The following is a 140,571-nucleotide window of genomic DNA, read 5'->3' as shown; positions in this document are numbered from 1 at the left end:
TCCTGAGCCAGACATGATGTCCTTGAATTTAGTAGTTCTCAATAGACCTTTCTTCCCTGAATGCATCCTGCTGCTTTTTGAACCCGCAGAAGCGTTTGGCACCCGCCCCAGCATCCTGTGGCAGTGAGTTTCACAGCTTTTGGAGGTGTGAAGAACTAGTTCCTTGTGTTTTAAAGCTGCCTCCCGATAATTTCATGCCATCCAGCTGTATGGTGGGAACCTCTGACAGTCTTTCCCTACCCACCTTCTCCAGGGTGTTCATGGTTTCACAGACAGTGTGCCTCTCCTCAGCTGTCCCTTTTTCAGCTTGAGTAGTCCCAGCCTAGCCAGTTGCTGCCTAGGTGAAAACTGCTCCACAGCTTTGACCGTTAGTTCTTTTGTGAAAATGGGGACTAGAACTGCTTATAGTATTCAAAATGAGAGCAAAGCAGGAATTTCTACAGCGGTGTTTTCTCTTTTCTCATTATCTCCTACTCATCTATTAGCTTTCCTGACTGCTGCTGAGCAATGAGTAAATGCTTTGATCAAATTTCCTGTTATAACCCCAGGATCTTATTCCTGAGCGGAGTGCAGGGCCATCACTGTGTGCGTGAAGTTAAGATTGTTTCCTCTGATGCTCATCACTTAGATTTCTCTCTAGAGCATTTCATCTGTCATTTTATCACTGGGTTTCCTGAGGTCCTTCTGCGGTTTGCTGCTGTTGGCCTTTCTGCTCCTCTGAGCAGCTCGGTGTTGCTAGCAAATGTCACCACCTCACTATCCTTCCCCACTTCCAGATCATCATGAAGACACTGAACAGCGCAGGCCTCTGCACAGATCTCCACAAAATGCCTCTGGGGACCTCTCTCTGTTGTGGAGACTGACCATCAATATCTGTCCACTGTGTTTTCTGTCTTTAAACCACTTCTTTTTTCATGGCTGCTTACTCTCCTCAACAGACTCTGATGAAGGATTTTGTCAGAGCCTTTTGGAAAGCCATATATATTATATCCATTAGATCTCCATCGTCTACCAGCTTGTTGGCTCCTTCAGAGGACTGTAATAGATTTTGTGAGTCGTTACTTTTCTCTGTAAAAGCTCTGCTGGCTCTTCCCCAATACGCATGGAGATATTCTTATCTATACGTCCCACCAAGTTTCACAGTAGAGCCATCAGGCTTATTGGTCTGCAGTCCCAGTGACCTGCCCTTGAGACCTTTCCCCAAAAAAGCCTCCATAATTGCCACCTCCCGTTGCTCCAACAGCAAGGTACAATGAGTACGTTGCTGTTTGCACCTTGGGTTCCTGAAGTACTCCTCTCCGAACTCCAGCTGGTTGTGGCAATTTGTTATCATTCCTTTTGTCAGTATGTTCTGTGAGCCCTTCCGATGCTTCAGATGCTTCAGCCTGAGATGCAGCCGCTGACGTCTCCCTCTGCAAAGAAGGCTTCCGGTGTTGGAAGCCTCTCAAATTCCACTGTGATCCATTTGGGACAACTAATGCTTGAGGTTCCTTTGCTGTGGCCTGAGAAAGGCACAGAGACAGGTTCTAGGGTGCCTCAAGCAGTCTGCATATTCCCATGCTTCTGGCGAATGGTATGTCTTTGGGAAGACAAGAATAATTATAGAAAGGCTGTTGATGGTTTCGGAAGGGATTATTTCAGATTATGGAGTTCCACTAATCATAGTTTCCAGGAAGGTGCTGGATGGATTCCCTGTTGAAAGATTCGCTGTTGCTCTCAGGGATGGCAGCTCGTGGACTGGTCCTTGTTTGCCAAAGGCTTGGCTGTGAAGGATGATTTTAAAGAGCTTAGAGGTGAAGCCAGCCCAGTAACAGTGACAGGGAACTGGGTTGATTTGAAATTCAGAACTGATAAAGTAAAACAGTTTTCTTGCTGGCAACTCAAGCTTACCCTTTGGAGCTCATTGTTACAAGAGACCAGAAGAGGGAAGAAAAAGGACTGGGCATGGTGAGAAGAATGAGAAAATCCACATTTATGGAGGTGTGGATTTTTTGAGAGAAATAAATCTTCCTGCTTTAAGACAAAATAGTTCAGCCAATATCTTAACGAATTTGCCTAGTGGGTATACAGTTCCCGAGACTCTCCTGAATTTCCTTCCACGGAGGGTATAGAGCACTTGTTTGGAAGCAGGAATCTGGGATTAAGGGATCACAAACCCTGTGGGGTTTGGTACTTAAACCACATTGGATTGCTAGATGCAGCGGATGGGTTGAAACTCTGACCATGGTTTTATTTTGCAGATAGTGTACCGTGATGCAACTTAGATGGACACAGAAAGCCAGTGTCAGGCCATATGGGTGGTTAATCTGTGCAGCACTTGTATGAACTCTGTACATATATTTATTTTGTATCTCTCTCTTGTACAGAAAGCCACACAGAAATCCAAATAGAAAGTACAGAACCTATTTCAGACAGTCATTCTCATATTACATTTTGTTTTGTGCTTTGGTATCAACTCCCCTAAGGATGCTCTAGCTTTACTTTCCCATCATTGGCCCTTCCTTGCATCTCTGTATCTATTTGTGCTGTGTGCATATGTAAAACAATCACTGTAAACCTCTTGCCTTGCAGACCTTCCCATACTGTTGCTGCTGAGAAAAAATTCATACAAGATATAAATAGCTTGACCTCTAATCCAGAAAAGAATGTTTACTTAGGCCAAAATGTTACACGCTATTAATTTGATCTTGAGTTTTGATTTGCACCAAAAGGAATAACTAGTCCTTCTGCATGAACTGAGTGAAAGTCCATAGCCTTCGCTTATGCAGAGAGGTTATTTCAGTGCATGTGGAATTCCAGTCATATATCAGCAGTTCAGATCGCTACGCTGATTTACGTGAAATGGGAACCCCTGAAAAAGTGATTTATTAAATCCAAGATGACAAGAAGAGAATGGTGTAGCTTGGGAGAACTTTGCCAGGCATTTTAAAAGCAGCTGGGACACTGATCTTGCTTGTCCATGGTCACCCATGTCACCAATCTGATGAAACTTTACCTTCATCGATCATCCAGTGGTGCTCTTTGGAAGGGAATATCACTCTCTGGTTCTCAGGTTAACTTTATCTAGATGGCTGAAGGTTGCCCTCTTCGTGTCTGGTGTCCCATATTAAAAACCAAACAAACAGAAAACTCTGTGGGAAGGCTTACAAAGCCACTGCAGGGTCTTCAGGATGGTCTGTGGGTTCCCTGGGCTGCTGAAGTGTTTGGAGCAGAGATTTTTACTCATTCTTCCTTCCCTTCCCATCTTACTCCCATCCTAACTTCAGCAGGTGGTGTGGGGTCCCCTGGCAGCACAGACAACAGCGCAGGAGATCGACACTGTTGCTTGTGCTATCATCAAAACTGTTGCCTGATTTTGTACTGTTTGACATTACTGCATTGTCCATGTTTAAACACATGTGACGTCTCTCCAGAGGCAGGCACATTTTTTTCCCGAGGTGCATGGTTCTCCCAAATTCTGATCTTTCAGTTATTTTTAAGAGGGTCCTGATACGTATTCGCTGGGAAGGAGAAGGGTGGAGGAAATAGGGCCTTTCTTGCCTCCTGTGCTGTAGCAGCCAGGAGGCAGGCTGCTTGCTGTCTTGGGGCTGCATGTGATGAGGGCAGAAAGGGCTCTAAGAACCCAAACAAAACATTGCTGCTGAGGCTTGGGGGCAGTGGGTGCTGCAGCACGGAGCTCCACTCCCCGTGCATGGGATTGCGCTCCCGGTGCATGGGGCACTGCTCCCCGTGCATGGGACTGTGCTCCCCTGCATGGGGCTCTGCTTGCCGTGCATGGAGCACTGCTCCTGCTGCGCGGGATTGTGCTCCCCGTGCACGGGGCTCTGCTCCCGCCGCGCAGGGAATTGCTCCCGCTGCGTAGGGCTCTGCTCCCCGTGCACGGAATTGCTCCCGTTGCATAGGGCTCTGCTCTCGCTGCGTAGGGCTCTGCTCCCCGTGCACGGAATTGCTCCCGTTGCATAGGGCTCTGCTCTCGCTGCGTAGGGCTCTGCTCCCCGTGCACGGGATTGCTCCCGTTGCATAGGGCTCTGCTCCCGTTGCATAGGGCTCTGCTCCCCGTGCACGGGATTGCTCCCGTTGCATAGGGCTCTGCTCCCCGTGCACGGGATTGCTCCCGTTGCATAAGGCTCTGCTCCCGTTGCATAGGGCTCTGCTCTCGCTGCACAGGGCTCTGCTCCCCGTGCACGGAATTGCTCCCGTTGCATAGGGCTCTGCTCTCGCTGCGTAGGGCTCTGCTCCCCGTGCACGGGATTGCTCCCGTTGCATAGGGCTCTGCTCCCCGTGCACGGGATTGCTCCCGCTGCATAGGGCTCTGCTCCCGCCGCGCGGGACGGGCTGCGGCGCGCGCGGAGGCGGCGGGCGGCGCGGGGCGGCCCCGCACTACAAGTCCCGGCGCCGCGGCAGCGGGGCGGGGCGGGGCGGGCCGTGCTCGCCGCCCGCCCTATCAGGGCGGCGGGGGATGATGTCAGCGCGCGGGGCCGAACCGGGCCGGGCCGGGCAGCGCGCGGCGGGCGGGGCGGGGGGGGCGGAGCGCGGCGGCCGCGGCCCATTGTGGGCAGGGGCCGGGCGGGCTCCGCGCCGCGCAGCGCAGCGCAGCGCCGGCAGGTACGGCGGCTCCGCGCCCCGCACGGTGAGTGGCAGCGCGGCGAGTGGCTCCTCCGCGAGGCTTATTTTATTTTTTATTTTTTAATATATATATATATTTATTTTGGAAGGGGGCGGGGGGGTGGGGGGAGGTGGCCGTTTCCCCACGCGCGCGGTGCGGCGGGGCAGCGCCGGGGGCCGGTGCGCGGCCGCGGAGGATGCTGCGCCCGCCGCGCTCGCCATGGCAACGCCCCGCCGCGCCCCCCCCCCCGCCCCGGCGGCGCCCGGTGCCCGCGGCAGGTTCCCTGCGGGGGCGGCGCCGCCCTGCCCTGCGCTGCGCTGCGCTGCGCTGCCGCGGCTCCGCCGCCCGCGGCCGGGAAGCACCTTGCCGAGGGGGCTCGTGGCCTCCGAGAGCGGCAGCGCTCGAGGTCGAGGCAGGACGAGCGACGGTTGTGCGGCCGCCCGAGGCAGAGCGGGTCGGCGGCGCGGTGAGTCGCCCGCCCCGGCGGGAGGGGCGCGCGGTGGCGGAGCGGGGGGCGAGGAGGGACCCCGGGGCTGGGCGGGCGGCTCTGCGGCCCCGCCCGCCTCCCGCTGCCTCCCCTCGGCCGGGGCGGGGGGAGATCGGGGCCGGGGCGGCCCGGTGCCTGCGGCCGGGCGCGGCGGCTTCGGGCGTGCGGGGCTGTGCTGTTAGCTGGCTGCTCCGGAGGGCTTTGGGAAGGAAGGCAAAGCAGCCGAGGCTTCCCAGCGGGTCTTCTTCTTTTTCTCTAGAGGCTGACTTTGATACTGCATACAAAATCGCGTGGTGCTGTCTCTTAGAGCCGTCCTGGTGCACCGCGATGCAACCTCGTTTTCCTCTCTTCATCGTAGCAATAGGTTTCAAAGAGATCGGCGCGCTCCCTTCCCCGAATTCAGTCCCACGAGGATTAAATCGGTCCCATAGCGCAGGAATCTCTTTTCTGCGCGAGATCAGGTTTATTCCTCCGGCCAACAGTCTGCACTGCCTCTGGAGCCCTGCGCATCAAACACCCACCTGGGTGTTTCTTGACTAATGAATTGCTTGTGCTGCGCTCTCGTTTGGCTGTCGGCGAGTGTCTGCCTCTGCTGCACGCGCGCTGGCTGCAGCCGCCTGCCTCGTTCACGATCAGGAAGCAAAAGGCAAAGTCCAAGACCTCTGATCTCCCCAAGTGTTGCACAGTGACAGCAGGAAGCGTTGACACTTCCCGGCTCTGGCTAGCGCTTGCCGTCCACCGCGCGTGCGGCTGGGGCGTCCCTGCTTCTCCGACGTTACCGCCCTGGGTTTTTTTGGGGTTTCGCCGGTGAGCGAGACGTGCATGCGGCTCCGCATCCCGGCCTCCCGCCGCGCGCGGGGAGGCAAACAGGATGGGCGAGGTGTAAAATCGGTGCCGAATCCGCTCCCCTGGGCTTGAAGCGGAGTCAAACCGCTCCTGACCCCAGCTGGCTCCTTATCTGACCCTTTGTTTTCAGCAGTAACACGGGAGGGAGCAGGAAAGGGTTCGCCGTGGCGGGCCGGCTCCCCCGGCCCCAGACGGTCCCTCCCGCCGAGGATGGGAAGGAGCTGGGGACAGCCAGTCTAACTGGGTCACGTTTATCTCTTTTTGCTTCTGTTCTTTGTTTTCGTTTCTTCCCCCTCTTCTCCTGAGCTGTCATTGTTACTATTTGCTTCGCAGCTGAGTAATTCCTCCTTCGGAAAAATGCAGGGGAGGTACTGCGCTTTTCAGAAGCTGAGCGCCTTGCAAATATTGTTTACCTGCCAGGCAGGAGCGTAGCTCCTCTGGGCCAGGCTTCTCCCGCTCCCTTGACTTGCTTCGCAGTTGCATGCTCTGTCTGTCAGCCCCGGATTGCTCCCTGGTTCGAAGCTGTTGAAAACCAGCACGAGGGAAAGCAATCGCGTGTTGGAGCTAATGCTGGTTTTTGCAGGGGTGAAAAGGCTTTTTACTAACCAAATGTAATCGGCGACCACCAAATTTCCCCTCAACACCTGGGATTTAAGGCTTGAAAGGGCAGTTTGGAGGGATCCCGCTTAAACTAAGATAATAAGTTCTGTTAATTAATCTGCTGATTGCACTTGCTGAAGTCAGTGGTCCGTTGGTCCTTGTTTGTAGCGACCAGAAGGCCTTTGGCTGATGTGCATATGGTGACCCAGCACGTGCACGTGCACAGATGACACGCATATCTGCTGCATTTATAGCCTTAACGTAGCTGGCTAATGACACTGATAGATGTGCCGTGCAGGACGGGTGGTGGAGCTCCTAGTACAAGGGCACTTTTATTTCTGAAGTATTAATAAATGAAGCTTGCCTATTTATATGAGTCTTTTTAAGAGGCCTGCGGAGCTGACTCGAAGGCTTGCTAGGCACTGCAAGCATTCAGGGCTTTTTTGTGCGAGCTCTAGCAGTAGATAAGCAAGGGCATCCAGCTGTCATCTTCGGAGATTGCCAAAGCCTGCTCAACAAGATTTCTGCACGCTTCTCTCGCAGATGCGGATTCTGTCGGATGCTTTAGTTTCTGTCTTGATGCTGGCAATTAAATATTTTAGCTTGTCTTCGAAAAGCTGCCGCTGCCGTGGATTGGCTGTTGAGGCCATGTAAAGCAGAATGTGCTCGTTCTGCTGCAATTGCATGTGACTTAACCAGAGTTCTTAAGCCTTCAATTATTTTAAAAAGTGCACTTTATGTAAGTAAAACTCTTTCAAGAGGGGGGAAAAAAAGCTTGCATTTTATTGCTGTGCTATAAAGCTTGCATGGACCTGCTTGGACAGCTGTTTATTTGCAAGTCGTGGTAGTCTAATGCTGTAAAATTCAAATCATGTCCATATTGATTTTTTTTTCTTTTAAAATAATCATATATGTGCTTTTCACTTCTGCACTGTTAAAAATGTCAGTGCTATGCTGAAGAAAGAGATGATCTGAACAAAGCGTTGAAGGTCAAGGAAGAAATACCTAAATGTTGAAGTCTGATCCTGATTTCTCCTATGTATGGCTTAGTATTTGCTTACTGTGCTACAGCATGTGAGCAACAACTAGCAAACATTTAGAAAGGAGTTAAGCATGCAAATGGTAGCTCTTCTGCATATTGCCTTAGTTCCTTTCCTTTCTACACAGCCCCAAGTGCCATATATCCCACTCCCCATTTAATGCAAAAAATAGAGCGTCCTTAGCCCCTTTGGAAATACTGGGTGTGATTTGCTGGTTGTCTTTGATGCTTCCTTCCCTCCATGTTTTTCTTAATCTCAGACAGGTAGCAAAGAAAGTCGCACCAGTGCTGTCTCCCTTCTTACCCACCTGCCCTCTCAGGAGGAATTTTGCACTTGGTATTTCTGGTTCTTTTGGAGCGTCATAACACTTTGAAATATGTTAAAGCACCAGGTCCTGGAGTTCTGGGATATCATAGAAAATCTCCACTCAATGAGCCATGAAACTTCCTACTTTTTGTGGCTACTGAGAAAGAACGAAGGAGGCAGAGATGAGAGAAGTGGCCTGGCACACCATAAAAACGTGGTTAGTTAACTGAAGAGTTTCATGATTTGATCTGGCAGTGCTTTGCTTCGTGATTGGTGTGGCCTGAACACCGGCCACCTGAGTTATAGCAAACCAGATTATGGGTGAAATTGTCTGAACATCTGGCCACATTTTCTTTATAGTGAAGTTAGGTGGGATCATTCTGAGAAACATCCCGCTCTGCGCTGGGATCTGGAGCCGTGGGAGCTCTGTTGCCCTCCGTGTGAATCACCACTCATCGTATTTTGTTAATACTTCATCCTGCTTTCGGTTTCCAGCCCTCTGGCTCTTGTTACGAATTTGCTAAATAAGGGAGCTTCCTACTGTTAGGAGTATTCCTACATCTAGACTAAAAAAGCCACTCCTGGGCTATTCCAAATGGATGGATTGGCCCAAGCTAGTGACAGTCATTCATGAGTCATCATTATTGTGACTCAATAAATTACTCAATAAATTACTAGTCGTTGACTGAGTTGCCTTAGCAATCTGTGTACACAAAATATTACCTTAAATGACTGGAGGAGCAGTTGTAGTGGACTAACGTGTTTCCTCCCACAATGGCACGTGCAAGTCGGTTATTGCAGCACAGCAGACTGCTGGTAGCTTGTTAAACCATGGGAGCTCAGTTACTGGCGCTCGTCTGTTCATACCTCAGATCTTCCTGCAAGACAAGTTGGTAGGATTGTTGCTTGGCTTTTCTTCAAGCCATTTTGCAGCTGTTTTTCTGATGTCTTCCAGACTTGGCACTGAGGAAATACGCCAGTGAATCTATAAAATGCTTAGTAAGAGGTGATCCCTTGTTGTTTGGAGGCATCCTTGTCTTGTTGAAGTTGCTCACTTCCAAAGCGTCCCCTTGGGAACGGGGTGCTTCTGTCCTTGGGCCGGCTGGGAACTATTTCCTTGTGTAGGGAGGGCCTGAGCAGAGTGGCTTCCTGCAGAAAAAGTTGGGCTCCACTGCGCGTGCAGGGCCTTACAGATTATTTAAGGGTTATTCGCCTTGCCAGGCAAGTGGCTTCATGTTTTGTCTTCTGCATTCCTTTGGATAAGCATTACTTAGCTATGCACTTTTAGCTACGTGTTGCTTACCTGAATCATGTCTTCCATGTGTGCATAGCTTAACTGCCTTAAAGTCAGGGCTGTCCCTGTCTGGGCTGCTCAGTCAAAGTGCAAGTATTTCTGCAAGAAGACAAATGAAATAATGTGCAAAGGGCGTAGTGGAAGAGTAGCTGAAGTGTCTGGCTCTGGATTCAGTGGCTCTTCTTCAGTCATCCCTGTTTTGTGTGGAGAGTGGAGGGGATGGATATGTATCCAAGGAATGCCGTCACTTCGTTGTGTGCTGTCTGCGAGGGCATCTGGTCCCATAACCATACGTGCCTGTGGGGTCTCTGATTGATGTCTCACCTTCAAACCCAGCTGGAGTAAATAGCCAGATGTTGCACACGGAAAGATACTGACCCCATCGCTTCTTGCTGATCTGGCACTCTTCAGCATCTGCGCCCCTTGCAGTATTTCTGGCAAAGCAAGGTCTGTGTGGCTGTACTCAGACTGCCACGGTGGGAGAGTTGTCGGGGGGACCACAAGGTGGAGGTGACAAATTGGAACTTGTCCTGGAAATGGGAAGCTTTCTACGGGACTGGAAAGGTGTTTACACTGTGACTGCAGCGTGCTTTTGGAAATCCGGCTGGTGTCGCGGGCGAGCGAGCAGCAGGGTGCCCCCCGCTGCAGGGTCTTTCTGGCACCTGAACTAGCACTTCTCTGCTGTGCCTGGGAGCAGGGTGCACCTGACGTCTCCAGAGCCGGACACCCTGGCTTTTCTCTTGGGTTTTGCCACAGCAGCCTGGCAGATAGGACGGAAGACTCCATCTCCTGCTGCAGAGGCAAAATGGAGAGGTCTGCAGTCTGTGCGAGGGTGATGCCCTGTTGCCCCTGTTAATAACTGACTTTGCCTCTGATGAGTGATGCTCAGAAGCTCAACCAAGGGGCCCAGTTCCTGTCATCTGGATTTGGGCTGTCACCGCTGGTTTGTCACGAAGACTCCTCATCCCTTCTTCCATGAGAGCTCCCCAGCTGGAAAGCAGTTATGCGAACCTCAAAACAACCCACTGACAGCAGATCACCACTGAGATAAAGGGAGGAGAAAGACTCAGTGAATTCATCTGACCTGTCCCCATCCTCAGGAGAGCAGAGTTAAACACAAGGCACAGTGGGATCTCCAGGTGCTGGTTGCTCCCTGCTGCCTGTCTTTCACCTGCAGCCTTCATCCCAAGGGGCTGATGCACTCATCTCCATAGCAATGAGTTGGGCTGCCGGCAGGTCGTGCCCTGGGGCACTATGGCAGGAGAAAGGCAATTGAAAATAGTGTCATTCAGAGGCTGACTTCTGGGGGTTTTGCATCAAACCTCAGCAGCTGGGCTTTGTACCAATATGCAAAACTTTGTTACAGAGTTTGGTTGTTTCAGGAACTCTCTGTGGGGTGCTGGTTCCTTCAGCACTTCACGAGAGTGTCTGTCAGCTTGCCTTGCCAGGGGAGATGCTGCTGGCAAGTGGGACATCCTCAGAAGTTTGAGCTTTTGAGTGCAGGATGTCAACAAGCAGGAAGGTGCACGCACCCTTTCAGAACAGGAACAAAATTGCAAACCTGGAGAGACTGCAAACTGCAGGGCTGCAAACTGCAAAGAGCTCAGCTCAAGCTGTTCGGTACCTGGGAACCCGCGGTGTGCCTTTGCACCGCTTGGGCTGGGAAGACAGGATCGTACTTGTCCTAAAAATCACAGCAATCTGTGAGGTGTGAGAATGGGGGATGCGGGGAGACACAGTTGTGGGGTTGGACCAGCAGTTGCTCAGGTCTGTGGTGCAAGAGGGAGAATGTAGCAGGTCAGCATGGAGGAAAGACCCGAGGCACTTCATACTGTTCTTGTGGTGTCCTAGTATCTCAGTGTCTGTTATGAGCAACCTCTGCTAGTAACAGATCTTGCTCCCAGCCCGGCTCCTGCAAGGAGGAGAAGGATGGAAGAACAGTTTGTAGTCCATTTTCCCCCCACACAAGCAAGGTGAATTAGGCTTTTGCTGTGGCACAGCCACGGAGGCGGTATAGCCTGGATGTTTTCTGGCTCAGATGTATTGCATGACATTTAGTTTAGGCTGTGGTGGGTCTGCCCTGCTGCTGCTCTTGACCGTTTCCTTCCTGTAGAACTTTCTGAGAAGGTGGGCGGTAGGTCCCTGGAGTTGCATGTCCACCTGACTTTCACCTAATCATGAGATTTTTGTAGATGCATGTTCCTTGCTGGGCCTCAGCATCTTTTACTGACTGAATGTTACTTAGAGGAGCTACGAACTCTTGCGTGCTATCCTGGAGAGTCTCTGCTGTAGCTGAAGTCCGGTGCAGCTGTTTCCTTCAAGGATGCTTGCGTAGATGTAAGTGCCTGTAAGTCTGTTTGTTTAAAGCTTTCTCTCCCATGACTGCCAGGGACCTTCGTGCTCACATTCCTTCACGTTGCAGCTCCTGGAATTCGCAGCACCTTCTTGTCTGAGCCAGGCTGAGCGTAGGGCTGTGGAAGGGGAGATGCGCCAGGGAAGACGGGTGCCCTTGCTATGCCTGGCTTTCACAGAAATCACACGCAAAGGCAGCATTTCATAGGACACTCCATTTGTTGAGGCTGTCTTCCCTCTGCACTAGGAGTGTCTTGGCACAGTTGTTACCCAATGCAGTGTACAGGCAAGAGGAGGATGCTTTCTTCTTTAATGTCAGGTTAAGCCTTTTGGATGCATGGTGATTTCAGCCGCCTGTTTTGCTTGGCGTCGTGCTGCTAGCATATTGCATACATGATACTCAGCTGCTGTGTCTCAGGCGAGGGATGGTAACCCAGCTTGCTTGCAGGCACCCTGACATTTGAGCCCTTATACTTTAAAGGGAATAGAGCAACCTCGCTGAGATGCCTGCATGGATTTTCTTGTGGAATTACGATCTGCAAGTCTGCAATCAGATGCATGTTTTCTCCCCACCACTATCCCTATTTCGTAGCCCTCTGCTTAGCGTGTCTTGGGAATCGGTAGGGTTAAAGCTCTGGGGATCCCAGTTTTTGCTCAGTGGTGCCAAGTGAGAGTTCAGCAGCAGAAATGCTGATCTTGCAAATCCGTTCCTGGGCGCTCTGGTAAATCACGCTAAGAACTGTTTGAACTGTTCTAATCCCTTGTGCCTCCAGAACAACCTTGTTTACAAGAGGCGGTATTTCAAACGCGTATCCTGTCAGATACTTTACGTAAGTAATTTGCTTACTGAAACTCGCTGGATGCAAGAGTTTGTTTTTAAGACCTGACACAGCGCTCTCTTTTTAATCTATCCCTCAGTCCACATGCCTCTTCCTCATCCTGACATTAAGGAGGCATTCTGCAAAGAGATTGAAGACTCTTTGGGGACAACTTACTTCCATTTTTAAGCTTCAACTACTTTTATCTTCTGTGGAAACTGTTGTCTGGCAAATTGCATATGAAAAACCTGGTGGCTCTGGAGCCACCAGAGAACTACCGATTACACAGAACAAAAGGATGGCAAGAAAAGTTTTTGGAGCATGCTAAATATTGTAATCCCTACAGTCAGTTTACTTTTGGATCTACAGTTGGGAATGAGTCTTTTTATGTTCATAGTTTTCTCAAATTTACTTTTGTATTAAAAGCTGCTCTTCCATTTACCAAGTTGAAGAAATTTGCCATTCCTTAATCGTGCGGGATTCAGCAGGGATCACAGCTGCATTTAAACTGTAATGGCACGTAATGGACTGTGATTCAGATTATGTTGTCATAAAATTGTGTGGTTTTGTCAGTCAGCACGCTCGGACTTTCTTACAAGGGTCCGCAGAACACAGCATCTCTGGTTTTTCAAGCCATCCTATAGCTTGACAGGTTTCAATATGGTAAATGAGAAAAGGAGAATAAAAAGGGACTTAGGCTCAAAGTACTCGCTGGGTTGATTTGCAAAGACTCCCTAGTAATTGCATCATATGAAACTCTGTTTGGCTTTTGCATTTGGGATGAGGCTGAAGTAAGTTATAGACGACGCATGAAGGAATGGTGTGTTATCATACCGTACTAACAGGGAGCCAGTGTATTTCCCCAGCAAAGTGATGTGCCAAGGTTGGTATGTATTTACCACACTGTTGGTTGGAAAATTATACACACATGCACACACACATTTGACTCTTCAATGAAAACCTAAAATATTTTGACCTAAAGCCAAAGCAGTTTGAATGAGAAGTGGTGCTGTTTTGTCCTACAGTGTCTCACAAGCGGCCTCACCTCCCCTTTTTTCTTCTCCTCACACTTGTGTTTGGGACTGCACCTTTCATCTCAGAGGGACCCAGATGGCCAAGGTCTGGTTCCTGCAATGGGCTGCCATGGCACATCTGACAATATTCTTGTTCTGGAAACTTGTTTCTTCAGGCAACGAAGAGAAGAATCCATGAAAAATGGGTGCTCGTTTTTCCAGGAAGAGAAAACCCCAAACGAAATGTGTTCAGCAGTCTTCATGTCACATAATTTCAAGGGGATGTTTGTGCCCAGGCTCTGGGCTGTACTTAGTGCTGGTAATTATGAGTTTTCTCGCTGCTGGAAGTGAAAGTTTGAATTTGTTCATGCCGGCGCTCCCACGGCCAGCTCTTCCTCGCGTAGCCGCCGTTGGCAGCGGGAGGAGGGGGCTGGTCCTTCCCCAACAGCTCTCCAGGTTGGCACCAACCCAGTATCTCCCAGTCTGGCAGCCCTTGTCCCACATCCCTGCATTACGTGGGCCACACTTCCCATCACTCCTGTGCTTGCGTAGCACACCAGGCCTTGGGTTTGTGAGTGCTCATCATGGTTGGAGAAGGCCTCGAAGGGTCCTTGGAAAATACCTGCCTCGTTCTCTGCCCCATAGTGAATCCAACCATTTGGGGCTGCTGGACTCTGCTAAACAGGGCCAGGATTGCTGTTTGTGCTCATGGGCAGGGTGAGGGCATGGGGACCCTCAGGTGGGTCTCTTCCCTTCCAGAAAGCTCTTGCAAGTGTCCTCCAGAGATCTGGGAGACGCTGCCGTGAAGGTCCCTGCTCAGCAGTGGTGGCTCGGGATGTTAGCTGAGCTGGCAATGCCCATTAAAGCACAAGGCCACCTTCCTTTCCGGTGCTCGCGCTGTGTTCGGCTCGAACCCGTCGGAGGATTTGAACCGCCACTCTCCCTTGGGTGCAACTCTTCTAGTCGAGTGAAATTGCCTCAGATTTGGAAAAACTAAACAGGCCTCCAGCGCCGCCTACCCTGGAGCAGGGAGTCTCAGGCTGTTTCACAAGGGGAGAGGGTTGTAACCGAACAGCTCTTTCATCACTTCCCTACCTGTGTTGCTGCTGCAGCTGGCTCTACAGCATTGTAATTAGTCTGCTGTATAATTCATAATAAGCCGTGTTTGGAGAACAGCTTTATTTTCTTGTTTTTCGATTCTTGCATAACGCTTAGAGGGAAACTATCACTAACCTTTCCATTTTGCACATGGTTTTCTTTTTATGTGGAGTTCCATATTATTAAAACTTGCATAAAGCTGCTGTTGGGCAAATGCCGTTAAGCGAGCCGGCGCTGCGCATCTGGAGCCCTTCACTCGCAGGGCGATGGAGCAGAAAAGCAGGGTGCCCTTTTAGCTCTGCTCATCGGTTGCTCTCCCCTCTCCCAACACCATCACTTGTGTCCACACCTTGCAGTGCAGAACAGGCTCAAGAGCAAGTGGATGAAGTCCCCCTGCACCCTGTCATGGGCATTTGTGCCCAAGCTGCACTTAAGAAGAGCCACGTCTGAGTATTTGCCAGCAGCCCAAGTAAAGCAGCTGAGTACTGGCCTGTCCCGAATGCTGGGCAAGGGCTGGGGCTGGCAGCACCCAGCAAAGAGCCCCACGGTGACGGGCAGGAGCGGGATCCCTCGCCTGCCCAGCCGGGCGCGGGAGAGCTGCGGTACGGCCACTTCCCGGCTGCCTTGCACCGTGCCAGGTCTTCCCCTCCAGTGCTGAAGTCCGGAGATGCCGGCAGCTCCCTGCTCCTTGGGAGCAGGCTCCGAACTGCACAGTGCCAAACTTGGCTGTTAACTGCTTGCCAGTGCTGATCTAACCCAAAGCCTATTAAAAGCCTACAGGATTGTGTCTTCCCCTTCCTCCTTCTGCTTCCTCCTTCCCTCCCCTTAGTTTTCAACACCAGATTTTTGAATAAATCATGTAGGATGTGATCACACAGGAAACTTGCTTTTCTTTTGCAGCCAAGTTAGGAAGTGAATTCAGATCTCTGGGGTTTCAGGTCTGTGCCTTTTAATCACAAGATTCTCCATCCTTTCCACTCCATCACTTGTGAAATGATGTTTCCTCAGCCAGATAAGCTTTTCCCCTGCTACTACTGACTCGCAGAAACAGTGACTGCTGGAAAAGCTCTCCAAGAAACCAAAATGGAAGGTGATTGTCTGTAGAGCAAGAAGAAAAATGTAGATTTGATCTATGTTAGTTCTTTTTTTGTTCTGTTTACTACTCGATGAATCTTTTTCTTCAAAGAAAATCAAACTTGTTGTTCTTGCAGAATTCCTAGCATCTAATTTGTTGCTTGTTTTAAGTCATGTTCTCAAAATACTGCATTCCTTTGTGCATCTTTTATTTTTTTCTCCCTTTGTCAGTAGGAGCTTATAGAGTATAATGGGCAGATTAGCAACTGTATTTGTGGAATAACCCATCTTTGTGCAGGTCTGGCTAGAAACCAATTAAGCTTGTCTTGATCTCTAAATGAGATTTTTGTTGAATGTCTTACCCAACTGCCATTTACATCCATTAATAGTGAGTGGGATTAAAATAGCTGAATGTGTAAAGATCGTGTGTTGGGTAAATATAGAAGCGTTGGTCGGAGGGAGGTTCCTGGAGATGTGTGTAAACTGGTGTCTCTTTGTTCAGTTGTTTTGTAGCTCCCTTTCTTGAAACCTGGGATTAAATATCTTTGGCTACTAATGTGCCAACCCTAATGATGGTGCAAACAGCTTAAAGTCAGATGCAAAGCCTGTTGAATAAACAGGAAACTTGCAGTGGACTTCATTAGTGTGCCAGTCCAAAACTCCTTGAAATGTCATCCCACAGCAGCAAGGTCCTTTCAGGAGCTCCTGGTGGCTTTGAACTGGGAGGAGGGGGTGGCTACCTGGGGTTGATGGCTGGCTTTGACTCCCTGAAGGTGTCTCAGACTGAACATATATATTCCCCTGATTCCCCGGCTGCTTTTCCCACTGGGAAGTTCCTGCAGCTTTCCAGGCAGTCTGCACTGGGGTGCCCTTTGGTGCCCGTGACACCAAATGTTGTGTGTAACAGCAGCTGGGAGCAGAGACCTGTCCCAACTGCGCCGGCACCGAGATGGTGTTTGCTAAAGCTGCCGGATTGCTCTGCTGCTCCAGTGTAAACCAGTCCAGGAACTGCACTTAAGTACAATGTTTTTGAAGAAAACCAGCTCAATAAAGATGCCTTTAATAAACTGTGCCTTCAGGGAACCTTTATATCTCATCCCAGAATGCTTCTGCATCAAGATAAGATTGCCGAGCAGCTGGATTTGTGCTCTCACCGTTTTGGAAGACAGAGATGGGGGAAGGGCTGTGGGTTTTTAAGGATGCAAGCATTTGTTATATTCACCTATATTTGTAAACTAACTACGTAGAAACAGTACAGAACCTAACGTCTTCTTTTGTGAGTGCCTGGTGCCTCTTGCGTACCCAAGTGCCAGGGAGAATGATCAAAAAGGAAGGAGAGGAAGAAAACAAAGCAAAGTGTGCTCCCTTTGTTTAAAAGGGCCCAGTTTTCCCCAACGCAGCCCTCCCGACCGCTGCTGCATCACCCATATCACGCCAAGGGGTTGCATTGCTGCATCAGCCAGTGTGTTCCTGGGTGACACTGGCGGGATGGTGGTGTCTCATTAGTGGAAGGGCGTGGTTTGTGTTGGAGATACCACTTAATTAGGTGGATCCTGGGCAAGACAGTGGCACGTGCTTGCTACAGGTACCTCCTTAGCACAGAGGAGGAGACCATGCTCATGCTTTGCTCAAATCCTTTCTCCTAGATTTATGAACCAGTCTCTCACTGCCCTGTGTTCCCCATGATTCACTCTCCATCACTCCCTTCTTTGAAGTCTGAAAGCTCTTCAATTACTTGTGGAAGTGCTGGGATTTTCCTCCGGGTATAAAAGTGCCAGATAAGAGCCCTGGAGATAAGGCTTTAAAGAACCTCCAGCTGAGCAGGGCTGCAGCAGACTCTGCTCCCCAGCGTGCTGAAGCCTGCCCGTCGTCTCTGAGAGTGCCATCGTCCCACTGACCTCAGGGTCTGCCTCATCTGTGCAACAAAACCGAGTTGCTCCCCTGAGGGGAAAATTTAGGTCAGCTCAGAAGTCCGACAGACCTAGATCCAGGCTGAGGCTGAGACTCCGGTGCTATAAATGTCTTGCTGGATGCAATAGTGAATGCATTGTTGTTGAAAAATTCACACTGCTCAGACTAGACTGTAAGATGGTTTTAGTGCTTGGGTGGGGGGTTATGGAGATGATGGGACCACGCTGTACTACCTTTGGCTCTATTACTGTTTTATTTTTTGTAATGTTCTTGACTGGAAAGCTAGGTAATTCAATGCTGGTGAGACAGAAAAATACCTATAGCTGGCCATGGCTGCGCCTGTATTTAGCCGACACACATCTCTCTCGGGCTCCATCCTGCTCTCATGGGTCTGAGCTAGAGCTGTGCGGTGATTTGATGTGACTTGGTGGTTGTGCCCAGTGGAGATACTGTTTCCAGGGAAAAATGCAAAAATAACCATGCCTTTGGCCGTGTTTTTGAGTTGCCTGAGACCAAAGCGAAGGAGTTGGGATGTGAAATGTTATCGATGGAAATTAGGCAGGAAAAACAAACATTTCCCTGGAGGCAATTCCGAAGCAAAGGTCTTCAAGACGACGAGGGAAACGTCCTAACCTTGCTGCCGTCTCTACAGCGGAGCATGTGCAGCCTGGGAACGGTGGTCCTGCCACAGCGTGGGACAAGCCTGGGAGCGTGGTAGCCACGAGGGGCATGTTGGAGCTCGGCGCCGGGGCAGCGTTGCAGCCCACGGTGGTCCCCAGCTGCCTTGGTTCCTCCTCTTCCTCCTTTCGGCTGGAGGAGGTGTGGCTCCCACGGAGGTTGCTGCAACTCCTCTCCGGGATCCTGCGCCCTGGCTCCCTGGGGTGTGTGAGGTCTGGACGGGTGATACAAACCCTTGCGAGACTTTGCCCTGCCCAAGGCTTTAAGAACGTGTTGGACCTACTCAGCTGCCTCTTTGTTTTGTATTTTCCCTTTTAAAGCTTTGCAGGAGCAGATCTGTTCTTCTCCGCGGGCCGCTAAATAGAGGAGATACAAGGAATAAACTTGCGTGAGGCCCGGTCAATGGTAGACATGAATTCCTGACGTAAACAGGCTGAGCGCTAAGCTAATTTAGTCTGCGGTGGACGCAAACTCCTTTGTCTTCTGTTTGAGTTAAATATGCCCTTTAAACTGTGGTTACTGAGGCCAACTCCAGTTCTGATTATGCAAAACGGGCTAACGCAAAACAGTTGGCTGGCTCCATACGGACCCAGAAGGAGTGACTCCCACGCCAGGGCGGATGGAAGACAGGGCATCTCAAGGCTGAGACCGGTGTTTCTCTCTCCTGCTAAACTATGTTTAGCGTGTTTGTGTGGTCCAAATATGCTAAACCATGTTTGCACCACACATGGCAGCCGAGATGCCGGATGCTTGGTCTGTAACTGCTTGGAGGTCTCTAGCTCTGGGATTTTGGGGAAGCAGATTTTAGAAGCAGTAGGACTTCAGTGTAACCATAAGCCTTTGATTATCCTGCACGTTTTAAAGTTTGGTGGCCATGCTGCAGTGACCTAGGCATAGCTGGAGACTTCAAGACAGAAAAAAGGGCCCCCTCCACCTTTGCAGATATCCTAGAAGTAGCAATATATTATTTTGGGAGGCAAAAAAAAAGCTGTTGGTCTACTTTACAGAATCACAGAATGGCTGAGGTTGGAAGGGACCTCTGGAGATCATCTAGTCCAACCCCCCTGCTCAAGCAGTGACTAGAAGAAGTTTCAGTCTTTAAAGGTAAAAGGGAAATTAAATGTTAGTGAGGGCATTTAATGTATTAGGCCAACAGTGCTACCTGCGAATTTGTGAGTCTCTGATGAAGTTCAGCAGCAGTGAGCAGAGGCTGTGGCCCTGCTGGTGCTCCCGTCTGTCTTTGCTGATGCACTCCGGTAGCTGGTGGGGTGGGTCTCTGGTTGCTTTATCTCTCGAGGTTTGTCTTGTGCAATAGCAGCTGAGATTCTTCTTCTGGGTTTGCCACTGCGAGAATCCTAGAAAGACCAGAAAGTTATGACAACAGGTCAAAAATGTTGCTGCATTTTCTCCTCGATGCACGGGTGCCAGCTTCAAACCGGAGAGTTGCTCTTTCTTTTCGGCTTTCTTTATTGCAGGCTTCAAAATAGCCAAGAATGCAGTTCGTCAGAGGACTGCTTTAAAGAAACGCTGCTTAAGGGTCTCTGATGTAAGCAACTTCTGAGTTAAGTAGTCAGTGATAGTATTTTAAGTGATTTGCAACAGTATTCGCTGTATGCAAGTGCTGAGCTTCGTAATTGCTCTTCACTGTTTGCTTATCTGTAATATATGACCACACTTATCCTTGAGCAACTGGAACTAAATCCCTTATCTGCGGGTGTGTGTTTTCCGTGCCATGTGGTGTGCTGGCTCCCTGGCCAAGCCTTGCTCTTCCCTCTCTTCCGGTCTGAACCCTGCCGGGAGGAGCCCTGATAGCTGCAGTGACAGCTGGAAGTGGGAGCTTCCAGGGGAAGGGGGTGTTTGCCCTCTGGGGCATGATCGATTGGTTTTGAGAGACGTATTGGAGGGGAAGAGTTGGGCTGATTGAACTGTTTAAGTGAAGGAGTTTCCCTTTTCTTAAAAAAAAAAAAAAATCCAATAACCTGAGTGGATGGTATGGTGTTAAATTTGATTTGGCTTACGTATTGGGGGAGGAGGCAATTTTCTAGATTAAAGTTGGCGGTCTTTACCCTTGAAAGATCAACTCACTGGCTTCTTTTGTTACTGAGTTTGTTAGTTAAGGAGACTGCTTTCCAAGAGCACCATGGTTTGTGCTTTACATGTGTCTCAGAGCAGCACCTGATGGTGACACCTAACTTCAGCCCTGAAGGGTGCTGTGAGATCTCATCTCCTTGCCCGTTCATTGGGCTGCTCTGAAAGCTGTGATATTTAAACAAGTACAGTCAGAAAAATATCCCCTTGAGAGGGTTAAAACCACACAGAGGAGTGTCCTGTGCCCCTTCATCCTTGCTTAAGAGCAGTGTTTGCCGGGGCTGGCTCTAGCCCTTCTCTCTGCCTCTCCTCTTTGGCACGTTAGATGCTTTCCAGGGTGTGAAGAAGTCCATATTTGCTGATTGCATCTTCCTAAATGACACCTTTGTGGTTCGATCTTCATGTGACTTCAGATTTAAAGCTATATTTGAGGCTGTTCTGTATTGCTTTGGGTGTGCACGAGTAGCAGCTAAAGTGAAATGCATGGTGCTTAGAAACGAATATAGGCTTCTGTGCCTCCTCTGGGTACCTGCCCAGAAATGTCAGGAGCACAGAGCTATTTTTAGAAATGCAACAGAGAGTGATTGTCCCTTGTAGCTCATGGAGGGCCCTCTCCTAGCAAGCCAGGAATTCAACGTTTATCTCCCTTGACGTCTGCTTTTCTCTCAGTCTTTAATTCATTTCACTGCTTTTTTTCAGCCTTGTCTTCCCATCATGTGAATGCACTGCTGTCAGCGTCAGGCGTGGCGCCATAAGCTCTTGTCCCTTGTCTCAGGAATATTTATGACTGGAGTGATTTCTGAGACAGCACAATTATAAAGCGCTTGGACCAGACAGTCAAGAATATAAGAATCTGCATAAAACACACATGAGTTCTCTCTTCCTGTTGCATAAGCTGATAAAGAGTTTATTGCACTTGCATCCTTTCCAGCTCTGAGCTGTGGACTCTGCAGTGTTATTTATTGTGCCCTCAAAAGGTATGAGCTGTGACCAGAGTCCTCTATTTAAATCAGACGCGCTAGGATCTTTGTGAGACTAGATTCGTTTCAGATGCTCCCCTGTGCTGTGTGCAGCCTATGTTCTGCGGGTCCGCGTTTCAAACATCCTGGGCTGCTGTGGTGATATAAATCAATTTACTTTTTAATTCTCTCCTTTTAAAGGAGCCATCTTCTCCCCACCACCCCCAAATAGCATGGTGACAGAAGGTGATGTGTCCAGGGCAACAGTTTCTAGCCCAGGAGGCATAAGGGACCTCCAGAGTCCTGGTTCTGGGTGGGGACAGCCTGGTGTCTGTGCCCTACCCTGGGAGACAGGAAGGGGACAACATCGCGGCTGCTGCCCTGCGCTCCACTTGGTTGATCCTCCTTGTGGTTCTAATAGGGCTCATTTGCCTCTGAAAGGATGGGTTGTTTAGATATTGAGCATCTCAATTTGAAAATTGAGCTGTCTGGCACATTGTTAGGTGCTGCGTAGCAATCGGTGTCTTTGCCTTCATCCCAGGCTTTTAAAGGAGGACTCAGGAGCCCAATTCTAAGCATCCTGATTTGAACAAAAATAAAAATACATCCATCCTGTCTTGCAGTCCCCAGGTACATCTTCCACCTGAGCTGTCTGTGTTGCTTCTGAGTTTGGGTCTAAGCTAAATTTCCCAAAATTTCCTGGGATGGCTTCTTCCTAGCCTGGTCCCTATGGCCATGATCACCAGTACAGACCAGCCTGCGGGGCTCTAACCACAGAAACGTGCCCATCCGGGGCAGGGTTACACCATGACTGTTGCTGGTGAGCTCCATAGCAGGGAGTGGGGTGATGGCAGGAGCAGAGAAGGTGAAGGAGGCACGTATGATACCTCCATAGGAGGCCACGGTCTGTTGGATCACGTGCATTTCTCACTTGTGTCGTTGGTCGCCCTGCTCGCGGTGACCCGTCTCGCTGTGGCTGTGCTGAGTTAGCAATGCTGAGGGTGGTTTGGCATGTCTGCGCTGCCGCGGCGCAGTGCAGACATCCCGGGACTGGTCCAGGTGGTTTAGTCCCCAGGAAGGAAATGCTGGATCCTCTTACCAATGACTTGAAATTCATTAACATTTTCTTCTGTGAAGTGAATGCATGTGGGAATAGCAACCCCTTGATCGTGAGTTAAGTGAGTAGATATGACAAGACATGTTTGTTTATCAAAATACTAATCCGTGCCAGGGGGATTGGGTGTGTTCCGGGGAACAGGCAAGACAAAATAGCGTGGCTTCAATAACCGAGAGCAATGGTGGCTGCAAGCACAGCTGTGTGTGCATGTGTGCCCTGTTAATTTGAACTAATCGCTTCTGGGAGTCCCTGCTTCAGATTGCTTCCAGAGATTCAGTACCCTTTGTTAATCTACATTGATAATTGTAGTTTTATTATTACCAACTGGGGAATTCTTATGGAGCAGAGGCATTCCTCAAAGACCTCTGCAGGTATGATCCCGCAGGATGAGATCCAAAGTTATCCAGTGTCTTGACTGATCATTTTAAAAGTAGATTTCTAATTGATGCTGATTTAAAAACTAGCAGATGATCTGAAAATTGGGGGGATTGGTAAATGATTCCAGAAGGTGATTTGGATCTGCAGAAAGCAGCTGCAGAAAGCGATTTGAGTCTGGATAAGCTGGACTCGTTCCTACAAAAGGCACTTTAACGTGGCCATATCTACAGGAAAGGAGACCCTATCCTGGGAAGCAGCAGCTCGGGACGTGCACAGTGTGACCAGGCCTGTACAATGCAGCACTGCCGCGACTATCGCAGAACAGGGCCCGGGCTCATCCCAAGATTAAAAGACAGTATATACTCGTGGTGTCTGCATTTTAAAGGACTCATTCAGCTTATGAGAGAGAGTGGAGAAAAATGCTACAAAAAGACAAAAGGTGGGGGAAATGCTTCTTGCTTAGGGAATAGGAGTGCTCATCTTGCCTTTTCATCAAAAGCCAAAAAATTTAAGTGTATATCTCTTTGTCAGGGAGGAAATGGTGGGTGTCCAACACCTCCTCAGTCTAGCAAGCAACCCAAGTCTGGAAGCTGAAGCCAGATGAGTTCATTCTAGAACAAGGCGTGAATATATGTATATATTTATTTTATGAGCTGCATTTAATCACTAGAACAAACACTCGAAGAAAACAGCCTCGTCCTTGTCTCGACATCCTGGGTCGAGACTGCTGGCTGCCCTGGAAGGAAGCTTGAGCTTGACAAAAGCGCATTAAGCTCAGTACTGAGAGAAGTGGATAAGATTAATGGGCTGTGACACCCAGGAGGTCAGTGGAGATGGTCTTGTGGCCTCTTGTGGCCTTTAGCATCATGAGGACGTGGTGTGTGGCAGAGGCAGGGGCAAAGTGAGACCTATGGGGCAGGCTGCTGCTGGTCTTCACCTAAGTGCCCTGTGAGCTTGATCTGCTTCAAAATAGGAGGCAAGGAGATGTGCAAAGGCAGCCGCTGCTGCTGAGATGTCACCACATACCACTTCTGACTGCATTGCATGCTCGAAATTTAGAGAGAGGCTGTACATTTGGACCAAGATCTGCAGTCTCAGAGCTGTGGTATCATCTAGATATCCTAGCTGTCAAGTGGGACCCTGTTGTGGTAAGGACTTCTCTCTTCCCATCTGTGAGAAAACACTGGGAACAGGTGGCTTTCAGCACTTAACACACATGCTAGGCTTCAAAGACTTTTTAGGGAGCTCAGCCTGTACTGACTGGAAATTGCAAGGTGCTTAGCAACATGTGGTGTAGTGGGATGGGCTCTTAGTTTCCAGATGTCTTGTTCTGTGCCTGGCTCCTCGTCCACCCTCTCTTCTCCCTGCGTTTGATGCTCACGGCTGGGCACAGCGCTGGGCATGGTGCCCCGCTCGGCCATCCGGCTCCTGGTTGCCGTGCATCTGTGCTGGCTTCGTGCCACCAAAATAAGTAACTGGGGAGTGGGACTGGTGGCAGAAGGCGTAAGGTGAGAGCGGGTGCAGCTGGAAAAGGGCGGTGAATGCTGTAGTCCTAACTTGCAGTGGTGGATAAAAATATAACCTCTAGCAAGCTTTAAAAGGTGGTGCTGGCTGCTGTCCAGAAACGATCCCACTTACGGGTCTGGGGGGCCGAGAGCAGCCCAGGTGGATTAGTTTGCTTTAGCATCTCGCAGGGAGGCTGCTCGTGTTTGGGCACCTGCAGCTCCCACCCCGTCGCCCTCCAAGCGCCTCCCACGTGGGAAGGCAGCGACCTGCTCTCGTTCGGCAGCGATAAGGAAACACCTGAACCGGCTCCCAGCCTGCTCCCGGCTCATTGTTTTCCCCACGGTGGCACCACAGCTTGCTGGCAGAGTTTCTCCCACCCACGGTGGTCTCAGTAGAACGGGGGGCGTTCAAGCTGGGGCATCCTTGTTGGGGTTGCGTTAGGTGACTTAGCAGGTGACGGCATCTCGTCTCCCAGCCTCGACACTGGCCTGCAATGATTATTGCCTTTCGTCTGCACCCCGAAACTGAGCCCGCAGGGTGGAGGCGGTGAGCTCTCATTTACCTCTCGCTTTGCTTGGGGGCAGTGGAGATGAGGCCGTGGGCTGCAATCGGGTGGAGCAGCTTTATGCTGCCGTAACAAGGAGACAGCATGTGACGGCATTAACTGGGCTTCCAGTAAAAGTTGGGTCTGCTCGCCGGAGCCACAGCCAGGACAGATCTCCAGTGTGAGCATCACCTGGCCTGTGCAGCCGTCTCCTTGTTGCCTGGGGTAGGACTGGGCTGTTTTCATTCTCCACCTTCCCTGCGAGGTATTTGAGAGGCAAATGCAGCTAAGGCAGGGCCTGCACTGGCTTTTTATCTAACGCTGGTGTTGCTGGTTCATTTGTCTTTGGAGGAGTCAGGACGTCTGGGGGTACGTGGCAAACCGCCTGGGCGCTATTATCTCTCTTCACACCTTTGTTGGAAAGGTTGAACCTGGCAGCTGTGCTGGATCCCATCGTGGGGAGGCGGCAGCTGCGAGCTCCAGCATTTCGGCAGCCGTGGGTCATGTTCCCTGGCTGTTGCTGCAGGGGTTGATGCTGTCTTTGAAGTTCCCTTTTCCTGGGCTGGCAGAGGGGTAATTGGACCAGTTTTTCATCTGGTTTCTGCAGCTGAGTGGGCAGCTTGTTTGGAGAGCATCGTGTTGGTGGAGATGTAGGCACTCGCACGTGGCCATCCTGCTCTGTCTCTCTTGTCCTGAGATAGGAGCTCTCCTGCGATTATGAACCTGGTTGTTGCAGAAGACCATGGGGCTTCTTGCACTCAGTGCACTCAGATATGACGCAGCTGGATGGGCTCTGCCAGCGTTCATTCCCACCCTGCCGTCGCTACCTTCCCAGGGACTGATAGCCCCAGCAGCTGCTCAGGGTTGTGAATGAGAAGCTAAGGGCTTCTGACCGAAGACCATTCCTCCTCCAAGTTGAAATGTTCTCCCTTTCCATGGTCCGGTGCAAGCTCCACATACAGACCCCGCATCTCACCCATCCAGGTAACAGCAGTCCTACGTAAGCCAGAAAATAGGTCTGCGAAGAGTCCGTGCAGATGTTAAGCTTGTTAGTGCCATTCCTGGTGCCTGCAAAGACATCCATTGGGTCTGCCAAATATGGGGCATGGAGGTTTAAAGGAGGTGGTCTCCTCTGCATCATCTTCTCTCAATTCTGTGGAGTCCCATTCAAAATGTCTGCTGGGAAAGAATAATTTCTCCTGGAGTATGGGACTGAAATCTAGACTGAAACTCCCATGGCTCTGTAGCCACTTACTGCTGGGTCAACAGGATAGCCCTCATTTTGTCTTATCCTGTTTATCTGAATGAAGTAATTTATAAGGACGTTTTCCATGAATCAGTAAATCTGTCCTTGTATCGTGCCTCGGAGGTTTAATTTGCTCTAGATACTGCACCGAATATTTCTTTGTCCTGGATTGCTCTGCGGAGTCCTGCTTTGCAGAGGGAGGAGGGAGAAATGGCTGGAGTTTCTGAGAACATGCTGTGGAGATCTGATATTTCTCAGCCCTCTTAAATTTGCATCTCCCAACATGGGCTAAAGAGATTAGGGAGGGTGTAAGTGAAATAGTTTCTCTAGGTATGTGTGTGGAGCTTGAGGAATTTGTACATGTGCCAAGCAATTCCTGATGTTACAAGTCTTGAGGAAACCGAAGCCAAAAATAAAGGGGGGGGGAGGGAAAGTTTGCCTTTTGAAGGATACCACTGCTAGGAAATCTCAGTTACAGGTAAATTTCCCTTTCATATTTCAGTGTGGCATTTCCTGTCAAGAGGAATTGAAAAATTCCTGTTGCACTGCACCACATCCTCTTCCGAAAACTGCTTTTGCAAGCCAAAGAGTATGCATCTTTTGAAAGTGATATATGCATGTTTATTTAAGAAGCCTACCACAGGATCTGCCTGAAAAAAGAGGGTTCAAAAACACAGCTCTGCTACACATAAAGAAGTCAAAGATACCACTAAGATCCCCAGTCCTGAACTTGTTCCCATTGCTTTGTCCGTTGAAGCACCCTAGAGGTGATCTAGCAGGGCTGGAGCAGCGGTCATGGATGGGATCCCTGCAGAGACCTAGGATGTCCTGGGGACTTCTGAATGGATCTAATGTGGGCTGGATTCAGGGATCCCTGAGGGCATGTCTAGCCTCACTTTCCATCTTGCTGTGCCTGCCCAGCCTGTGCGCCAAGGGAACCCTCTGCTTCTCATTTAGAGTGGCTTCAAGATCATTTCGCAGCTCTTCGAGATCAGAGCTTGCGCTAGGGAATCCAGAAATGTTCCCAGTGCCAAATACGCCATGAAGAGTGTGTGCACACGTGGTCTCTGTTTCTGATTTCCTTTGTCACTGCAGAGAACCGTCGAGTTGCACATGATGTTTCAGCATGATGTCCTTTCTTTTGTTCCTGTATATTGGAAAAATCTGTGTGTGTATATAAAAAACCACATATGTATATTTTTAACATAGCTATTTGTGAGCTATTGCATTTGGAGCACGGGGCAGCTTGGCAGAGGAGGGACGCTGCTGGCAGTCACCTGCCTGTTGGACTGGCAGCCCCATGGTGGTTCTGTTGGTCCAGCTCTGCTTGGACCAAGTCAAAAGAAAAGGATTGTTAGGGAGTGACCCAAAACCTGTTGAGACCTATTTAGAAAGGCTCCCTCTGATGCGAAGAGGCTTCAGAATAAGTCTCTTGGCGCTAGTCGAGGGACCTGGTTGCTATTATTTGGATCAAAGCCTGGCCCAAGGCTTTTAATGTGCGTGTCCACCTCGTGTTCTCTGTCCCCGTTTCCCTGCGTGCGTGTTGACATGTAGTAATAAAAAAGATGCAGCTTCTGGCTGTCTGGCTGGGTGTAGGGTTGCTGCTCACCACACTGCTGCCCATCGTCTGGGTCGGCACGGTAGAACTGAAGGCAAGGTCAAAGCATCATCGTGCCAAAAAGAAGTGGGAGCAGCCATATAAAGTGGTCATTTTAAATAATCGCCCCAATGATTTCTCCTCCCTTTCCTCCCCCCGTCCCCATGTTCTTCCTCTGGCACCATGTCCTTCTCCACCCACCACCCAGGGGCTGGCTGGATCTGTTCAGGATTTATGTTAAAAGGGAAATTTTATGTATGTAATTAAAACGTGGTATTGCTGGGTAGAAATGGGATTTGATGCTTATTGCTGTGACTCTTTCTCATGCGCGAGGTTGAACTGATTGATTACTGAGGTTTGAGATTAAATATTCCCTTGAGCTCTGCTGGTATTTAATGGGGTGGGGGGAGGGCGGAGAAAAAGAGAGAAGGAAAACGATGATTTTCCTCCGAGGCAAGGAGAGCAGGGTAACATTGACCGAGCGCATCCCCGCGTTTTATTCCGCGTGCGGTCTGGTGTAGCGGAGGCTCCGGGCGCTGCAGCAATAGACCCCAATAAATCAGACGCTTTACGCTGTGCCCGTGATGGCGGGTGTGCTGCGGGTGGGCTTCTCTGCTCCGAGCTGGTCCCCGCTCGGGTACTGCCGAGCCCGGCTGTGGGAGTCGAGCCGCCGTCCCCTCCCTTGCCCACGGGAGCTCGCCTTATTTACTTATTTTTCTTAATTTCTTCCAATCCCCAAATCCGTTCTTAGCTGGCCCTTTGCAGGTGGGAGGAAGACGCCAGCGCGCCGCTCCCCGGGCGAGTTTGGGGAGTCTCGCCGTGGGCGCGCGCATTGGAGAAACCCGCGTTTACCCGCTCCTAGAGTACTTCCATTGAAGTCTAATTTTAGCTAATGGGGATGGGATCCCTCGAGGGTACAGCGGAGGTTTCCTATCGGCGCAGACCTTAAGAAACCCGCATGCAAACAAAAGCAACGCAGAAGCGCTTAGGTTTATTTCTGTGAATTCTTTTGGAAAGGGTGTGACTTATTTTGTGAGCAGTGCAGGCACACACCGGCTTTGTTCTCCTGCAGTCTGGCCTGGTCGGGTATTTCAGGTCTTCCAAGGTTTAATCAGAATAATTAGTTACTGTCTGTTTATACCTTCTGTTTTTGTTGCAGAGTTTCCAAAGGGCGTATTTATCTTTGAGAGTGCTGCCTAAGTGTCGCTTAATCATTAAGCATCTGATTTCCTCGGAGTTATCTGTCATGCTGCTTATGTAAGTACAAAAAAAAAAAACAAAAAAAAACCCCAGCGGTGGGGGGTGGATTCTGCTTGAGGGGTTTTGGAAAGATTATTCCCGATTGCCACTGGTTTAAATGAGAGCCGTGTTTGGTTTCCAGCCCGTCATGGGATGATCAGAGGACTATATGTTTTGATTGGCGCTTAATGACCCAGCCGGTATAATGAGGTTGCTTTCAGCCAAGCCTTCGTGTATACCCCAGTAAACTGGCCAGATCTGTGTTACTCAGTGGCGTTTCAGGAAAAATTGCCTTTATGCAGAAACAAAGAGCTTTTGCTTGAGCTTGTGCAGTTTTGTCTTTTGACCCCCTAGCTCTGTGGGATCCCTTTCCTCCTAACAAAAATCACACCTCTGCCTGGAAAGACGTTACCATAGGTTTGCCAGGATTGGGGATCAGGTTGTTTTTCAGCTTTTATTTGCACGCTTGGCTCTGGAAGGGGGGATGGTGGTGTATAAGCTTCCCCTCTGTGTGAATCCCTGACACGGGGACGAGAAAGACAGAAAAACAGCACTGCAAAACAGGAGGAAGATGACTGGAAAAGCTTGCCATGAGACAGGTGCGGTGCTGAACCCACCCTTGATCCATGCGCGGTGTCTAAACGAGCAGATAACGCGACATTTTTCCTCTAGCAGTTATTCCCGTGCTCCGGAGCGCGGCTGGGCGCTGGCTGCCGTGCCACCCCGCGCGGGGCCGGCTGACTTGCTTTCGGGTGCCTTGCTGAGCCGGATAGGTGCTGCTGAGCTGCCCTCGCTGGCTCTGATTTATAGGGTCAGATACCCTGTGTGTAAACCTGGGGGCCGCGAGTTCAAAGTGCACGCCGTTGCGGATGATGGATGTGGATCTGCCGGCTCGCGCATCCCAGAGAAGCCGTTATGACCGCCCGCGTCACGCGCGCCGTAAATTTTCTCTCCCGTGCTTCTGTCTTGGGGTCAGTAACTGCGTGTTTTGATTAGCTCTCGTCAGGGGTTACGGACGCGTAGTCGCTCTCGGCCTTCCCGGGGCGAAGCTCGTTAGGGGGAAGGGGCCAGCGCGAGGGTGAGGTGGGATGGCGGCGGCTTCGTCGCGGCAGGCCGCGGAGCAGAGCTTGCTCGTGCGGGGGCCGAGACCAAAGGCGGGGGCTGCCTCCCCGCCGCGTTGACTGGGCAAGGCGAAGCGGAGCCCCGGCGTCGGGGCAGGCGTCGCATGTCGGCGCTGTCGCGGGGCTGGAGCCGGCGCGGTGGGAAGCCTTTTTCGGGTTTCCCCGCGCGGCGCGCTCGCCCGGAGGAGGCGTCCCCGCCAAGGCGCCTCGCTCGTTGTTCTTTGTGCGGCGCGAAGGCGGCCGCGGCCTCGCTCGGCGCCGTTTCCCAGGCGCTGCCGCAACGCCCGAGGATTTTCTGCTCTCCTGATATCCAACCCGGGAGTCTCTCGCAGCAATGTAGCGTTTCGCTTAGATTGTGTTTCCTCCCGCCTGCCTCCCTCCCCTGCGAGGAGATAGGCTCGCATTTTAAGCGTTTTTGCTGCGATAACAGCTGCCGGCGTGGAGCTGCAGGCTCACGCGTGCTGCCCGAGCTCGCCGCCGGGCCGGCACCGGCACCGCCGCCGCGGGAAGCTGCAGCCGAGCGCAGGTATGGCTCCTCGCGCCGAGGGCCCCGGGAGCGGGCGGGTTGCTCCACCCGACGGAGCCGAGCAGACCACCGAGATTTGGGGGGTGGCAGGTCTCCCGGCCCGCGTTGAGCTGCTGGTTACCCGCGTCCTTTAGGCTCAGGTGTTGCGTGAGGCTGTGGTGGGAAAGGCCCGATCTGATGGGAATTATTCTTAAGGAAGGCTGTCGACTTGAATTTTTCCGTGACATTTACCGAGCTTGAAAGCCGGGGACTTTTGTGGAGAGCACCTCTTTCAGATAACGTCTCCCGAAGCGCTTCGCATGCGAAACGCGTGAGGCTCTCGCTGCTCCGACGTTCCGCAAAGCCTCCGTAGCCCGACGGGGAGCAACAGCCAAGGGAGCCGGCGGGGGCTGCGCGTCTCTAATCCCCTGCCTCTCGGCACGTGCTGCCGCCTCTGCAAGGCTTCTGCGGATCTGCTGCTATCGCTGATTAAATTTGGGAGGAGGTCGGGCTAAGGGAAGGGGGGGAGGAGGAGCAGTTGCTGCTGGCAACTGTGAAAGGGTAAAAATACGGAAGCTTGAGACAGGGATGGAGGTGACCAGAGCTTAGAGGAGGGTGCTGTGACCAAAAGGAGACAACGTGGCTTTTTTGCACACTGTCACCACTTTAACATCGCTTTTGGACTGGCCTTCTAGAGGCATTCAGTAAGGAGTTAATTTTGGCTTTTTAAATAACAGGAGTGTGCGAATGGGTTGCAATGCTCTGCGTCGCTCTGCTGTCCTCTTCCGGGCTGGGATCGCCTCTTGTCCCCTTGGCACCTCTGCTTTAAGACACGTCTCCCTGTCGGAAGTCCGCCTCGGGGTGCAGGGGATGCAGCTCGGCTCCGGCGTGCTGTCATACCTCCCTCCCGGGGGTCCACCAGCTCCTTGTCGCTCCAGACCTGTCTCGCCTTGACTTTGTCCTTGGCTCGCTGCAAAGCTCGCCCATCGGGCCTGGCCCCAGGTCCCTTCGCCAGTGGTGTCCGCTACCCGCCAGGAGGTTTGGTGCCCGCCTGGGCTGGCGTGGTTTGCTCGGCTTTGCAGCAGCCCGGCTGTGCCGCAGCCCAGTGGTCCCGGCGCGCGGCCCTGGGGAGACCAAATCCCCCGCAGCTGCTCAGTGCAGAGTCCCAGCCGGGCATCTGGGCTCGGATGAGCTGCTTGGGCTTTTGTTGCCTCTCTTTGAGTGGCCTCACTGGGGACCAGTGATGCTCCTTTGGCAGGAGCCGTGCCGGGGAGCGCCCGCCCGGGCCACGCGGGTCTTCCTCCGCCTCGGTGGCTCGTAACCCTGCGCAGGGGCTACAGGAGGCAGGTGCTTCGTCAGGGGTAGGCAAGGGTAGGGGGCCATCAAGACGTGGATGCTTTGCCATGAAGTCTAAAGCAAAGAAAACCTCGCTCCTTGCATTCTCGTAGCCTCCAGGGCCGTGCATTTTCTCTTTGCTTTCAGTTATCTGAAATGCTCCTTCAAGAAACTGGAAGATATTTTTTTCCAGGAATGTCTTATTTCCTCAGCTGTCCCTTAGTGTATAAATGAATATTCCTTCTGCACTTGTGCTTCCTGCTACCTGATAAAGGAAGCTCATAACACTTGGCTTTATTTAATTCAGGTAGAAAATGAAGGTATTTCAGACTGTTTCCTCTCCTTTGGCACCAGAATAATGCACCTCTGTGACAGAGGACACCAAAGACAGACACAGATGCATAGGCCTAGTGCTGTTAATTTTTGTCTGCTACTTTATAATTCATGTAAGGGAGGTAAGCCTGAAAAATTCAGCCTGAAAAAATACAGCTGAGGAGCTGAAATGGTTGAGAAGCCAAGGGGGCGGGTTCTTTTCCCCCAGTGAAATGAAGCAAAAGGACGCTTGCTCTCCAAAAACCTTCGTATGGAGATTCAAAACTGAGGTTGGGGAATATCCCGCCGCGCAGCCTCTCGTGCGCGCGGGCCGGCAGCTCAAGCCAAGGTGCGAGGCCGGGGCCGCCTTCCCCGCTCGCGCCCTCCAACCCCTCGGCTGGCCGGTTCCAGATGCGGAGGGGAGGTTTGGGAGCACACCCAGTTTCCTCATAAAACTCCAAAGAACAAGAGGCTTGGCCTGGTTTCGATTTTAAAAATAACTTGCACATTTGGAAGCTAAAGTTTCAGAAGGGCTCCGAATGGGATAATGGCTTTGATCATGGCAGTTAGAGATCAAGGGAGGACTTTTTAGGTTTTGCTACATCAGATGGAAAATATATTGTAGCGTCTAGACTTTATCATCCTTGAGCAAGGTTTTTTTCTCTTCTACAAAAGGTCTAATCCAAAGCCCGCGTAAAGTTGATAGAAAGGCTCCTTCGGAAAGGAGCCTGGCTTTGGTTTTGATTGTGTCCAGAAGGAAGTTGAAAGAGGTGGAAATCAACTTTGGACTTTGAAGGACTTCTGAGCCTCTGGTTTATGGACCTGCCGTTTCTGATTAGGCTGTTGGCATGAGTGGAAGTTTTAGTGTCAGCGGCAGGGAGTCTGGAGGCAGGGACCGGCCTCGTGACAGCCACGTGGTCCCCAAACACTCGCATCTTGCAGCTCTGCAGCACGTGGGAGCACTGGTTATCCGTGCGAAGCTGCCCGCTGTGCAGCGAGCTGTGCTGGGCAGCTACGGAGTGAGGTGGCTCAGGGCCCTTTGAAAAACTCGCCACTCACGTCACTCGTTCAGCTGCGGCAATCAGGAGCAGCTCTGCCCATAGCCACCGGATACCATCAAGGCTGCTCCCAGTCAGCATCTCCCTCAATCTCTCTTAACCTGTGGTTGTTTGCAGAGTTTTGGCTGTGTAATAACTGTAGATGTCCATGTCCACTGATGTTCAGAAACAACTTCAGCTTCTCTGGCTGAAATGTAGAAATTGTATGTTTTTTTCTGTATTTTTTGTAAGCATACTGAACGAGATCAGACATGGAGGTGTAATTTCTTAAGGTGCTTTGAATAACCTCGAAAGCCTGCCCTAAAGATGAGGAGATGCTGGCCATGTGGATTTGTTGGTTCTCTCTTCCTGAGTGTCTGTGTGGCAATCAAACTCTGTCATGTTTGGAGATACCCTGCTGAGAAGGCAGAGGCGCTTCCTCTTTGCGCCCCACTTGTGCTCTGCTGCCTTTCCTGCAAAAAGCCTTCTTTCTGTGCGGCTCTCGGAGAGCAAATGGAAAACCTGGGAAACGAACATGTTTGGAAAACATTTGAGTTGAGGGTATTGTAATTCTGCCTCTGGTCATTTTTGTATGCTTTTTGTTTGAGAGAGGGGAAAAACTGCTATTGCCTTTCTGTTTTCTCTACCTGTCAAGTACTCTTTTAGATGCATTTATTTCCAAGTATGAATCCATGCAAATGCTAGCCCATAAACGGTTTCCAGTGTAAAAATCATATTAAAATAGGGCTGGAAGGGATCTTGAGAGGTCACCCTGTCCCCAAGGCAGGATCAGTTAAATCCACTCATCGAGCTGGAATGCGATCATGTTTGTTGGGAGCTGTTTTCTCGTAAATTATGCATGAAGTGGAGGCAAAAACCTATCGAATAATGCTGCCAATATGGTGTGCAAACCTCCCTCTGAATAGGTTTATGAAATTCAAATTATTTGCTGCCTAGGTGTTGAAAATTAATGCTGGATTTGCTCCAGAGCAATTCAAAGTAATACTCCAGAGTAGCCTTCTCTCTTCCGCCTGGGTCTTTCCCAAAATGCTGTGGTTTTCATGACTAAGATGCATTTACCCGTAGTCTTTATCTGATGTGGAGCGATCCCTGTTCTGCCTGATTTCTGAAATGGCCAGACCCCAGAAGCTCCACTGAGATAAAAAGAAGTCTCCAGTGTTCATTGCTTCTTGTGAAGTAGATGTGAATTTTCAGAGTGAAAACAGTTCTCCAGATGGCCCCATCTTGAGTTGGAGGCACCCCCCCAAATAAAGCCCCCAACAACCCATCTCCCGGCACTGGGGCTGTTTGTGATGTGCTTCCCCAGATGGCAGCAACACCAAAGCTGCTGAAATCAATGGCAGTCTTTCTCCTTGACATCTGCAGGCTTTAGATAAAGCTGTGGGATCCTGGGCAGGAGCAGAAGAGGATCAGTAGCACTAGAAATCCCTGTCTGCTCTGAGACTGAAAGCCAAGTGATGACTTTGAATTAATTTCCTTCACATGTTCCTCTGTCCTAGCTTTGTGTCTTGAGTGGTGGATCGAAAAAAACATACACAAGAGCCCTAGCTTAATCCCATCGCCTCTCAAAGGTACTGCAGAGCTGTGATGGGTCTTTTTTCCCTGCTTTTAGCTCCCTATTTCAGTGATGAGGGGATTTGAAGGAAGTTCGCCTGTAGTCAGCTGGATGCTGGCTTGCTCTCTAGCCAGCATTGCATTGGTATTAGCATTCGCACAGACCAGATGGTGACTGGTTTTCTTTTGTCTGGTATTTTGCCAACCAGCTTATAGTAGGTAATATCAAAATTCATCGATCTTTGACCGTGTGGCTGGCTTGGAGAACTCCACTGGCCCATCTGTACGTTGAAAGTCAAGATGGCTGGCAGCAGTATTCTTCGGCCAAATGTATGCATAGAGATCGTGGCTTAGATTTGTTACAGATGGATTTCTAGCTATAGTCTAAGGTATTTTGCCAGCCAGTTTTATATCTGTGTTAGAGTGATTGACATCCCTATCAATAAAGCTGCTGTGGAATTATAACTCTAAATATGTGTATTCATTAAGTTATTTTTATATCTCAAGTGGCTTGCCATCCTGGCTTATCATGAGTAAACCATGCTCTTCACATGCCTGTTATCCACAGCCCCAAAATAAACTATCAAAAACACAGCTTTTGAGGCTTTGAAAGACTTTTTCCCTTGGAAATAGAGGTGTGTAAGCTGTCCATGGGTCCCCACCTGCTCCAGTGGGACAAAGGACCCCACTTTTAGACAGTCATCCACTGGGAATGAACCTGTTCCAAACATCGCTGTAGAGAGAGGTCCAGAAATGGTAGCACCTCCAAACATGGGAAAATGAACTCTTGGGGTTTTTTTTGGTGTGTGCCTACACTGGTAACACAAATCCTGTTAATTAATCAGTCTTGCTCTGCAGTGAGACCCACTGTAGTACTGGCCACACAAATGAATATGACTTTGTTGGGGCATTTAGCCCTATGGGCAGATAAATACCATTTGTGTGGTTCTTTTGGTGTTGGAGAAGGATTCCTTCATCCATGTCCTTGGGTGACAAGTCTTGCAAAGGCTTCCTTCCCTCTGTGGCATGGGCTGGGCTGCGCGGGGAAAGAGTCTCTTGACCTCGTTTGCCCTTCCCTGCTGTGCCTTCGACTGTAGGAGTGTGGAAGAAAGACCCCAGGCCCTGCCATGAGCTGGAGAGGGTGGGGATGTGCAGAGCTGGAGGGAGAGCCTGGCCACCTGCACTGCCGGGGAATTAAATGGGAGCTGGTAAATTTAGCCCAGTCTCTGAATAGGCTTATGAAAATGCTGCAAGCTGCAACCTCTGTTTTTTGGGGGTTTTGTTTTTCTTCTCCTTTTAAAGCATTTGAATATTCATTCAGTAGATTATGAAGCATAGAGCACATGTGCCTGAGAGGCAGAATATCAGCTGCTTCACATTCCTCAGTAATAAAGTGCATTGTTCAAAGTTAATCTACTTTTTTTTTAGTTTAGTTCCCTACTGAAAGAAGGCTTATAAAGTTGGTCTGTCCATCTGTTCCTCCTTCCCCATCACCAGCAATTCATTGAGTCCCTTGGCAGATTTTGTCCTCTCTTCCAAATTCTTTCGTTTCAAATATGTTGAACTGCTACAGGTTTTGTGAAAACAGGCATCAGGATAGAAGGGTGTTATGGAGGTTTTTTATTGAAACAAAAGATACAATGAAAACTCTGTCTGTACTAGACATCAGGGAATACACATAAATGTTATGATATCCAAGCCATGGAAAGTACTTCAGTTGGATTTACCATGTTATGAGACACCAGAGAGCCCGCACTGCAGGAGTTTGCACATACATGTGTGTGTTGGGGTGGAAGTGTTCGCCTATGTGGATTCTCTGATGTCTAATAAATGTAAGTTCGTCCTTCAGCTTTAATATAAATTTCATTTATATTGCTTAGGTTCACAGGTACAAATCTGGAAAGTTCCTTTCATTAGTTTTGGTGTTCATAGTGCTGCTTCCCCCCGCCCCCATTTTTTTTCCCCAAGTGCAGTTTCTTTAGTATAGCAGGGTGGACCCAATACTCCAGTGACTCTAGAAGCTGATAACAACATTTACATTTCTTGGTGCTTTGCTGGAGCTGGTTGCGAGCCTCCGTTCTGTTCTTCATCAGCAGGCTGAGCAGCTGCTGGTGGGAGAGCATCCTGATATGAGCTGTGTTGGGCAAATGCATGAAGGGTGCTGTGGCTCCTTCACTCCAGTTTTCTGTGATATTGTGGAGGCTGGGGAGGAAAAGCTACTGGTAATTGCGAGTACTTAAGGGGGAAGTTGTACAGCAGCACTGAAAACCTCATCATCTTCCATCACTGGAAAGCTTAGCGAATGAGCAGCAGATGGAGAGGAAGACCTATCAAGTCTGAGTGATGTCCCCTGCCCCAGATCTCTCTGATATGTAACATCAGAGTTGTGGCCATGTGGTGGAGGTGAGAGATTGGTGTTCAGCCAACAATTGGCATTCATCCAACAACCAATTCTGCCACCAGTGTGGCCCAAAGCGGCGGGTCTCTGTCCGGCCTGGTGTTTGGTGGTGGCCTTGGCAGGCTGTCTGCCCCGCCATGCGTCACCCAGAGTTACGGAGCGAACATCCAGTGCTTTGCATCCATGTGGTACTTTGGTATCATGGAAGTTATGGTGTCTCCAGCTGTGCTAACTGCTGCTGGGAGCTATCTGCTGGTAGATGGGTCCTACCAGAGAGGGGTGAGATCTGTGCATCACTTACATCTCGAGGGGGAAGGGAAGGGACCCATAAAGATCAGCAGCCTCCTCCTCCCTGTGGACATAAGATGGATTGTGAGGTAGGAATCATTTTTCACTGTGTCCCTGGTGAGCCACCAAATTTTTCCATATCTATTTTTTCAGTGATAGGTATCAGTACATTTTTCCATGCCTGGATTTTCTTCTCTGCTTTCTGCCAGAGCTTGAATACTTTTGAGCGTTGTATTTTTTGGCTTTTTTTCTTTTTCTCATTTGATGCCATATTTTCCTTAATAAGAACACACCGAAGGACTAGGAGCCCAAAATAAAACTGTCTATTACGCATTACCTGATTAGACGCCATGGTAATAAGCGTCTGAATCTAAACCTGGATTAGCCAGGAAGCAGTCTTGGGGTGGATTTGCATAGCTTACATTCCATTTCCTTCTGATGTGTTGGTGAAACTACTGAAATCTAATATATAAAGCATTCATGTGCTTCACGTACTCCTGTTGATGTATGGGTTACTCCCCCTGCAAGGCACTCAGCTGTGCAAAAATTGCCTGTGATTTTCAGGAAGATGCTTTTTCTCCCCTCCTCCTGCTCTTAGAGCTCAGGTTCAAATTGATGGGGACAGGTAGCTCTGGCCAGCTCTAAAAATTGGTGATAAAGGAGTTCTGAAGTTTTTGTCTTATGTGTCTCTCTAGAGGCATTTATTTGAGGGAGTTTTGTCTTCCTGTGGCAGTCTCTGTCTGTAGTGGAGTGAATCTGGAGTTTTCAGGTGCCTGCATCCAGTGCGCAGCTTCTTCAAGCTTTTGTTGCAGTGTTACAAGTCTTGTGCTGGAAGGTGTTGTGAAGACTTGGAGTCCAAAAAAATTTAATTTCCTTCTCCTGTAGACAGTATTGAGATCTTGGATGATGTCAGGATAGCTCACTCTTGGATGTATTTCGTTAGCTTGTGTTTAGGGCATCCAAACCGTGGTGTTAATTTGGAGCACGGGGATACCCAGGTTAGATATTGAGGAAGATGTTTTTCAAGGTGAGGATTGTGGTTAGGCAGCACGACCGCAGGCTCTCCATTGTAAGGAAGATGAAGATAAACCAAGGTCTATTTTGTGGCAGAGGGATGGACTTAGAGGGTCCCTCCAGGTCTTCCTTGGGTCCCAGCTCTCAACCTCAAGCAGTGCCTTGAGAAAGGCAGTATTTGTGCTTGTGCTGAGTACCACACGGGAAACGGTTCTCTTTGGCTGCCAAGACACTGGTTAACTGTGCCGTGAATTTCTTTCCAGCCCTTCGCAGCCCTCTTCCTCAGACGAGGCAATCCAGCGTTATAGATAGCGTTGCTGGTAGAAGGCAGATCCAGGACCATGGTGGCAGGGGGACAGGAGAGCGCCTGGGTGTTACACAGCAGCAGGACTGCTGCTTCCCAAGGTGCAGGCGCTGGTGTTTTCAGCTGGAAAAGCCTGGGTTACTGCGGAGCTGAAAGTAAACATTTGCTGTGGTTGTTATCGGCAATTCAGTTTGAGACAGACATAATTAGCCTTATCCAGCCGTTTCCTGCTTTCTTGTGGCAACATCCATGTCGTGTCTATGCTTACGAAAACATTACCTTTGGGTATTTTGAGCAGAGATGCTCTGACTTTGTTGCAGCCCCTTAGCCAGAATGCACTGTTTCTGCTTGTGTGGGTTGTTTTGGGTTTTTTTTTATGGCCATGCTTAACCGCTTGTGAACAAATAAATGCAGCCCTCTCCACTTGAAGTATTTGCTTGGCCTACTTCTGACCCTCATAGCATGGCATGATAGAGGACAAAGTGAGGAATAAGGCTCAGTTCACTGGGTTTCAAGCTCGGTTAGACCTGCTGGGCCCTGCTTGATTATTAACTGTGTTGTCTTGGCTGTATTGAAAGATCTGGTGAGCCGGTTAATGGAAAGGCTGCAGCCTTGAATAGCTCCTATGAGCAAGAAACTCAGTCATGACCTTCACCAGCTAGGGCTGCTTTGGTTTCAAAAGCCTTTGAAGAAATCTGAGGGTGTTTTGGTATGTGTGAGGAATTTTTCCATTGGAGAGCTGGGCTGACCTGATGTCAGTCAAATAAATCCCCTTGAAGCTGAGAAAGGAGGTGAGGTTTGAGGGAACGTCATGGAGCTGCTGATCACCAGGGGTGCCTAGAAGTCTTACCCAGGTGACAGATGTGAAGACCTCTGCAAGGCTCATCCACCACCAGGACCTGAAAACCCTCAAAGAGACAGTGTTCTCGATTGCTGCAGTTCATGTGTGAACTGGACAGGGTTCAACAACGACGCGCAGGGAGAAGTGCTTTTGCCTGGCCAGCGAGTGGTAGTCTCCAACCCTGAGCAAGAAGTCATCTGCAAGGAGGTATGAGCTTGCAAAGGGCCAGAAGCACGCAGGGTTTCCCCAGTGGTTTTTGGCACATGGCAAGGGAAGGCCCAATGGCAGGCCAGAGCTGATGGTGCTGCAGGTTTGGACCAAGGGGGCTTCTTCTCCTTTGACCAGCGTCAGAGGCGAGGGGTACCTCAGCCGTGCGGGCCAGGGCTCACGTCTGCTATGGCTGCTAGGAAGGTACGTCTGTGCTAGCAGCTACATCCGTGGTGGGGCTAGTCCCAGATATCTAGACACTGAGTCTGGCCCTCCAAAAGATGAGATTAAATGAAAGACTTCAAAAGCAGTTATCTTCTCTCAGGGTGTTTGAGCCTCTTACAGTACCCTTGGGTCACTTTTCAAGCATTTCTTTGCAGTTGAGAGGCTGTTTTCTTTTAATGAAAATGGAGATCATTGTGTAAATATCTACAGGGAGGGGAACTTTGTATTGCAATTCGAGGGGAGTGCTCTGTGAAAACCTGCAGAATTATCGGCAGGAAAGACATCCAGAGAGTCTTCTCCGCATAGCCCCGGTGGGGAAGGCGGCTGCTGTCACTGTGATATTGCCCCTTCCGAGGGAAGATTTTGTTACTGGAAGCATTTTCTCATTGAGTGCAGAGACTTGTTTTTTAAATAGCAAACATTTTAGCACAGAGGCTATAGAGATGGGAGCAGGCAGGACGCCTAAAGCTTTAGCAATGCTACAGCTACACTGTTTGCACTCTGAAGTGTTTGGAAAAAAAAACAGATTTGGTTAAACCAATGCAAAAATAAAAGAAATCCTGTGCATGTACTTGATATATTTAAATTTGGTTTATATTGATGTTGCTGATGCTGATACTTTCCTAGATTAGGCTAAACGCCACTATAAAATGGCCTCTATTGATTTTTAAATGCATCCCCTTGGGATTCTCCCAGTTTCAGATAAGTCTGTGGACAGATGTGCCAGTTGTGAATTTAAACCAGCCCCAGTTTAATGAGGTACCTGTCTTGCTTGTGTCCTGTAATAACAGGCAAGGTGAGATCTTCTGGCTCAATGCAGCAAGGACTTTGCATTCCTGTTTCAAGGGCAAAATGCCTCCTGGGCAGTGCAACCCTTTGCCTTTGGGGTGTGTAACAACATCAGTTCCTTGAATTTTACTTCCCCCCCCAGTTTTCTATCCTGAGGATTGAATTCTCATACAAGTTAGTGGCCCTGTGCCAGTAACTTTGTTAAGCAGAATCCATGCTCTTTAGAGCAGGTTTTTTGCCATAATCTAGATGATGTTGCATCCACATAAAAAATATAATTAAGCCTTCCAATTAGACTTGCCTGCCCTAGCTGCCTGCTTGTTTTTTTATGTTTAAATGTGAGCAGAAGTCTTTTAGTGTAACATGATAAAAACTGCTGCTTTTAGCAGCCCCATTAATAGCAGAATTAGCATTGGAGCTATTCTAGTTTCTCTGTGCTATTTCTGTAGAATTGTGCAAAATCAAATTGTGAGTGAAGCAAGCTCATGTGTACTGTTTTACTGTGCTCATCTGCTGAAGCACTGGGAGGTATTGGTGTCAGTCCTTCATATCGGAAGGAAAGTTGCCAGCGGGCAATTTCTGCTATCAAACATTTTTATCAAGGAATTCTTAACCCTAAATTCCTACTTTAAGGGGAAAAAATCACTCTAGATTAACTTCAGAATTTTCAAATCCGTAAAGCAAAATCAGCATTGCAGATCCCCTGTGGCATGTAGGCCAACTGATTGATCTAACACATGTGTTTGGTTTGGTTTGGGCACTTTTGGGACTGGAAGTTTAATGATATGCTCAGACATCTAGCCGTAAGGGTCTCTTTTAGTAACGGTTCCTGTTTAAAGCAGCCTCAACGGAGTTTTCATTCTCAAACAGAGGAAAACACCGCAGTCAGCTGGGGTTTAAAAAGATTTGTTTCAGATACAGAAATTGCATAAACACCGGTGGCTCTGTTAGCCTCACCTCAAACACGGATAATCCTAAAATCTCCAAACATGACCCCAAATTAGCCAGTTGGGACTAAGCTGGTAGCTCCTCATTTTGTTGCCGTGGTGCTGGCCCTAGATGTTGCGGTACTGATGTACAGTGAGCGTTTGCTGCCGCACAACTTCAAAAATCCAGATTCTGATGCCAAATTAATTAAGAGGCTTAACAGAGGAAAAACCTGCCTGCCTTCCACCCGTTTTGCAGTTAGAGAGTCCATCTCACCCTGGGGATTACCAGTGAAATGGGGAGCAGTGAAATGGAAAGTTCAGCCAGGAGGCTTTGAATACAATAAATCAAAGTCAGAGTCCAAATATTCATTGGAGGAGCAGGGCTGGAGGAGGAAAAAAAAAAGAGGGGAATTAAAATAAAGCAGGGCTTTTACTGAACTATTGTTCTCCAGGAAAAGCCTAATCGGCAAACAATGTCTTCCAACAATGGTAAGTAGGACGCTGTTCTCTCTCCACTTGCCAGTCTGTTGAGCTGTCATTGACCACAGCTTTGCATCCTCAAAGAAAGGACTGGGAGCCCAGAGTGATCTCAGAGAGGAAGCAACTTGCATCCGCATCCTTTGGGATGAATAGCAAAATATTGGGATGGGAGCTCTCCTTCTGGCAGCCAGGGAAGCCTTGGTCGGGGCTGGAAGGTGGTCCCTCTGTTTGCAGTGTCGGGAGCTCTCTAATTATCTGAGACAGAGAGAATCGCTGCTAGTTATACGTAATGCATGATACGCTGGGGTGGGTTTAATAGTCTGGTCTTATCAGCCTCCTCGGGGCATTTTTTTTTGCTTTATGTGAACATTTTCCCTCAGTTTGGGCAAAACCAGTGATGAAAATCAAGCAGGGCTAGATCTCGGCTTGTGAAAACCCTCATTGCTGAGGATGGAGCCAAGGTGGGGGAGGACGAGGGTATCTCCTCTCACCCTGAGACGCTGGCAAGTATTTTAGCAGCACGCTGCCCTCACCGGCCATGCTGGGTCAGGGAGGGATATATGAGTTGGAAAGCATTTCTTCCCCTCCCCACCCAGCTTTTAGTTTTCTTCTGCAAAAGAAGAACCACAGATCTGCCTGTCTGTTGGAAAAATGCACAATTTCTAGAACTGGGTCACTTAGCACCCTAGTGAGCATTAAGAAATATATATATATATATATATATATATAGGTTCCCAAATTGGGTCTTATTCATGGTTACACATTTGTTGTCCTTGTTCCTGAAATAAATGGCATTTGCCCGAGCTGATCTCATGGAGTTCAAGTAAGAAACAGTCTGTAGCGACGTAGAGGATCTGGCGCCGGCACTGAGCTCATCACCAATTAAATCCACCCTTTTTAATCGAGAACTTGTGACCTCTTTTGGCAGTGCCGTGCCACTTGCACTCTAGCTGACTGGGAAACTTTCAGCAAGGTTGTTTTTTATCCTCAAAATTAGGAAAACGCTTTTTCTCTGCAGCATCTCCCTGGTTGACTGTATCCATGGCGTAAGCGGTGTCAGCCGCCGGAGACACTTCGTGGCTGCGCCCCCGGAGTCGGCAGCGACGCCGTCCGCGTGCCCGACTCTCCGTAACGCCGGCTCTGCAGGGAATTCCCGCAGCTGGAGCGGGGGGACCGCGGTAGCCAGAGGCATCTTCTTCTTGGCCGGCTGGGTTGTCCCCTCGGCTCCGGGACAGAGGTATTCAAGCAACACGGAGGCGACAATCCCCTCCTCCGGGTTTTTGCTCCGTTGCCAAAGCCTTGCGACTCTGCTCCAAGAATTGATTCCAGTTGGAGGGTTTTAAGAGAGATAATGTCTCGCCCTGCTGTGTGCCACACTTCTCCCCCAGAAAACCGGATTGCAGAGTCAACAACGTGTGCGATTCCCTTGGCTCGCAGCTTGCTCGCGCTCTGGAAAGCTGTCCTGTAAGCTGTGCAGTGGTACAGGCGGGTGCTTGCTTTCCGTGCGGTGAAAATTGTTGCTCTTTCCTCCAAGCAGCATCAGGAGCACTTCCTGAGACGAGAGCCACACACAGGCGCACGCAAAAAACCATCCCAGCACTTGATTGCTTGAAGTAGGTCTCGATTTTGTTTAGACGGGGAAAGGAAGGCTCTCCGGGAGCATTACAAATTTGTGAAACAGCAACCTTTTTTTTTTTTTTTTTCCTGCGGATACATAGTTATGTACTGGCTCTAAACTGATTTGATTTTTGATGCTGCGATCTGAATTTCACCATCTGGGCCCCAAAACGTTTCTGTAAGCTCGCTCGGCCTTGAGCGGAGCGAAACGTGTTCTCGAGAGGCGGCAGGCCCAGATGCACACTCCAGCTTTTCACGAACGCCACAACGAAAGGAGAGAATACAAAAAGCCGTGAACGCATTTTGTGCGAGCGTTAGTTTTTCTTACGGTGCTGGCAGATGGGGCTTTCGGGGATCGAGCTGCCGGCCGCGGCGATGGCAGCGGCCTCGTCTCAGAGTCTGCAGCTGCAGCCAGCTCCTTCGTAAATCAGCGGCGCTGTGCGGACGGCGCTTTGCAGTCGTGCAGCCTGAGCAAAACGCGGCGCTGCAAAGCCCCCTTCTTCTGGGCCGTGGGGTATAACGGGGTTTCGGGAAGGGGGAGGAGGACCTGGTGTAATTTAGGATTTGGCAGATGTATGTAATCTATGAAACTGAAGTCTTTGAGATTTGCTTACTCTGGGAATGAGAACTCTTGTGCTTTCGTGATGAGTCAGACCACCATCCCCTCCCGGCAGCTGATTTTTCCTGATAACGGCTGGGTCGGAGCAAGCGCGTTTGCATGCGCAGCCCCTGGCAGCAAAACCTTTGGAAACCCTCCTGGCTATTGGAGGTAGTAAGGCAGACCTCCTGTGGTGGGGCGTCCTTAGCTCTGCCCACCACGTGCCGGCGGGAGCGATCCCGGGCAGTGGGAGCATCTTGTCCCCCTTGACGGAGGTTGTGCCGGCGCTTTCCCGTGGTCTGTCCCACCAGCAAACCCCCCTCGGGCACTTTCCACGCAGAGATGCTGTTTCACGGGGGGGTTCTGGGGAAAAAGGCAGTCGTCAAGCAGTTTATGGTGTTTGGGCCGAGTGGTTTTCCTTCCTTCTCTGGGAGCAAAACCGTCTCCTGCCGACGCACACGTATGTCAACCAAACACAAACATTCCTCTCGTGCGCAGGCTCTGCTCGGAAACAGTTTTATGCCTGAGAAAGGACTTTTTGGAAATCTGTGTGGGAGTTTGTGGCCAAAAAATCCGTTTGGTTACTTTTAATAGAAACTGCCTTACGGCCGTGACTGCAGGCTCCCTGTTCAGTGCTGGATTGGTTCTTGGAGGTGGTGGTGACTGCTTTACGTTTTCTGGGCTTTTGCGCTTGAGTAAAGTTGGCTTTTAGCTAGGTTTCCAGTTAGGTGAATCCAGCCCTGTTTCTTAGTTTCTCACCCAAACAAGGGGTCTATTTTGAAGTTTTGAAAAAAAATAAATAAATACCACTTGTGTTGCTCTCAATAAAAAGGGCTTCTTGGCACCTGCTTTGGTGCAAACATAAAACAGAACAGCAATTCTTGCTCTTCAGCGGTAGCTGAGCCTCCATGCTGCAGTCTGCTCCGATGGGCAGTGCACCGTGCACGTATTTCGGAGGGCTTGCTCTCAGAGCCGAGGCCGAGAAGGGGCCAGGTTAGCTGCAACACCAAGGAGGGTGCCGGGTGCCTTGAGTCTGTCACGTGAAAAAGCAAAACATGCCCAGAGAAGGCGTTGGTGTTTTGCAGAGGATACCTCAGACTTGCAGCTGATGTAGCAAATGTGGTGGGAACATGTAGCTCTTGCTGCTGTGGATGTCCGGGTGAGAATTATTGTGGGAGAAAAACCATCCAGAACCCTTTGTTTGGAAAAATGATGCAAGCTCATTAATGGACTTGGCTCGCATTGCGCTAATATCTGCACCGTGCTAGGTGTCGTACGTGTAGGGAAAAGCGTCTGGGGAGGAAGGGGCAGGTCTGTGCTGCTGCCCACCTCCAGCCCTCCGTGGTGGGAGGTGAGAAGCCACCAGCCGAAATCCGTCAGAGCTTGGCGGAGCGGGTCAGTGAGTGCAATTGCACTTGCACAAGAATAGCTGCCCCTTGTGCACACCGAAATGAAGCTCGCTCTTGGGAAAGAGCTTGTCTGGGATCTTGTATCCTTTTGGGAGGGGATGGGAGAGGAGCCAGAAAAGCAAGCTAATATTCATATTTGACAGTTTAGCTCCTAGCTGCTGTGTAGATTCGGAGGCGGGTGCGAAGAGGAGCGTGCATGCTCGTTTGCATGCGTTTGTACCCGTACCAGGTTTTTTCATGCTGCGGTACCAGCATTAGCTTTAAACCAGCTTGTTGGGGCATCGGTCACAGACACGCTTCAGCAGCACGTTGCTCCACACAGGCTAATTTAGGCTGCTGAAGAAGCTATTGAATATTCAAGCAGTAATTGCTGCTCTTGTTTCCTTAAAGCAAAGGAGGAATTGACACCAGGGTCCAATTTTCTCCTAATGACTGATTTCATTTAAGCAGTGCTCAGGGCGATGTAGGCTTTTTTTCCCCCCCTTTTTTTTTTCATGGCGGAAGAACAACAAAACCACTTCTCGCACCACATTGCTGCCGCCCATGGCCTGTGTCCTGGTGGCTCATCCTCCGAGGGTGGCGGGGGCACGCTAATCTCTATTTTATGACTGCTTGGCAAAGCAGGGAGTGGCTGAAAGGAGTGCTCTGATTAACTCCAAGCTAAAGCTTCATTTTTATCCTTGTTGGCTTTAATAAAAGAAGACTGCATAAAAGCCAGCTAAATAACCTGAAAAGGGAGGGGAAGGTGGCTTGATTAAAACAGCTCCCTGCTGCTTTGCATCGCCGGAGCGGCAGCGGTACGGCGCGGCGTTGCAGGCGTCTGGAGGCATTGCACGGCTGCTCCGCAGAGCCGCGCGCAAGGTCACCGCAGAAGGGGACCAAGCAAATTGGATGCTGTTGAGTGAGGAGGAAAAAAATCACAGAGGTGTGACAGGGGAGCCTGGCCTCTAACGAGGGCCCGGGAGCACGTGGGCCTCTGAAGTCCCTACTGCCCCGTCCTTCCCCCTCCCCTCCTTTTAATCTCTTTTTGATTAGCCTTTTCCTCAAGATTTTCTCTGCTGTGGCCACCTGCTCGAATTAAATCCCCCGGCAAATTGCTTGTTGCTACTTCGGATGGAGCCAAGGACGTTTTCCTCCTGCCTCGCTTCTCCCCTGGGCTCTGCTCACGCAGTTCAGGTTCTGCTGTGAAGCTTGTGCTGGGTTTGGGCACGGTTTGCCAGGACAGGGGGGTCGTGTTGCCCGAGCTCTCTCTGCTCCTTGCTGGTACCAGCCTCTGGAAGAGCCATGCCAGGATTTACCTGATCTTTTGGTTCTTGAGGTACTTGTCCAAGCAGAAAACTAGCAGATAGCCAGGAGTAGGGGAAATATGTGGTCCCACAGGAAATTGAGACCTGCAAAGTCCCACTCAAGTGTGCAATTTGCAGTTAGCCGCTGCCTCGCTCCCTCCGGCACTAAGCCCAGATCTCCCACATTGGGGACATCAGACAGGCTTCCTGATGCTGCTGAACAGTTGCTGAGTGCTGGAGCTCGTTGTTGTATAAAGCCCCTGTGGGCCACGTCCCTTTTGTAATCGGTGCTGCACAACCCCACAGCAAGAAGCCATCCTTGTTCCAAGAGGTTGCAGCCATCCAAAACGTCTCCACCATGTACCCTTCACTGCGTCATAGCACAACTTTTCCTTTTTTCCAGTATGAGTTCCAAATTTAGCAAATTCAGACAACTGCTTTTGGCAACTGTTGCCCTGGTGAGGTGTTAAGATTTCACCCAGGTAGTACCAGAAGGACTTGCTTCTCCAACGTCTTCTGCTGAAGGATTGCACACCTCCCAGCTGCTTTCCCTTCCTCTCGTTCTTGTCTTGTGGCACTCTCTGCCTCTTGCTCCCAGACCCATAATTTATATGAGCTGATCTTGCAGGCATCTCTGCCGTTCTCAACTTCTAGCTACGGGCAAAGATACAGCAATTACATTTGTTTAAGCGTCTGGATCTTAAAAAACCCCAGTCCCTGCTCTGCCTGTAATTGGAGCAACTGAAGCTGAACTGTAGAGGATTTGGGGCTGAACTCCTCTTTGCACAGCTTTGTTCTTTTCTTTTCTTCTGGCTGCTTATCCTTTTCTCCTTGAGGCGCTCAAGGGCCACACTGCTGCCCCCTTGGTAGGGGTGCAGGCTTGGACTGATCTCTCAGCTCTCTTTCACCTCTTCCTCCCTCGTCCCCCCACCCTGGGCTGTGCTGGCTCTGCTCACTAACCCAGCAGAAAATCTATTCACATTTTGGGTGGGTGGAGATGGCTTGGCCAGGGCTGGTGAATACCAGAGCTGGCACCAGGGAGTGGTGGGACATCACCGGGCTTGGGGTGCTCCTGGCTTCCAGACACAATGTCCTGGAGCATCTCTTGCCGGATACACAAACAGAAGTTGACAAGGAAGTAGCTTTGCAGACCTTTGTACCTCTGCCTCTATTTCTCCCTTTACAGGACAGTGCAAGAGGAAGTTGTGCTGAAACTTAATCAAGGCTTCTTGGAAATGAGCAGTATCCTGTGGGTGCCAGACACTGGTGTTGCCACAGGTATTGCATTATCTGCCATCCGTGCCTATTACTGGGGGACAGTGACACAATTCCCTCGTCTAGTTGCTTGAATGATTCATTATCTCAGCTCAGAGAAGACAAATTCCCTTTATCTCCTCCAGCTTGCCAAAAATCTCTGTAATTAATTAGGTTCTATCTTTATAGTTCCCAAACCTCATCTGGCTCCTCCTGGGGAATAAAACCGGACGTGGTTGCAGGATGGAGCAGGCAGGCAGCCGAAACAAATTCAGCTCTTCCCTGGGAGTACACATGCATGCTAGCGCCTCATAGAAAATCAGCTTCAGTTGCAAGATGTAACCGCTGCCATCTGTCGTGTGAGTTCTTGGGCTAAAGATGGGGTTTTTGTCCACATGCCCAATAGTCATGAAAGGGTCGAGCTGGGATAATTCTGCATGTGCCCAAGTGAGAGAAAGAGTTGTCCTCTAGGTCCATAGCTGTGACTACTGCTTCACGTTACCATAGGAGAAGTCTTTTGGAGGCCTTGGTGAACCAAGATGAACACCATCATTTGCTTAATTACATATGAAATAAGGCTAGCCTTTTATAAATTTCTGCAAGTGCACAACTGATGTGGGTTAGCTGTGATGACCTTGATCAGACTTACTGTGTGAGAACTAGTTCACACAGCCTCTCTGACTGCGACTGGTCTCCCTCCTTCATCCTGATCTCCCTCCTTCATCCTGATCTCTCTGCTGTCCTGGCTGAGCTCATTGCAGGCGTGTTTCCACTCTTGTTTCAGTAAAAGTGAACCAGTCTGGGAATGATTCAGTCTACTTGATCCTGCCTTGTGATTTGGGGTTTGACTAGAAGTTCCCTCAAAGACCCTTCCCATGCTATCTTCTCTTGGTCTGTGTATGCAGAGGTAATTAAATTTAATTTATTCTGGCCTGCTCAATAGCAGAAGCCAGAAGGCACCATTAGATCATGGTCTGACTTAAATATATTGATCTAATTAAAGTTCAGATGTATAAATAGGAGGTGGGAGCAGGATATTTAACATATGACACTGCATAGAACTGATCCCATTTCTTTGCTTAATTCAAGTGTCTAGGTTGTAAATAGCTGTCATTTTTTCTCCATGTATAACTGATTTTTATAGAATTTACAGGGAAAAGAAAAGGCTGTGTACCTGTACTTTGTTCTGGTGATGCAATCTGTGCTATCTGAAACAGTCTTAAGGACCTGCCACGAAGCAGTGTTTTGATTTTTATCCATCACAGTAATGAATATTCATCAATGTTCTTAAGGTTTACGCTATTTGCCTGGTAGCTAGCATATTCTTTCTCTTCCCATTTTAGTCTTTGTTGCTAATAACCTACAGATCACTCTGCCTGCACTATAGGGTTTTTTTTTTTAATCGTTTATAGATGAACATTAGGAATTTCAATAGCTGCAGAGCTGAAACCAGCTCAAAAATACCTTGTCTTGGTTACTACGTGACTGTCTGGTTTAAAGCCGAAAATAAAATCTTGCCTTTTAGTCTGTCATTCAAACTTCACATAAAACATCAGCAGAAGTGTGTATCTCTGAAGAGCAGGTGTTCTTCTGATAAAAGCTTTCCTTGTGGTTTTGTAGGCCCAAATCATGGCTTGTACCTATCAGCAGCTTTCAAAAATAAGGTTGAAGAGGTGTTGGAAGCAGTTAGAAGATGCCCTGCAGAAGACGAGAAGGGGCCATTTCGGTCGGGTCCATGCAGGACCTGTTTCCAAAGCTGGTTGGAGGCGGACTGATGCAAACTCCTGCCGGGGCGATGCCAAAACACGAGCAGAGCGGCTACCGCGGCCCTGAGCCAGCGTGCGGGCGGCATGGCAAGGTCCCATGGCCTGATTTTGCCCTCCCTGCCATAATTTCCCTCTGTGATGTGGTCCTCGTGGCTTTGCAAAAACAAAGTTCTCAGTGCATAGGTGTTCTTCTGCGCCGGCAGGGACAGGGTCTGCGTGTCTTTGTTTTTTGTTACCCTCCCTCCCCGTTAACCTTGGGAGAGAAACTTCCCATCAGGTCTCAACCCCCTCCTCAAAACTGATGGATGCCAGCAGACGCTTAATGGATTTGCTCTGGTGCTGGCTGCCTGGGAGTTATGATGAGAGAGATTTCATGGCAGCTGAAATTCCTCAAATGGCTGCATTTTTATAAATGCAAGATGCTGAATGTGAAATGAGATTTGGGGCTCTTTGAGAAGAGGGGACCTTCTGGTCTGGGCGCACAGTAGTCGCACAGCCCGGGATTATCCTGCGTAAAGACAGAATAATCGTTTCCCATCACTCTTAGTTTCAGTGCCGATTTTGCTGTGTGTTAAAAATACTCAGTCGAAAACAATTTCAAGGGTCAGATCCTCATTTAAGCGGGTAAAGTCCGAATTTTCTGCAAGGACCTTATTGTGGGAAGCTGAAGTTTGCTGCTACAAATGCCGTGCGGATGGCTGTGCTGGGTCAGACCGCAGGTGTACCACTGTGAATTTGTAAGTCAGTGTTTAAACTCCTTAAAAATCCTGTATTTTGCTGGTCAATTTGCTCGCCAGGGTATTTCTTTGCTGTGTTCGTTCTTCATAGGTGGTCCTCCTGTTTTAGTGTGGACTTCCATTGTAGACAGTAACACTTTTGGTGCAGTAATTTGTTATTTGGCTGGTCCTTGGCGTGCGCGCGGTGCTTTCTGGCTGGCTCGCTGCTGCGCGTTTCCTCTCCCACCGCGAGGTTCGCTCTCGGAGTGGGTTTGAGAAGTCAGGAGAACTGAGCAAACCAACCACTTCAGTGAGGCACAACGTAAGCACTGTGTAGGAAGGTCTGAGATACCGGCACCAGGCGATTTAATCAGCTGAAATCAGGTCTCATAAATATTTACTGGAATTTCAGCTAGGGTTTATCTAATTAAAGCCAAATAAAACCTGACCCGAAAAAGAGCCACCCAACCAGCGGCTGGAAGTGGATGCTTAGGGACGCGCTTAAGGGTGGGATGCGAATATATGATATTTTCCCCCGCCGTCCCCAGCCATTTGTAGCTCTGGGCTTCCTGAGCCGCGTGAAGTCTTCCCGTGTTTAGTCGCCCTCGAAGCTCTCCGGGCTGGCTCTGGGGTTTGTTTACCTGGTGGCGTCGAGCAGATACAGCTGTTCTGGCAGCCGCCTACCAAATCTGTCATCCCCCGTGGCCGGCTTGCGGAGGGTTTTGTTCTGGCTGCCAGACCTGAAGGAGCAGCGCGGCGCGGCGCGGCGTGGTGCAGCGCGGCACGGGGAGATCGGCGTTGCAGTGATTTGCTGTGATTTGCTCCGGGGGCCTGGAGGCGGCGGCCGGGAGGGGAGCCGAGGGGCCGGGGCCCATCCGCCCTTCGGGCTGCGAGCGCCGGGGACGCCGGTGCGTCCGCCTGCCTCTGCCCGCTCTGCCGTCTCGCTTCAGAGCAAGGAGAGCAAATGCATCTTTTTAATTAACACAGTAGTCGAGATTGCCAGAACCATAAATGTCAAATCTGAACAGAAATATTTGGCATGTAAACCGTCTCCTTTTTTCCCCGCCACGTTGTGCTTGTGGGTGGCTTTGATTCATTCTCCTCTCCGAGTAACGGAAAGCACAGCGCTACAGAGCGAGTACTCAAGCCTCCTCTTTTCTCTTTTTCCCAGGATCTAGTACCTAGAAGGGAGGGACGCAGAGGATTTTGGCCATGGCCCCAAGAAAAAGAAGCAGCCGAGGGATCTCGTTTATCTTCTGCTGCTTTCGGAGCAGCGATCACCCAGAGATCACGTACCGGCTTCGCAATGACAGCAGCTTCGCCCTGCAGACCATGGAGCCCGCGCTGCCGATGCCACCGGTGGAAGAACTGGATGTCATGTTCACTGAGCTGGTGGTAAGTAGGACCCCTTTCTTGTTCCTCTCTTTTTTTCCCCCTATCTATATTCCCCAGTGAAGACAGAGCTCGTTATGAGTTTTCAGACAAGCTTTGATGCAAAGGGAGCATTGGAACCTGCTGTTGGGAGCAGTTTTGTGCTGAACCTTGAACTCCTATGTGCTCTGCTCATCCCTGAAGTACCTGCCATGCTTTAAGGCTCAGGGCTAGACAGCTGTCAGTCCTGGAACTAGCCCAACTTTTGCAGCCAGCCTCTTCCCCTCACTTTCTTTTGTGGTGGTTTCTCCTTTCGGTTATAAAGTATTGATTTCTTAGAGCTGATAGCATGTATGCGTCTGACCAGGTGGGTGCAATTGGTCCCAGGGGGTTGCAGGCTCTGCTGGCACACATGCTGCCCTAAGTGGCTTCAGCCTCCCTTAAAGAGGGGGACTAACAGCCCTGGGGCAGCAAGGTTGTTTTCGTGTGATGTGGTTTTGGGTGTGATGTTTCTTGGATGCCCGGACCAACAGCACAGGCTGTTTGGGTGCTGGGCCCTTTCCAGGAGGAGGCTGCCAAGACTTGGCTTGTTTCAACTGGTGCCATCTCCATGTCAGCCCGGTTGCTCCGTCCCACAGGTTTCCTCGTGGGCTGACAGGCTCTGGGGAGGATATCCACTCGCAGATGGGTTTACTTCAGGATCATCTGTAGGAAGAGATGGGGCGCAAGTTGGAGTGCTTTCCCTTGGCTGCTCTCTCCTGCAGGGAGTGGGCACTGGAAAAGTGTGGGCTCCCAGTAGCGGGAGGAGTGTCTGTAGCCATGTCAGCTCCAGGGCCCTGGGGGGTGTCCTTGGGCTGGTTGATGCTGGTCCTGTTAGGGCTCCTCTGTAACTCCCCAGCCTTGTCTTTATGCTGTGGCTTTGGGCAGCAGGAGCAGCGAGCTGGAGACTGATGTAGCAGTGCCAAAGCTGATAGAGCAGGTGTCCTCTGTATGTGTGGAGTGCTTTTTACTTGTTGGTCTTGCAGGAAAATCTGTTTTGTTGCAAAGAGGGAGCTGGAAATCATGACCCTGGTCAGTCACACACCATGGTATAGCATTTCTCTTTGGACATCTGGCAGTGTAGCGTCAGTGACCCACGTCGCTTGGTTGAAGAGGGCTCCAGGTTGCGTTATGAGAGTAGCATTTGTCCAGGCGACCTCCTCCATGGGAGAGGTTAGATGACAGGATATTCCCAGACCTGGACTTGTGTAGGACGGTGCACCATGGCAGGGAAAAGAAATCCCTTCAGAAGGATGTGTTCTTGCAGCCATCTGGCAAACCACTGTCAATCAGATTTGATTTCTTCAGGCTGCAAAAAACTGCTTTGTTTCACTTCTTTCTTGACTGATAGCTTAGCAAAATCAGATTTTCCTGTGGAAACTCTTTCCAGTGGAAAATTCCTGACTTGCCCCAGCTGAACAGAGGATAAGAGCTTGTTGTGATGCAGGCTTGGCATTACCAGACAGACTGAAGGAAACATCTGCTGAGGCTCACGTGCTGGATACTTACTGGAGCCCAACCAGGCCTGCATGCCTACAGCATCTCAGGTCAGCCCAGGAATCTCAGAGGGTCTCCTCCAAATTCAGCCGTATAGCTCATGTGAAGAATATACTGCCGGGGAGAACTGTGCGTCCAGCCAGGTGGGAGTGAGGCAGCACCTGTAGGGACCAGCCTCTGCAGGAGGGTGTTGAAAGGCGCTTGTGTTGCTCGTCCAGGGCAGGCTGTGATGTGGTTCTTGGGCTCCCTTCCCCTTGCTCCGTGCTGCCAGGCTTTCCCTTTTTCTCCCAGCTGGTGGTGAGAATAAGCCTTCGACGCAGCTGCTCCGCCAGGGAGCGGAGTCAAATGTGAACCGCAGCTTGGTCCCCAGGGCAGGTGAAGTCATTCGAGGAGCAAAGGGGAGCGGGTCCCTGCCATGCTCCGCTGTAAACAGCTGCAGCCCGCTGGCTCCCGGGAAAACCCCGTGGGTGAATCTGTACCCTGGCTCCCACCCCTGACACAGCGCTGGGTGGGAAGGAGAAAGAAGCCGAGCTCTTGCCCAAGTGTGCGAGATGGCAGATTCCCCCAAATGGGGAATGGAGATGCAAATACCCTGGCCCACCTCATTACAACTAGCTCCTTCTCACTCTCGGTAACCTGTCGGTGTCGGGTATTAAATTTCAGCGTTAGTCAAATGGCTTGGAAAGTGTCCTGCTGTTTCTGTATAAACCCACTGTGTAAGGTTTGGATCAGAGACAGAGAACGCACTCAGAGGCACCGGGCTGATTTTTACGCCTGCTGGAGCCTGACCAGGGGCTGAAAGATGTCGCTTAAAAACACGGCAGTCCTGACTCTGCCAGGTCCTTCACGCTTGACAGTGGCTTGTGCCCGCTTTGTCGGATCAGAGCTCTCTTGAAAGTCCCAGTTGTCTCGGTGAATTGGGTTGAGGGAAGTCAAAGTAGTTGGAGAGGGTCCGGAGGCTTTGCCAGCTGAGGTTGGTCCTCGGCCAGGTCTGGAGCCCCGGTGAGCTGCGGACTTGGGGAGAGAAACGGGCTGCGGATGGAGTGACCTTTGGAGCAGCCCCGTCAGCAATGGGGGTGTTAAAGGGGTAAAGCATCTTGCTGGATTGGAAGTGGAACTTGGTAATTTATGATTATATATCACAACAACAACAGACTGCACCAGGTGACGCAGGAGGTCGCCTCCAGGCTGCTTTTTGTACCTAGTGCTAGATCTAGACAAGGTAGCACAACCCGAGATAGCACGCATGGCCTGTGGTGCCAAAGCAGCAGGGGATGGATGGTGCTTCTCAACTTAGAAAATGTTCTTGTGCCTTGAAATCAGCATGAAAATGTTGGCCAGCTATGAGACTTGCCCGGGGGAGCTGTCAGACTCCCCAAAGTGCTGTTGTATCCCTGTTCCCCGGTGCAGTCTTTGGCTTGGCTGATGTAATCTTATCGTTAGGGCCGATCCATGCACTAAGGCAGAGCTCCTGCCTCCGGAGACCTTGCAGCCTCACTACCCGAGACAACAGGCCCGAGATGGGGTGATGGCGTGTCCTCTGCTCAAAGAGGGGGCTGAGGCAGAGAGGTGGAAGGATGAACCCAAAGTCATGCAGAAAGGTGACAAATCCAGATCTCCTGAATTCTTGTCCTGTGCCTTACCCACAAGGCTGCCTCCTTTCCCGGGATCCTTGGGATCCTTGGGATTTCTGGGCTTACACAAACATGCATACGCACTCACGCAGGCACACACACATGCACACACCCATATGTATTTCAGCCTTTTGTCCATTCACCACGTTGCAGTCTCACAGTGACTTCTTTGCTCCTCTCCTTCCCTTCAGCCCTGGATTCCAAGTGACTCGCGCTGGAGATTTCGGTCCTGGGCCCGGCGGTGCTCCCTAGGAGCTACACTGGGACATTGCAGGAGTGGATTCAGTCACTGCCTGGAGAGTCAGTGCTCCCACAAATACCAATAGACTTGAGTGCAGCAAGCTCTCCGCTCTGCACATCCTATGCTGTTGTGTACTTCAGAAAGCATTGTCTCCTTCTTTTTCTATCCATCCTGCAAAAAATTCTCTGGGCTTGAGGTGTTTTTAAATGTGCTTGTTCACATGAGCCTGAAAACATCCTTGGCATAAGTAATCAGTGATTGCCACGGACTAAGGGCAGAGGATAAGAGGGCGTGGATGGTTTTAGAGCAGCGCTTGTCTCTCCAAGGCCTGCTTAGCTAAAAGCTCAGTTTGCTTTCCTGGCCTGTATTATATGGCCTGCCCTGTATTATATGGATACTTTGGATTGTAACTACTTGACTTTCAGCTTCTGCAGAATAGTTTTGTTTTTATGCTGTTGCTATCCAAGTGCTTCTCCAGAGGAACAATGGGGAAACAGGGGATTGGTTTTTTGTCTGGACCCAGACATGAGCAGATTAGTCGGTAAGAAATGCCCAACTTGCAGCTCGGGTTGCAAGGACAATACATCCTGTCCTAGCCAAGAATATCTAGCAGGCTGCAGCTTTTCCCTGCCTCAGAGAACATGCAAATATCGTTGCCTTGGTCAATGAATGATCACTGGTTCCTCCCAGAGAAACCTTTTCCCTTTCCCGTCCTTTTCGCCCCCGAGGTTGAATGGGCTTTCGTCTGAGCATTGTTGGGATGTCGCTCAAGTGGGCACTGGCCCCATTTGAAAGGCTTTTCTTTGTCTCGTGTCCTGTCAGGGCTTCGGCCAGCCTGAGCCACCCAGGAAGGGGCAGGTGCTCGCAGGGAGGCACTGACAAAAGCAAAGTTTTTCAGCAGGATTTAGTGATGGCGCGTTTGCAGCTCCCTGGGAAATGTTCAGGCTGCTGGGACAAGTGTCCTTCCCAGAAGTTCGGAGCTAGGCTGTGCCTCCAATGCAATTCTCTTGCACTGCTGCTCTTGCATCCCGCGGGCTCACGCCAGGCAGCATTTGCTGTCCTTGGCTCATCAGTGGTGTGCCACCCACCAGGCAACATCAATTGGATTCAAGCTGTTCCCCTTCTCCAAGAGCCACAGGTGTTCCCGTAGGATGTGTTAGGAGCATTTGTGCAGTGTGGCTTGCTGCTGAGGGAGACACCCATGGCACGGACCCAAACTACATCATTGAAGCTATGCAAGTACCAGCCCTGCAGCGGAGACTGCCCCACGCGGCTCTGGGGTGTCTCAGCTCCTGCGTGAAGGAGGGGGGATATCCACTTCTTCAACAACTGCCTCCAAACCCCGAGAACAAAGCTGTGCCATCTGCCACGGCTTCTTTCAAGAGGCTCCTGTGTATCCAGGCTAACAATACGGCATTTCTTCAAAGGCTAGGATCTTGCTTGCATGCTAAGAGAAAGCACTTGCAAAGAGACACATAATGGTGCCATATGGTAGATCTTGCCATAACAATCCTCTCTGTTTTCTGCCAGCAACTAGACTTTCCACCAGATGGGTAAATGACTGATGTCCTTTATATCTGCTTAACACTCCTTGTCACTTTAAGGTTTTTAATGAAACGCTCTGTGTGTGGCAGGGTGTATCAGCCCTGCGGGACATGCACTTAATGGGCGGATGGAAGCACAGAGGAATTAAATGGGTTGATCGGGAAATGTCGAAGTGAGTCTAGGCGTTCCCTGGGTCAGACCCAGGAGTCCTAGGGTTTGTTTGAAGGGAGAGTGAAGAACAGGGGACCTTTGTACATGTGTTTTCCATCTCCCCTGTTGGATGGACACAACAGTTTTGTAACCCTGGTGCTTAGCATCCGCTTTGGCCCTGTGCTTCAGGGAGTGCTTGGAGGACCACCGTGACCAGCTTCCTGGCACATCAGGCCCAGTCTGCATCTGCTTGACCCCTTCCAGGCTTGATCCACCTAAATAGGTGTGGGCCACCACTGCGTGTGCTGGAGCTTTGGTCCCTGCTGCTTTCTCCAGCTGGGATCTGCAGTTGCTGCAGCAGCGATTGCAGTAACAGCCCCCAGTTACAACTGAATTCAGCTACGAGCTGAGCTAGGGACTGTTTCCCTTTGCCTTCCTGCCTTCTTTGAACACAGTCATTTGAATCAGATTTAAAATTGGTTTTGGAAAACGAGTTACAGGTATTGGACACTAGGCCATGTGTCCCTGCTTCACACTGAGGATGTGATGGTATTACTCTGTTCAATGAAACTCTTTGCAGGTGTGAAGGAGAAGGGTCCTACCCGCCTTTGCCCTAGCACCTGGGAGCCTCACGTGAAGCAGGACCTTACAAATGACTGCTTGGCCGTTGAAACCAAGCACCAGATGCTGCCCTGGTGTCCGATGCCCTGGAGATGTTGCTGTGACCGCTTACTCAGAGCAGCTGGTGGCAGCTAGTGTAGAGGACCAGAGACTGACCCTGACTCCTTTTTTTCCAGCTGATAAGAGCTGAGTGCTCTCAGAAGCAGTTTGGGAGGTGATCTGAAATAGCTAGACTTCTTAGGAAATTACACTTGCTGATCCCTATGGGACTTCTTAGTGCTTTGGTGAGAGCAAGGTATCTCTTTTCACCTCCTGCTTTTCTTTAGGAATGGAGAAGAAATGAGTGCAGCCATGCGTCTAGCCCTGTATCCTGCCTGTGATGTGCAATAGCAGGTTTTTAGTAATAGGCTATAAAGCCAGAGCAGGTACACAGATGATCTTCCTCCAGTCTCTCCTCCCAGTTCCTAGTAGGCATCAGGTTTTGGAGATTTGCGGAGATGAAGCCACGAGGAGGGCAGTTTGGCAGTGTCCCCAGCCCCCATGGGCTCCAGAGGAACGCAGGCGCTCGTGTACAGAGGATGTCAAATGGCTGACGTTGCACATTATTTGTGACTGCATTAAGTGGGGATCTGCTGGAGGGGAGGTATTCACACATGTTCTCTCAAGTGGCGTGATTTATGCCTTCCCCTCCCGTGACATGGAAGTCTGCTCCATCGCTCTGTTCAGATTTATGAAGTAGCTGGGACTTGGGAGACCGGGGGAAAAAAGTTACTGGTAGTTTATATTATTCAGGCATTTGTTTTTGCTGTCCCTGTGGCAACGAAGGTACTTTATCAGAGGCAAGAGAGCTGCTCTTTGGATGAGGACCGTTTGTAGGAGATAGCATCCCAAATCACAAAGATTAACTCTGCATTACCTTTGAAATGATCCGTGTTGGGTGACGTGTCTGTGGCTGACATGATGTAAGGTGCTGGGATAGGACGTAATGTAATTTTATTTCTTTTCTATGGATCAGGTGTATGATGTCTCTGAACCTGGGCTTTCACACAGCTTTACAAACAGCACCCATATGAGCCTGTGAGCACCTCTTGAACAGTGACAGCGTGGAGGTGAAATGCTTTTACAAGCAGATAGTGCGGGGCCTCCCTGTAGTCTGCACTTTTTCAAAACTAATTTTTTTTGGGGGGGGGAGGCAGGTAACAGCTACTCTGCATGCTTTGTAAGACTGATCAGTTCTGGAAGTATCAGGAAGCAGATGCGTGGTCCGAGTCGTCCCGTTTGGCCCATAAAGATAACCCTTCAGGAGCGGTGGGGAGAGAGCAAATTTCATCTGGCAGATCTTAACTCTCGTAACGTGCGGCTGCAAAACATTTTGATACTAAGCAACGGGGGCAGCACAAAAACCCAGAGAGAAGAGCAGAGCGTTGGCTTCCACCGCTGCTTGCATACTTGAATTATTATTATTTCGCACGTTGTTCCCAGGGAGGGTGGCCTCAAACAAAGACGGGAGAACAACCCCGGCCCTTTGCTTTGGAAACTATGTTCTGAACTTGTCTGCATCCGTAACTCATGCGTTTCCTCCTGGGGGCCTGGGGAATGACAGCCTTTCCTCTCAGCTTGCCACTTTAGTCTCCTTGGCCGTTTGGTGTTTATCCTGGTGGGGCTGAGCAGTGCTGCCTGCTAACGCTGGTAGCGAAGAGCAGGTTGGAGGAGCGGTCCCTCAACTTCTCCCAGCGTTAAGGCTTCCGTTTCGAACTCACGGTTGTCAGTGGAAGTAAGGTGGCAATTAGGAGGAGGCGGTGTGGTTAGTGCAAGCACCGCTCTGCGTTAACAGCGGTGTCAAGCAGGGAATTCATTACCAGCCATATCCAGTTTTACTTAGGAACGTAAGTAAAGTGCTTTCTTTTCCCCCTGTTGGTTTCTGATCCAACGAGGAGAAAGCACGAGGCTTTTCGCCTTGCAAAACAACGCGGCTTTCATGTAACAGCTGAAGGATCAACTACAAAGCAAAGCTTTGCATTTTATGCTCACAGGTCAACTGTTTTTGGGGGGGGGGGCGGGCTTTTTTTTTTTTTTTTTTTCCTGCCTGGTCTTTGCTCTATTAAGGAGTTCTTCCTGATTTTGGAAACTACTAAACAGTGGCCTAAGCCAGCTTCTACTGTATCCACACAAAAAAAGTGTGCACCTAGACAAAATACAGTTTTGATAGCCCTTGTGCCCCATTTCTGCTATGGGGCCTGTCCAGGGCTGGACACTTGCAGCACCAGGCTCTGAGCCCCGTCCCACCACCTTCTCCCAAGACTGTCCTCACTCACACTTATGAATCACTTTTAATGAGGAAAACTAAGCGATTCAGTAATGTCTGTTTTTTAATTCACTCTGTAGGGAACCTTGTGCCGCACAAAGGACACTTTCAACGTGGTGCCCGGTTTCTGCTCATTAGAGGCTCACACCGCAGGCTGCCGGGTGCCTGCGCAGGGCAGAGATCTGCAGGCGCAGGGTGTGCGCTCGCTTGTCTCGCACGTCTCGCTCTGTCAATCACTGCACTTGTGTTCGGCACCTCCTGGTTTTACACCTTCGCAGATAATCTCTTAAACATATGTTTTGATAAGTAAGCATCTGATAGCGAAGTCGCACACCTACTCAGCAAGCAAATAAGAATTTTCTGCCCACACATGTTCTGTGGGCTTGCATGATATAACCCACTGAGGAACAGTATATTCCAGCTGAGCATTTGTGTAATTGCAATATCTGTTACGACTACAAACTGGCATGTGGGCTTGCCTTGGTTTAAAGGTCTTACTGTTCCCAACTAATAATTTTATGAAGGAACTGTGTTATGGCACAATGTGAACCCCAGCCGAAGGTAGAGAGCAAATAAGAAAACCCTTTGTTTCAATGAAAAGTATAGCTAAAGTGGAAAAATTATATGGTCTACCTGCTAAGTGCTTTCCACTTCGTAAAAGAGGAGGCCACATCACTGGAAGATGCCTGGATAGCTCATTCAGTAATGTGCCAGTGATGTTAATTGGGGCAGCTGGGTTTCAGGCTTATGTCAACTCCAAGGGTTTTAGGTACAAGTCACCACTGAGGGTCCTGCCCTAAACTGGATGGGGCACCTGCTCTAGCAGTATTTTACTCTTTCCTGGTTGCCTTATCGTTGAATGCTGTTGCTGGAGTTAGAGGCAAGGGTGAACAGCGTGCGGATTTTGCTTTACTGCCGACCTCAGCAGGAAGCGTTCTTGCTAGAAATGGGCTGTGCCTGCCTCATATCTGCTTGCAGATTCGTCTGAAAACTTTTTGTACTGCTTTAATATCTGTTAAAAACAGAGTCTGTACACTCTACGGTGTGTGAACATGTCCAAGGTCAGCTTTCCTCAGCTGAGTCTCCGTGCATGCAATATCCTTCCCGAACAACATGCAGTCCTGGTTCTCATCGATTCGAGCGCTTGAATCAATACCTTATTTAAGGGGATTAGTTTCTCTTCCCTGACAACACCCAAAACCAAGAGACCTTAACAGATATTTTCCTATCTGGTTGCTTTAAAGGCAAAGTTTTGCAGAGAGGATGAACAGTAAATCAGCAATATGGAGCGGAGTGACTACATTTCTTTCATATGAAAAGCATCCTAGGTTTGGCTTGGAGCTCAACTTACAAAAGATATTGGTTAAACAAGAGAAAAATTAGTATGTTTATAACCTGCCTGCTTTTGTTCAGCATCTTGCTGGAAGCTAAATCTCCATCAGAAATTTTACTCTCCTGGAGCGACTCTCTGCTTTGCCCTTGCTGAAGTTCTTAAAAATGACCCTAGGATTTTGGAAGTGCCCAAACCCAGTGAGACAGTCCTTAGAATAAAAATCGTCCTGATAGTGGGAACTAGTCAGCGTGGAGCTTTGTAGCCTCTAATTGCCTTTAGAGGTGCCCTGCCTCAAGCCATAGGAAACCTTGGAGCGGTTTTGCTCCAGACCAGCAAAGCACAGTATTTGTAAGTGCGAGACTTCTTGGGCATAGTGAATGTCTAAAACCACACTTTACATGCGGGCTTGATTTGTAACTTCAGTAGCTTTCACTGATTTCAGCAGTGGTGGTACCTAAAAACTCATTGAAAAGGTAGCTGCTTCTTTGTGTATATAAATATATATATATGTATGTGAAATCCACATCTGAAACCTTCTTGTTATTTGTTTGGCAACTCTGCGCTTTATCACGGTATGAGATGCACCCGCCGAAGGGTGGTCATGCCCAGCTTGGCTTGAATTTAATCCATTTTAGCGATCACAGCAACAGATAATCGGCCAATAGGTCTTTCTGTCATTGCTTTCAGAGTTTACGTATGACCGCGTGCAAAAAACACTCTGGCAGTCCACCTGCAGGGCTTCTAGGTCTGCAAGTGCGCTTGTGGATGAAATAGCTTAGATCAACACAATTCTCGCTTTAGGGCGCTTTGTACGATAATACAGGCTGTAAAAGTACTCTGTGTTTAATTAAAATGAGAGAACAGTTCTCCAGATGATGTTGATGAAAAGGTCATAAAAGGCAAAGCTCAATAAAAGAAAAGTGTGTATGCAGTGATAGATATATATCACAACCAAAAAGACTGAAAATTTTAAGTAGATATTTCTCTTTTGAAATACATTAGTATTGGAAGATGAACACCTTTAAAACCTAAACTTACTTTAGCCTATTGAAATAATTAATTAAATGAAGTCATTTTAAAGCAGTACCCGCTGCCTGCCAAAGTTAGGTGTTTGAACTGATGGGAACATTGAACAGCTGGAGCAAGAGTTTATTGCGGAGCTAAATCAGATATTGATGGCTGTAATCTTTTCTGCAGAAGAAGAAAATACATATTTTATTTACATTTCTGCAGTGAGTTCAGGTCAATAACTGAAAGCTGCAACACAGGATGGGTTGGGGTCTTTCTTCTTCCAGTCAATGACTAAAAATTAAATGTGGGATGAGGAGATTCACTAGTTCTAAACACTCTGAAGTCATGATTCCTTGTTGCTGTTAACTCATTCCCTTGCTGTAGGCAATGTTTCCCTTAGGCAAAAAAACCATTAACTGATAAAGGCAAAATTAATAAAAGCTTATGTATCCAGTATGCCTATTCATTAATAAATAGTTGGTTTTTTGTTCATCTTCTATAATTCCAGCTGGAGGTTGTCATGAATAAAGAAAAAGAATCTGGTAATACTACTGGCAGGGGTTGGTTTGTTTGCAGGGTTTCTTTGTTGTTTTTAAGTTCCCTGCATACTACGGATGAAAAGATGTGTGCTGGAGAGGAGGTTCTTTTTATTACTGGTGCTAAAAATAAAAGACTTGATTCACTACCTTCCTATTGAAAAAAAAGTAAAACTAAATCTACATATGCTGAGAACTGCATTTGCCTAAATATACATTACAGATAGCGAAGCTCCTCCTGCTTTGCAAGATGGATTACCAGACTGTATCTGAGGGCCGTATTTGTTTGCATATAAACATGCAATACTGGTTACTGATTGATAAGTATGCTTATTTAAGAAAGCAACTTAAAAAGAAAATAACAAGTTAAATAAGATCGATTTTTTAAGTTGAGGCTTATCGTGTGCTGGTATAAATCCCAATCAAGACTGGCAGCGTGAATCAACCCGCCCTCGTAGGCAGCCGTGTGAGGGAAGCGTGTGCTTAGCGGAAGAAGATTAGATGAGGTACAGAGGGAAGAATGCTGATTGCCGTTTCCCTTGACACTGCAACAGTCTTGGATAAATCAAATTGATGAACTTGGAGAAGAATGCCTGGAAGAGAATGAAAAAGCGATATGAGCCCTGGAAAGGAAGTTGATACAAACTTCAGCAGGCAATTTTTTTGTTAATTCCCATGCTGTGCTGGTTAATGCCAAATGTTGCCAAAAAGTGCACATTTATACATTTATATATAAACCCCAAACCAAACCAGTAACCTTTTCATGAAGTTTTATTTCAACTATGGCAATTAATGACATAATTTTTCCCCCCTTCTCTGTCTCCTCCATGCATTATGGTTATTTAGGTTATCAGCTGGAAAGATACATTAGACTGATTTTTTTTTGCCTTTTTTCCTACATATCAACCTCTGAAAATATTCTGGGGGTGCAGACCCCTGTACAGTGAATTGTCACTTAGTTAAAGTCTAGTCCCTAGCTACTTTTTGCAGAATTTTTTTGTGGAGCGTGGGATCTGTGGGTCGTCAGTGGGAAAACCGATGACCTGGACAAAAGCATGAAGAAAGCAGTGGTGGTCATGCTGGTGGCTGCTGGCTTGTCCTCTCCTGCGTGGCCTCCTGTCCCCTCCTGGCTCTGCCACCCCATCGCGGATGGAAATAGCAAAAGGGAAAGTTTCAGAGACTTCAGTCTCCAGCTGTGCTTGGCCTGTGTCAGCAATTGCGGGCCTGAATTATCCTGAATAACCTTAGGATTCAAACTACGTCTTTGTAGTCCCTGTGCTCCGAAGTGACCCGCTCCTAATGCAGTTTCGCTCTACAGCTTTTTCCTTCGAGTGACCCCGTGCTGGTTGAATGCCATTATCAAGTTAGCAAAGTCCAAGAACTTCATAGCTTCCTGCCATTTCCCTGATTAAGTTCGGTGGCTTTCAGCACGTGGAAGACGCTCATTAACATCTCCACCGCGCTGTGCCTGATGCCCGTGGACAGCTTAAAGCGCAGGGCTGGGAGCGCGCCGGACGGCAGCGTGAGCGTGTCTGCGACGGGCTGGGGCTGCGCTTTCCTGCCCTTTCTGCTGGGAGAGGCAAACATTTCTCTCCCCAGCCTAACTTTTCTGTTTGATCTAGGTTTGCCGTTAAAAGGCCGTGTTATAGACTGCGCTGACTGCAAACTTTGCGGTTCTCTTTACGGTGAGGCCAGGCTCTATTCCTCTCCCCCCTTGTCTTTTCTGCCTCCTGCTTTCCAGGCTTCTCTCAAAGCAGGGTTGTTTTCTGACTTGGTGCCTGGCCGATGCTGTCACTGCTGGAATGGGCTGTGATTTGATGTTTTTGGCAAGCGCGCTTCAGCGAAGCGTCCAAGTAACCACCTGCTCGGAGGAGCTCTCCAGCTTGGGCTCAGCTGTCCTGCAGTCCTGTCCCTACGCCGCTGAAGAGGAGGGCTCCTTGACATGGTTTTTGCTCACCAGACTTTGCCCTGGTTTCCTCTCAGTGGTGCCTCTGCCTCCTTCCATGCTGTCTCCAAAATTTCTTCATACAAGTCACAGGCATTTGCTGCTCCATCAGGGAAGGGAAGGAGCAATACCTATGGCTCATAGCCTCATCTAGTGATGGGGTTCAGCACTTCAAATCACCCCCCACCCCCCGAATTCATCGTTTGAATCCAGTCAGCTGTGGGTGATACTCCAGGCTTGGGACCCAGCTTTCGGACCATGCTGAGCGAGTGTCCCCAGGTGCTGGTGCCCTGCACAAGCATGTCCTGGAGGAGTCACCCCGGCCTGTGCAGTCATGTCACCGCAGCTTGGGCTCCACGTACCGGTCTGGTTGCTGGCTCGGGGGAGGTACGGACCCTGTGAACCTCTCCGCCAGAAGAGCCGTTCTGTGTCCTCCAAGGGAAAAGTGCAGGGCAGGATGAAAAAGCAGGTTTGGCCCTTGGGATCTTTCTTACACCATGCTGAGCTAAACCACATATTTCTAAGGTAGCTTTAGGAGAACGATGTGTGCTCTAGCATTCACTAGAGGCTCGTATTATGCTCGGAAGGAAGAGGAAGTTTGTTTGGCTTGGGTTAGAGAGCTGTGAGCCATCAGCAAAGCAAATCATGTGGATATATTTTACCTCTTAGAAATAGTGTATAAACTTCTAGAATGAGATCCCCATTATGATTTTTTTAAAGCATATTCAAATGGAAATTTAACGTGGAAACATGTTTCCTGATCTAAAGGTTAATAGTTTAACTATACGGGATAAATATTTAAGAGTAGCATATCTCTTTCCAGTAAAAACACTCTGGGCAGAGACTTCCTTTTAGTAGCAAAATGAAGCTGTTATTTTCTGTGCCTTTGACCTGGTTCCAAAAGAATGTTTAAAACAGCAAAGTTGGCAAATCTTGCCATGGGAGTCAGCCAGGTGCAGAGGGGTAGAGCAGTGGGGGCTGCGGGTGCACATGGGAGAGGGAGGGAGCCCAACCTGCATGGTTATCTTCTCACTCTTACCCTTACACGGCCACCACCATCGCGCGCTGTAGCGTGAGTTCATGGCTTGCAAATGGACTATAAAATTAATTGCCAGTTAGAACCACCTAATTGAGTTCATGATTATTAATTGAAGGCGCGCATCAGTTAGAGGTTGTAGACAGCTTCTCTGCGGCGTTATGACTCCACAGTGCGACTGCAAAAGGCTTTGGCAGACCAGGGTTTGTACTGTTGTCTGTGAGTGACTGGAAAACAGCTGATCTTCCTATAGTCTGCTGATCTTCTGACGTTTGAAGGACAATTTGTGAGCTGCCTGCTTGGGGCTGCTGAGCGCTGAGGAACTCATCAGTGACTGTAAGGGATTCCTCAAGTCTAGCCAGGCTGTAGGTGGGTGCAGGAATTTCCGTGCGCCAGAATAACAGCAAAAACCTGATTCTTCGCAGTAAATTGCTGTTACTTCTTGAAATAACAGTCATTAGTCACTGTTTGATTATGAGGATTTTCATATTCACTGGTTGCCACACTATTTATTTAAACACCTCTCCCAAGCATCCTGTAAGGTATCATTAGGTAGGTGTTTCTGAGTAATGCAGGGCTGTGACGACTGAACACGTTCGAACTTGGGCACAATGAAACTTACTGTGTGAGGCTACGAAGTATTTCTGCACCCTTTTCGGATGTGTTTGCACATTGTCATATACCCACATCTGACATGTTCTTCTGCTTTATTCATTTTTACTCCTACTTAGGCTTCAACTCAGTTCATATTTCTCCTTGGTTAATAAATCTTCAGTTCTGCGCAAGTTTTCTTAGGGGGTGGGTTTTTTTGAAAGTTTCAGTAAATATTTTTCTAAGAGTCTAACCACAGATGTGTGTCGCTGCTGCTTTCATGTCTGAATCTAAGATTCATGTGCCAGGGAAGTTGGGTCACAGTGACAGCATTTTCCTGCATTCAGCCAGACTGGGGTAACACTTATTGCAGTGGTAAACATTTATCATGGGATCCTCATCCTCCCTCACATGCCCAAATGCCCTTTTCTGAAGAGCCATGTTTAAACAGCCTAAATTTTAGCTAGGTGCTGTATAAGATATCTTCTTGTTGGGTAGCTTTAGGCCCGCAGAAAATGCAAAGTTGGGGCTGAAGGAGGGCTTGGATCTCTGAGCAGCTCGTCGCCTGAATAGATGCAGTGGGCACACAGGGAGAAGGAATGAGCTTTCTCATGCCTCACTTTTTTCTAAGTCTATGTTATGGCAGCAAAAGTGTTTCGGTTGTAGTGGCTGCCCTGGAAGTCTGCTTCTGGAGCTCTGCAAATGTCAGTTGTATTCTGTGGGCATGGAAAGTCTGTTTGCACGTCAATTTGAAGAGTCAGTTGATATGGGGGGAAAAATGTCAAGAAACAGGCAAAGCTCCTCGAGGCATATGTAATTGAGAAAGCTCCATGACACCTTTCTTTGGAGGGGTAATTTCATTGGGAAATGAAACCAATATTTGGAATGGATGTACAGGGGAACTTTCAGCCAGCTCCCTCTCCGAGATGTTCAGGACTCTGCAGCCTCTGGCTGCTCTGTGCTGTGCTGGAGCGCCCTTGGTTTGGTTTACAGGACAGCTGAAGGCTCCTTTCCTTGGATACTGATCGGTACTGGATGCAATATGAGCTTTAATTAGACCAGATGAATTTCTTCATGGCCTGTGGGCTTGCTGATGCATCTTCCCCATAGGCATCTTGCTCAGCCTTTGCCAGATGGGGCCTGTCTCTTTGATTGGAGTACCAGTGGCTACCAGTATGCAGAGCCATAACCACTTCAGCTGATATTATTCACACCAGAAAACTGTAATGGGTCTGTGTGGGTTTTTTTTTTTTTTCAGTTGGTGGAATTAATTGGGTACTTTTTAACGGGGATCCTCTTAATTAAATCCACTGACTGGGTGCGATGAGTTGACTGGAGGCTGCAGCAGGTCTCTCCACCGCTCCCACTGCTGCATCAATGCCTCCCTCCAGCAGAAGGGTTGTCATCAATGGTGGCTGTTTTAAGAGACATCTGTGGGTGTAGGGTCAATGTTGGCTTTTGAAATGAGCCTCCCAGCCCTACCTGAATGTTTTATTTAGTACCTTCCCTGATAAAAGCTTTGACCTACATCCAGCAACAGGAAGCAGTGATGCTTTGATAACACCTGGGCATCCCAGTGGAGGGCACGGTTCTAACCGAGACATGAAAGTCGAAAATGGATGTCTCCTTTAAAGAAAAATCACATAAACCAATAAAGGTCTTAATCAGGAAACAGCTTTATCTCTGCCAGGTAACATGTAGTACAGTTTTAGCGGAGGGGGTATGTCTCTTTTTGAACTGTGGGTATTACGAAAAGCACTTTGTATTTTAAACTATTGGAAAACAAACCAAAAGCCAAAAAAAACCCTTGACCCCAAAACAATTTGCTGTAGTTAAGTGAGTTCTGGTGTGAGTTATGTGGCTTGGTGGCTCAAAGCAGCCATAGCCTGACTCCAGTGACCCACCTGCTTGCCAAAGGGAGGAAAGAGGGCGAGGAGGTGCCGTTCCAGCCCTGTCCCAGAGGCGGACAGGGAGTCCAGGGTGGTGGCTTCTCCCATCCTCACTGCAGCTCCACCAAGGCTTCTGCTGGAGCAGCAGACTGAGATTTAGGAAACAGGAGCAGAGGTTTTAGTTCTACCATAGGCTTCCTGCCTGAGCTTGGGCTGGTCAATTGGTGTCTCTGCTGCCTGTTTTGCCTGTAAAATGGGTCTGAGAGACAACAGAGGTCTTGCCTTGTGTCTTTGGTCCGAGATTTGGGGTCGGAGCTGATTCATGCTGCAGTAGGCGCAGCTCCGGCGCATTCATGGCCGGGGGGTTTTGATGACAAGAGTGTCGGTGATGGAAATGGCCTGGTTTACTCAGGGTCCTTAGTAATGAAGCAGTTATTCAGGGTGGTGAAAAAGAAAGGTCCTTACTGAATTGTTCTTCCCTTTACTTATCTTAGATGTGATATATCATCTGGAGCTCTTAACTCTCTCCGTAAAGTTATCTTTCCAGCAGCTGTAATGTATGGGGAGCTTGACTTCATGGGTGTCCTTTCTAAAATACTTGCCTTTTTTAAATGTAATTAAGGCGTTCTCTGGAAGGAGCTATGCAGAAAGGTTTGCAGCCTGTTTGCTCCTGGCAGCCAGCTGTAGCACAAGAGTCAGAGAGAGGTCAGTAATAACAGGATGATAATTAGTGTTATTGACCCGGACAAATCAATAGCCATAGGGCGAGAGGCGATGCTTTGTGACCGTCACCTCGCTGTGTTGGGGCCCCACATTGATTTATATCACTTCTCTGGGGGGGTTGTGCCTGTGCGACTACTGTTGGCTGTACTCATGGTGCATATTTTGTGTTTTTTTCTTTCCTCAGGATGAACTTGACCTCACAGACAAGCACAGAGAAGCTATGTTTGCACTGCCAGCAGAGAAGAAATGGCAGATCTACTGCAGCAAGAAAAAAGTAAGAGATTTCTCTGGGTTGGTTTCAAAGGCCGTGGGTTTGCCTTGCTTGTTCCTTTCCGGATTGAGGGGAGGAAAGAAATAGGATGGGACAGACTTTCTGTTGGGTTTGTCAAATGATACGCAGGGCTTCACAGAAGGGCATCAGTTCCCTGGAAGACTTGGATCCACTCCTATGGAGCCCCTTGGTTTTAAGTTGTAGGAGACATCCATGTCGGGCTCTCGGGGTGTCCCCGTGTGCGTGGACGCCCTTGGCCAGCAACATCCACGCTTTTCCCACCGCTTGTGCCACGCAGGAGCGTTGCGGTCACGGCCAGCCTCCCACCCAGCAGCAGCGGGCAGTGATGCCTCCGCACCGCTGTCGGCCATGGGCATTTCCATCGCGTCACGCATGCGCCGCGCGCGGCCGGTCCTCTCCCTGCCCGGCCTCGCTGACGTGAGCAGGGCCACATGGAGATCTGTCACTCTACCAAACCTCTGGGAGTGGTTCAGGGCCCTGGTCCAGGTCCCCTCCGCAAGGGTAGGCTCCCTTAAAAGAGCTTGCTGGCTTGAACCCGAAGCTGAGGTTAGCGTTACAAAAGCGCGGGGCTCATCCGGTCGCAGCTCCTAGGGGCTGCATAGCCCCACCGTGGTTAATACCAGTTCTTTCGGGAGAGTTGGAACAATCCATTTCTGCACTGGGCTCCATCCAACTCTATATTAGTTAGCGATTGAGTGAAACCCGAGGTTTAACGTCCCTTCCAGATTTCTGTTGCAGTTGCTGTTTTGCTTCAGCACGCGTTGTTATCTGCATGAGCAATGCCGCTTGCTCTCCAGCAGTTTCCTGTGGCAGTGAGTTCCACGGCCTAATTACAGGCTGTGCAAAAGCATTGCTCTCGGTTGGGTTTCCAATTTGCTGTTTTTAAATATAATTGGGCATCCTTTTTGTTCTCCTACTGCAGTCTGCTTTTCTCTGAGAATGACATAAAAGAAAAAATGGTTGGCGAAGGCGTGCTGTCTGTAACACAGCCAGCAGGAACTTCTCCCATAGCGTGGCGATGCAAAGGTTACGGAGGGTGAGACAGGAGAGCATGGTCCAAGCAAGACCGAACTTGTATTGTGGGCTGGGCTGCTTGTAGGATGACATGGTATCACCCTTAAGGTGCTGAAGGGTTCCCAGGTTCATGGACATAATTGAAATTACACTGCTAAAAGACCAAGGTCGATGTGAGTCACTGATCTGCTTGTAAAGCTATTGACCTGTATTTTCTGGAACAGGTGTATGTGTGTGTAATGTTGCTTTTACTCACTGTGTTTCTCAGGCTGAAAAAACACATGGGCACCTTCCTAAAACTGTATGTGGATACAGAGACACACTTATGTCTGAGTGCGGTTGCATTGCCCTTTAGAAACAGGGTGAGAACTGAGATACGTTTGTATTTCTGCTGGTGGATAAAAGCCCAGGTGATGGATGAAAGCCCAGGTGACCGATATCCCAAAGTCTGTGTGGCCTCTGGATGGGTTTGTCGTTGCGGTGCTCAGCAGTGATGGTGCTGGCTCTGGCTGTCTCGTAGCCGGTTCGTCTGGGAAGGAGGAGTCCGGCTGTCCAGTGATCCGGCAGAGGACAGTGCCATCAGCCGAAAGCGCTTCTATCCAACCCGAGCTGTTGTTTTTCACTGCGTAGAGCAGCCTGCTAAAATTTTACAGTCAGCTAAGAGCGGTTGAAACGCCTGTTTCCCTTTCTCCCCGGCAGCCTCCTCAGGTCACTCGATTTTGCTTCTGGGGGCATGCAACTTAACCAGCACGTGAACTCGCTCCTCATGCTGACCTACGAGCGTGCATGATGGACTTTCCCTCCCACTTCCCAGCCCCGTCCCCAGGCACCTCCGATGTGCTTGGGTACACAGCTCTTGCTTTTTAAGGTGCTGGCGCGGTCAAATCTCAGGCTGGGCTGAGCCCCGGGAGCGCTGGACTCATCGCCGAGGGTTTGCAAGCCCTTCCTCTCTCCCCTCCCTCGGTTTCAGCAGAGGACGTGGGCCGGGGCGGCTGCCAGCACGGCAACCCTGGGTGCGGGAGAGGCATCGCCTCCCTTTGCCGCTCGCGGGGGCCCCTTCCTCAGCCCTTTCAGTAGCAGCTTCACTCTCCTTTGTCCTGAAATCAAAGCTCAGACCTTCTTATCTCCAAGTGCAGGTTGCTAGCGGAGTCGAGAACAAGGTCTGTATTTAGCTAGTGTTTGCCCACCCCTAATAGCTTTATTTTTCAGGAGAGAGAAGATTTTTCCCCCCTGTGTGTTTGCCAAGGAGTCCATGCCCTGGGGAGTTGCAGAGCTGCTTTTAACCCACTGCAAACTGTGCTGGGATTCATTTTCCCTCCCGTGTTGGGCAGCACAGAGGTCCTGCAGGAGTTACTGCAAAGCGGGGAGAGGGGGAAAAGTGCTAAACCTAGCAAATAGGTCGAAGTGAGCCGAGGTGTGTGAGGGCTTGGGAGCACCAGGAGCTGAAGCTTGGAGCTTCTTCTTGGTCACCCATGGGGAAAATGCCCACGGTTCCCTAACTCGCTGCTGTGGCCTGTAACCTTGTAATCTGGCTGCAGAAGTTGGCTGCAAAATGCTCGTGGTTGCCTGGCCCTGCTCAAAGTGCATTCACTGTTATTAATCCCTGTTTTTTTCTGCTGTAGCAATGGCACCAGATTTTCCAGCCTTGTTTTAGGCCAAGAGCAGGCTTACCTTGCTCGTGTAGGATTAAGTTTTAAGCCTCTCATAATACCCCTGAAATCCATGTATTATTGTTATCCCGAGGCCTGGCATGCCCGAGATTTAAATTGGAGGGGAGAAGAGACATTAACAAATTACAGACACTGTTCTTAATCAACAGAAAAACGGGCAGAAGATGCTGGTTCGTCACTGCCTCTAGGATAAGTGTAGCCATACTCCAGCGTGTCTGGATAAGCAGAGGCAGTAGAGACTTAAATCAAGCAGAGCCATGTAATTATTATTGTGCATGGAGATTATGTGCTATCTAAGCTCCCAGGGTGGAGTTTAGATGGGACCAATGTTCCCGCTTTTCCCTGTTTCAGGACTTACTCGCACTCACACAGGCACTGCAACTCTTTTTTAAAATCGAGCTGATTTTTGGTGTTTTTAAAGGAAGGAGCTGCAGAAGCCCCCTGCTCCTCTCACATGTCTTTCTCCGAAGTATTTGGATCACGCGCCCATCCAAGGCCGATTCCTGGGTACTGCTTTCCTGCCCCGCGGTCCTCGTTACTCTGGTTGCTTTCAGACCCTCCTGCCCTGCTTGTGAAACCGTCTCAGCAAGCTGCAGAGCTGCAGAGCGCTGCTGTTTGCTTTGAAGGAGGTTTTCTGGCAGGGGTTTTGCTGGGGAGACAAATGTCTTGCTTTTCAGCTAAAATTGAGTGAAACTGTATCAGCAGATGCTTTAGCAGGTAGCGTATCTAGGAAACCAGACGTCATGTGCATTGGAAGACGCTTCTCTATATGGGCAGGCTCTAGGCAGTCATGCTCCCACGTGATGAACATGGTTTAAGAACCGGCACACAAAAGAAACATTTGAGGCTATCAGCAGCTTATGGGAAATCTTGCTTGTGTACCTCTTTGTTTTAATGAGTGCAGACCACCCACAGCATAGCCTGTAAGGTTTGCCACCAAAGTGAGGGGTTGGACTTCTCTAGCTGAGAGTAATTGCTGGGTCTTGGCAATGGCGTTAGAGCTGGAGATAAGGTTGGGGGTCCTACCTCGCTGCCTCGGCTACATCCGGAGAGACTGTGGCTGCGTGGTGTGATTCGAGAAGTTCAGGATACACCAAAATGCTGTGGCCTATCTGTGTTTAATAGCAAGTCGTTGCTTGAAATGTATGTGAGCTCTTAACACCTAGTTTAGCCTGCTGGGTCCCCAGGGGGTTGAAGAAGGCTGACATCAGCTTTAGGCAGTTGCGTGGCTTGCCAATGGTCCAAAATTGTCCCCTGAGCCGTTCTTGCTCTTTCCTCTGCTGCCAATTTTGGCTCTTTTTGGAAACAAGCTGTTAAAGTAGGAGTACTTCAGTCTGACTTGGAGTCAGAAAGTCCCAATTTGGGGCATTCCCAGTGTTTAGCTTTTTCCCATCTTCCCCCTTCCCCATTGTCTTGCTGGCCGCAGTGTTCCCAGGTGCTCCCGGTGGCAGTTGGAGAGACCGGTGGCCATAAGCCACCAACAAGAGCAGTGAGAGGCAGGACCGCAGCGTGGCTCTGCACACACACTCACTGCCCAGCCTTCTTCTGGGAATTTCCTGGAAAACCAGCTTTGCCAGGCTCCAGGATATCTAATGCTGTTGCCATAGCATGCACAGCCAGGGAATCCCGTGCCTGATAGGGATGGGTTTTGTGGCAGTCCCAGATTTGCAGTTATTCTAACAGATTTAATTGTTCTCGGTGTTCCCTCCATGGATACTTCAAATTAAATGCCCTAAACGAAGTTTCACCACGCTGCTGGGGGCCAGCTAGCACTTCTGAACACTGTCCTCCCACCCCATCTTCTTGGTTGTACTCGGGAGCAGTTTCCTCCTTAGTCACCATCGTGACTCAGGATTTCCAGGCTTTGGGATCCTTTCTCTAGGCTCGAGCAGAGACTACCCTGTCCCTTTGCTGTTCTGAGGTTTGGGGTGCCTTCATCAAAGGCAAAGGTGTGCAAAACAGAAGGCATCCGAATATCTTTTTAAACCCTGTTGCAGCTGACAGCAGAACATGTTGGAGCCCTGAAGAGGCTGACGTGTTTGGCAGAATGGGGACACGCTCACCAGGACCTGGAGTGAACAGCAGTTGCCTTCTTTTAGGAGACCAGCAAGGCTGTAGTCCGGGACCTAATGCCAACATTTTTTCTCCACTCTGATTCTATGAAACCTTTGTCCCCTTCATCCTAAAGTAAAGGGGAGGTTTAGTCCTGGGAGCAGCCTGCTTGTTCCCATTTTAAAAAACTTGTCAGGTTTTGAAAGGGATTATGTGGCACATCTGTCTGTGACAGAGGAGACTGGACGTGATGTTGCAGGAAGTCCTGCCAAGTGCTGGCATGAGCTGGCATCGATGCCTTTGCTTTGGGAAGAGATGCCTGTTCCTGCGGTCCTCCCACATCAGCTCCTGTATGTCGTGTCTGGCACTTCTTCATCATTGGCATTGCCAGCTTTTCTTGGGTCTACTTTACAGAGTGCATTCCAACTGCTATATATTTTACTACGTATATTTTCATGTGAGGCAAGATTTGCTAAAAGATTACCAAAATGAGTCATTGTCATGCTGGGTTGTCCTGGCAAGGGACCACGTTCTCAGCCAGACCTGGCAGCACCTGGCCTCCATCATGCTTGTCAAGAGGAAATAACATAAAACCAACTATTCTGAAAACACATTTCCTTTTCTGGAAGGCATTGCTTTGCCCTGCAGCCCCGTGTCCTCGTTTCTTTACTCTGCAAGAGCCTGCTTTTATCCTGGCCCGCAGAAACAGCATTGCAACTAGAAACACTGTGCATCCGCTAGGTGAAGTTTTCCATCCCAAACAGCAGCACAGCCCTTGGCAGGGGTGAGGGTTTGTCATCCTTGACTCTCCATCCATGGAAGTTCTCAAGACCCGGCTGGCCGAAGCCCTGAGCAATGTGGTGGGATCTCAGAGCTGACCCTGCTTGGAGCAGGAGGTTGGATTGAAACCTCCTGCGCTCCCTTCCCACCTCAATTATCCTGTGATGCTGCAAGGGCCAGACACATAAAACGCATCTTGCGATGGAGGCTTGCACATCTGTGACATTCATGGTGTGATTCGACAGTGACCCAAACAGGAATTGAAGTCTACATTAAATACAGCAGCTGTGCAGTGCTCCGATCAGGGGAGAGATTTAAAGATTATTGGAGAGACCTTCTTTGAAGTTGTCAGCCCCCTCTATGGCTATAATAAAATAAGGAAACGAGAAGGATGATGACTTGTTTTGTACCTCATCCAAAAGTACTTTATTCTCTGCTGGTCCCACTCTTCAGGAAAGGATATTACTATGAAGTGCGGGGAGGAAGCAGGAGGATTCCCAGTTTAAAGTTTCTTTGGCTGGGAGGTCGGGCTGCAGGGAATGGGCTTACTTCTGTGGAAAAGAGGGTGACTCAGATGGCCTTTCTCAAGCAGAGTCCAAGTTCCAAAGTGAGTTAATAAATAACACGTTATGCTTATTCAGCAGCACCTCTTAATTGCAGGAGGTTTGGCTCTTGCCAGCTGACATACGCAGCTTCGGGTTATAGATGGAACTCTGGATAATTTTTACAATCCTCAGAATATGGGGGGATATAGTGGTATTCAGGCAGAAGCTCATCATAAATAACCCCGTGGAATGGATCGGTAGCTAAAATCAGCTTAAGCAAATACAGAATCCGACTCTCCCCCCCCACACCACCCCTTTTTATCAAGCTGAGCTCTCTGCTCGCATAGAATATCTGCAAAATCAGAGCAGAAGCGGTACAGGGATGGAAAATGACCTGCAGAGATGACAGATGATGTTGCATTCTTTAAGATCACGCTGGAAACCTGTTAGCATAGCTAATGCTGGGTGCATATCTCTTTTTCCGTATTATATCCTGGTGCAAGCAAAACTTAGCTTTCCATCTAAAATTTCCTCAGGCATAGGATATAAAATCAGGACTTCTTTGTATTATGAGAAGGCAGCAATGCTGTGTTTGCAGGGCGAATGGAGAAAAAAAAAAGTGATAAATAGGGAAGTGAGTGATGATTCTCAAATGATATTATTTTTCCCAGCCAGATGGCCTCTTTCCTGTCTAACTGTGCCTTCCACCCTCTCTCTCCAGAGATCTTTGCTTTCCAGCTCCCTGCTCTGCGTGTACCTTTGTCCTGTGGCTCGTTCACGGGGCTTGTGTTGATATCCGTTTCCTTCACTTAAAAACATTTTTTTTTTGCTGCTGTACCAGAGCTAAGAGCAAAACCTGACAAGGATGGCATACAAGGGCAAGAGGAAAAAATAGTCTGGCAGTTTGCCCTTTCCAGTCATCTGGGTTGAATGAGGAGTGTTTCACGGCCTGTTTGCATCCCGAATGTACCTGCAGTTGTTGCAACAGCAGGTTGAAATATCATGTCAGATGTAATTTTTTCTGGCTGACATTTTTAGTCTTCTCACTGAATAGGAAAGAAAACAGGCTGTTTACGTGGCTGGGGGTAGTTTTCAATAGGAAATGTTTTCAGTTTTTATCTTTAAAGGTAATTCCCTTTTTAGTTCCAATCACAACACGCTTTTGTTTCAGCGAGGTTTTTCTCAGGCTGCAGCCAAAAAATGCATCTGTTCGCAATCTTTTTGGATTTTAAACTGGAGCTTTTTAAACAATGAGCCATCTGACTATGAAAGGCATCTGGTCATGCTATAGTTGCTTATTGTTAGCATAATTTTTAAACCCTGGGAAAAGTGTATGAGTGCATGTGTGTATTTGTAGAGGAGAAGGTATAGGAAGTGTGAGCGTAAGAAGAAATGGACTAGTCTGTGCTGTAATGGGATGGTTTGGACCCCGAGATATCAACTGAGGGAAAATCCTATTAAATTACAGCCCTCCTCAGCAACTGTAGTGCCAGCAGGATCGCTTCACAAGTGTTTGGCGGAGTGTGGGGAACCGTCATTAGTTGCATTATTTATTTTTTGTTCTATGGATACCTCTGCAAGCCGAGTGGCTGGAGGGAAAAGAGATATCTCGAGGGCTACAGTGGGCCAAAACCTCTGCTGGCGTTAACCTGGTAAAAACTCATTCGTGCCCATGGAGCTGTGCTGGTTTTTGACCTCCTGCAGAGACTGCAAAGCTGTCAGTTTTAAAAATCGTCCATGCTGCTGCCTGCTGCTTTTTTTACCCTTATAAACAACATCCAGGTTGATTATCCCTGAAAGCCTGGGGGCAGGGAGGGTGGGAGAAAACAGTGCTTTTGGGGAGCTTTGAGCTTGCCGAAGCTCAGTGGACTGCGAGTTTCTGTGAGTTTTGCCTTGTTGAGCTTTTACAGAGCAACAGGGAGAGGCGGGGAATACTGTGCAAAGTTAAAATGTGATCCGGGAGCCACCAAAAAAAACCCCAAAACAGGATGGGAGCTCAGTGGCAAGTAAACGAAGATGACTTTGAACTGTTTAATCCCATCAGTTTGCTTGCGACTGTGCATTTGGGGTCATCTCTCACCGTTGGCCCTTTGAGCTTCAGGGCAACCTTGGAGGATAATTCGCCTCGGTTGCTGCCAAGCTTTGGGATATCGTTGTGAAGGAGTGCAAGGGTAGGTGCATCCTGGCTTGGTTTCTATTTTTGCATCAGGAGTAGAGTTTCTAGAAGGAAGGGGATTTAACGGTGTTAGGTGTAGCTCGCGTGTGGTTCGCTATGGAGAGTGAAGGCTGGCCTGATTATCCCAGACACCCCAGCAGGTGCTGATGTCTGTCTGGTTCCTGCCTCCTCTCGAGAGAGTTTCTTTATAAACCTTTGTTATAACTCTCTTGCTTTGGGTTTGAAGTTGTCTTGGTCCAAATCAGCTTTGCGGGTTGTCCCAAGAGGAAGGTAAATCATCAAAGTTATGAGTTCTGGCGTTGTTGTTTAATGGCTCTCACGTGTTTGCTTGGAGTTGGCTATTGCAAGCTAGTCTTTTCTTTCTGGCCTTCTGACTTGGTTTCGCCCTGGAAAAGAGACCTCTATGGACTTAACCCAGTGTGTTCAGACATCAAATGTTTGGGTAACCAGGCCAACCATACTCCAGGGCTCAATTATCCCAAAGCAACTCCAGATCCATCACCACCACCACGGGCTGCAGGCGCTGGGCTTGTGAGAAGGAGGTCGTTGGATCAGACGGAGACATCATCTGAAAGCAATGCTCTGTGTCATGTTGGGGCTGCATGTCTGAAAAGCATTGCCAGAAGTTTGATTTGGAAGCAAAGTGGCTGTAACGAAACACAGAGGAACTTAATGGACGTCTTTCTCCCCGCCACGGTGGGAGCTTGCTGGGAGCAGGAGGGTGTATTGCTCCCTCCGGCTGCGTTCCTGGCGATCGGCGAGGCTGGAGCTCATGCAGATGAACTGTTGCTAGTTCAGGTGTGAATACCTTAACTGTACGCAAACTCGAATGAGACTGGTCTGCAAATTGCTTTCGTATCGCCGCTAGCTGAGCTGGCGTCTCTTCTGTGCCACTATCCCGTGCCTGCAGGAGGGTCCCTGGGAAGAGCTGAGGGAGGGAGCGCCCACAAGAGGAACGGTTCTGGCAGCGTGAACCAGAACCCCCCAAATTACGCGGCGGGTGACACGCGAGATGGGGAGGCAAGCGGGCTGTGGAAGTGTTAGGTTTGTCACCAAGGCACGGCAGTGCTGGGTAGCTTAACATCTCCTGGAGAGGAGCCCAGGGATATCCAGTGGGAAGGATACGCAGCTCTCCTGCAGGGACTTGCTGGAGAACTGTCGTTCTCCTCCGTCGGCTGCGGGGGAGTCAGAGTTTATTAGGATATCGAAGAGTGGATTAGGGGAGACGTGAACAAATTACCGGGTGATGATGGGCGTAAAGGGCAGGATCACGGCTGGATTCCTCCAGCAAAAGTGATAGCTCCAGTTTGCGTCTGCTCTGCTACGTAGCCCGCTACCAAACCGGGGTGCGCCTGCCGGAGCTGGCGGATTGGTGACCTTTGCTTGGAAAAGCTGGTGTTAATGAGGCATCTTGCCTCGGTGCTGCTTTCCCCGAGGCACTCGAAGCCGACGGAAGGGACTGAGCTTGTTAATCAGGCTTATGCCACCGCAGCGCTTCCCCGTGACCTCCGCAGCGGTGCGAAACCGCCAGGCTGCGGTATCCGTCAGTACCGCGCACACAGCGAGCGGACAGCCGGAGGGTAGGGGGTGGGAGAGGGGGGAAAGAGGACACGGCGGCGCTGGGGCTCGCTTGGGTCGGAGCCGATTCGGTTTTTATTTTTGCCAGGTCACTGGAAGCAAAACGTGGGTGTGGAGGGAGCGGGTGGGAAATGAAGGGGGCGAAGGGGAAGAGAAGGAATGGCGCTGGCTGGATAGCTTTGGCGTTTCCTGATTTGTGCAACAAAGCCGGTGTGTGACAGCTCATCGGGGCTGTTTCCCGGAACGCGGAGAGTGATTTTGATGCAAATGTTACAAAATGAAAAGGGATATCGGTCTTTGCAGTGTATAATTACAGTAATCCACTGCTAGTGACTGCCTCTAAAATAGTAGCTCGTAGTAAACCGCAGCATGACATCGGGCTGTCAGTCTTGGATTCAGATCAGCCCTCGCTTATGCATTTTTTGAGAAGAAAAGACCAGACAAAGCAAAGACCTAAATCATCATTTACTCTTTGTTGATGAATTTAGGGGCGCCCTGCAAATCTCCTTGCTCCATCCCTCTTAGGAAGCGCTCGTGGAGAACTCAGCCCGGCTAGATTGCTTCGGGAAGAAGATCCAGCGAAGGAGCGAGTTGTGGGGAGCTGGGCGAGCTCCGGTGTGGCCAGCTGGGCATGTTTGTGCCGCCGTCTCGCCGTGATGCGCTCGGCGCTCGGGGAAGCCGGCGTGCGCAATGGACCCAGTCGCCGGCAAAGTCGTGCTCTCTCCCCCAAACTTCCTCTCTGCCTCCCTCTGCTCTCCGCGCGGGCACGGACAATTAGCACCCGCGTGATTCATGTTGCCTATTTTTTCCCTTGCATTAAGCAGCCCGGCAGAAAAGGATTCTATTGTAGGGCCAGGGGCGGAGGGGAAGGAGCTGGCAAACAACCCTCCCTTCCCCAGCTCCTGCCGCAAATTCGAGGCTCGACGCCCCTCTTGGGGACGGGCTCATGCTGAGGGCACGTCCAGAGGCTTCCCACGAAGGCCGTGCATCCAGCATCTCCTCGCTCATCCCAAGTGCCGCGCAGCCGGAGCCAGGACCTGGCTCGCTGAAGGCAGGCAAGGAACGGCGTGCCGCAGAAACCCAGCCGGGGCGCTGGGAAAACTTCCTGCCGGCTCGGCTCTCCCGTTCAGTGATGCCGGAGAGGTTCCTCCCTCATCCTGGTTCGGAGCGGAGGCTCATGAGTCACTTCCCTCCAGGCTCCGCTCTTTGTTAGGGGATTTCTGTATTGCTACCAAACCCGCTATAGGACACTTATCGGTGTGCTGTAGACCATTAGCCTCCATAATTACTGCTCAGCAGCGACCTACAGTGAGGCCGAGGAGGAAGCCGCTGCCCTGATCTTTGGCTGCTTTATTGTGCCTCCCTCCTTTACATGGGAAGTTGCTTTCCAGGGAGGCTGCCCGGCCCCTCGTGTGAATTAATGAGGTTCTGCCGCACTTAATTGAGACCGCTCTTTAAATTGGGGGTTTGAGGGAGGAAATGCAAGAGCCCGAGGGAGCTGAGCAAAGGGAAATATTTATAATTCAGCACGTTAATTATAAATGAGCAGTTTAGCCAATTTTGTTCTTCAGCCCCCCCGCCCCGCCTCCGGAGACCTTTTTTTTGCTCCACTGCTTCCTTTCAGGCCTAAACAAACAGCGGTTCCCTCTCTCCCGGCAACACCCCACCTCGCGCCGGGATGCAGGTGTTTGTGTCCGCGTGTCCGTGCCGGAAGGCTCTCCGACGCGGGGCAGACGCTGCCCCGGCCCTGGTGGGAGCCGAGCCCCAGGTGCAGCAGGGCGAGCTGCCCCAGCTGTAGTGACCGCCCTGCCCGACTTCATTTCCACCTCGTTTCTCACCAGCCCGCTGTAGGTCTCGGGTCAGGAACCGGGGACAGGGGAGGGATGCAGGAGGCGTTCGCTGCTGGTCGTAGCCGCTCACCTCTTGGTGCTGAGCCCCACGGTGGGAAGCAGCTGGGGGATCTCCTCACCCTTCCCAGGGCTTGGTATCACTGCGGGGAGCCTTGGCTGGAGAAGGACGCTCCCTGTAAGAGGTGGTTATGATACCGGGGTGGTGGGAAGACCTCCAGTGATGTCTCCAGGAGGTGAGGAGAGCCTTTCCAGGCACTGTCATGGGGTTGCACGGCCCAAGGAGGCTGGATGCTCCTGGCCCCCAAGAACTGCACTTCTTTAATGTCTTCCCATTTCCTCGGATGATGCTGGCAGATGGGTCAAGCAGAGGGTAATGGTTCACTGCCGTTGGGCGGCAGAGGGACCCTGTTAATGTGGAAGGGGCACGAGGGAGGTGGAAGGGGCCCGGGACAACGGGACCACGGTGAGAGGTGAGGGTCATGTGCGCAGGGCAGCCTCTAACAGGGGATAACAGCTGGGGGGGATCTCATGGCACTCACAAAATCTTTGTCCGTAGCCTTTGCAGGCTTTGTCCAGCGCTTTCCCATGCTGCAAATCTGCGTTGCGGCAGAGCCCAGGACCACTCCGACGGGATGGGTTGGCAGATGTGCGCTGGCACCCTGGGGTCTTGCAGCTTCCACTTCCTTCTTTTTAATCGCCTTTGCCATCCGTACGTGCTGTCCCGCCTTTGTGGTGCATATATACGGTACGCTGTATCTGGCGATACGTACCAGCGGAGGGGTGCGAGCACACTCACCCCGAGCATCTGGTAGCAGCTGCGTCAGGGCTGCTAAGCTGGGTGGGATTTTGGCCGGCCGCACTCTGGCAGTCACACTCGTACGCAAGATTTTACTTCTCTTTTTGAATAGTAAGTTGGATTGCTTTTGCACATGCTAACGGGTTTGGGTGTCCTGCCCAACTGCCTGGACACTTGGCATTGAGGGCTCCGTCATTCGGGGCATACGCAAGGAGCCGTGCGTCTCTGCAAGCCACCTCAGGTGTCACCCAGCACGATGGGTAGGTGGCACAGAAGAGGGGTGGCACAGGACAGCACAGAGAAACTGCCCTTCAGTGCAGGAAGAAAATGCCAACAACGCTCTGCAAAATTAGCCTGCGTCCGATGCTCGGCCAGCGCGGCATCTTAGCTGTGGTCAGCCGTTTGCAGTTCGCCCGGATCCTGCTCCCGGCCTCGCTCTCGGTGACACTTAGGATCCTACCTGGGCTAAACTGAAGACTCTTAAAACAACAGCTGCAGAAATGGTTTGTGTTTCCCGGGATAACAAATAGTTTGCAAAATATTTTGGTTCACGTTTCCTAGTCTTTTCGGGACAAGCAGCCCTGTGAGCAGTTGCTATATGATTTGTGCCTTTCCATTAGACTCATAAATATAAATTACACCCCTGGTTTTTGAGCAGTGGCTCCTCAGCCCCCAAACACTTTTTCTGTGACTCTGAGCAGCTGCAGAGTGCGAGGCAGGATTACGACGTCTTTCCGACAACCTGAATGTCTTTCCGCAGGCTGCGTGTGAGAGCGGACACGCTTATTACCGGGTTTACTGCTGGCATAGCAGGTGTTTCTTTGCAAAATCCTGTGGTGGGAAGCTCCGAGCGACCAGACAGCTAGCCACAAAAAGCACGCTGGCTCCCTGGGATTGCAAGGTGTTTTCTTAGTGGTTAGACAGTGATTTTGTTTTATAGCAGGCCATACCTTTTCCTTGGTGGGTTCAGTTCTTGCTGGAAGTGCTGCGTTCTTGGGAAAGAAAGAAAGACATTTAGCAATTTGCGGAACCACCCGTTTCGTTCTTGCTCCCTATGAAGCAACCTCTGTAGGACTGTTCGTCTTGATGGTGCCACCGGGCTGACCGTAAACGCCCCTGCAGCTCAGTGAGTCGGTGTGGGCTCCCGTTTGCTCAGAGCCAGCGTCAGGACATGTTTTTGCACAGTCCTTAGATGTCCAGGTGGCCTGGCCGGAGATGACGGCTGACAACCAATGTGCCGAGTGCTGGCAGCCGGCTTTGCCGGGGAGCATCCCCGTCACAGCCTCCGAATCGGGCTGCCCATGGGGCTAAAGGCCAGGAGCCAAGAGGGTATGTGCGGTGCTCACAGTGACAGTGGCAACGGGAGGTTGCTGTGCTTGCAGCTCTCAGCCCGTGGGTGCTGGCAGCCCCTCTCCCCATGGCAGCATGGCTTTTCCCGGCTCATCTGCCCAGGCAGCACGGCTGTTCCCAGCGCCCCGTGGCACCGAGCAAAGCTCCCGGGCTCCCGCGTAAGGTGTTAGGTTTCCCCGACTGTTGTGGGAACCTCTGCGTTCCTGCAGAGATCATTTCAGGCAGCCAAACTGGATTTTGGCAGATGACTGTCCTAGCTGTGCAGTCACGAACGTGGCCAAAAATGTAGCGGGGATTGGCCTCCTGGAGGACCCAGGGATTATTTAGAGATGATTACTTCATTGAGGCTGTTTGCCAAGGCCGGCTGTCTCCCACAAGAGGTCTTGGGTCCCCACCTCTGACCCTCCATCTTCTTGCCTTCACTCAAGGGGAGTTTTGGAAAGAGGGGAAAGCAGAGGGAAGCCAGCGCGACCTATTTTTCCTGCCTGGAAAAATGTCAGAGGCAACATGGTAGTTGGACCAGGACTCCAGAGGTGTGGATCCCTGGGCGAATAGCTCTCCCTATGGACTTGCAAGTGTTTTCGGTGCCCCGTGGCACCCCTTCCTCAGCCTGTGGTCCCTCCACCCCTCATAATCTGCTTGCGCTACACAAACAGAAAATGGGTCCTCGTTACCATCACCGCTCTGCAAAACCGCGTCCAAAGCTGTGCTCTGCATACTTCTCTCTCCCCTTCGAACATGGTGCTACAAACCCAGCCGGCAGATGAGCGTTTCTCCTTTGCTAAGCAGCATTTGGACAAGGTGAGGCCGGTTCTCTCTTCCACGGAGATGGGCAGGAGGCTGCGCTGTGCTGGTTTTACCCTCGTCTCTGCAGACCACGGCTGCTTTCTCTCCCTAGGAGTCAATAGCTGTGAGCTGCAGTGACTGGCGACACGTGTTTTGGGGTATTTCTGGTCTTTCGGAGCCAGGATAAACTTATTGGTAGAGCATGAATATTAACAGCTCTCCCAGCTGTACAGAGGCAGGCGGTGGGACCTCCTTGAGGTTTATTAGGTTTGGCACTAGCATGGGTAGGACACATTTTTTGTTGTTGTTCTAACATCTCCAAAAAATTCTCGTGCTCTATTTATTCCCATTTGGGTAAAAAAATGTCGAGAGAAGGTGAATCAAGTGTTTCATTCAAAACTTTGGTTCTTGGCGGGAGAAGGAAGGGAGAACAGCCCAAACTAATAAAGCAGAGGGCAGGGAGGTCTAAATACAGTGTTCTTGCTCGGGAAAGTTATTTCATTTGCTTTAAACTTGACCAGATTTACAGAAGATAAAAAAAAAAAAGAATCCGAGGCTTGCGGATGTGTGTCTATCAGTGGGCAGCCTTTCCGAGGGGAGAATTTCCTTACCGCCAGCATGTGCAACCAGCACGAAGAGCTCGCCTGGCGCGATCTAGTTACTGCCAGGCCAGATCACATCCATCAGGAAGAGCGGAAGGCGGCTCTGCATGGCTGCAGATAGCTGCGAGGATGGACAGATAGCTTATCTTGGCCCACTGCATGTTCAGGAGACGCCTGACCAGGCGCTGGATCCCTTGCTCCTTGTGAACTTCCCTTCTCCCCATCCCAGAGCCACACAGAAGGAAGGATTAGGTCCACGGGGAAAGGCTGTGCTGCTCACAGGGAAATTGTGAAGGCGTCCTACTGGAAAAACCTCAGAGGGGGTGACACTGCAGTCTTGCAGGGACAGCTAGAGCCAATATATTGCATGTCAGTGGTGCAGGGGTGATATAGCAATGGTGTTTGGCCTGTTGGTTGATAAGCACCGACCTGCAGAAGTTGGAAGTTGCTAGAAGAGCTTATGACCCAAACAGAGATTTGCCTAGGCAGCCTTTATAGAGAAGATGATGTGGCAATTCAGCACTGCAGGGTAGAAGCAATGCTAGCCAAGGGCTTTGTGCGTGATGAGAGCCAAATTACCTAAAAAAAAAGACAAACAGAAAAAAACCAGAGTGAGTTCTCGGATGCTCTGGAAGGCATAGCCTGAAGGAGGTTTCCATTGCTGTGAGAGGGAGAGTGGTGTTTGGTTGTGTGTGATTAGCTGCTTTTGAAAGGTTTGTGCACATCGATGGGAGGAAAATGCATTTACTGTTATCACTGGCTCCATTTTCTCTTCTCTGCAAGCTGTAGACTACGGAGTTTGGATGCACGAACACTTCCCATTTACACCTCTTGAACCACAACACGTGTTTTGGACTCTAGTCCCTTGAATTGCTGAAGTCAGCTGGACTGTTGGTAGTCATCCATACACATGGATGTGGGAGCAGAAGAGTAGGCTGTCCGTCTCCTGCCTTTGCAGGCAATTGCAAAGTAGAATAACATTTTCAAATATCTCAAGCTCTGCCTTAAAGTTAGGGAGGTGTTGCTTCTAGTGGTTCAAGTTGAACCAGATTTGTTTTCTATCTGACAGCCCCAGTGCTGGTTAAGAGGGCTGGGGGAGGTTGGCATCTCTGCTCTAAACCCTGACATCCCTCTGTATCTAACGAGCTCAGCCTTTTTTGGGTGGGGGTGGTGATGATCTTCCATCCAGATCTAAGTAAAGTCTGCAGTCCAGGCTGCCCTCGTGCTGCTGATTTTCCTAGTCTCATAAGATCTGTGTCTGGCAAGGTAAGTGTCTGGGAAGTGCTAAGCATCCTCCTTTCCTGAGGCCACGGGGAATCAGGGCAATGCTGCGCAGCAAATTGTGCTGTGAATTTTGAAGATGGTTAATGAGAGAAGATGAGTTATTCCTACAGAAAGCTTGTTGCCACTTCAGCTGCCCCCAGGCCACAAGCTTCTGGACAGCAGGGTCAAATCCATCTATACTGTCACGTTGTGGGCCTAGATGCCTGCTCCGGAAAATCGTGGTGCAGCCTGGATCCTCTGAAAAGCCTCTCTCCAAATGAACGTTGCTGTTCAGTGCCTGTATTTTGTGTAAAATCAGTTGATTCTCCAGCCTAGACCTTTGGGTTGACATTTCCAGTGTGAATGCATTTTCTCACTTGGGTATAAATAGCTCAGCCAGAGAGGGAAAATACAGTGGGGGAGAAGGGTCGGTCTTGAAGCACAGAAATAGGTTTGAGCTTGAGAGTGAATAAGTTAGTTATATTCCCCTAAGATCTGCCCACTTGCTCTATGCAGTCCCTGGGGACATGCAGCATTATTTATCCGAGCGGGGCTCGGTCTGGCAGCCCAGCGCCGAGCAAGGAGGGGAGGGTGCCCCAGGGGCAGCACCTCATCCGCTGAAACCGCAGCCAGGGCCTGGAGGGAATAGCTGCACCCTCTCCGTTTCCAGGACAGAGAGACCTTTTTTCCTTTGAGGAATATCCTTGTTCGTGTCCGTAGAGGAAAGGCTCAGTGAGCTTTCAGCCATGGGTTGAGATCTTCTCTAATAGCGGTAACAGGGAGGTTGTACAAGGACGGTGTTTCCAAATGTGTGTGCAGCTCTTGCATCCTTCCTCATGCATTTCCAGTGCAAGGCACTGACAGGAGCTTACTCTTTTTTCAAGGTCCTCAAAGGTCTTTTGGTCATGTCCTGCAAGAACGTGGTAGAACCTGGAACCCCTCGTGAGTCCCACCAGCAGCAGAGTATTGCAGACCCAGGATGACCAAATGAGGCTCTGCATCCTTTGGTCCCATAGATAATGAACCCAAAGGGAGACCTCCTTTAACGCAGGATATTACCATGTGCATATTCCTTCCTACTAAATATAATATTAATGAAAACCCCAGAGGATTTGTCTGTTATGTCTAGGGACTTTCTTAGGATGTTGTTAAGTCATGGGCCTGCTCCAAGAGTAGGGCCTAGTTCATGTCACATTTATTCAGTCTTCATTGCTTGTAACAGACATTTTTTTCTCCCAAAGCACATTCTTCGAGGCTATGCAGCCAAACACGTAAGGGCACTGCAAAGTCAGTGCAAGAAGAATCTGTATGTAAAATATCAGTGTTGTTTCTCCAAAACCGATAGCTACAAGACCTGGTGCAGCATAATTGAGACAGAGTTTAGCTGCAAGCAGATGGTAGAACGTATATGGTATATAAAATATATTAGTTCAATAAATCAGACAGTGTTCCCATATCTGGAGCAGCCGGTGGTGAGTTCAGAATGCAGAAAATCGAGCTTATGTTGACATAAATGCAACAGCAAGTGGGGTCTTCCTAGGTGGTGGTTTGTGAACGGCAGGGGACGTTAATGCTATTTCTTCTAATCTGCTTTCTTTGTTTTGCTTTTTCCCCCCCCTCTCCAGGACCAGGAAGAAAATAAAGGAGCCACCAGCTGGCCGGAGTTTTATATTGATCAGCTGAATTCAATGGCTGCTGTAAGTATTTCTAGCATGGCTTGATGCTTGTGAAAACCGTCATGCTGTAGCCACAATAGTGTCACTCAGTAGTTTTCAGTCTTTCCAATTTGCAGACCTCTAAACAATTACTGCGCGCTGAAGGTGCCTGCAATACTTTGCAGTTTGTCCCAGCAATTCAGCCACCACTGACTTAAGCGAGCAGAAATGTCGGGAGAGGTAATATCTTTCATTAGGCCAACAGATGCAGCTGGGAAAAGGAAAAAATGCTTGAAGGCACGTGGGCCTTTCTTCTCACCCCAAGCTGCGAGCCTGCTAGACTAATGGCAAACAGTGATTTTCAGTGTAAAGCCATCAGGCTGGTTTTTAGGGAACCTGTTAGATGGCTAAATGACAGTTAGATACCAAGCGCCTGCGATTGCTTTGAAGCCGATAGCCCGCGTGCTTTTTCAATAGCTATTGCCGCAACGGAAGTTGGATCCCTGCTAACGCCTTGTTACCGCGATACCCTTCTGCGTCGTGCGGCCGTGGCAAATAAACGACTCTGTGCGTTGTCCGCTCTTCAAGGACCGCAGACCTTGCAGTCTGCCGTGGCTCCAGCGCACCCCGCTGACCTGCATGCGTTTTTAGGTGTATTTTTATGAAACGCTTTCTTGTTGTCGTTGTGCTGGGCAAGACGAATATAGTGCTGTGATCTGTAGCCCAAGAAGTGGCACGCTGCAGAAGTGAACGCGGCTCAAACAAGACTACGTGGAGACCCTGCTGCTTTGGTTTAATAGGTGCTTTTCAAGCTATGGGCTGCTTGGCTTTGTTGAAGTCATACATTTTTTCCCCCTTTCTCTCTCTTTTCCAATATCAGAGGTTTTTTTGGAGCACCTGCATGTCCCCAACCCTAGATGCTGTCGTACATTAGAAAAGTGCCTGGACTATCCAGAAGGACACAGCTAATCACGTGGTCCCCTCCTCCGTTTGACTTCGGAGAAGGACAGGAATCTTCGCGCTCGGCATTTGGCCTGGAGCAGTGTTTTGGCCCTGAGGTCAATAGGAGCTGCCACGGAGCCCGGGACAGCCATAGGCAGGGGACGGGAAGGTGGGACACGGGTGAGAGCCTGGGATCGAGGCGAGGAGGAGGAGATGGGGGCTGTGAGTGAGGAGGGAGCGTGCCGTTCCTGTCCTGAAAGGCCGGAACGGAGGAAGCCGAGAGCCGGAGCAGAGCCTGTGATCAAAGCTCGTCGAGCGCCTGGAGGTTGGCTTTGATCTCCTGGCCGCCCTGACATGCTGCCAAAGAGCAGCGCAGTTAAATGCAGGGGTCAGCGCAGCTCTTCGCATGCGCTGGGACCCTGAAGCGCTGGACCTGGCCTTTTCCCCCTTTTTTGGCTTCACCTCTGCCCTTGGCTAGCTGCCCTCGGGGCCGCTGGTGTCAGCGGGGCTTCCTCCGGCCGCCTCCGGGCGCTGCCGACGGCACCGCCGCCGTCGGATGCTGCAAAAAGCAGCCGGGGCGTTGCTGCAGCCACCTGGTGCAGCTTTGCAGCTGCTCCAGCCCTGGGAACGTCCTCTGAAAACGCACGGAGGTTTTTGGTGCTCGTAAGAGCTCCCCGGTATCCGAGGAACCTGCGCAGGGAAGCAGGCTTCAGCCAGGCGGTTTATTGTGGGATACCGTGATGTGTTTATTTACCTCTTCTTTTTATGTAGTTTGTTTCCTGGAGCATTGTGGGTTATAGGGGATATGCCAGGATTTACATCCTGGCCCCCACGAGCTCTGCTGTTCTTCTCCTGCGTTGCAGGCTTTCCCTTTCGTTTCTCTGAGCCCCGTGGTTGGGGGAGGATAGTCATGAGCATCCTCCATCCCAGGCTTCTCTGGATGAGCTGCAGATTGGCTGTCTGGGATGACTCCATTCCTGCCTGTGGGGCGTTAACTCTGGAACCTACTAATCACTTCCAGGACAATGCTAAATCTGTCCTCTCGAGGTGGTGATCCAGCTCTCACGTTTGTCCCGGTGCAGTGGAGCTGGTTGTCAGGGCTTGCTGAAGTGATGAGTTGGCCTCACCCAATCCTGGGGAGAAGAGAGCAAGCCATATCCCTTCTCCACTGGTAACACTGGCGGCATCCACTGCCCCGTCCATCCCGTTTTATCATTCAAGCACCCGGCGTTTCCGTTGTGCCGCAGGGACGTGGCATGGGCAGGTTTGCCCTCGGAGCGCGTCCGCGAGTCCACCAGCGCAAGCTCTGCATCGCAGGGTCACGGCACAGGCTGTTCTGGCTCACATTTCCATCCAGTGATTTGAGCCCTGTCTGCCGGTGTGCAATACAAGCATTCCCTGCTGTGCTGGTATTGCACGGCTATTTAGCGTGTTCATCATTTTGCGGGTGAAATTGAGGGGAATCTGTCCCCAGCACCACCAGCTGTTTGGGCCGCTGTAACCGCAGTAGGAAATCCTGCATTAAGTCTTCCAAGTGTGTGTGCCCAGCGCCCCAGCTGTGCGCTTCCTGCTCAGCTCCTAAATTCGGGGTGATTTTTAGAGCGCGTGGCTTGCGTGCAGGGGGGGATGTCATTTGTGAAACGTGTCTGCAGGGCAGCATCCTCCCCGGTGCCGCTACAGTGACAGCTGTCGGTTTGCATCGCCGACCGGCACGTCGCTTAGGCAGAAGCAACAATAATCAGAGAAAGGACCCGCGCAAAAGAAACGCCACCTGGTTTTATTGTTTGCCGCTGCTCGGGATCTCGCCGATGCGCGTTTCCTGCTGTTTTGGAACAAAATCTAGGTGTCTGGGGAAGGAACAAGCTGATAAGCAACGCTGTTTTAGCAGCACGGAGCTGATGTGGTTCAGGCTATCGCTGCTGTATAATGCATTAATGTATATTAGCTTGCGGCTAACGGTAATGTGTGAAAGAGAGGGAGAGGCTTAATTTCACGTGTGCTGGTGAGTTCTCCTTGTGCCTGGTTACACCGGTGCATTCATCCCTGCTGTCACCAGTTCAGGTGGTCTCCGTGCAGACTGCCGGATATTGGGTGTTTTTCCTTAGTGCCCCATTTCCTGGCGCCCTGCGATTTGAACAAAGATCTCAGCTTTCAATTTTTAAGAGTTGGCTTAAGGTCCCAGTTGCCGAGGGAAGCTCAAAATCCCCATTCATGCATCACGCAGCAAATAAAACAGCATTTTTCTTTCAGTTTCCCCTAACCTCCTGTGTTTTTTTGCCTCACCCCCATCCTGACTGTGGTGGTACCTGCTGAATGTACTCTTTGGTTCCCAGTAGCAAACCCAGCATTGCCTTTCCTCTCCTGCCTGTGCATTTGCTTTGCAGGGAAGCCTTGTCTCTCTAATTTGCCTTTCTCCATTTGCAGAGGAAATCGCTGATTGCTTTGGAAAAAGAAGACGAGGAGGAGAGAAATAAAACAATAGAAAGTTTGAAGACTGCACTGAGGACGAAACCAATGAGGCAAATCTCTTCCGTTTCCTTGCTTTATTGCTGTTGTCGTGGCTTTCGATTTGTGCTCTCTGACAAAGGGTTTTTTAAAATAGAAACATAAATGAGGAGGATGAGGCCTGCTGAGGATGAGGAGGGAAGTTAGGAGGCGAGGACCCTGGAATGGCACTCGCTGCTTTGATTCAGCTTTTGTCTCTTCTTGTTTTTTTTCCTTTTCCTCTGTCTTTTTAATAGATGAGAACCATCAGGAGCTTCACATCTGTTCAGGGAAATCAGGCAACTTTTTTTTTATTTTTTTCAAATTTGCTTTTATTCTAATTGGAACAAAATGTAAAAATTCCTTCCACATTGAATTTTTCCCCAAAATTCAATCTTTGTTGGTCAACCAAACCCTTTGTTTTGACTTCAACTTCTTTTGCATTTTTAATGGAATAAAATCATATAAATCTTCAGGCTTTTGTGAAATGCACAAAGTGCTGCTAGGAGGTTTTGATGGGGAGGACAAAGAAAGGGTGGGACTCTTTCTAAATGCCTTTATTTTTTCCTAGCGTTTCTTTGGAGTCTGCATGTGCGTGTCTGCAAAATCTTTAAGATGTTTCAAGTTGACATTTTCTGATGGGAAAATGTTCCATTAAAAATGCATGACCTGTTCTGGTTATGGAAGAAACAGCTAGGGTTTGCAGATGAAAACGTTTCCCTTTTGTGATGGTTTTGGCGGTGGCACTTTGTAAGAAATTCCCAGGGTCAAGGGTGAGCACCCAGTTCCCACGAAACCCAGCGCCTTGGGCATGCCGCTCCCAGCCGTACCTTCGGAGCAGCGGTAGTACCCAGCCGCGGCAGTAGTTTGCAGTAAAACTTTCCAAAATCCTGACGTGGTTTGGGAGTCTCTGTCTCCCTGGAAGTCAGTGGGATGCAGGCTCTATGGAAAATGTTACCTGTTGGACCTGCTTTTGCTCCCGAGGAAATAAACATCAAATTTACTATTCAATTCGGCTGGAATAAGAGCACACTTAGAAATTACATAAACCAGTTTTTACTGAGACTGCAGTTACCCCCTCTGTTGCTATGCATCAGCCTTCGTTGTTGTAAATTAAAATCATCCCAGTGCTGGGATATTCTTGGCTCCTTGGCTTCCTGAGCCAGTGCCTTTTGCTAAAAGAGAGTACACCCAGCTTGAGTGGTATCAGGCAGGGAGATCCTAAAATGCGTGAACAGCATGCAGTGAAGGAGAGTGTGTTACATCTGCACGGTCTGTTGAATCTGCAATGGGCGCTGTCATGCTTTGGCTGTCTGCTTTCCATTAAGCAGCATTATAAGTCATCATAAAAATCTGAAAACCCTACTTAAAAAATTGCAAGATGTGCATAACAGAAGAGAAGAAAGATGTGGGTGGTGAGGCAAGGAAAGGTAGCGGGAGGCAGAAAGGCTAGCAAGCGGTCTGATGCAGAACTGATCCCAAATGAGTGTGATTTAAGACTCAAGTTGGGGACTGGGAAGGTTTTGCAGTAGCATTGCTGCATCGTGGCAGACTCCATCCTCTGCCCTGGGGCTTTGCTGATGGGATGAGTTAGCCGAGTTAGCTGCTCCTTTTCCAAGTGTCCTATCTCTAGACAGCCTGTGTGCAGATGGTGTGTGGATGCCTATGCTGCAGAAACGGGCACCGAATAAATGGATAGATATTTCCACTCTCCCGTCCCTGTGCTCTGAGCCCTAGGAGCCGTGAAGGTCTTTTGCTATCCGAAGTCCACAGCAGGAAAAAGTACATAAGACAGTTCTAGCTCTACCAGAATAATCAGGTCAGCCCTGTTTGCGGATAGAGGGTGCCTTAGCATTTGGTTTTAAAGCAAATTTCTCCTCTTTCTGACAGGTTTGTAACCCGGTTCATCGACCTAGATGGCTTATCGTGTATTCTGAACTTCCTCAAAAGCATGGACTATGAGACAGCAGAGTCTCGAATACATACCTCGCTCATTGGATGTATAAAAGCACTAATGAACAACTCCCTGGGCCGGGCTCATGTCCTGGCCCACTCGGAGAGTATTAATGTAATTGCTCAGAGTCTGAGCACGGAGAATATTAAGACAAAGGTGGCAGTGCTGGAAATCATGGGCGCTGTGTGCCTGGTTCCCGGGGGTCACAAAAAGGTACTGGAGGCTATGCTGCACTACCAGAAATACGCCAGCGAGCGGACTCGGTTTCAGGTAGGTGGGTCTCAGCTCACCCCTCGCTCTGTTTCTGGGTGAATCCTCCCCCGGCGCTGGGTGATCCTCTACTTGGGGCCTCCCTGGAAAGCTCAAATTGCCATTTTTATGCCTTCCTCTTCCTGGATATTTAAATGCAGCTTATGAATGATTTGTTTCAGCCATTTGCAGTTGTGATACTCTGATACCGTATCTGATGTGAGCCATGGCTGAGAAAAAAATGAGGAAACAGTTCTGTAAGACCTCCCATCCCCAGAGCAAGGCTCGGTTTTTCAGGATCTCTAGGATTGCAGGTCTGCAAGGCTGCAGTACATCCGGATGGGCTGATGTAGCAGCTCGGTGTTAGCAGATGGAGGTGTTGACATGGGCAGTGTTACAGCTTGCCGCAGTTTGTCCAGCCGCAAAACCTCACAAGTGGGTCGCTATGGGGGCTGTAGGGGCACTACGAGGAACTGTTAATGTACATGGAAGCTGGTGTTTTGTGCAGCGTAGAGGGGCTGTTTTGGGGAGCGTGCGTTGGGAGTTTCAGCCTATTAACTTATGTCGTGTATTTGGCAGACGCTGATCAATGACTTGGACAAGAGCACGGGGCGGTATCGGGACGAGGTGAACCTCAAGACAGCAATCATGTCCTTCATTAACGCCGTGCTGAGCCAGGGGGCAGGCGTGGTGAGCTGCGGGGCTCTTTGGAGAGGGTGCTGTTTTGCTTGTTGTTGTTTTTTTTTTTAATACGGTTTTAGAGGAAAAGCATCTTGCTATGTTGACTCCACAACTATCCTTTCCAGGAAAGCCTGGACTTCAGACTCCATCTGAGATATGAATTTCTCATGCTGGGAATCCAGCCCGTCATTGATAAACTAAGAGAGCATGAAAATTCAACCCTAGACCGGTGAGTAGTGACCAACAGTCCCCTGGTTACTTGCCCTTTCCTTACGTCCTTGCTTTCTGGGTTTTGGACTTGGTGGGTCTAGACTGAAGATCTGGCTCCTCTTGAGGAAATTCCTTTTTGTAGCCAAAGAGGGAGGGAAGAAACCTGCCAAATCCCCACCTACTGCAGTGGGAACAGGAGCAATCAACTTGCTTTGACACCTGCCCTGATTAGATATCCTGGGGGCACCTTGCTCATTGCCAAGGGCCAGTGTGCACATTGACCCATCAGCTCTATTCACTGCACTCTAACGCGTGGCTGAACCAGGAAGGGTGTCTATCACAGGCCTGGAAGACTTCTGTCAGTGCTCCTCCTCCTAGTGCTATCCTTTTCCCAAAAGACTCCTTGGAGAGGCTGTAATTACTTTGCCCTCTGTGTTTCTGAGCTGGTTTCTCAAGCCCGCTAGGATGAAGTTGAACATGTGGAGCTCTTGGAGCTCTAGACCGTAGATGCTGCTGGTGTTTCAAGTCCTGTTTTTCTCTAGACTGTTGTCTGCTAGCTGACTGCTTTGGAAGTTGCTCCAGATTGGCTGCCTGCAGTTTATTCATTGTAGTATTCATATCTGTTTAAACAGTCTTTTTTCTTTTTCCTCAGGCATTTAGATTTTTTTGAAATGCTTAGAAATGAAGATGAACTGGAATTTGCCAAAAGATTTGAACTGGTGAGTATGAACATTATTGATGTAGATACTGGTACGTGATGTCAGGTTTCCTTTTAAAAGCACCCATGTAGACAGGGACAAAGTATGGTTGTTTGGATAAAATTTGGTGGTTGGAGATCTGTCTCCTGTTCACCTGCTCTGTCCCAGCCACCATCCAGCAGCACTCCAGCCATTTCATCCCTCTTCTCCCCTGGCTGCATCAGTGCTATTTGCTATTCTCTAGGCTATATTGCTCACCTGATTGCGTTTGGGGTTGTTTGTCTGTCAACAACGTGCTCTCAGGCAGAGGGGATGGCTCGCAGGGTTTGGAGTTCAGCCCTGAGAAACTCAGGGACCATATTCAGATCATCTACTGTGGCATCTCCGTAGAAGGGCTATGAGCCGTCAGGTTGTCTCTACAGGGCTGCCTGACCTGGCCGCGTTCAGGTGGCAGAGGAAAGGAGCTAGAGCTGGTTTTGGTGCCTGTAACGGCTGCCTAACCTGGTGTTTCTTCCTCGCGCCATGGCTGATCTAGTCAGGGTCTGCGTCGCTTTGGACGCTAGAGCAGGCACTCAGGGTGTCTGTCCTCCCTGTGCCCTGGCTCGTCCTGGGGGCAGGCTGTAACAACACCGCTTTGCTGCGCAGAGGTGCTTCACTAGAGGAGATTCCTCATCAGTGCAGAAAGTGCCCAGAGAGGGAGACCCTGGGGCAGGTCCTTCTCTAAAGGGTCCTCTTACTGCTGATGTCTTACGTCCCCTGTTTCGCTCTGGCTCTGAGCTGGACTGGGCTCAACTTGTTTCCTTGGGCTTATGGCCCTGGTTTGGGGAAGCTGCTGAAAACCCCCAGAAGCCATCGCTTTGGTGGCTTGACCTCGCTGCGCTCTTTTCCACAGGTTCACATAGACACCAAAAGTGCAACTCAGATGTTTGAGCTGACGAGGAAGAGGCTGACTCACACGGAAGCGTACCCGCACTTTATGTCTATCCTCCACCACTGCCTCCAAATGCCTTGTGAGTAGAGGCGCATCGCTCTGCCGGGGTGGGCAGAAGAAACCAGCGGCCATCTGGGGCTTTGTAGCCCAGATCCGTTCCCCGAGGGCAACGGGGAGGTCCTCTCCCCTCTGCGCCGGGAGCTGGAGGGAGGCTGCGCTCCAACTGGACGGGCTCTCTGCAGACTCCATGCAGCGGGGTCTGCATGGCCCTGCCTGTCCCTCCCCAGGGCTCGCACGGCGCGTCCGGATAACGGGCAGCCCAAACCTCCCGTGGGCTTCTCAAAGGGCACCTGAGCAGGCTGTGGCCTCTCTGTCCTTCTTCCCCGTTCCTTTGTAGATTTTTCCTCTCTGCACCTACTGCGGGGTGGCACATGCCGGGGGACTATTCAGTCTCTCAGTCTCTCTCCCTCTTCCCGTTCAGATAAAAGAAGCGGCAACACTGTCCAGTACTGGCTATTGCTCGACAGGATTGTACAGCAGATTGTCATACAGAGTGACAAGGGGCAGGACCCCGACGCCACCCCCCTGGAAAACTTCAACATTAAAAACGTCGTCCGAATGTAAGTGCTCGTCCTCCCTCCCTGTCGCCCACTGCTGAGCGGTGCCAAAATGGGCTGACGTGGCTTCGCCGCCTCCTGCTCAGGGCTGCTTGCGACAGGGGGTAGGCGAGGAGGTTTGGGGGTTATCGCTGGCAGATTTGGATTGTTTGGACCCATTCGATGAGTTGTGCAAGTGAATTAAACTCAACCTCCGCACTGTCGGTGAACCGTTTCCCTTGACTGTAACTTATTCATCACTTACTGCTTGCACAGTGAAGTTTCTGCTCCTCGGTTGGCCAGGACCCCAGAGCTGCTGAGACGGCAGTGCATCTTAGCGTGCAAAAGCTGGCTGGTGGGAGTTGTGGGGAGGCAGAGGGGAGGTGTTAGAAATACCAGTTTGGGAACTGCACCTGGACAAACAGCCATGGATCTCACTTTACAGTCTCGCTCAGTCCTGCTTGTTGCTGATGATGTTTGCTTGCTCACAGTATTGAGATAGTTTCGTAACACTACTTGTTTTTTTTTCTTTTAGGTTAGTCAATGAAAATGAAGTTAAGCAGTGGAAAGAGCAAGCGGAAAAAATGCGAAAAGGTGAATGATAAAAAAGATACAAGACATTAGCTTTAAACTTAGCATGTACAATAAGCTAAACTGATAATGTATATACACACTTAAACTGGATGGACTCTCTGCGGACTTTGTTCACTGGCTGAGATTATACCTTGCCATAGGGCTTACAATGGAAATGGCTGAAGCAGAGATTAATTTTTTCTTGGGGTCTTTAGGGGAGAAGGAGATCTGATTTTCCACAAAAATGTGCTGTTGTTAGATTTAAAAAAAATAGAAACTATGAAAAAACAAGGGTTTGGTTTTTACAATTACATTCATCCTCCTTTTTCTTGATCAGAAGACAAATGCTGCTGTTTTGTAGGTTAATTTGTATATATCGGAATAAATGAGGAGGTCAGGAATGACGTATCTGGGCTTGGCAGGGAAATTGTCTTCATCTAACAAAGCCTCTGAGCACGGATTTAAGTCCTGATGTCCCTCCTTTTTCATACAACGTGTTTGACCTTAATCACTCAGGTTTTGGTTCAGTGAAGCACTAAAGTCGGGTAAGAGAGCCAGGATCAGTGTGTAGCCCCAAAATACCCAGGGTTGGGCATACACCACTGGGTCAAGACGCCTGACTTCTTGCCTCTTGAAACACTGCAGCTCTCAAAGGTGCAGTGTGTGAAATAATGACCCTGGACGTCCCAGGACGTTTCAGCAGCGCTGCCAGTAGGGTCAGGACTTCTCCATCTGTGACTTGGAGACACCTTTGCTGGATCCCTTCTTGGGCATCACGTCTCAAAGTCCGCGGTGCAGTGGAAAACCCTGGCCAGGGTGTTAAGCACACGGTGCAGACTCCCTTTTCTTAACCGTGCTCCTTTTCTCCAGGGCAGCATAGGGTTTATTCCCCTGCACACTGCTATTTGCAGTAAGGGAGTATTTGCAATCCAGAAGTGATTTCATGGGGCTGTTTTGCTGGGCTGTTTCAGAGCACAGCGAGCTCCAGCAGAAGCTGGAAAAGAAGGAACGGGAGTGCGATGCCAAGGCCCAGGAGAAGGAAGAAATGATGCAGACGTTGAACAAGATGAAAGAGAAGCTGGAGAAGGAATCCACTGAGCACAAGCAGGTCAAGCAGCAGGTGGCCGATCTCACGGCACAGCTCCACGAGATGAGCCGGGTGAGAGCCCAAGCCTCCTTCCCATTTATGGTCAAATCCCGAATCCCCTCTCGTTGCAGCGAACTGCAAACACCCGGGGCAAATTCTGGAGGCCGAGCTGTTGGGGGGCTGAGAAAGCCTCCGGCTGGGAGAGCATCCAAGCCTCTGGGGACGGGACGATTTCGCCTCTCCAGCTGCATCGTGCCTCTGTCGAGAGTGCCCAGCTTTTGAGTGCCCCCCATGCAGTTAAATTCGTTTTTTCTCCCCATAAGAGCCTGCCATCCTTGAGGTGTGTCCCAGCCTGACTCTTGGAGCCATCCAGCAGCCCAGTCTTGAGGAAGCGGCCGCTTCAGGCTCTGCTGTGGGTCAGGACGGTGGTCACCAGATGAGCGTGCTGCCTGGGGGCAGCCTTGGGGTTCAGATAGTGGTGTCCCCCCCCCGTGTGACCAGTCCCTCCCCTCCTTCTCTCCCAGAGGGCCACCTGTGCCGCCGTCCCCGGAGGACCTCCCTTGCCCCCAGGAGCTCCCGGTGGGCCTCTGCCTTCCCCAGCTCCAGGATCCCTCCTGCTGCCGCCACCGCCGCCACCGCCGCTGCCACTGGTGGGATGTCCCCCGCCGCCGCCACCACCGCCCCCGCCGGGCGGCCCCCCGCCGCCCCCCGGCCCCCCGCCCCTCGACGGGGTGCTGCCTCCCCCCGGGGCACCGCTGGGCTTGGCCCTCAAGAAGAAGAGCATCCCGCAGCCGGCGAACGCCCTCAAGTCCTTCAACTGGTCCAAGCTGCCGGAGGTAAGCCGAGCCGCGGGCGCCCCCCCTTCGCGCTCGCAGAGGTTGTCGCACCTCGTGCCCGTCGGCGGAGCGGGGCGGCGTGGGGGGCAGGTGGGCGCCGGGACGGCTGCGCCGGCGTGGTGCCGGGACGTACGCCCTGCCATGCTCTCGGTGTGTTTCAGAACAAGCTGGTGGGCACCGTGTGGACCGAGATCGATGACGCGAAAGTATTTAAAATCCTAGACCTGGAAGACCTTGAAAGAACCTTCTCCGCCTACCAAAGACAGCAGGTAACGGTCGGCCCGGGGCGCGCGGGGCGACTGGGGCAACGCGTAGCCGTTCTGAACGCGCTCGGTTTCCACGCGTGGTCTCGAAGCACATCTCCTGCCATCACCTCACTCTGATGCTGTATTTGCCAGATGGACTCGATCTGGTTTATACTCTCATTTGCATGCCTGTGCCTTTGCATTGAAATGATAGTTAACAGCTAGGTTTCTCCCCTCACGCACCTGACCGCATGTGTTGCAGTGTGAACACGCCCGTATCTTGAAGATGAATCTCTAAAGAAATGACAGGGAATGTATGAAAATAGCCCCCAGATGTGGCCACAGTTGGGTAATATTTTTGGATTGCTCTTAGCAGCAACTGCTTGGTGTCTCTGTATTGGGTGGAAAATTTATATCCCTCTCTGGCCAAAAAGGACTAACTTTTACCCACATCTACCATGGGTGGATCTCTTCTTTTATTTTTGTAGTGAGCCCAGAGCAAAATGTGAGCTTTGAACACAAAACAAATCCCAAACCAAAATAATGACACAACAGACAAAAGTCTCTGCTTTTTAATCTCATTTTCGAGCAATATGGCCCCAGTTTGGAAGGCATCAAAGCACATGAAGAAAATTAGACACTTGTTTTACCCTAGGCAGGATCATTAGTGGGCAAAAGCCATGAGGTTTTCAGGAACGTAAGAGAAAAAGCAAGGAGAGGTGCTGTAAAAGTTGTGTTCACCTGCTGCATCTCGGCCTCGCTGCTGGGAGGAGAGGAGAGCAGGTTGTCCTGCTCCTCACAGGCTCGGACGGTGCTACAGGGAAGGAAAGGACCCAACACATAAGCTTCTTAGAGAACCTGAGAATTTAATCTCTTCCGGAGACTAATCTAGGGAAAGATCAAGGTGGATTAGAACAGGGCAAATATCAAAACTAAGCTGAAGCATGTGCTGCCTCTGCGTATTTTGGGAATAGGTCACTAAGGTGCTGACTCTCTCCCTCAGCATTTTTGGATCTTGACTAACGCTTACTGAATAGATTAGCGGGCACAGGAGATGGAAATGGAAAGGAAGCAAAAATAGAAAGCTGGTGTGCTGGCTGGATGTTTTGCCCTCTGGCTGGTCAACGTGAGTCAGTTAATCGCCTGGTATACTAGATTATTGCGAGGCAGAAATTTAAATTTAAAAATAATTCGGCTTGGCCTCGGTCCTGCTGGGTGAAGCATCTGGTTGGGTTCATGGCCAGCAAGAAGGGGCAGGTCCTGCGCGCTGCAAGAAGAGCTGTGGCACCCGCCTGCGCCTCAGCTGGGGAGAGCACCCAAAGGGGGTTGTGGCGGGGAGACGAGAGATGGAGCCGCTCAATGGAGCAAAGACGCTTTGAAGAGCAGAAACCTGCCTCAGGCATGGCAGGAGGCCCAGGTGCAGCAAACCACATCCTGTAGACCTTCAGGAGGGCAGTTGCTGCCAAGTCCCTGGCGCTGAAATGTGCCTTGTGGAGTCGTAGCTCAGCTTAACGGAGACAGTGGGTGAAATGTGGAAGGGGTCTTAAGAGAGCAGGTAGGGCCTGGTGACAGCAAAACTTGGGATGAAGCTGGGATTTGTTTCTGTGGAGCCAGAGACTGGGAGGGGACTGGCGGAAGATGCTGCAATAGCATGTAGAAGGGAGATTTGGAAAGAAGAGCTGAAATCTCACCCGGGCCTGGGAACCTTGCTGCCGTTACCGCTGCCACTGCAGCCACCCTCCTGAGCACGGCACATGCATCCGTTGCGGCTCACTGACCCTTCGTGGTACCACCGTTGGGTGCGAGCCAAACAGTGCGAGACCTCCCTCGGGTCCCCAGGGCGCGTGACCGCACCTGAGGTGTCTTTTCCAGCCTTCCCCAGCACGCTTGAGTACTGCTGCGCTCCGATACTTGGAGGGCAAGTCTGGCCCGAGGGCAGGGAAGCTTCGGACCTGTTTCTCGGCTTGGGCGATCAAGTTCAGCAGATGCCTGCCAGCAAACCAAGTGACAGGGAGCTAAAAGCACCCCTCTCATGGCTGTCTCCCCTGTCTGCGGTCCCTGCGTGGGGAGGGAGGTGCTTGGCGGCGTGCCTCGGTGCTGCCTGCAATGCAGCTCTTTAAATAACTGCCATGCACACAACACCACACGGATTTAGACTGTGCTCCTTGAAATAATATACACACGCGGCAGGACGCCTCGCACAGGACTGGGAAAGGGCAGAGGGCTGGGGGAGCTCCATGTGAATGGCCCGTCTCTGCGGAGAAGGGCGATAAGCAAATGGCTTGTTAACTCGCACCGTTTCCTAGCTCTTCCTTTTCTCTGAACCTGCTCCGTGGTCGCCTTCTCCTGAGTCCTGCTCGGCCAGGTGGATGTGCAACGTTCTGCCTCCAGCCCACCCAGAATTGCAAACCAGCCAAGCACTAGCGACTCGGTGGCATTTCCCTAGCGGTGGCGTTTGAAAATGGGTTTCTGTCCTGAGCAAATAGGGAAGGAGCAGGGACTTCTCCTCCTTGGTCTCCGTCCTGAGCCCTTTTCAGAAAACGACTTGGAGTTATCCTGAGACACGATGTCCCTAGGGCCTGGGCATCAGTGGCTGCCGTTCTGCCCGTGCTCTGAGCAAATGGGTGCTCAGAAATCACGCAGCCGTGTGAATGCACCGCAGTGCTCAGCACCTGCTCAGCGTTAGGCTGCAGCTTGCAAAAGGGCGTGTGCTGCAGAGAGATCTCCGAACCCCTCTAGAAGGGCTGTTGTGGGTCTGTTATTCATGGTACTTGGCTATTTGCGTTGTGATAGTGCCTGCAAACCTCTGCCTAGGTAGTGCACAGACCTGAGATTAATTATGTACTTAGTTTTAAGCATCTCTTTAAGTGCTTTTCCCAAGTCACAAGGTAGGTAGTAAATGCAGGCTATAAAATGAACTGTGCAGCTCTAGGGAAAGGCCCTTTCTGTGCCAGGAGGACAGGAGCGCTCTAGGGATTTGTGAGACTCAGTCTGGGAGCATCTCCATGCCGTGCTGGGCAAGACGTGGTCTCTTGCCCTGAGCTGCTGCTTCCCTGTCGGGAGCCTGGGCACACAAGACGCCCCTGTGACATGTAACCCAGGGCAGCAATGTCTAAGCTTTCAGGAAAGCAGATCCCTCAGAGGTCTGGGTGCTCTTGGTGGCCACCAACTCATTTTGTCCCCGTCCTCTGTGCCAGGGCTCTGCAGATGTTCCCACGCCCGACCGGGGGGGATGGTTCAGCCCAGCTGAACCAGAACTGCACGCACCTGGGCTCCAATCCCGCACAGCCTCTGCTTGGCTTCTGTCGCTGAAGTCACTGCGATGTTAATGAAATTAACTTTAATCACTGGGCTTGAGTCACTGAAATTAATAGGGCGAAGCCGTCTCAAGGGCTGGCCCAAGGCTATGGAGGATTGAAACCAAGAATTGACTTTACCTCGTTCCACCCTGTGGCCGAGAGGACCTTCCTTTCTGGGACATCAGCACTTAGCAATCGTGCTAGACGTAGCAGGGAAACATGCAGGAGCTCTGTCATTTGGGCTGCGGTGCGAGGTCCCAGCAGGGCTTGGGGGCAGCTCAGGGCTTGGACGTGCATGCGGTGGCAGAGAAATGCAAGTCTGGCGCCATCTGGGCTTAGACCTGCTACCCAGGGGTCTGCGCCTCCATCGGAACTGTTTTGAGCGCCTGCAAACTGGAAAAGACTGGAAACGACGCTGATAAGTGGTAGTGATGCGGCTGGGTGCAGTCCTGGGAGGTCCCGGATCCAGCAGTGGTGAGTGTGGTAAAAGAGCTGGGGCCAAGTGGAAAAAATATGTGTGTTGTTGAATCAGGGGCTTAGCAGCGAGCTAGGAAAGAATTTATCTTCCAAAAAAGGATGCAAGAAGAAAAGCCTCCGTCTCCTCTCTGTAAGCCAGGGTGACCTGCACACAAGCCAGAGGGTAATAAGGGTTGGTAACGTTCGTGGGGACAGCGATAGTGGATTTTAAAAAAATACTGCTATCCTTCCCCTTCAGTAGAGGTTGGATCACAGTTAATGCAAGAAACGGGCAGAGCTGAGACTTGTTTGAGGCAGAGGGTGAGTTTTTTCTCGTTGGGCCTTTTCTGCACCTTCAGGGCATGGTGAGTTCTCCATTTCCTGAAGATGCCAGATTGCAGAAGGGCAACAGCATCCTTCTCCGCTCCAGGGGGGTAGATCTAAGCATCTGGATGAAAGAAGGGGTTCCTAGTTAAGGATTAGTTAAACGAACGGCAGTATACCTCTTCCTGCTTGGGGATCTGCTTTGTGCCTGTCTCAGGAAGGAAGCTGCTCAGAAGAGGCTGCTTTGTGAGACGCTGGTCCTTTAAAACCTTGACTGATCCAAGGAGTTAAACGCTGCCTTTGCAGCAGCCTCCTGTCCAGCTAAATTGTACAGTTGCACTTTTCAACTAATCTCTCCAAACTGCAGCAACAGCAGCTTGTGTCTCTTCATTTGGGGTCTGTAATTTCCCCTTTCCTTACAAAGACCCCAGTTTGGCAAGGTTCACACCTGTCAGCCAGGTATTTCACAGTGCCACCAGACATGAAGATAGACCTTCGCAGCTTTAGCTCTCCGGTCTCTCTAGTTATTCGTACAAGCATAGCCCCTTCTCTGAAACGCGAGCCACATCTAGGAGGAAAAATCTAGCTCCTTCCCCTCCCAGGGGAACTCAAGGCATTGCTTTTGCTGCGGCTAATTTGCAGTCTGCAAAAATCGGCTCCCTACCCAGGCACTGGGGAGAGGCAGGAAATAAAAGGTCTGGTCCCCACGGGCAGCAGACGCAGGCCAGCAGGATGCCGGCGCGTTGGAGCTCTGCTCCGGAGCTGGCGAGATTAAGGCTTGGGAGGGTCTTGGCAGCTCGTAGCCACGTACACATGCTGCTGCGCCGCGTGGCGTGGCGTAGCGTCCGGGTGTCCGCACGGCACCCCGTGGACGCACCCTTGTTGTGTTCCTCTGCAGAAGAAAGCCCTGGCACATCAGCCGAGCGTGCAGGGACACTCAGGAAAGGGTTGGTTAATTGTTTTTTTGGCTGCTGTTTCTTTGTCTTTTGGCACGTTTTGTTCTGCTGCTTGGTTTCAGCATTTTTCTGAGCTCGAGGAAAGCTTTTTGCGTTCGTTTTTAACCTTTGCTGACACGAGAAACCATTTGCATCAAACGCAATGGGGAGAGAGACGGCTGCGGGGCTTGCGAGCAGTCCGCGTCCAGCCTCTGCCACGAGGCGCCCGCGGCCGAGCCCCGGATGTTTCGTGTCGTTTAGCAAAGCCGCTTCCCCTCCTCCCTGCCGAACCCGCACACCATTCCTGGGCTGATAAAGCGTTGGCAGCCGGTCAGGGGAAAACCTGCGTAAACAAGGTTTCCTTTAAAACCCTTGTAATGATGGAGCTGTGTTTAGAGACGACTAACTCAAACCAGGCACGCGGGCTGTCAGTCACCTCCTAACGGAGGGGCCTGGGAGGCAACGCGGCTGTACGGGAACCGGATTTGGAGTCTGTCTAACACCGAAGTGTCTCAAGACGTTGTGTGCCTTTGCTTTTTTTTTTTAAAAAAAAAAGCTCTATTTATGCACCTCGCAAATCTCCCTCCCCATCACAGATCTGTTCGATGGTCTCTTGAGCCGAGCAAAAAAAAAGACGCAGCCCAGCAAATGAGGAGGGAAAACTCTTTTGCGTGTGTGTGTGCGTGGTTTCATGATATTGGCTTTGCTGCACGTGCTTGAAGTCTGCCGACTAATGCTGTAGGGCGTCTGGGAACCCAGCAGATGAACGAGATCGTCAGAAGGACTGAATGCAAGCTGGGTGTCAGGGTAGTATTTCTCCAGGCTGCCAAGCCCTGAAGAAGGGTTATTTTCCCTGTAGGAGGAGAAGTCAAGGAGAAATGTGTTGCCATGGCAAATGGTAAAGTTTTGCTGCGGCAAAATTCGCTCCGGGATGAGAATCTCGTTATTTCCACTTGCAAGCCCTGTTTTTCCTGGCAGTCGTGTTGACATTTCATTCTCTCAGATTCACAAGAACTAGCAATTTTCTTCCCCGGCATTTGCAGGCTGAGCGGTGCTCCTTTGGGCCAGCGCTCACTGACTCTCTTGCGCAAAGCGATGGCAGAGTTTGGCAAGAGATTCCCTGTGCATCCTTCCAGCTCGCCTCCACGTTTCCCTCCTAGCGTCCTAGCGCAGAGCCACCTTGACACGATCCCTTCGTCAAGCAGCAGCCTCCCTGCCTCTCCCTCGCCTGCCCGCCTTCCACGCCCTGCGCCTCTTCATTTGCATCCCTTCATCTCCATTGCATTTTCATTTGCATCCTCCGTTTTTCGGGGCTGGTAGACCCCGAGTGCTTCCCCTTGCTGCCAAGACCTCTGTGTTATACTCTTCTTGACTGTGCTTTGAGTCTTTTTGGTTTTGCTGTGATCACTGAATTGCATGTGTTTTTACTGCCTTTTTCCATGCCTCTGCTATGGCTGTAGGACTTCTTTGTGAACAATAACTCCAGACAGGTAAGTGCGCATCTGCAGAAGCCTCATGTCTTAACGAGCGGGAAGGCTTTGGGCTGCGAGGGCAGGGCGAGCGCACAGGCGTGGGCACGGGAGACGTGCAGGGCTGCTGTGTGTTGCAGCGGGAGTTTAAACACAGTGAAATAGGGTGTAAATCAGGGGGGTGCAAAGACACACGCCAAGAGGAGCAACCGGCGAGTTAGTGTCAGGGGACCTGGTAAGTAAGAAGCTGCCCGCTTTCCTCGTCCCTGTGCTTTCCAGCTCGTCATGCACATGGGGCTTTTCAAAGGATCGAAATAAATAAATTAGGGAGGGACTCAGCAGAGAGGGACTTGGCAGGATTTTGGCTTCAGCTCTCTCTGTTTTGCCGTAGTCGGGACAGGCGAGGCACAGGGAGAGGTATTGCAGACCCGCTGGCCGAAGGCGACCATGGACCTTCGCCCACGTGCCACTGTCCCTGCTGCAGCATGCCGCCTGTCCTTGCAATTTCCCACCTTGCTGCAGTTTTCTTTTTAATATGAGAGAAAGAATTAAAAGAATGGGAGCTTGTCTTTGTTCTCTCTAAACTTACAAAGTGGTGGTCTGCCAGGTTTTCTAGGCTCTGCAACATTTAGTGCATATCCGTAGCATGTGGGACCTTGCTTCTCCAGGTTACATTCCTTACAGAAGGATTGAATAGCTGGGTGTTAATTTATTTACCTTACTAAAAGCAACCAATATGGTAAATTAAAACCAGGGCAACATGAACTCATTGGGCAAAACTCTGCAAACATACATTAGATTTGCTGTTAAGGAGATCTGCCCATTTGTTTGCAACTGTAGTTTTGCCTAGTGCATTTGGAAAGAACATATTTAAGCTACTTAGGAGACTTAGGTGCTCATGTCACAGTGATTTGTGCTTTCACACCCCTTAATATTTTTGGAAGCATTTCCCTGAATGAACGGCGAATGCTGCAGGTTGTAATTGCAAGTGTGGTAGGTGTTATTGGTTAACTTCCTACTGAGGACTGAGGCGTGAAGGGTGACTGCCGATGTTCTGAGTGGTGGTAAAGAACAAGGGTGATCCTGAGTGTGTGCAGCAGTCCATAATGAAATATTTCAAGTGAGGATTTAATGAAGTATCACAAATATGTTTGCTAAGAAAGCCCTGCTTTATTTATTCAGCAGCGCCTGTGTGTTTGCAGATTCTTAAATCTTCCCCTGTCTGAGAAAATATTTACATTTCTAACCAGTGGCTTCAAAGCCAGTTCTGGTTTATGAAATGACTTACTATATTTCAGTTACAGCCTATGGGTTTTGCTCGTAACCCTTGGTGACACTCTTGATTAATGGGGGCCTGCTGTGTACAGCGCTGGTATGTGCTGAGAGTACTAAATGTCTTCGCTTCTTCATGGCTTTTCTCCATGCCTTTTTTGTAGAAGGAAGATGCTATCGATGACACGTTGAGTTCCAGGCATAAAGTCAAGGAGCTTTCGGTAATAGACGGCCGGAGAGCTCAGAATTGCAATATTCTTCTCTCAAGGTATGGTTAATATCTTTTTGCCCTTCGGGGGAACCGGTTAGCTGATGCCGTTGTCCTGCCGCTCACGCAGGCAGCGGCTCTTTTCGATGGTGTCAGGTGCTGGTTAGTTTAGAGCTGGTGAGGAGTAGCGCGCCCTGAGCTGGAGATGTGCTCTTAGTTCCCGGGGGGGATTTTGATGACAGGAGCCTTGGGAGCAGAGCCAGGGACACCTGAACCAAGCTATAGAGTTACACCTTTCATTGCAGCATGGTTTGGGGCAGGGAAATACACTTAAGAAGACGCGTGGCAATTCACAGCGTCCCTGCAGAGCCTCAGAGGAGCTGTGTTACCCAGAGAATCCTCATAGGGATTTGGAGGGGGTTTGATTTCATCTTTTATCTTCTTCAGACTGGATTTTGTTTACTTTTTGGCGACTGTTGAAGGGGCCCTCTGTTACGCTGGGGAAAACACTACGTATTTGAAGTGTATAAGTAGCCAGTGTGTGCATTGGGCACTCCTGATGAAGCCTCAGCCTGCCTTTGAAGGCAGGATCAGCCCTGGGTTACCACGAGCGATTCAGTCCAATCCCCAAATCTGATTTCTGCCAAGATGATAAAAGAGGCAGTTTTCACAAGGTAAAACAAACCAGTAGGACTGACTTTGGAGAAAGCAGAGGCCAGGTTGTGGTGGTTTGGAAGGACGGGCAATTGAACGATCGGCCTAGGCACTTGAGAAAACAAACAGCAAAAAGTGCTACCAGCTTCTGATTCTCCCTGAAAAAACAAATCCAACAGCAGTGAAATACAGCTCCGCTCAGAAACGTTCCCTCTGCTGCCTGGAAGTGCCCAAGCTTTTGTGCAACCAAGAACCACCCTGAAGCGAGCACGTGGAACTGGTCGGTCGGGCTTGCAGCTGCGTTGCCCCAAGTCTGCATTTTCTTGACTGCGGGTGAGAGCGGCCGGTGCCTCGCGTGAGGAACCCAGGGGGCTTTCTGCTGTAGAAAACGTACCAACGCTGCATCCGTGTAGATAGCTTTCCTCCCGTGGAGGTCGTGCAAAGCCCTGCAGGCAATGTTAATGATCAGTGCAGTGAGCTGCGTGTCACAGGTTTCAGCGGGAGAACTGCTGTGTTAGGGCTGCTTCTGCTCCAGATTGCTTCTAGAGATTTTCTTACTTCTAGAATACAGTAGTAAAAATAAAGATGATGATGTGGAGTGGAGTTTAAAGCACCATACAACTGAATACGTTTACCTCAGCCAGCCTCTGGAGAGTAAAATAACTTAGTTCAGGGCACTGGTTGTGTTGCTCCCCAGTGGAGTTAGAGTGTGTGCAATCAGAGTGGGTTCAGGTGGACTTCGGCAAAGTGTTTAAGGATGCAGTTGGAAGTTAAGCACGCAGACAGCCCCTTTGGTGTGAACGGGAGCTGCTCATGTGCTTAACTTCAAAGGTGCCTTGCTGAATAAAGGTCTCCATTTCATCTCACTATAGTGAATCTTTCTCGTCCAGTAAATCGATGGCTGGAAGCGGGTTGCCAATATTGACCCAATGGGACTAGCAAAAAGGGTAAGACGTAGGCCATGGCCTGTCCACCCTCCTCTTTGGGTCGTTTGCTAGGAGAGGGCTCAGATTTGTGTGGTGGGGTTGTGCCCTGACTGCTCTCATCCTGCTTTTGCTGTGGGTGTCCAGGCGAGGCCCGCAGCACCCTGCATGGCTCTCCTCTCCTGCGAGGTTGGGGGGTAAGAGCATCCAGGCCCTCAGCCACCGGGAGGGTTGGTGTGCTGCTTCGGCTGGAAATACTTCCCAAGTGGTAGCCCGCAAGCCCTGAGGTCTCTCCTGCCCCAAGTCTGTGGGAGTTCTTTAGCAACAATATATTAAGCCAAATAAATATATAAAAAGCCAAAAAAGAGTGAGCCCAGACTCTCAGCACATCCAAATGTGCTCCCTTTGCTGAAACGAGCTGTTTGCGGTTTCCCCGGGCCATCCCAGCAGCCTGGGTGCACGCTCTGCTCTCGATGCTGGGTAGCGGTGGTGCTGGAGGAGAGGAGCAATGTGACCTGGTGTGAACTCCAGGCGCAGGGAGGACAGGCTGCTTCCCGGCACCTGCCTCGGGGTTGTGCCCCGGGAGGACGAGTGGCTCTGGCAGAGCAGTGGCATCTGCTACCTGCTGCTCTGGAGGTGCTTTGGGGTTTGCACCTTGCTGCTTTTCCAAGGATTGAGCCTGCTGAGCCTCGCGCCCCTCCGGACTTCAGTCAGTGTGGTGAGAAACCTTGCTGAGGAACCCAGCAAGCCAAGATATTTCTCTGGCGTTGGAGCAGCATCCGATTTTGCCCCTTCCCCATTTCTGCAAGAGAGCACAGTTAGGTCTCTCCCCAAAGTCCCTTTCGCTGATTTACTCTTAACACCAAGTGGCAAAAAGGCAGGACAATCTTGGGGTGAAGTCCCTGGCTCGGCATCCTTCAGCATGCTCCCATGGGCCGTTGTAGACTCTGGCTCGGGTCCTGCTTCTTCAGCAGACCTTCCGTGGGATCTTGGGCAGATCCTTTAGTCCCCGCCTGCCTCAGCTGCACCTCTCTACACTGGGGAGAGCAGCAATCCCTATCTCCAGCGTTGCAGAGGCCTCCATGTGGTGCTGTGGGAGAGCTGAGCTTGCCGTGGTCTCCCAGGGTTGCTCTCAGCAGCTGGGCTCCTGCCTCGCTGCGTGCGCTGGGGAAAAGAGAGCGGATTTTCACATGTGAAAGGACCTGCAAGGTTGGCCCCTTATTTGTAAGCCCAGACGTTTGTAAGCTAAACAGCCATTGTCTGGCTTGCAGCGTGGAAAGATTATGGCCAGCAAGATACTTTATCTCTCTCTGTAGATTTATTTTTTTGCCTGCTTCCCTTGCTTTGGGAGAAATTACTGCGCAGTGAGATCACTGGATTTTCCTTCAGCTAGTAATGCAACACAAGAATATTTTTAACATTCGCTTTTTTTTTAGGAATGCTCCAAGTATGCCGATGTCAATGCAATATAGGGTCTTACTCAATGAAACCACCATGTCCTTGCTTTTGCTCTGTGTGTGTATTTTTAGTGCGGGAGACTTGCGCTGCGTTCTGCGAGATGCAAACCAAGACTTTAGTCCATCTCTTTCCAAGTGTGGTGGAGCTGAAAGGCTTATTTGATTCCTCTCTTCGGCAAGGCCGTGTTGAGCATTTTTCTCGAATGAATGTGGCTTTTCAAGAGGGCGCGTCCCTTCCCCGGCGGAATTTGTTTTTCCCCTTCACACTTATTATGGCCTTCGCTGGGCTCTGCAAAAGCCACGCAAAATAGCCCTGCGCTTGTCAGGCTGGCGAGCTGTCACTTTGCATCTCCAGGCTGCTGGGCTTAAATCCCTGTGACAGCAAGTACTGCGACCCCGTTCCTCTCAGACGGCTCGCGTTCGACAGCTGCTGCCAACAATGATAATTATTGCGGTTATAGATAAGCTTCTAGCTTTCACTGGCCCCTTTCCCATCAAATTGTCTGAGAAGCTGTTTTCTTCTGGCGCCCTGCGATTGCTCTCTGCCGATATCGAGGCAGGCTCTTGTTCTTGGCACTCATTCTTGATGATTTCTGAGAAAAGGGTGTTTTGGCCTTTTTTTTTTTAATTTATTTATTGACTTTGCTTTTAATGAGCAGGGCTTACAAAAGTCACCGTCATCCCTCACCCCCCACCCAGACATGATCGTGGTGGAAAGTGTGTATATTAGATGTTCATTTGCTGTAAGGCTTTGGATGAGAGGTAACTACCTGCAAGCCTGGTTCTTCCAGGAGCTTGTTTTCCTCCCAGGGATCCCCTGAACGTCTTCTTAAGAGCAACCTCGTACCAGGACACCAATACACTGCCCCAGCATGTGTCTGCTTTTCACCGGGATAGGGACCGGTGTGACGTTTGCTGGTGGCTCAGCCCTGCTTGGGTGTAAGACGAGTCCTCCTGCGGCTCGCCAGCAGTGACCACGTTACCTGCAGCGACGCGCGTACCTGTCACGAGCTGCGTCCATCATCCCGCTAGAGCTGAGCAAGCGCAGCAGCATCGCCCTGCGTCCCTCAGAGGAGCAGGACTTGTCGTGGGGGATCATCACAGCGGTGCTCGCCCGTCCCGAGCTCTGCACGTCTCCGGCTTCGGTGGCTCATGCGTGTCACCGCTGGAGGTGGCTGTGCCAGCACCATGGTGAAGGACGGACACCTCCAGCCATCCTGGTTGTACCAGCTCGGCTCTCCAGCCACCAGCATCTTTGTTGCTTCCCCCGCATCAGAGGACTGGTTCACGGTCTCCCAAGAAGCCTGGGTTGCCATTTCGAAAACCCGGGCCATGTTCGTCGTGTCCCCGGCTGTATCGTGTCCATCTTGGCCACTTAGAAGTCTGAACTTCTTCCCTGGTTCGGGGGCAATTTTTTCCTCACTCCTCTTTTAACAAACTTTCCCTTGAATATGAGATACGGGAACAGGAGTTGAAAGAGAACTGAGTGACAGATGAGAAACATGAGCTCCCGCAGAACAAATATTTACCTGCCACTTCTCTTCCCACTCTGTAATTTCCACCTACCCCAGTACAGCTGATATTTCATCTCCAATCTTGAACAAAAGATTTCCAGCTAAACCCACCCCTTTGCATCCCTTGCTAGGCTGTTCTAAGAGACTGGCACCCTTCCTCTTTTAGCTTCATTTTCCAAAAGCTGGCTGTTACCTCTCAATCTGTTATCCTAACAGAAGCTAATCTAAAAAATACTCTCCTCATTTAGATATTTGGAGGGATCAAGTCACCTCCAGATCTTCTTTTTGGCAGACTAAATAGGCTGAGCTCCAATTTCTCACGTCCCGCTGCAGGATGTGCTCCCAGTTTCAGCTCATTCCTTTGAGCCCCATCCAGTATTTCAGCCTCCTTTGGCAATATTAATTGCCAAAACCGGGGCCGAGAGGTTCTTCCGAGCCCTCATTGCTGCCTTACATAGCCCCGGTACCCACCGTGAACGGCTCTCCCGACCTGCGCGGCTTGGCTGATACTGGCTCTCCGTTCAATTCCCGTGGAGGACTCTTTTCCCGGGATCTCGGCGTGTTTCCCCCCGGTCGGGCTCCGCAGCGGGGTGTGAGAAAGGGGTCGGAAACGCGCCAAGCGGCCCCGCTTCACAGCCCGCTGTTTGGGGGCGCTCAGCCCCGAGCCGGTGGCCCCGAACCCCGCGGCCGGGAGCTGAGGCTCCGCGGCAGCTGCGGTGGGAACAGCTGAGCCCGCCGTGCCGCGGGGCCGTCACAGCCGCCCTGCGGGGGGGTCCCGGCCTCAGCCCTAATTCCTGGCCTTGTAAGGAGGTTTGAATCCTAGGTATTCGGGTTTTCCCCCCCCCCCCCCTTAATTCTGCTCTTCCCCCTCCGCTTCCATCTCCTCTCCCTCTTCCCCCGCCCCTGCGGCCAAACTGGCAAATTCTATTTCTGAAAACTCATGCATAGTTATTCTTGCTCAGGCATACCCAAATTATTACGTTGCCTAAACGATTTCCTGCAACCATCGTGCGGCTAACCGCTGCCATGCTCTGGTTAGGAGCTCATTTCGTGTGCGACTGAACATGGTATTTATTCACTCAGGGCGAAAGGCAGCCTGCCTGCCGAGCCCGCCTGGAGGCAGCGCGCCGCTCGCCTCCCTTTGAAGCCGTCACGATGCCGGCTGGAGCCGCTTTGCAATTGGAAAAGTGCGCGCGCAGGCTCGTGGGGCTTGCAAATAAATATCCCAAGGGGTTTTGTGCAAGCCGTGGGGAGGGGCTGGGTGTCCCCCGGGAGGAACACCCAGGAAATGTTAATCCACGCAGGATTTTTCAGGGTATGCAAGCACAGGGGATTTTTTTTTTCGGCTGCATCTATTCTGATGGCCTTAAGCATCCCAGCAACCCAGGCAAGAGATAGTATATTGGGAAATGAAGTTACAGGGGCGTCGTTGTTTCTGGTCGGGCTGCAGAAAGTGTCGCTTTGTCGTAGGCGCACACGAAGCCTCGGCGGACGGCGAGGGCTGTGATGGGGACGCGTCGCGGAGCAAGCGCTGTTCTCGCTCGCCGGGGCGCGCGGGGAGGGCGAGGGGGAGAAGGGTGTTTCCCTCGTTTGCACTTGCATTGCTCTATCGCCCGCAATGCAAAACACGAAGAAAAATGTTTGTGGTTTTGCAATCAAAAGTCCTGGCGGGGCGCGTTCACGGGGAGTGCTGCAGACCGATTAAACCGTAATTAATGGCTGCCCTAACCCAGGACGCGCCGAGGGCGTCTCTCTAGCTATCTGTTGCCTAAGCTCAGCGTAGACTGCTGTTGAATAAATAGCTACCAGGGGAAAAATCGTACATTTTTGCTTGCTGTGATACAGTGGCCTGCATTTTAAGAAATGTCAAATCTTGGGCTATGTCTCCAATTTCTGTTACGTGAAGTGGAGGAAGAAAAAGTTGGAGGGGGGCTGGTTTCCAGCCTGTCACACTTTGAAGCACGTTGAAGTTTCCCCCCCCACTTAAAAAGACATCTGCTCCCCCCAAATTTTGGGTTTGTTTCGTTCTTCCTAAAGGGAGACGGCAGCCGAACACGGCTGGGAGGAGCAGGGGACCGACCACATTTCTCACACTTGTGTCTCGAAAACGTGCTTTATGCAGTTATTTGTGATTGCTATTTGTGATATTGTTGCTGACCAGAAATTAAGCTGTTTGTGTCTCTTGGCTGCGTCCGTACTTGGCTAAGCAAATGTTCCTGAACTGAACCGTCTTCGGGCTTCTCGCCCTGGTCGCCTGCTTGCGTTACCGAGAAGCTTAATCCTGTCAATAGCAATGGAAGAACCGATTTAGGTCGTGGCCGTGGGCTAGCTTCAAAGGAAAAATCTGTCACTTTGTCTTATTTCAGGAGGTCAGACACTAGTTCCCCTGCTGCCCGGATCTGCTGGGGCTTTACGAGCGGGACGTGCTGCTCCCTCCCAGGCTCCGTTTGAGCCCCGTGAAGAGCATGAGCGCGCTCGAAGTCTCGGGTGCTGTTTGGGCAAAACTAAGCCTTGGTCCCTGCAGCGCTTGGGCCGGTCCTCAGCGTGCGAGACAGGACAGTCGCCTCGGGCAAGCGGGTGGTGGGGGACCCGGTTCCCCCAAGCCGGTCGCTGCATCTCCCCGAGGCCCCCAGGGATGGTCTGGGCTGCAGGAGGGATTTGCGGGCTCAGTGGGAAGCCAGGGCCCGGGGCACGGGGCGATTTCGACAAGCGGCTCTCTGGGACTGGCGAGGCCGACAGCATGCGAAATGGAAATTTCCCGTCCTGGAAATGATCGCTGGGGCTGGGCTTCATGCGCGAATGACTCTCCTTCCCTCCCTCCACCTCCCAGGCTGAAGCTGTCGAATGAGGAAATCAAACGCGCAATTTTGACGATGGATGAGCAGGAGGACCTCCCAAAAGACATGCTGGAACAGGTGGGTGATGCTTGCGCCGCTCTGTTCCTTGTTTTCATAGCACCTTTTAAATCCGGCCACGCCACGTGAGACGGGAACACCCCATCAGCTTGTGCTGTTCCTCCGAGCACTGGGGGTTTGCAGAGCTGTGGCTGTGTCCACTGACCCTGCAATGCCTTTGGGCTCAAAAGCACGCCAAACCGGCTGGCAAAGGTGAAAAATGACGTCTAAAGGCCCGTTTCCACCTCCAGTCCAACCCTTGGGTCATAAAACCCTGTGGCCTCTGCAGCACTGGGGTTTGGGGTGAGCAATCCCTTTGGGGTCCAAAGCACGCCTGGGTGCCTCGTTAGAGAAGCAGTAAAGCAGCTGGATCTGCGACCCCAAGGTTCACCAGTTCGGCTGTGACGGTTACATGTTTCCTGACTGAAACTTGCAGTTCACGCTTGGTGGGGTTTTATTTTTTAATTGCATTTTTCCAAGCTTGTTCAGTGTTTGTGCAGTCCTCAGGAAAGGAATCTGATTTTTGAGCCCCTTGAATCCCTTTAGGAGCTTTTTATCTGCCTGTTTACTTGCCTGTCCATAAAATTGAGGCAGGCCATTTCAGCCTGTCTCAGCAGAAAAGTGGGAGGATGCATTGCACAAAACTTCCATCTGCAAATATGTAGTTGCAGCAAATGAGAGTCCCTCTCATCTCCTTTAACAGGGTTGATGTTGAAACCTCCTTGGAGTAGATGTAGTACATCTGTTGTAAAACTGGAGTGATGGCAGGGCAGGGCAGAAACCGGAGACACTAATGTGATGGGACAGTGATAACACACTTGTTTTTTGTAGGAGATTTGGAGTCATTTTCTGTACGTATTGAGAAGGTAGTGGATTCAGGTGGCTAGGTCGCTGGTTTGCTCATGAGGACCCGTGAAACTGTGCATGGATCTCATGTCTACAAACCTGCTTTCCCTTGTTTAGCTCCTGAAATTTGTTCCTGAAAAAGGTGACATTGACCTCCTGGAAGAGCATAAGCACGAGCTGGACCGCATGGCCAAGGCAGACCGGTTCCTCTTTGAAATGAGCAGGTATGCTGGCTCGTGCGAGACGCGGCATTTCGGCCAGTGCTGCGCGCATGGCCTGCAACAGTTGAGCAGGCTGATCGTGAGGCTACTGCTTCATGAAGTCTGGGCTGAAAACGTGCCATACTTCATGTTTTGCATGTCATGAAACATATGGGCCCAACTGATGTGAGAGAAGGTGAGGTGCTCCCACCCATAAGGATCACTGGTGACGCTGTGCACTCAAAATCAGTGTTGTGTACCCAGGTGAGCAGCAGCAGGATGGAGCAGGAATGGACCCAGCTGGGTGTCAGGGGAGGAACTGCTGCAATCCTCTTGAGAGAGGTGTCGGGAACACCCAGGGCTGGGCTTTTTTGGAGATCATCAAGCAAGCAGGGGGCACCACCTTGCACAGAGCTGAGCTCACCTGGGGAGTGGCATCTCTGCTCTTGGAGTGTGAGCGGTTCCCAAGGGGCTCTCCCAGCACGCCTACCCTCTCGTTTGGAAAAGAAGTCTCATTCTGGCCCAGGCTCTCTGCAAAAGACTGCATCACCTGCGTCGTGGCCCAGGCGGAAAGTGCTGTTTGAATGATAGCAGTTTCACAGCAATGTTCCTTTTCTCCCAGTGCTAATATATCCTAATGAATACTCAAAGTTGATGGATGTAAATTTTGCCGTGAGCAGCCATGTAGCTGTTCAGACCACTGAGTCCAACTCCTGACCTCCAGCAATGACTTGTCCCTAAGGCTCCCGAGAATATACGAGACGGAAAGGAAATGTCATTTCTTCCTGATCCTGTTAGCAATCATTTAAGGCTTAGAGGTCTTGAGGGATGGATAGCCTTATCTTTTGCATGCACATCCTCCAGAGGTGCTGGTTTAAAATCTTGAAGCTCCCTATTCAAATCCAATTGAATATTGAACTCTCTGAATTTTTACTATGAGGAATTTCTTAGCTGAACTTTGAGCAAGTTACTTTGTTGTAAAGTCAGTAAGTTTTACAATCCAAGATCATTCCAGGAGGTCAAAAATAGAACTGCTCCTGTTCTCCCTGAAAAACACACCAATCAATAACATGCATGGTGTAGTTGCTGAATGTCAAAGGCAGGTAGGATGGAGCTGTGAAGTTCAGACCTGAGCCCTCAGGGCTGGAAGGCGTTCAGAATTAGCTTTCCTGTTTCAGGTCACCTTTCTTCTTCACAGTCTCTTGCCCAAATGTTGTTCTCGTGCCTTCATCTTTTGGAAAGCACAACATGCTGATGCAAGTATTTCCCCTGATTTCAGGCCTAGCTTTTTAATTTGCCCTGTGGCCTGTAACTGAGCATGATGTGTTTGTCATCTCTGATTAATACAACATGAGTGTAGCCTGTGGCCTTGTTGTCTGTGAGCACGTCTCCTGTGGGTCCTGGTCCAAATAACTCAAATCAGACTGCCATTTGCTCATAATTGAGATCTTGCTTAGCCTAAATATGATCAGCGTGAACAGAGCAGTGCCTAGCTTGCCCAGTAAAGGCTTGGACTGGGATGTGTTGCTGGTTCTTCCACTCAGGTGGGTGCAGGTGATCATTTTGAGCATCTGAAGGTCCAATTTCATCCGTGCTGGGAGCCGGTGTGTCTGCATCCAGCCATAGCCCATTGCAAAACCATTGGGAGCCCAGATCTGATCAGCATCTCTACTCAGGAGTGTTCTTAAATGGACTGTTTGTTGATTGTGGTGGGGCATAAATATGTACTTTTTGAACCTCCTGAATTAAGGATAGACTTAAGCATGTGCTTAAGAACCCACCTGGATGAGCCCCTAAAAGGTTGCGATTTAAGTTGCCGTTTTTTTTTCCACCCCAGCGTAGTTTCAGAGAGAAAGGTGGTCATTATTTTTGAGTCAGTGTGGCTCAAGTGTGCTTTATAAGCACAGCTGTGAACAGCAGAGCAACTTCCCTCTGCCTGGAGCAAGCAACGCTCAGCCTGCACCTCTCTTTGTCCTGGCAGGATAAACCATTACCAGCAAAGGCTGCAGTCCCTCTACTTCAAGAAGAAGTTTGCAGAGAGAGTTGCAGAAGTCAAACCCAAGGTCGAAGGCAAGTGACTGGCTCTCCTGCTGGTTTTCTTCTCTGGCTAAGGGGCTTTGGGCTGGCACAGAAAGCGTTCTGCAATCTCCTGTTGTTCGTAAGCAGTGCTCGCTCTCCGTGCAAGGGCAAGCCTAGCCTGCGTGGAAATTGCAAAGGCATCCCGGGAGGGAGGCAGCTGGCGGTCAGCCTTGGCCGGGTGGGTGCTGAGAGGGTTGCCACAAGGCAAAGGGACCCATATGCCCTCGTGGCCGGGGCTCGTGGCACGCGGGTGGTAACGTCCCGCGCCTCTGTGTCCCTGCAGCGATCCGCGCCGGCTCCAAGGCAGTGCTTCAGAGCAGCAGCCTGCAGCAGCTGCTGGAAGTGGTCCTGGCCTTCGGGAACTACATGAACAAAGGCCAGAGGGGAAACGCCTTCGGCTTTAAAATCTCCAGCCTGAACAAGATCGCGGACACGAAGTCCAGCATTGACAAGTGAGCCCTCCCTTGCCCTCATCCTTGGAGGCTTCTGCAGGTTCTGCTTTCACTGGGAGAAGGAACGGGGGGTCCCTGCCTTTGGGATGTGGGTACCTGAGAGCCTTCCCCTCTCTGCCCCGTCTGGCACTTCTGGTTAAGCAAGCATACGTTTTTGGAGCAGGACAGATTTGAAAGGAACCAGAGCTGTAGATTAACATGGGAACTGCTAGGGGCTTTCCTTTCTGGGCCTGCTAAATAGCAATCGGGACTTGTACCTCCTCAAAGGCTGTTTCAGGTTGGGGTGGGAACTGTGTTTGGGAGACCGAGGTGGGACCCTCCCTTTTGGGGCCTCCCTCCCCGCATGTTTCCCGTTAGTGTTGGGGAAGGAAGTCTGGAGCCTGAGGGACCTCAGTGGCTTTGTGGATATGGTGCTTGGACAGCATGGCACCCCTTGAGAGGCACATTTTGGTGCCGGAGCAAGCAGAAAGTGTTTCCCATCAGCTGTGATGAACACGAAGAGCCCCTTTGCTCTCAGCGGCTAAGAGGGGGGACGTCGGCCGATCCTGCAGTGGCATGAGCCATTTTGCTGGCCTTGGCTCCCTGCTTCGGGGACTGTCCAGGCCCGTGGCAGGATTTTGGCTGTGGAAGTGCATCTGGAGTAAAGTCTGAATTTGCAGTATAAAATTGTTGGGTCAATTTATTAAATATGTCTCCCGGTACCTACACCATGGGGGCAAGCGCAAGGCCAGGCCAGAATCATGCTCCGGATGCGTTTTCCCCCTTTGAGAAGCAAAGAGCCTCGTGCTGTGACCTACCAGCCGGCAGAGGGGCTGTGCTGCCAGAGGGGTCCCCGGGGCTCTTCTCCATGGGGACCCCCGTGTATAGCCACCAGCTGAGCTGGAGCTGGCAAGGCCTCAGCTCTCAGCAGAGGAGATGGAGGAAGGGACGGAGATGTTCTGATCACCTCCCCGGGTCCCTGTCTTGGTCTGCAGGCCACCGAGGGGGAGAGGGCTACCAGAAGGCTGAGGATGTGCATCCCACGTCCCCAGCCCAGGGCAGCGCAGCAGCTTCCCGATGCAGAAATCCCGGAGGGTGGTTGGTTACCGGGGCTGGGACTTAACCAGGAGGCTCGGTTCAGCTCCCAGCTCCCTGAACTGGGGCTGTCGCTGGGCTGGGGAGCCGGTGATGCTGCTGTCCTAACCTCACCTCGCCTCTCTCCTAGGAACATTACTCTTTTGCACTATCTCATCACTATCGTTGAAAAGAAATATCCCAAAGTTCTCCGCCTTCACGAAGAGCTGCGAGACATCCCGCAAGCAGCCAAAGTCAAGTGAGTAGGAGTTTATGCAGCAGCGCTCGCGTGTGTGGAAGGAGCCCGCCTTGCTTCGCTCTTCCTTTCCTGCATTTCACTCCCATGCTCGCACTCCCATCCGGAGGGCACAGTGCCCAGCTGGATTGGGTGCTGCCGGCCCGCCTGCAGGCCAGCGCTGGCCAGAAACCAGCCATCCGGGCAGAAGCCAAAAGTTGGCGATGCAACAAGCATCATCTGGTGGCTTTAAATCTCAGCCCTTGCAGCAAAGGTCGTAAGCCTCCGACTGCGAGGGAGGAGAGCTGCCTGGAGCAGCCACTTCCTGTTGCTATCTCACCGCAAAAGCATTTAATTAATTTCTAATGGAACGTTAAGTAATCTGGTGGGAAGCGGTTGCGGTGTGGTTGCAGACACAGATCAGCTGTGCGTCTGTGAGTGCGACGGGGAGGCTCTGTCGTGCTGCGCGCGCAGCTTTCCAGGAGCGCAGGCAGCCCGCGGGACACCGGCGCCACGGAGCTACTCACCTGGGTGTCCTGCCTGGTGCTTGCTTAGCCACCAGCCTGAACCGCTTGCTTTCCCCTTTGAAAACCTGCCCCATTTCTTGTTAAATCCTGCGTGCTTCGCTCCAACCTGTTAGAGTGGGCTGATGCGCCCTCTTTGCAGGCTGAGGCCCTGGTTCGGCAAAGCCCTTAAACACATGCTTGGCTTTAAGTGCGTGAGGAGTCTGCTGTTGCTCTGCAAAGCCCTCAAGTATGCGCTTAAGTCCCTCTGAAATCAATGAGGCTCTATTTGGGTTTGAAAGTTCGGCATGTGCTTACGTGCTTTGTTGCTTTGGGGGTCTGAACGTGTGACAGTGAGTCAAAGACTATCCATTTCTGAAATCAGTAGGCATGCGATTGAGGGCGGACAATCCGTGAACATGAAAAGGGCTTTAAAGTGTAGATTTTTAAAGATGGGATAACAAATACGCATGGAATTTATGATGGCTTGCGGGTCTTTTAAGTTTCAAAGTCCTTTTGTACCAAAGGGTAGATTCCCTGTTGAAGACCTGTAACGTACAAAGCATTTTGGGTGGCAAGTGTCGCGTTGTTTAAAGCGTAGCATAATTTGCAGCTTGTGTTAGTATCACGGGAATTATACAAAATATGTGGACAAAACTTTGCCTGCAAGGAGGAGCATGTGGCTACTGCATCCTTAGGCATCAGTTGAGGAAACTGTTGCGTGTGGGTGGAAAGGAGGGCGCAGTGTGCAGCCCCTCGCCTGGGCACGCTCGCTCACTCGCCCTTATATATGTGTACCTGCAGCTGCTGTGCAAATACACATAAGACAATGTCTGGTAGAGGGTTTTCTAAACTCTGTCATTTTCCTCTAAATTGGACACCGTGTGTAATGGCTGGGCTTGGTCCAGTCTAGAGCAAAACCAGAAAGTTTCTAAATCGCTGGAAAACCTAGATTCCCACAGCCCTGCAGCTGTTAAGCAAGATTGCTGCTTGTGTCAGTCCCACCGCTAGTAATGAACTGCAGCTCTTCACTGCGCTGGAGCAGAGGGCTCCCAAAACTTCCTTTTTCCAGGCTAGACTTGCCAGGAGCGCTTGCCCCATGACTGGACATCACCGTTTCCAGGGACCCCAACGCATGGGCAGATACTCCTGGAAGCGTGTCAAGCCCGTTGTCATCAAGTCTTTGTCAGAAAGCTCCTGTCAGTTCTGGTGACAGAAACCCAAAAGCTCTTGAACTCAGAGCTGGTTGGGGGCTGAGGCCCCACGTAAAGAAAGTCAGTGCCTGCCATTGCGATTTATTTTTATTTATTTGTGTTTGATTTGTCTCCCTTTATGAAAACCCTGCTGTTCGGGTCTGCTGCTGCAGTCCATAGGGGAGGAAGGATGCTTGATACGGCATCCCTGAAGATTGTCTGCTGTGCAATGGGGCAAAAAGCCCATCGTCTGCCCACGCTTGAGAGGGGAAGAAAGAGCTGTGCCCTGCAAAGCCTTCTCCTGAGCTCTCATTTTGTTTGGAGAGGTCTTGAGGCTGCTGAGCCAACGAAGTCTTCCTGTTCCCGTGTCGTTCCTGTGATTGCAGCTGCTGGAGCTGCCCTTGGTCAGCTGCTCTTGCTGCCTTGCCATTTGCCAAGGGGAGGAATGAGGAGGACCCCTTCTCCCCAGTCCCATCAACGCATGCCTTGCTGCGTGCTCAGTATCTGCTCTGAGATTTTTTAACATAGTCCCTTAGATTAAAAATAAACAAAAGTGCTTCGCTTTAAAACAAGCAACCGTAACCCCTATCCGATAGGCTGGTGTCCTAGCTCAGAGACCGTCAGCACAATTTGCTGCTTGAGAGACACTAATCTGTGAACGGGAAGCAATGTGTGGAGCGCTTGGATCTTTTTAAAGGAAGAACGTGGTCAAATTGATTAGAGAGCTGTAAAATTTGCTAGGAAAGGCTGAAAATTAACATCCTGCCATTTCTAACAGCATGACCGAGCTGGAGAAAGAAATAAACACTCTGCGGAGCGGACTGAGAGCCGTGGAGACTGTAAGTATTATTTATTCCTTTACTAGTCCACTCAGACTCCGAGCACCGTGGCGTCCCTCCTTAGGGAGGCAGGACAGGGAGCTCCTAGCAAAGCTGCTTTTATCGCATTTCCTGGAGCTCTCTTTGTCTTTCCTTCCTGCCCTGCACGTGCGTCTGTCCTCTTAGGGCTGTTTGGGGATGGAAGTTGCTGTAAGTTGGTTAGGCATGTGCATGATTTATATCTGGTTCACCAGGGGAGGCTGAGTAAGCCTGGTGATTGTGCCTGTGGAGCAGGACCTTTAAAGTGCAGCGAGGTCTCTCTTTGACTCTAAACCTGCACACGGCTGGGTGCTCGGGCTGGGGACCGCTTCTCAAACTCGGCTGGAGCGCTGAAGAAATGGTGAAGGTATCCTGAAGGACTCCCTGTCTTGCTAAGTAGTGCCTGCTACCTTGAGCACTCCATCAGGTTTTGGCCTCAAAAGCACAGTGTAGCCATGATAATCTAAAATGGGGTGTTCTGTGGTCTCGTGTGTCAGGAGGGAGCAGTGGTGCGGTGCAGCCGGTATCCGTGGCACCTAACATAGGCACACAACTGGAGGCTGCAGGAAGGATGCTACAGAAATGAAGGGGAGAGAGCAACAGTCCCGAAGTCCTGGGGTTTCACCGTGCCATTTGGTGTGACTGGGGAATAGTGCCCTATAACCAAAACGTCTTGGTCTGTAACTGAAGAGCTTCAGGGCTTGTTCCTGGTTCTGCATGTTTGTGTCCCTAATCAGCCAGAGCCTCACCAGATGCACATTTTTTTTCCTGAAGGAGCTGGACTTCCAGAAATCTCAGGTTCAGCAGGCAGGAGACAAGTTTGTGTCTGTCGTCAGCCAGTTCATCACATTAGCCAGCTTCAGCTTCTCAGACGTGGAAGATCTTCTGATGGAAGCAAAAGAGCTGGTAAGGTCACTGGTGTCATTGAGATCCCGGTAGCATTTCAGCCTTTCCTCCAAGTGATAGGGGAGGAACTGTCCTGCCATTCACAGAGCATGTGTTGTGTGTTAACATCTCAAATGTCTCTCCCCCATGAGATCACGCATGTGTGAGGCATGGCGAGCATCCTACTGAGACCCTGACAAGAGAAAGGCTCTGGGATGTTCTTCACGGTTTCTTCTGAGCGTGTGGGTGGTGGGCGGGTGGTACATCCCTATCTGCACCCAGGGCCTTTTTTCTGCTCCACAGTCCAGCATGCCAGGGGATCACAGATGAGGCCAGCAAACTGCTTCTGGGACATAAGATGTGCTGTGAGGAGCTGCAAGGCAGGGGCTAGCCTTGGGAGAGTTGTTTTAGTCAGGGGAAGAGACAGTAGCTCATTTGTGAGGATCTGAGTTTTGGTGAAGAGCATTCACTCAAAACTAGAGGGCTGACTTTGCTCCCTGTATTGTAAAATGGAAATAAACTAATTTTCATAGTTTTAGAGTTAGAAATGCAGTAGGTGGCATCTGAGCCAATGAAGGCTGCAGGTGGCAAGAAAGTGGACTGCCCTGTCTAGTGTTGATGGAAGAGGAGCTAAAAATTCAACTTGGTCTTCAAGCAGGGCGTGTGGTTACACAGAGGTCTACATCAGAGAGACAACCCTGGCCACCTGAACTGCCTCACTTCTATAGGGCAAAATAACAACTGACACGTAACCAGCACATCTGAGACTTGCCTGGCTCTTCTCTCTAGAGAAGGAGGAGAGGAGCTTAGTGACATGAATTGAGGCCAACTTCAGACCTGCTAAGAAAACCTACTTAAAATGTTCACCTTCCCCAGAGTAATGGGTTGGCTTGCACCTTGGTGAGGGCTTTGCAGTCACCAAGAAATATGTGCAATGACTCTTGCCGCATCATCTTCTGTGTCCTCAACAGGCTGGCTTAAGTCTTGGCAAAGAGGAGGCCGCTGGCTAACACCTCCTGTGATTCCTGAGTACCCTTTGCTTCCCCTCCTTCAACAAAGGTGCACACAGCTAGTTTCCATGTCCTCCAAGAACTGTCCTCCAACATAGTCTTTACTCTTGATTGAAATGGCAGAGAGATATTCCAACAAAGAGCCTTTTAGAGGTCCTGTGCTTGTCCCACTGAATGACCCATCTCTCCAAAGACAGAAGTTATCAAGTGGCAGCCCCTCCTCCTCCCTAGTTGCATCAATGTCCACGTAGCACTGTCCTTCAGACCATCCTCCAGTGCTTGAGCATTACAAGTGACCACTGCTCTCCTGAGGCCATGGCTAAACCAGGCCACCATTTTAAACTGTTGATGCCAACCTGGTGGATCTTGCCAGCAGTGAGTTAGGATTGCTGGAGGTGGTGACAAGTGCATGTAAACTATACCGTCTTCGGTTGACTTAGCAGATCTGGAGGAGAAGGTCTGGTTGTGGTCCCCAGAGCCCATCAAAGCCTACTTTAAAGCAAATGCACAGTTGTTCCAGTGGTTAGCAGATAGGATGCACCAGTCATTTGCTCTTTGCTTTTTAAACATGTCCAATTCCAATCGCTTTATCATTATTTCTTAGGAAAACAGAAACATCATTATCTTGTAAACTTTATATTTCATGAGGATAAAATTTTCAACCTTTCCCCACACCAGAAACATGGCAGAGAAGCCAATATCTTAATGAAAATCAACGAGAATGACCCTGATTATGGTTGATATTGTGTCACCTTTCAAGTTCCTCTCTGCATCTTGAAGTGCTAAATCTCTTAAAACAATCAAAGAAAAATATAGCCTAAAGGTATTTTAAAGAGCCTAAGACACCTCCAAAAATAAAGCTAAATCAAACAAGCAGGCTTTAAAAATTTTCTTCTCAGTCAACAGAGCAAAATCAAAGCAACTAATAAATTTGTGCTTTGATTTTGTTTTTCCTTTTTTTAAGCTTGTGTATCTCAAGAACACACCCTCACAATTTTAACAAACTCTCTATGCACAAAGAGTCTCCTTCAGACTGTAAATGAGAACAAAGGAATTAAGCCCAAAGGACGACTTGTGGGCTCCTTGGGGACACTGATGCATTGGCAGATAGTGGATGTCCTGTCCTGACCTTTGCTACAGCTTTATTCAAATCACTTAGGTTAATAGTTTGTGAACAGCATGGAAGGCCGGAAAACTTCCTACTTCCCTACCCAGTTTCTGCGCCCAGGCAGAAAACATCTTTTAGAAGTTTCACCAACACATTTGGTTTCAATATCAGAGCATGTGGCAATGATAAATAATACCCCAAAAATACTTCAAAGAGAACTTAAAAGTGCGAGTTTCCCTTCCCCTGCCGTGTTTACTATTAGTTTTATGTCTTCAGTCTTCGGTCCCACAATATTTTGCTTCCTTGTTTTTACTACTGCTTAGTTAATAAAATTGAGTTAGGGACTATGGGACACTAAGCAGAACCAGAGGTGTGAAGCTTTGCATGTGATTTTAAAGGAGGATGTTTTAAAAGAGTGGTTCTGGGAACTCTCCAGGTAGGCTCTGATAGGGTAGCTGTCTGACGCACAGAAGGTAAAATGCGAGATGATTTATTTCAAGTCTAAGTCAAGGCTTGATTACTCATACCCCTGTTTTTAACTCTGCTCCCCACCGTATCACTTAAAGTGTTTCTCTCCTGTCTGTGAGGTCAAACACTTTCCATGAAGGATTTTACCGGTGCAGTGGATGTCTCCTTAGACTAACAGACTCCCGTCTGCTCTCTCCCAGTTTTCCAAGGCCGTGAAGCACTTTGGAGAAGACACAGACAAAATGCAGCCAGACGAGTTCTTCGGCATCTTCGATCAGTTCCTTCAAGCTGTGACCGAGGCCAAGCAGGAGAACGAAAACATGAGGAGGAGGAAGGAGGAGGAGGAGCGCCGGGCACGCATGGAGGCACAGGTGAGAGGGACCGGGGCACCGGCAGGGCTGGCCTGCCTGTCCTGGGGACGCTCGATGGGCGAGACTGTCTGGGGAGGCCTGAAGAAGGCAACCGTGCCCCGCTGTCCCCCATAGCTCCCGTTGGCCTGGGTGGCCAGGGAGCGGCGAAGGCCAGACAAAGTGCTTCTGCGCCCATAGACCCACCGCCTTTCCCTCCTGGATTGCTTACTTCATTAACTAATGACTCGGGAGGTGGCGTGATCTGGTCGCTAAAAGGCTGGGCTGCGTCGAAGAGGAGCTCTTGCAGCTCTTCGTCAGGCTTCTAGTGCTCCCTTGGTACATCCGTGGGTCTCCTCAGGAGACCCTTCGGCAGCTCACACCTAGCTGTGACAAGGTGACGGTACTTACCCCGTGCCCTGCCCCGAGGTGTTTCCTCCACGGGTGCCTTGTGTGGAGGGGCGAGAGAGAGCGCAAAGCTGGAACGCTTCAGTCTGCGGTCTTGGACTCTTCCCGTGCAGAAGTAGCCCCGTCTTCTCCGTGTCCAAGCCAGAGGTTAGCCACGTGTGCTGGCACACTCATTTCAGGGCAGGGGACCTCAGAGCCTGTCTCGGCCGAGCTGTCCCTACCCCTCTCTGGCAGCCGGGAGCAAGACCCGCTCCAGACCACGGGCCGGGATTTTGGGTGGTGGCCGTGGGACGAGCCGTCTCCGCTGCTGCTGGAGCGAGCGTTCGCAGAGCGGCGTAACGCCTAGCCGCCGGCTGTAAGCGGAGGAACCCATTTCAATTCTTTTTAAGTTTTGTTTTTTAACTTCGAAGCCGCTTTGCGGGGGGAGGAGGCCCGAAAAGGCTTTGAGACGCGGTGCGGGGCCGGCGCTGAGCTCTCCTTTCTCTCGCCCCGGCCCCGCGCAGCTCAAGGAGCAGCGGGAGCGGGAGCGCAAGGCCCGGAAGGCGAAGGAGAGCGGCGAGGAGGGCGGCGAGTTCGACGACCTCGTCTCGGCCCTGCGCTCGGGCGAAGTCTTCGACAAGGACCTCTCCAAGCTGAAGCGCAACCGCAAGCGCATCGCCAACCAGCTGGCGGACGGCAGCCGCGAGAGACCCGTCACCAAGCTCAACTTCTGAGCCCTCCCGGGGACCTGCACGCACGCATGCACGCAAAAAAAAAAAGGAAAAAAAAAAATTTAACAAAACCCGATTAGCAGTCTTTTCCAAGTGGCTAGTTTTTTTTTTTTTTAATTATTATTGTTATGATACTGCCTTGTAATTTGAACTGAAGCAGTGGCACGCTCTTTCTCCACGTGGATGAGTGTGTGTGTACATACGTACTGTATATATAGAGCCGGGATGGTTGTGTGGCTGGAGACAAGCGTCGGGGTGTGTGGGTGTGTGTGGGTGTGGGTGTGTGTGTGTGTGTGTGTGTGTGTGTGTGTGCGCGCACACAGCCGGGGCTCGCTGCCGCGGGGGAGCTTTTCCCCTTCCCTTCGGTCGGGAAAGCGAGTTCCTCCGATGCACAAGCACAATGTCGGGGCTGGTGGGAAAGAGCCGGTGGCAGCCCGAGGCGGCTCCGCGCCCAGGAGCCCCCGTTCCTCTCCCGGCCGCGCGGGGCGGCGAGCCCCGGCGAACGCCTCACACGCGCTCCCAGCCCCTTAACGGCAAAAAAAAGAAAAAAAAAAAAGGAAAAAAAAAGAGTGAACGCGATCCGTTGTGTGTTGTTGTTTTTTTTTATCGTTCTTATTCCAAAAACTTGAACATCTGTGCTTTTGTGCTGATTCCTGAGTTCTGGACTGTAAGCTCTCTTGATAATTCTCGAGCTGTTTTGTTGGGAAACGCTCGTTTTTCTCTTACCGCAACCCCCCGATCCCGCTCAAGACCGCGCTCGCCGGGACGTGCTCGTGGCCCTGGCGCCGCGCGGGTGCGTCTGTACTCCTCAAGCCTCCTCCTGCCCCCGGCAGCGGGAGAGGTCGCTTCTGCGCCGAGCCGAAGAGCGAAAGCTTTTGCGTGGCGATTTCGCTCCTCGCTCTCCGTTCGCTGGGACAAACTGTATCCTCTGAAGGTCGGTCAGGACTGAAGGTCGCTCGGTGCACGAGGGGCTGCGACCAAACCCACCGAGGGCGGTGGGCGACCCCGCTCGCTTCCCGGGGCGTCCAGCTGCGCCCGTCTTTTTTTGTTTGTTTGTTTGTTTTGGTTTATTTTCAAATTTTTTTTTTTTTTTTTAGCGGACACCCAGGAGCAGCACCGCCAAGAAACTTCCGTCTCTTAGCAGCCAGCGTCCCTTTTTTTTTTTTTTTTTTTTTTCCGGATGGTTTGCTGTTCGTCGTCGTTGCAAATTTGTAAGCAGAACTACCTGTAAAATGTTAGTCCAAAAAATAATAATAATAATAATAATAATAATTCAGAGCTCTCAGGGAGTAATAATTTAAAGGTTTAGAAAATTAAGAATTGGAGAATAAAAAGTAAACGCCATTAACATATTAACATTTCTATTCTTAAATTATGCTGAATATATAGAGGACTGTTACTTTTTGCTTTTATTTATTTGTGGTGTGTTTTTTTAAGAAAACAAAACAAAACCTTTTTATACCATCAATACTTTTGTGATTTTTTTTTTTTTTTAGTTTGTTTGTTCTTTTTCCTGTGGAGAGATGAGTTTGTCCCTGTTGCACTAGGTATTAACACTATTTGAAATAAGGTTGGTTTTTTTTTTGTCAGATAATCGGTATTACTGGTGGGGTATGGGTTGGCAGTTTCCTATATGTACTGTATAGCAAAAGTGCTGTTTAAACTAATTTGTATTAAAAAAAAAAGGTTTTAAGCACCTCAAGGCCATGGGGTCTGTGTGCTGTGTGAAAGCTGTGAAATATCACTCTAAACAGAGTTGTCAAGAGCTGTGGTTCTACCATTTTGTTCTTTTCTTCATTGCAACTTTTGACGCACTGTAGATTAAAGAAAAAAAAAAGAAAAAGAAAAGAAAAAAAAAGACTTTCCGAGTAGCATTTAAAGCAGTAACAAATATAGCAGGTAAGCGCAAAAAAGAAGAAAAAAAAAAAAAGTCCAGGACCTCATGTCAAAACAGCTGCAAAACCTGCAGATGATTTTCAAAGGTGGAGTTAAGCACTTTGCTTTAAGAAGGAGGGGGAAATAAAGACAAAAAGGTAATGATAATACTATTCCTTAACTGAAGTGCCTCTATTTATATTTTTTATTTATGCTGAAAAATGGGGCTGATGATACAATTGAGGGAACGGACTTTCGGGGGGAATTAAAAAAAAAAAAGAGAAAAAAGGAAAAAAGAAAGAAAAAAAAAAAGCCTGGCATCTGACGTTTAAGGAATGGTGGCTCACGTGTTTCCGTTGGCCGCCGCGGGGCACCGGGGGGCCGGGACCCCTCCGGGCCCCGCCACGGGACTCCGGTGCCACGTCAGGACCTTTCCTGACAAATGTCTTCATGGCCCTTCCAGACCTTCTTGTGTTTCACAGCGGCCTCGCTATGGGGCTGAGTTTGCCATTTCTCTGTTTTCTTTCCAAAAAAAAGAAAAAGAAAAAAAAGTATATATATATATATATATATATATATATAAAAATAAATGCAGAGGCTGTGTGCAGGTAATTCCATGTGCCATTGTTGAAAACTACTTTTAGATTGGTGCTGGTGTAAGTAGCCACTCTTTTTTCTTGGGTGTGTATTTTCGAGACGATTTTTTTTTTTTTTAATAATGCCAAAAAGGAAAAAAAAAATCCATAATAATTTGTAAACGGAAGTATGTGTCTTGGACCTTATTAGCTTCGTAGTGACCGAGTTAGCCTGTTAGGTGCAAGAATGTTATTAGTGGTAGCTGGCAGGAAATGCTGTGTAATGTCATGAGACTGTACATTTTCTAAGACGGCAATACGCAATAAAGGACCGGAATTGCAGTGCGCGCACGTCGCCGAGCCCACCGGTTATTTTGCAAACCAGCATGCGGAGCAGCCTCTCCGGAGTGGCGCTGGGGGGAAAAAATGGGGGGTTGGGTTTGGCTTTTTTTTTTTATTTATTTATTTGGAGGCGGTTGCTGAAGAAGAGTCATTTTGGGGTTAGGGCTCGGGGATTTGGGGTTGTTGCAGTTCCTGGCGGCCTGCAGTTGTGCCCACTTACTGCTTGGCCCGTGAGCCCACCCACCTGCCCTGCGGCTCTGGCTCTGCTAATTACTAGCATTAATCGACACCCTGAGTCTCGCTCGTGCAATTTGCTGCTCAGGTTTCCTCCTTGCTGCTGCCGGTTGCTCGATTATGTTTTTTGGGGGGAAACGGGGCGGTTTCCCACCACGCTGGAGCTCCCTGTGGGCTTCCGGGCACCCGCGAGCAGCTCGCAATTGCTGCACCCTCGCGCGCCTCTCTCGACGCACTCGAGGCGTTTCCTTGGCGGCTGCCCAAGCCCCGGCTCGGCTCTCCCACCCGATCCCACCGTCCCCTTTTCCATGCGTCTTTCATGCTCCTATTTCCATCCCCGCAGCAGCAGGCTTCCCGGGGCCACCGAGGCCGTAGATGCGGAGGCAGCCCTCTCCCAAGGCTGGGGCCAGCGGCGCAGGGAGCGGGAGCTGGCAGCTTTCCCGGGGGCCGGAGCACTGCTGGCGTGCCGGTGCGAGGGTGCGAGCGCGGTGCTGCAGCACCGGCCATCTGCCGGAGCGCGTTCGTCCCAGAAACCCGGGGGCTCGTGCCGGGCTTTTGCCACCCCTTTGTTGCAGAAATTAAAGCACCCCTTTACTGCAGAAAATGCAACGCTTGGGGCTTCGGTCCCCTCTCCCCATGGCTGGCTCGGCGTTGCTGTATATCCCCGATAAATCACACCCCCGGTGCAAAGAGCTGGTGCAAACGAGCCAAAAACGGCAACGCGCATGGGAATCGGAGGAGCCGCTGCTCCCACCCGACCCCTCAGGGCGCTTTAGGGATTTCAGCCTTACACGAGGTCTGATGCAGGTGTGAGCCGGAGAGAGGAGCTTGCTCAGCGTGGGGAACTGTGAAAAAAGCGACACCACCATCTGGTGGCACTTTCTGGACTTTGCACTTTTAGAGCAGAAAAATCAATCCAGTCTCTGCTTTCCTCTGCCACATTCCTGCCGTTTTCTGACAGCGACAGGGTTTTTCCAACTGTGGGGCAGTCAAAATGTTAAATTTTATATTTGAGTTTCCCTCCAAAGTAGTTGGGGAGGCATAATTTTAATTCTATCCATGGTAATTTATCTGCGTTCATTGAGTCAGGCAGGCAAAGATCACCGATTTTGTGGCTTCATTGCCAATTTCTCCACTGCCTGGGCTTCAAGCCAACGTGGTCTGGGTGCGAGTGGGCAACACAAACTCATGTATGTGCAATATAAACTTGTCTAAAAGGTTTCACAGGTGATCTTAACGCCACAAACTTTCCTTCATTGCTTTTGAAATCAGAGCAACTCCCTCCAATCTCTGCTCGTGTCACCATTAGGCCCACGACCAGGTCAGGATTTCGGTGCGTTTTCCCCAATCCCAGGATGCAGGAATTGTAATAGATACATCCAACACTGTCCTTGCCTTTATGTCAGATCAACTCTATTGCGACTATGATCTTATTTCACAAATACAACCAGGGCATACTGCTGGGCAGATGGAGCTCCTGAAGGCACCAGTCATTGCATTTTCTGACTCTGCTTCCACACCAGGGCTTGTCCTGTCCCTGAGGCGTGCACGGAGACCCTGGCTCCCCTGGCTTTGCAGGACACCAGACAGTCAGACTTCATGCAGAACATGCCTTGAGCAGAGGGAAAGATGAAAAACCCTGGCCACGTGCTTCGCCCAGCTCCCAGCATCTGCTTTGGACCCTTTTCCTTAGAAATGGAAGTGTGAAGCCGTCCAGCCAAGATGCAGTGAATCTTTCCCATTTTATGGAAGGGGGCAATTGCAGCTTGAGTCGTGTGCACTAGAAAGGATCCACAACTCCAATGCCTTCTTCGAAACTTGACGTGACCTCAGGGGCAACATATTACCAAATGGCCTGTAAAATGCACCAGACGAAGCACGACAGCCGCAGGCATCGTGCGGCGAGGAGCGCAAAAGCCTCGGCACGTTACATCGCGCTGGGGAAATAAGTGACCTCGTTACGCAGAGCAGTTTTTCCCTGATACTGAGACTAGCTCAGAGCATGCTGCTAGGTCAGGTAAGCAAACAGCATTGACGTGGTTGGGAGGGAATTGCTGGGTGAATGGTTTAAGATAAATTCATCTCGCTGCTTTTGTCCGTGTCTACGCCTCCGAGGCTTTTAAACCTGCAGGAATCATCCACTCGCCGCTCTCCATCCGCCGAGAGGCAGGGGCAGCTGGCGGACTGGTCCCCACCAAGAGGTGCTGGTTGTGCCTGGCAGCTCCGGGGCCGCGTGCTAGCCGCCCACCTTGCTGCTGCCCCGCGTAGGAGCCCGTCCAACTCCAGGATCCAGGAATGGTTTCCATATGCTCCAAATTTGCCGGGCATCCCATGCCATCCCAGGGATTCGCCTTACTCTCAAAGCCGATTCCTGCCATGCTGACATTCTGCTGTGCGTGTTTAAGGCTGGGAGTAGCCTGTTTTTGTTGGCTTCAGCTTCAGATCAAGAAGAAAAAATTTGGTGAGAGTTTCAGACTGAAAGAGCTGGTTTTCAGCCCCTTCTCATTTATTGAGGAGTCTGGGAGCTGGGCAGTGACCGAGGCAGGGAGATAAGGTTGAAAATAGTACATAAAGGCAAGGATAATGGATACATAAAATTAGGGATGCTGGGCATGTGGAAATTGCTCTCCATGCTGGTTTGTGGGCTTCTGTCAATGTCTGCCTTTCCTAAGCCAACCGAGCCTGGAGGAGCTCAGTGCCAACACGGCAAGAATAGCATGTAATAAATGGCTCCTCTCAGAGGGACGCGCTTCCTGCGCCGAATTACAGCTGGAGCCAGCTCATCTTTCACAATAACCCCCGGAGCCTGTAGGCATGTTTTTTGTACTGCTTTGCACAGCACAAACATCCTGAGCAAGGCTTCAGGGCTTGATCGCTGCCCGAGCAGCAAGTCACAGCCTGACCCTCCGGCTCCGGTGGCCAGATTAGTGCAATGAGCTCTGCAGGAAACGCTCAGACTGTTCTTCAGCTGTGGACGTTACAGATTGCACCAGAAGAGCCTGGGTCTAGCCAAAAACCCATCTTCGAGCCAAACTTAGTGTGGGCAGCAGAGCGATGTGACATTAGTGGGGGGGTCCTGCTGAGACCCGCAGCCCCCAAAGGCGCTGCCGCCTCTGCAGGACCAAAATGCTGGAGGGGGTCACCATGTGTCTGCCTTCTGGCACAGCTGCCTGACCAGGAGGAGACTTTGCAAATGTCCTTTTTTTTGTGGGCTTGAATCCAGAGCGGCATCCGACATGCTTGCCTGGAGCACATCATTCGGTGCTGATATACCCTTTGCTTTTGAGCGCCTAAGCCAGGTCTCCGCTGGCTTCAGCCACAGTCTCACGGGGTCACCTCAGCTGAGCAGAGCAGCCACCACTGCCCAAGGTGACTAATGTGGGCCCTGGGTGTGCAGTGCCCTGGGGTCAGTGCTACTTCCACTTTGGTTTCCCCTGTGACTTGTCCACTTTGTGCGGGAGAGAGGGATTTACAGTCCGTCGCTCCGTGCCACTGCTCCTCCTGCTCCCCATGGTGATGTGTTCCTGCATGATACAGCTTGGGGGGAAAAAAAAAAAAAAAAAAAATCTAGAAACAGCGCTGTTCCCCAAACACTTCACCTGGGGTAAATTTAAATGCTTCAGGCTTCAGGTAACATGCTACAAGAGACATGGCATTAGCAGCTCCTTCTTCCTTGCAAAGAGCACTGGGTACAGCCGGAGGGTTGGCCGTGGTACAGCTGGTGCCTGGTCGTGCCCCAGTGACGCGGCTGGGACTCGCCGCACCGAGATCTGAGACAGGGCAACGTAGCTCCCTGAGCAAGGCATCACACAAGGCTGCAGCCCATCGCCAGTGGTCCCTCCCGCAGGTCTTGGGACTGTTTTAGTCTTCCTCCTCTATGACAAACCTTCCACAGGGCAGCATGTGTTCAGTTTAATGATTACTACTTAATCCATCTTTGGGCACAGGTTTCAGAAAGGTACACCTAGGCCTTGCACTGCATTTGTCACAGCCCTTGCTCCGAATATTTCTATTTGGACCCGGCAGTCCTGAAGGCAGGATGGTTGAGCTCATCGTACCATGAGCAGAAGCTGGCTTTTCCTATCATCATCGGAGGAAAGGCTGCGCTGGCTGCTCAACTCTCTGCTGGCATCTACCCGCATGCACAAACTAACACTAGCGCTGAAAGGGAAGAGGGGATGCTGGATTTCATTCATGTGAACTATTTCAGTTCTGCTGATTATCATCAGCTATTACAGCCCGTCAGGCTGTCACTTACTTACAAACCGCTAATTGTTTGCAGTTCATAAGTTATACACAAAGCATTTGCTCTGAACTGAGACTTTGTCTGGGGATTAGGAAGGGAGTGGAAAGTAATGACTTGAACGAACCTGCTGATTAAGTCAATGGCAAAACTAACATTGATTCCGGTCTGAACAGTACCTTTTAAAATGCTTTTCATTCCTAAAGACTTACCGTTTCCCTTCTAAGATACAGCACATTAGTTACACCAGTGGCATGCATAGCATTGCCAAATGATATGGCACTCCTTAAATAGAGGGTAAGTGTTCTGGAAAGAAGATGAGTGACTAAAGAGCCTAGGTCCCATTTTTAGCTGTGACTTTACTAATATTGTCACTGGTATTCAGGGCTGAATTGCTCAAGTCATGTGAACTGCGCTCTGTGTTGCGCCCAGTATCCTGCACCAAATCACCCATGCGATTTTTGAATTGGGGTGTTAAAAGGTGTCCCAGCTTCCTTCGCAGAGCCCTTGTGCGAATGAGACTGTGGCTTGTCTCGCATCCAGACTCATCTCAAAGGGGGAAGAAGAAATGAAACGTTGAAGAGCCGTTGCCGGAGCGTTAGATCCTCACGGCTAGTTTTGCAAAGTCTGAGCCCTCGGTGTCTTGCTGCCTTCTGGGTGGAAATCGCTTTCTGGGTGCAAATCACCCTGTGTCAGGTCTGAGGGCAGACCACACACCGGACTCCCCGTTAGCAGGGCTGAGGCCTTCTTCATGGGCTGTTGGTGAGCACTAGGGACCTCCGGCACAGCCGAGTGGCAGCAGCATTTCAAGTCCTGTTTTGGCAGGCAGCCTGCAACCTTTGGCACCTGTGTGTGTGTGTGTTTGTCTCCCTCTGGCTCTCATGCTCTCTCTGTTGCTTGTGGTTTATTTAAGACACTTCACCCTTTGGTTGCATTTTTTTTTTTAAAGCGAACTTTTAAAAATGTGGCTGTATGTCTGTGTACCTGAATTGCTGATCAGCACGGTGACTGTTAAGAGTACAGGACAGGCAGAGCTTTAAAATACAGGTTGGCTTTCTGTTGGAGCAGCAGCAGGTCCACTTCAGAAAGGATCTGGTCAAGACTCCTCCCTTGCTACACACCAAGTCAGGGTTTCACAGAAAAGGGGTAATTTGTGACGGCTGTCGTGACACAGCCAGCTGCCCCCCTTCAGCTCTGCACATACAAGTCACTCTCATGTACAGGCATTGGCTGGGGCTTGTTAAAAACAAGTTGAAAGCTGTGCTGTTCCAGCTTCACTACCATCTTCCCGGAAAGCCGTGGCCAGGCGTGTTAGTTCCCTCCCGCTGCAGTTCCCGTGACACTGTGTAGCTGCCCCAGTCCTGCCCCCTTCCATGACACATGTGGAGTGAGACCCCAGCGCCTCCACTTCCTCTGGGGTGGGATGAAGCCCACCCCATGCATGGCTAGGAGAGGGCCCAGGTACCGCTCAACCTCCCACGCCCACCCAGCTTTAGCTTGGTGGTGAGGCCATCTCCTCATAGGGAAATGCTGTGGTGCAGAGTCTGAGGTTACATGGAACAGTCAGGTCTTCCCATCTCTTCCTAGCGAAGGCGCCTCTCACCAGCCTTGGACTAGCCAAGCACTTCGCTGCTCAGCTCAGCTGCTTGTGTGAATCCCAGTTGTTCCTGGGGTGATGGGCACCAGAGATGGCCACCTGACATAGAGAGGAGATGTCAAAGGGACCGGGGTCCTCCTCACCCCACCTGTGCATGGCCCTGTGCTCCTGCTTCCCTCCTTCTCCTAGCACTGGCACCTCCCTGACCTCACGGTGGGCTGGGTCAGGGAACTGAAGCACCAGGAAATACCTCCATTTCCTCCATTTTTCATAAGCTTGATGTTCTGCTGCCTCAGTTTTCATAACAGACTTGGCTGCAGCCAGAGGGAAGGGCTGGAGCAGTTGGAAGGGAGGCACTGGGGAGAGTGGGATTGAATGACAGCCCAAGAGCCAAGCACAGCAGTGCTGGACCTTCATCTTCATTTTTTTTCTTAGCCCAAGATCTATCCCTTAGTTTATCGGCTCTTACCAAGATTGTTCCATTTGGCAGAAAAAGCTTTTCTTGCATGCAAAAGGTGCAAAACCCCTCTAAATCTGTGTGGTGCTAAAGACAGGAAGGCTCTAAACGATCACTTCTGGTTGAAAGTATAGGCTCTGTTGCAGAGCTGCAAAGAGACCAGGTTGCTAACAGTAACAGCTCTTATCATGCAGCACAGACTTCTTATTACCTTAAGCACACATGCCGAACATGACAGTAGTACATTGGCCAAAGGACAGGAGTTAGGGTGCTGCTGTGCAGGTAATATAGAAATAAAAGTGGTCTGCTGTCTGTAGACTATATGACTAGTGGGCTCAGAGAGTTTGCCTTGCCTCCGCTCTCCCCATGGCATTACAGAGCACAGGAGCTTACGCTAAGGACCGTAGCTAGAACTCATTCAGCAATGTCCCTTCTGGGAAGAGAGAATCCCCATGGGTTTCCTTTGCTATCTCCCAGATCGCAGTTTAAGTTTTCTATAGATAATATAGGAGTAAATGACATGGGGAACTCAGGCAAAGGCTCTTGAAGCTGTTCAAAACACAGTGAATTCTGCAAGGCAACTTAGCCCACACCAGGCTCTTTGGTACCGCCTGTCAGCTACCTTAAGAGTTAAAGCCAATCTGGACATCCTCACAGTCGCCTCTTTTGCTTCGGGTTTGGTGTACCTTGCTGCAGGCAGGCAGGGCAGGCCAGGGAAACCAAAACGCAAGCAACTCCTGTGCTGCCCTTCTGGCAAGTCACTAGCGTTCGCTCGCTATCAAAACAGCTTTGGTGAAAAGAGGTGGTGATCTCAGTCCAGTTCCTCTCTGCAACAGTGCCGAAAACACACTGCTCGATTTGCAAGCTCCAAGGTTTGCATGGGAAAATATCACAGCCGAGAAGTATCAAAGAGTCAAATCTTTTCCTTATGAACTTCAGGAGCATGACAGACAAAAATTACAGAAATGATTACAGCATGAAAAGCGATTGCATTAAAATTTCACAAACTATTAGGTCTCTCCCTATAATCACTCATCTGGCTTTTTTTTTTTTTTTTTTCAGAAGTTTCCCTTTCAAGGCTAAGAATTATGCCAGGCTGAGACACTTTAATCTTCTGCATAAAAGATAATTTATTTCTTGTCTCACGTACAAAATAATGATAGTATGCTCACTCGAGTCACAAAGAGCTGAAAAAGCTGGTAACACAGTAACACTGTATGTTTAAATATTATACGAGAAAAACAGCCTTTCTTTCTCATTTAAGTCTGGTGAAGATAAAGGAAGGCCCAAGCTTAATTTCTGAGTCAAAATACTAATTTAAGGCTTTAGGCCTCTGAGCCTGTGGGCAAAAATTCATATAAATAAATTCATATGAGTTAATGCTGTGCAACAGCACTTTAGCTGTCTGGTATTATTGTCATTTTTCAATGGCAAACAGAGCTAGTTTTTAGACATTACGTTCTAATAAGAGATGGCTGCTATCAAGCCCGTAATACCTGTTCTGTGCATATACACATTTTCACATGCTTAAGCACACAAAGAACATGCAATATTGCTTTCCCAAGCCTTTCAGATACTCACCTTTCCCGCACAGCTCCTCTAAATACGGTTAAAATTGTGTTAGAGATGTGAGATGATCTCAAACAGAAAATGTACTACCTTGTGCACAAACCCAGCGATACCAGAGTCCACACCCACACCCTTCTCCTCAGTTTTGTCTGAAGAGCTCTTATTTCTCGTATTCTTAGTAATTTTAAGCTGACAGTACCTGTAAAAAAAAAAAAAAAAAGGCTGCTGAAATTCTGACAACTGAAGTTTCATCTTCCTTTCCCTCCCACCGAGTAGCACACGTTTTCTGTGCCTGCAGACATCTGTCACAGCAATTGCTGTTTTGTTGTAGCTGGGAGGTTTTGTTTTTTTTAAAAAGAATTGTAACAGATCCCTTTTTTATTCTGTCCTACAGGCTGCGTCTTTCTTCGCTTCCACATCCGATGGGTTAAAGCAACATTTTCCTGCCGTGCTGCATTTTCACAGCGCGGTGTTTTCCCGAGTGTCTTTCAGCTGTCAGTGTTCAGCTCCCCGTCGCTGTTTTGGCACTTAGCAAACAGCTCGCAACAGTCCGTCGGCTCGGGCTGCATCCGTGCGTCCGTCCCTCCGCCTCCCTCGGGCACTTTCTGCAGAACCGGAGCGGTCGCTGCTTCGTTCTGGCAGTCCGGCTCTCACGCTGGCTCCGCTTACCTGCTCTTGCCCGGGAGTCCAATGTGCGGAAAGTGAAGGGGGAGCCCCCTTCCCCACGGACCCCTCCTCACCACGCGCACACCCACTCACCAAACCACAATGCACGATGGAAAAAATATATATCTGTATCACACCGTGGCTCCATCGGTCCCATCTCGCCGGTTCCCTGGCTAACCTGGCTGCACACAGCTCCAAACGCCACGTATTCCCTCAGGGAGATGACCCTGTCCGCGCGCCCTGATCCCTTCAGAGGCTGGTGTCGACCGTGTCCGCTTTGACCTGCAAGGTGGCCTCCGAGACGGTGTCAGGCTGCCCGTCCCGGCAGAAGAGGATGGCCGGGTTCTTGCAGGCCCACATGGCCATCTCTGCCCCGCTGGCCGGGCTGGAGGAGGACGGGGCGCCGCCCGGGGCGCCACCGGGCTGGTTGACGTAGCGCTCGTGGACGCGCTCGGCCCTGCCCCGGGGCTCCGGCCGGCGGCCCGGGGCCGAGAGGTAGGCGGCCACGTCGCTCCTAGTCCTGTAGCCGCCCTCGCGGCTGCGCCGCAGCAGCACGGAGATGTTGGGGTTGCGGGCGGCGTAGATGAGGGGGTTGATGGCGCCGTTGGCCCAGGCCATCCCGCTGGCCACGGCGTCCATGGTGGGCGAGAAGGGCAGGCGGCCAGCGGCGGCGGCCAGCCCCAGCACGCAGTAGGGCCCCCAGCAGCAGATGATGGAGACGATCATGATGAGGACGGTGGTGGCCGTGCGCATCTCGCCGTAGGCGCGCAGCAGGTGCCCGTAGGTGGTGAGGGGCCGCACGCGGCTCTCGGCCAGCCGCGCGGCCCGGCAGATGTTGTAGTGGCAGAAGCACATGAGGGCGAAGGGCAGCAGGTAGCAGAGCACGATGAGGGCGGCGCCGTAGGGCGGCCCCAGGCGGGACGAGCCCCAGGGCAGCACGTAGACGCAGCGGTAGGCGCCGGGCCGGGCCTCCCGCCGCCCCTCGCCCGCCAGGCCGTACCAGGGCCCGGCGAGGGCCAGGGCCGCCAGCCAGACGGCGGCCAGGAGGCGGGCGGCGCGGCGGCGGCCCATCTTGCGGCGGGGCTGGCGGACGATGGCGCAGTAGCGGTCGAAGGAGAGCAGGGCCATGGTGAGGGTGGCGGCGATGCCCAGGCCGGCGTGCAGGGCGGCGCTGGCCAGGCACAGGCGCTGCCCGAAGAGCCAGGCGCCGGGCGGGCGGCTCAGCAGGCTGAGGAAGGCCAGGGGCAGGCAGAGCAGGGCGCCCAGCAGCTCCGACAGCGACAGCGACAGCACGAAGGCGTTGGTGACCGTGCGCAGCTGCCGGTGCCGGGCGATCACCAGCACCACGGCGCCGTTGCCCAGCGCCGACAGGGCGAAGATGAGCAGCAGCGCCAGCGCCTGCGAGGCCAGCGCCGCCGCCGACCACCCCGCCGCCGCCGCCGCCGCCGCCGCCGCGGTGTCATTGCCGCCGCCGCCGCCGCGGGAGAGGTTGCTCCAGGGCGCGGCGGGCTCCATGCGCAGCCGGCATGTCCCGCCGCCGCCGCCGCCGCCGCCGCCGCCGCGCTGCCGCCCGCCCGCCCGCGGGGGCTCCGCAGCCGCTGACGTCGCCCGGCCCCCGTTGCCCGGGGAACCGGTGCCCGGCCCGGCCCGGCCCGGCCCGGCCGCCGCGACCGACCGCCGCCGCGCCGGGGCGCCCCACGGCCAGCAGCGGGGACGGGGCCCCCCACGGGACCGGGACCCCCCACAGCCGGGACGGGGGCCCGCGGCCCCACACGGGGCCGGGACCGGGACCAGGACCGGGACCGACCCCTCCACAGTGGGGACAGGGCCCCGCGGCCCCACACACACGGGACCGGGACCGACCCCCTCACAGCCGGGACGGGGCCCCGCAGCCCCCCCCACACGGGACCGGAACCCTCCACAGCCGGGATGGGGCCCCGCAGCTCTGCACACACGGGACTGGGACCCCCACAGCCGGGACGGGTCCCCATGGCCCCACACGGGACCGAGACCCCCCCACAGCCAGCAGCAGGGATGGGCCCCCAAGGCCCCACATGGGACAGGGACCCCCCCACACAGCCGGGACAGG

General features: G+C 50.6%; 2 protein-coding genes across 2 annotated transcripts; one reads left to right on the top strand and one right to left on the bottom strand.

Annotated features, from left to right (window-relative positions):
• The first annotated feature begins 28,722 nt into the window (after positions 1-28,722).
• On the top strand, positions 28,723-129,719 carry DAAM1 (dishevelled associated activator of morphogenesis 1). The gene is made up of 25 exons (XM_067295101.1): positions 28,723-28,815; positions 51,975-52,198; positions 69,455-69,544; positions 87,650-87,721; positions 91,046-91,140; positions 92,996-93,329; positions 93,888-93,998; positions 94,115-94,218; positions 94,852-94,918; positions 95,790-95,907; positions 96,310-96,448; positions 96,960-97,018; positions 97,969-98,156; positions 98,609-98,920; positions 99,082-99,189; positions 107,085-107,188; positions 114,507-114,591; positions 115,534-115,640; positions 117,598-117,686; positions 117,979-118,147; positions 119,352-119,459; positions 121,910-121,970; positions 122,763-122,894; positions 125,660-125,830; positions 126,718-129,719. Exons 2-25 carry the CDS (start codon positions 52,016-52,018, stop codon positions 126,925-126,927), a joined length of 3,216 nt encoding a protein of 1,071 aa, XP_067151202.1. The 5' UTR covers positions 28,723-28,815; positions 51,975-52,015; the 3' UTR covers positions 126,928-129,719.
• Positions 129,720-137,373: 7,654 nt separating this feature from the next.
• Positions 137,374-140,000, bottom strand: GPR135 (G protein-coupled receptor 135). Its single transcript, XM_067295650.1, has one exon. It carries the CDS (start codon positions 139,995-139,997, stop codon positions 138,732-138,734), a length of 1,266 nt encoding a protein of 421 aa, XP_067151751.1. The 5' UTR covers positions 139,998-140,000; the 3' UTR covers positions 137,374-138,731.
• Positions 140,001-140,571: the final 571 nt, after the last annotated feature.

Source organism: Apteryx mantelli, chromosome 4 (assembly GCF_036417845.1).
Source record: "Apteryx mantelli isolate bAptMan1 chromosome 4, bAptMan1.hap1, whole genome shotgun sequence".
NCBI classification, from domain to species: domain Eukaryota; kingdom Metazoa; phylum Chordata; class Aves; order Apterygiformes; family Apterygidae; genus Apteryx; species Apteryx mantelli.
The sequence above is the reverse complement of the archived record's forward strand: the minus strand, read 5'-3'. Positions and strand labels throughout refer to the sequence as shown.

Coding starts and splice junctions, on each gene's coding strand:
- DAAM1 (XM_067295101.1), top strand. CDS start 52,016: ATGGCCCCAAGAAAAAGAAGCAGCCGAGGGATCTCGTTTATCTTCTGC. Junction 98,921..99,081: donor ACTGGTCCAAGCTGCCGGAG/GTAAGCCGAGCC, acceptor GGTGTGTTTCAG/AACAAGCTGGTGGGCACCGT. Junction 114,592..115,533: donor CAAAAGACATGCTGGAACAG/GTGGGTGATGCT, acceptor TCCCTTGTTTAG/CTCCTGAAATTTGTTCCTGA.
- GPR135 (XM_067295650.1), bottom strand. CDS start 139,997: ATGGAGCCCGCCGCGCCCTGGAGCAACCTCTCCCGCGGCGGCGGCGGC.